This window comes from Bufo gargarizans, chromosome 1, assembly GCF_014858855.1.
Source record: "Bufo gargarizans isolate SCDJY-AF-19 chromosome 1, ASM1485885v1, whole genome shotgun sequence".
Classification (NCBI taxonomy): domain Eukaryota; kingdom Metazoa; phylum Chordata; class Amphibia; order Anura; family Bufonidae; genus Bufo; species Bufo gargarizans.
The window spans coordinates 371,504,757-371,648,935 of NC_058080.1; the positions used below are offsets into that span (position 1 = coordinate 371,504,757).

The 144,179-nt window shown below is 43.1% G+C and overlaps 1 protein-coding gene across 1 annotated transcript; it reads right to left on the reverse strand.

The window, feature by feature from the left end:
- Positions 1 to 23,762: 23,762 nt before the first annotated feature.
- On the reverse strand, positions 23,763 to 66,459 carry LOC122930909 (mast cell protease 1A-like). Its single transcript, XM_044284607.1, has 5 exons — positions 66,322 to 66,459; positions 35,642 to 35,786; positions 28,093 to 28,234; positions 25,742 to 25,993; positions 23,763 to 24,770 (listed from the first exon to the last, which is right to left on the reverse strand). Exons 1-5 carry the CDS (start codon positions 66,407 to 66,409, stop codon positions 24,618 to 24,620), a joined length of 780 nt encoding a protein of 259 aa, XP_044140542.1. The 5' UTR covers positions 66,410 to 66,459; the 3' UTR covers positions 23,763 to 24,617.
- Between the last annotated feature and the right edge of the window lie 77,720 nt (positions 66,460 to 144,179).

Sequence of the window (144,179 nt, forward strand, 5' to 3'; positions counted from 1 at the left end):
GCATGAGCGGGGAAAAGTTGCATATTGCGGCATAACTAACCATTGTGCCTCCATCTGTGTCTGAAATATACCTTATTTAGGTGTATTTCAGTAAAATAAATGACCTCCTAAGTGCAGACGGTGAAAAAGCAGGTCCAGAGGACAGATCCACAAATTCCCCAAAAACCGGCAACTGTTGATTTACATCTATGGCAAAGAATGTCTTTTTAGAGTAAGTAATCTATAAATCTAACAAAGTTACTGACATCCAATATGGTGGTATACAGTGCATTCACAAAAACTAACATTTCTCATAGACCTAAGTATTGAGTAGTGTTGATCACGAATATTCAAATTTTTCGAATTTTTATCGCGAATATAGGTACTTCGAAAATTAGCGAATATTTCGAATATAGTTATATATATTAAAATTTTTGAATATTCGAGAAAAAAATTCCCTTTTTTTTTTAATTCGATTTTTTTTATCAGTACACATGATCCCTCCCTGCTTCTAGCTTGTGGGCCAATAAGAAGGCTGCAATATACTTGACTTTAGGAGTAGTAGTGCTTGCGAATTTTGCTCTATATTCGTTTTTTTTGAATATTTGCTATATTGCTATATATTCTTGTTTTAGAATATTACGAATATTCGAAAAAACGAAGTTATAGCAATATAGCGAATATTGGAAAAAAACTAATATAGAGCAATTTAGCTAATATAGTGCTATAATCTTTTTTTTATAGTTGTAATTTTTTTCCAATCTGAACTTTAGATGAGAAAAAAATTATAACTATTAGACAAAGAAGATTATAGCACTATACTAGCTAAATTGCTCTATATTCGTTTTTTTCCAATATTCGCTATATTGCTATATATTCTTGTTTTAGAATATTATGAATATTTGAAAAAACTAAGTTATAGCAATATAGCGAATATTCAAAAAAAATCGAATATAGAGCAATTTAGCTAATATAGTGCTATAATCTTCTTTGTCTAATATAAGTTTAAAAATTCGCAATAAAAAATTTGAATCCGGAAATTCGAATTACGGAAATTTGCATATTACACAATTATTACCTTGCCAATTTTCCGAGTAAAAAAATAAATCATGAATTTTCGAATTTTTCGAATATTCGACGAATATTCTACAAAATATTTGCGAAATATTGCGAATTAGAATATGACCCCTGCTGCTCATCACTAGTATTGAGATCCTTTGCTATGACACTTGAAATTTAGATCTGGAGGCCTCCCATTTCTCTTGTTCATCTTTGAGATGTTTGTACACCTTGATTAAAGTCCACTTGTGGTAAATTCAGTTAACTGGACATGACATGGAAAGACAGCCCTGTTTATATGAGGTCTCACAACTGACAATGCATATCCAAGCAAAACCAAGCCACAGGGAGGAAAGAACTGCCTGGAGGGCTCAGAGACGTGATTGTGTAGAGGTACATATCTGGAGAAGGGTACAAAAAATGACATTATCATATCAGAGTGAGGACTTAGTCCATATATAGTGCTTGCATCTGCTTTAATAAGTGCATTATTATCTTATTTCTGTGGTTTTCTTCAATAATATGGCCAGGGACATCCGCAAATTTGTATCATATCGTGCAGGATGTTTTTATCTTAGTTTTTTCTGTCATTTTTTTGTTTACAAAAAATGTCAGATGCACTGAAAGTTCCAAATGAACACAGTGGCCTCCATATTTCTTAAATTATAGAAATTTTGAACAACCCAGACTTTTCCTAGAGCTGGCCATCCCACCAAACTAAGTATTTGGGAGATGGACCTTTGTAAGAGAGGTGACCAAAAACCCAGTGGTTACTCTGGCTGAGCTTCAAAGATCCTGTGCACAAATGGGAGACGGTCAACCATCACTGCAGCATTCAACCAATGTGAGCTTTATGGCAGAGTGGCCAGAAAGGAGTCTCTCCTAAAGGACTCTCAGATTGTGAGAAACAAGATTCTCTGGTCTGATGAAACCACTATTGAATTTTTGGGCCTCAAGCGTCATGTTTGGAGGAAACCAGGCACTGCCCAATACCATCCCTACAGTGAAATATGGTGATGGCAGCATCTTTCTATGGGAATGTTTTTCAGCAGCTGAGACAGGGATATTGGTCAGAGTTGAGGGAAAGCTGAATGGAGCAAAGTACAGATATAAATAAAGATATTCTTAAAGAAAACCTGATTCAGTGTGCTCTGGACTTCAGATAGGGCCAACAATTCACCTTCCAACAAAACAATGACAGTTTGACCCTAAGTACACAGCAAAGACAACACAGGAGTGTATTTGGGACTACTCTGAATGTCCTTGAGTGGACCAAAGTCCTGATATGAACCCAACCGACATCTCGGGAAAGACCTGAAAATGGCTGTCCACTGACAGTATCTATCCAACCTGATGGAGCTTGAAAGGATCTACATAGGAGAATGGCAGAAAAATCTACAAATGCAGGGCCCTAATTTATCATGGCTTCACACCAGAATTCTGACTTCAAAAAGTAACAAAATTGGGTTTTTGCGACTTTTTGGGCTCAATTGCACAAATGCAGTGAGGCCATGTGGGAGCCAGTGTAGAGAATGGGAGTTTTAGTGGCTCTGATGTAGTGTTGTTGTGTCACAGTGTCCTACCTCAAGCCATCACTCCCTCCGGTCCGTTGCAGTAAATGTTATAGTTGTGAAGAAGGAAGCCAGAGCTAAACATAACAAAGTCCTTTTCTACTAAGTGCAATATTGAATTCTAAATCCATACAATAGCAGCAGGCTTTTAGTACAATTCTTCTCTGGTACCAGCAAAGATATTGAAGCAGGTTGGTTGGAGGCGATTCAGCACTTAGGTGATATTAGCCTAGTGGTTGTTTGCTGAAGGGTGGCTTAGCTATATTCCCTCACTTTGCAGCAGTATCCGTAGAATCTGCTGTCTTTATCCTCTCAAGGCTTTACTTGAGGCAATTTAGTGATGTTCTCTTCTGAGAATTCTCTGAAGGAGTAGGAGCACTCCCGTCTGCATTCTCTCCACTCTGTCTCTAGACAGGAACTCCCCTCCCATGGTAGGAAGCAGGACCAGCCCACTCCTACCAAGAGTGGAGGAACAGGGAGGCTAACCCTGTTCCTGCCAACCTTTGCCATACCTTCTTTTCTGGTAGTAACAGCCACCAGGAAACACTCAGTGAAATACAATGCATATGAAGACACACTTTGTAGTACTCCTAGGTCTGGGGTACTACACAAAAATGTTGTTACTTTTACACCACTCATTCCAGTTTTTAAATATGGATGGGTGGGGTTAGCTATGTTAATGAGTTCCACTCCAGATCCTCACTCGAGTAGGAAGGTGGAGTAGGAAAACTGGAGTAGCTTTTCTACACAAAACTTTTAGCTTTAAGAATAAGACAACTTTATCAAACATGCAACTTTTATAAATCTGGCATAAAGTACGCCAACATAGACTCATGCAAAACTGATTTTAAATATTCCCCTCATGATAAATACCCCCTCCCCCCAGGTATGCAAACCTTGTAGCATCATACCAAACTATACTAAAAGCTGTAATCACTGAGTAAAGGGTCTAAATACTTATGTCATTGGTCAGTGCAATATTTTAGTTTTTCTATTCAATAAATCAGCAAAAATATTGAACATTTTGTTTCCTTTGAGAATATTTGATTTTTTTTTTATTTTAGCACAAGGCTGCAACATAGCAAAATGTGAAAAAAGTGAAAGGGTCTAAAAACTTTCAGAATGCATTGTACAGACTGAAATTACTGGTAGGAACAAAATTCATCCCCTTAGTAAGGACTGTAAGCCCGCCCATTAGTGTCAGTGACATCACCGGGAACACTGCTAGGTGGAAGTCTACTCCTAGCAGTGTTAAATATAAACAAATAGGCCTTGCAGTCAGGCATGAAATGCTTATGTCAGAGCGGCTACAGGGGTGAGGATGGGGAAATGTCTGGTTTCAGCTCTGAACCTGGACAACCCCTTTAACGAACTAATCACACCAACCCATAGAATATGGCTGGGATGAAATGTGATTGATTAGCTACGGATTTGAAATTGCAGATTTTTGTGGTGTAAATCCACAGCGTTGTACAGTATTTTTCAGAATTCTTGTACAGTATTTTTCAGAATTCTCATACACATGCTGCGTAAAAAATGCTGCAGAAATGCTGCTGTATTACGAATTTGAAATCCACAGCATGTCAATTTATACAACAGATTTCTCTTGCAGATTCCACCCTTTCCATTGCAGAGGGTGAATTTGCTGGCTTTTCCACAGCAAAAACTGCATGTAATATAATGCAATTTTTCATGTGTTTTTCCTCTGAATTTTAAGTTATTTATAGGGATGAGCGAATCGACTTTGGATGCTTCATCATAAAAACTTTGTTGTAATACTGTACAGAGCTGGAGCTCCGTACAATATTAGAATGTACTTCGCGAAGTCTGGCGAGACTTCGTGTAATAACTTTGTGAATTATTACTGTAAAAAACCTTGGTACTGAACTCAAAGCATCCGAAGTCGATTCGCTCATCCCTAGTCACTTGTGAACCCTGCCTAAAGGTAACCCATTATTTATGCTGCACAATCAATGCAATAAGTATAAAGTGCAAAAAACATGATTGAATTGCTCAGTTTTTACCATTTTCTCTCCAAAAAGGGTAAACAGTGATATGTACAATAAAAAATGCCATTGAACCATAAACTTATCGTACAAAAAAAAACTTATGCAGCTACATTGACAGAAAAATTAAAAAGTTATGACTTAGGTCCTCAAGGGGTTAATGACCTTGATATTTTCTGTTTTGGCGATCTTGTATTTTATCCCCTGCCTTCCCAAAGCCATAACTTTTTATTTTTCATTCACATAGCGGTATAAGGCCTCTTTCACACGGGCGTTGCGGGAAAATGTGCTGGTGCGTTGCGGGAACACGCGCGATTTTTCCGCGCGAGTGCAAAACATTGTAATGTATGGTACACATTCACAGAAGTTCGGGCTTGGGATCGGTGTTCTGTAGATTGTATTATTTTCCCTTATAACATGGTTATAAGGGAAAATAATAGCATTCTGAATACAGAATGCATAGTAAAATAGCGCTGGAGGGGTTAAAAAAAATTAAAAAATAATTTAACTCACCTTAGTCCACTTGATCACAAAGCCGGCATCTCCTTCTGTCTTCATCTTAGCTGTGTGGAGGAACAGGACCTGTGGTGACGTCACTCCGGTCATCACATGATCTATCACATGATCTTTTACCATGGTGATGGATCATGTGATGACCGGAGTGACGTCACCACAGGTCCTGTTCCTCCACACAGCACAGAAGACAGACAGATGAGATGCCGGGCGGGATCAAGTGGATTAAGGTGAGTTAAATTATTGTTATTATTTTTTAACCCCTCCAGCGCTATTGTACTATGCATTCTGTATTCAGAATGCTATTATTTTCCCTTACATCCATGTTATAAGGGAAAATAATAATGATCGGGTCTCCATGCTGATCGTCTCCTAGCAACCGTGCGTGAAAATCGCACCGCATCCGCACTTGCTTGCAGATGCTTGCGATTTTCACGCAACCCCATTCATTTCTATGGGGCCTGCGTTACGTGAAAAACGCACAAAATAGAGCATGCTGCGATTTTCACGCAATGCATACGTGACGCGTGAAAAGCACAGCCCCATAGAAATGAATGGGTCGGGATTCAGTGCGGGTGCAATGCGTTCAACTCACGCATCGCATCCGCGCGGAATACTCGCCCATGTAAAAGGGGCCTAAGGGCTTGTTTTTTTGCAGGACAAGTTGTATTTTATACCAGCGCCATTTATTATAGCATATTATGTAATGGGAAGCTAGAAAAATACAAATGGGATGGGTTTGTAAAAAAAATTACTTTTATTCTGCCACAGTTGCATGGGTTTTTACATTACTCCTTATGCGGTAAAATTTACCTGTTAGTTCATTTGACTGGTCAGTATGATTACAGCGATATCATATATATATATATATATATATATATAAAATATATATATTCAGCGCGTCTCCCAATAACTAGTGCACATGTGTCAACCCATATCCCTCCCACCCAGTAGGAGGGATATGGGTTGACACATGCGCACTAGTTATTGGGAGACGCGCTGAATATAGCGTGGAGCACCGCTACCTGAGATGAATTTTTACCTTCCTTATTTGCTATATGAAGTACAGCTTTAATGCCCCAGCAAGGTATTTTTAATATATAGGTTTTTAATGCACCATGCACTTTATTGTAATATCACCATTATAATATATGAATTTTATGATTAATATCACAGATATGATATATGGATTGCTGTTGAACATGTATCAAGCACTATTTGTCTCTGTTCACATTGAGATGTAGTTTAAAATGAATGAATTGTAAAATTGTTAAGGGGGAGTGCACGCTTTTTATGGGATGACCAATTAGCTTGAATGGATTACATGATGTATATTTACTAGCATTGTTGCACTTTACGTTTCACTTGGCTTGAAAAAGGTTCTGAGAGAGAACCGAAACGTTGCTACATGACATGTGTGAATAAATAGCATATTTTTTTCATCTTTCAAGGAGTGCTGCGGAATTTTATTATTTGTTCATCATCCTGAATCGAGGGATTACTGCTGGCACCCATCTTTCAACCAAATAAAGGTGTGCTGCCCGGCTGTTCATGGATATATATATATATATTTATATATATATTTTTTTTCTTGTGTCTTAATAAAAAAAAAGTGACTTTTTGATCACTCTATATTACATTTATTTTTGAGAGGTGAAGTGACGAAAAATGGTGAATAGGTCATTTTTTTCCCCATCACGGTGTTCACTAGAGATGAGCGAATCAAAGCCGACAAAGTGGAATTCGATGCGAATTTCAGGAAAAATTCAAATCGCACTAAAGTTGAATTTCCTCACACTTCGTTGCAACGAATCACATTTTTTCCTAAAATGGCTGCTGCACGTGTGAGGACATGGAGCAAAGAACTGTGGGAAGTCGGGATCACCCTTAATGTCATGCATGCAGCCAATCAGCAGCCAGCTCGCCTTGTGATGTTACAGCCCTATAAATAGCGTCAGCCATCTTGGATTCTGCCATTTTCCAGTGTACTTAGTGCAGGGAGAGATGTCAGGAGGCGCTAGGGACAGTGCTAGGAAATACTTAATTGTGCTAAAAAAAATGATTTACAAGTGCAGGGAAAGATTATTCAAGGTTTAGGGAAAGGATAGGGAGGAATCATTCCACAGCATTTATGTTGAACAGGGTTATGTAGGGAAGGTTACAGCCTGGGTAATAGGAACAATCCTTGCTGCACTGACTGGACACCCAAATTGCCATTATACAGGTCTGTAATTCCAGCAAACTGTTCTTGTTATTGGGGTGCAAGTGCTGTTTGATACAGGCCTTAACAGGGTTTATTACAAGGAAATATTTCTACGTCTTATTTGCCCTTGTGCGGTGCAGTTATATGTTCTAAAGCATTTTTTGGCTTGTATTAGTGGGGAAAAAGGGCTTATTTGCTGTTGTGTGGTGAAGTGAGAAAATTACAGCCCTTTTTGTTGTGTATTAGTGGCAAAAGTAAAATATATTTGCCGTTCAGCGGTGCAGTTATATGTTCTAAAGCCCATTTTGGCGTGTATTAGTGGGGGAAAAGAAAAAGGGCTTATTAGTGTGGTAAAGTGAGAAAATTACAGGCCTTTTTGCTGTGTATTAGTGGCAAAAAAATAATTGGCTGTTCAGCAGTGAAGTTCCATTGTACTACAGCCATTTATAGGGTGTATTAATAGGATAGATACGTATGTCCTATTAGCCGTTCTGCAGTGAATTGTGATTGTTATATTTATTTTTTTGGGATGTATTAGTAGGAAAAGAATACGTCTTATTAGCCGGTCTGCAGTGAACCAACATTGTTATACTGCCATTGTTGGGGTGTATTAATGGGAAAAATAAGTATGTGTTATTAGCCGTTCTGCAGTGAATTTACATTGTCATTCAGTGGTGAAATTTCTTAGCGAAAAAGCCTTTTTTGGGAAAATTGATGGGTGATTGTAGACTTCCTTTTGCTGTACAGACCAAATTACGCCGATTAGCCATTCATTGGGAAATTTTGCAGGGAAGCCAACTGTGCCCTGGGAGCCGAGCACATCATAGGAAAAGTCTCTCAGATGCTGTGGTCCCAATTGACCATTGCATCTGATGGGTTAAATTTCCCTGCTCTGCATTATTTCTGATCACAGACATTAGCCCCATGTGTCTGATGTTTAAATAAAGCTGAGCAGGTGCCATGTTTAAATGCTGAACTGGTCCAGGACAGTTAAAGAGGACCTTTCACTAGTTTAAAAACTAAAAGCTAACTATATCAGTGGGAAGAGCGGCGCCCAGGGGTCCCCCTGCACTTACTAGTATGTCTGGGCGCCGCTCCGTTCGCCCGGTATAGGCTCCGGTGTCTGCAGCTCCCTCTGTTGTACTGGGCAGAGTTTTTGTATTAGGGTTGTCCCTTGCTGCAGCGCTGGCCAATCGTAGTGCACAGCTCATAGGCAGGATCGTGTTCCGGAGGTGGCAGCGCTGCTCACAGTCACGCATATACGCGTCATCTCGCAAGACGCGAGATTTCCTGTGAACGCGCGCACACAGGCGCGCGCGTTCACAGGATCGGAAGGTAAGCGAGTGGATCTCCAGCCTGCCAGCGGCGATTGTTCGCTGGCAGGCTAAAGATGCGATTTTTTTAAACCCTTAACAGGTATATTAGACGCTGTTTTGATAACAGCGACTAATATACCTGCTACCTGGTCCTCTGGTGGTCCCTTTTGTTTGGATCGACCACCAGAGGACACAGGTAGCTCAGTAAAGTACCACAAAACACCACTACACTACACTACACCCCCCCTGTCACTTATTAACCCCTTATGAACCCCTGATCACCCCATATAGACTCCCTGATCACCCCCCTGTCATTGATCACCCCCCTGTAAGGCTCCATTCAGACGTTCGTATGATTTTTACGGATCCACGGATACATGGATCGGATCCGCAAAACACATACGGACGTCTGAATGGAGCCTTACAGGGAGGTGATCACCTCATATACACTCCCTGATCACCCCCTGTCATTGATCACCCCCCTGTCATTGATCACCCCCCTGTAAGGCTCCATTCAGACGTCCGTATGATTTTTACGGATCCACGGATACATGGATCGGATCCGCAAAACACATACGGACGTCTGAATGGAGCCTTACAGGGGGGTTATCAATGACAGGGGGGTGATCACCCATATAGACTCCCTGATCACCCTCCTGTCATTGATCACCCCCCTGTCATTGATCACCCCCCTGTAAGGCTCCATTCAGACGTCCATATGATTTTTACGGATCCATGAATACATAGATCGGATCCGCGAAACACATACGGACGCCTGAATGGAGCCTTACAGGGGGGTGATCAATGACAGGGGGGTGATCACCTCATATACACTCCCTGATCACCCCCTGTCATTGATCACCCCCCTGTCATTGATCATCCCCCTGTAAGGCTCCATTCAGACGTCCGTATGATTTTTACGGATCCACGGATACATGGATCGGATCCACAAAACACATACGGACGTCTGAATGGAGCCTTACAGGGGGGTGATCAATGACAGGGGCGTGATCACCCATATAGACTCCCTGATCACCCCCCTGTCATTGATCACCCCCTGTAAGGCTCCATTCAGACGTCCGTATGATTTTTACGGATCCACGGATACATGGATCGGATCCGCAAAACACATACGGACGTCTGAATGGAGCCTTACAGGGGTGTGATCAATGACAAGGGGGTGATCACCCCATATAGACTCCCTGATCACCCCCCTGTCATTGATCACCCCCCTGTAGGGCTCCATTCAGACGTCCGTATGATTTTTACGGATACATGGATCGGATCCGCAAAACACATACGGACGTCTGAATGGAGCTTTACAGGGGGGTGATCAATGACAGGGGGGTGATCACCCCATATAGACTCCCTGATCACCCCCCTGTCATTGATCACCCCCCTGTAAGGCTCCATTCAGACGTCCGTATGATTTTTACGGATACATGGATCGAATCCGCAAAACACATACGGACGTCTGAATGGAGCCTTACAGGGGGGTGATCAATGACAGGGGGGTGATCACCCCATATAGACTCCCTGATCACCCCCCTGTCATTGATCACCCCCCTGTCATTGATCACCCGTCTGTAAGGCTCCATTCAGACATTTTTTGGGCCCAAGTTAGCGGAAATTGTTTTTTTTTTATTCCACTAACTTGTGTCAAAAAATAAAATCTCACATGAACTCACCATACCCCTCACGGAATCCAAATGCGTAAAATTTTATAGACATTTATATTCCAGACTTCTTCTCACGCTTTAGGGCCCCTAAAATGCCAGGGCAGTATAAATACCCCACATGTGACCCCATTTCGGAAAGAAGACACCCCAAGGTATTCCGTGAGGGGCATATTGAGTCCAAGTTAGCGGAAAGGGAGACTTTGTGAGAAAAAACAAAAAAAAATCAATTTCCGCTAACTTGTGCCAAAAAAAAAAAAAAATTCTATGAACTCGCCATACCCCTAATTGAATACCTTGGGGTGTCTTCTTTCCAAAATGGGGTCACATGTGGGGTATTTATAATGCCCTGGCATTTTAGGGGCCCGAAAGCATGAGAAGATGTCTGGGATCCAAATGTCTAAAAATGCCCTCCTAAAAGGAATTTAGGCCGCTTTGCGCATCTAGGCTGCAAAAAAGTGTCACACATGTGGTATCGCCGTACTCAGGAGAAGTTGGGGAATGTGTTTTGTGATGTCATTTTACATATACCCATGCTGGGTGAGATAAATATCTTGGTCAAATGCCAACTTTGTATAAAAAAATGGGAAAAGTTGTCTTTTGCCAAGATATTTCTCTCACCCAGCATGGGTATATGTAAAATGACACCCCAAAACACATTCCCTAACTTCTCCTGAGTACGGCGATATCACATGTGTGACACTTTTTTGCCGTCTAGGTGGGCTAAGGGGCACACATTCCAAAGAGCACCGTTAGGATTTCACAGGTCATTTTTTACACATTTTGATTTCAAACTACTTTGCACACATTAGGGCCCCTAGAATGCCAGGGCAGTATAACTACCCCACAAGTGACCCCATTTTCGAAAGAAGACACCCCAAGGTATTCCGTGAGGGGCATGTTGAGCTCCTAGAATTTTTTATTTTTTGTCACAAGTTAGCGGAAAATTATGATGAAATTTTTTTTTTTCTTACAAAGTCTCATATTCCACTAACTTGTGACAAAAAATAAAAAATTCTAGGAACTCGCCATGCCCCTCACGGAATACCTTGGGGTGTCTTCTTTCCAAAATGGGGTCACTTGTGGGGTAGTTATACTGCCCTGGCAATTTAGGGGCCCAAATGTGTGCGAAGTAGTTTGAAATCAAAATCAGTAAAAAATGGCCGGTGAAATCCTAAAGGTGCTCTTTGGAATGTGTGCCCCTTTTCCCACCTAGGCTGCAAAAAAGTGTCACACAACTGGTATCGCCGTACTTGGGCAATGTGTTTTGGGGTGTCATTTTACATATACCCATGCTGGGTGAGATAAATATCTTGGCCAAATGCCAACTTTTAGAACAAAATCACAGACATATAGTGGCCAATATGGGGGAACTGCCCAAACACCAAACACTGTAGCGTGTTTATCATTGGGCGAGCAGTCCCACCGCATGTGAACCACTAAAATACCGTGGCAAGTATGGGGGAGCTGCTCAAACCCCAAACACTGTGGCGTGTTTCTCATTGGGGGAGCAGTCCCACCGCATGTGGACCGCAGCAAACGACCATCCCGAGCAATTATGCGTACAAAGGAGGACGCCCGCGCGGTCCACATGCACCACAACAGCATCCTACACAGACCGGAGCATTGTGTGGATGACAATACAATTATACAAATCACTGAAGAAAGTGCACCAAACGGATATACCACTGACTATACTAGCTGGTCATACAAGCAGATGTTAAAAGCTGAGACTTTTGCCAATATATAATATATTCCTGTCAGGAAGATATCGGAGCCCAACATGCACCACGTCACGGTTCTCAGCATGGCAAGGGGTCCTACCACTGCGCTAACTATGGTGTGAACACGGTCTGAAGGTGATGAAATCCAGCTCACAGCCAAGCTTCCACACAACCGCATAGCAGGACAGCTAATGCAATGTGAACAAAGCAAGACTGTAAGCCACACCCATATCAGATCATGTGATGGAGGCTACCAGGTGCAAAAGAATGTTCAATTGCCAGATGAAGGCACATTCAATACTTATAGAACAAAATCACAGACATATAGTGGCCAATATGGGGGAACTGCCCAAACACCAAACACTGTAGCGTGTTTATCATTGGGCGAGCAGTCCCACCGCATGTGAACCACTAAAATACCGTGGCAAGTATGGGGGAGCTGCTCAAACCCCAAACACTGTGGCGTGTTTCTCATTGGGGGAGCAGTCCCACCGCATGTGGACCGCAGCAAACGACCATCCCGAGCAATTATGCGTACAAAGGAGGACGCCCGCGCGGTCCACATGCACCACAACAGCATCCTACACAGACCGGAGCATTGTGTGGATGACAATACAATTATACAAATCACTGAAGAAAGTGCACCAAACGGATATACCACTGACTATACTAGCTGGTCATACAAGCAGATGTTAAAAGCTGAGACTTTTGCCAATATATTCCTGTCAGGAAGATATCGGAGCCCAACATGCACACAGTGTTTGGAAACACGCCACAGTGTTTGGGGTTTGAGCAGCTCCCCCATACTTGCCACGGTATTTTAGTGGTTCACATGCGGTGGGACTGCTCGCCCAATGATAAACACGCTACAGTGTTTGGTGTTTGGGCAGTTCCCCCATATTGGCCACTATATGTCTGTGATTTTGTTCTATAAGTATTGAATGTGCCTTCATCTGGCAATTGAACATTCTTTTGCACCTGGTAGCCTCCATCACATGATCTGATATGGGTGTGGCTTACAGTCTTGCTTTGTTCACATTGCATTAGCTGTCCTGCTATGCGGTTGTGTGGAAGCTTGGCTGTGAGCTGGATTTCATCACCTTCAGACCGTGTTCACACCATAGTTAGCGCAGTGGTAGGACCCCTTGCCATGCTGAGAACCGTGACGTGGTGCATGTTGGGCTCCGATATCTTCCTGACAGGAATATATTGGCAAAAGTCTCAGCTTTTAACATCTGCTTGTATGACCAGCTAGTATAGTCAGTGGTATATCCGTTTGGTGCACTTTCTTCAGTGATTTGTATAATTGTATTGTCATCCACACAATGCTCCGGTCTGTGTAGGATGCTGTTGTGGTGCATGTGGACCGCGCGGGCGTCCTCCTTTGTACGCATAATTGCTCGGGATGGTCGTTTGCTGCGGTCCACATGCGGTGGGACTGCTCCCCCAATGAGAAACACGCCACAGTGTTTGGGGTTTGAGCAGCTCCCCCATACTTGCCACGGTATTTTAGTGGTTCACATGCGGTGGGACTGCTCGCCCAATGATAAACACGCTACAGTGTTTGGTGTTTGGGCAGTTCCCCCATATTGGCCACTATATGTCTGTGATTTTGTTCTATAAGTATTGAATGTGCCTTCATCTGGCAATTGAACATTCTTTTGCACCTGGTAGCCTCCATCACATGATCTGATATGGGTGTGGCTTACAGTCTTGCTTTGTTCACATTGCATTAGCTGTCCTGCTATGCGGTTGTGTGGAAGCTTGGCTGTGAGCTGGATTTCATCACCTTCAGACCGTGTTCACACCATAGTTAGCGCAGTGGTAGGACCCCTTGCCATGCTGAGAACCGTGACGTGGTGCATGTTGGGCTCCGATATCTTCCTGACAGGAATATATTGGCAAAAGTCTCAGCTTTTAACATCTGCTTGTATGACCAGCTAGTATAGTCAGTGGTATATCCGTTTGGTGCACTTTCTTCAGTGATTTGTATAATTGTATTGTCATCCACACAATGCTCCGGTCTGTGTAGGATGCTGTTGTGGTGCATGTGGACCGCGCGGGCGTCCTCCTTTGTACGCATAATTGCTCGGGATGGTCGTTTGCTGCGGTCCACATGCGGTGGGACTGCTCCCCCAATGAGAAACACGCCACAGTGTTTGGGGTTTGAGCAGCTCCCCCATACTTGCCACGGTATTTTAGTGGTTCACATGCGGTGGGACTGCTCGCCCAATGATAAACACGCTACAGTGTTTGGTGTTTGGGCAGTTCCCCCATATTGGCCACTATATGTCTGTGATTTTGTTCTATAAGTATTGAATGTGCCTTCATCTGGCAATTGAACATTCTTTTGCACCTGGTAGCCTCCATCACATGATCTGATATGGGTGTGGCTTACAGTCTTGCTTTGTTCACATTGCATTAGCTGTCCTGCTATGCGGTTGTGTGGAAGCTTGGCTGTGAGCTGGATTTCATCACCTTCAGACCGTGTTCACACCATAGTTAGCGCAGTGGTAGGACCCCTTGCCATGCTGAGAACCGTGACGTGGTGCATGTTGGGCTCCGATATCTTCCTGACAGGAATATATTGGCAAAAGTCTCAGCTTTTAACATCTGCTTGTATGACCAGCTAGTATAGTCAGTGGTATATCCGTTTGGTGCACTTTCTTCAGTGATTTGTATAATTGTATTGTCATCCACACAATGCTCCGGTCTGTGTAGGATGCTGTTGTGGTGCATGTGGACCGCGCGGGCGTCCTCCTTTGTACGCATAATTGCTCGGGATGGTCGTTTGCTGCGGTCCACATGCGGTGGGACTGCTCCCCCAATGAGAAACACGCCACAGTGTTTGGGGTTTGAGCAGCTCCCCCATACTTGCCACGGTATTTTAGTGGTTCACATGCGGTGGGACTGCTCGCCCAATGATAAACACGCTACAGTGTTTGGTGTTTGGGCAGTTCCCCCATATTGGCCACTATATGTCTGTGATTTTGTTCTATAAGTATTGAATGTGCCTTCATCTGGCAATTGAACATTCTTTTGCACCTGGTAGCCTCCATCACATGATCTGATATGGGTGTGGCTTACAGTCTTGCTTTGTTCACATTGCATTAGCTGTCCTGCTATGCGGTTGTGTGGAAGCTTGGCTGTGAGCTGGATTTCATCACCTTCAGACCGTGTTCACACCATAGTTAGCGCAGTGGTAGGACCCCTTGCCATGCTGAGAACCGTGACGTGGTGCATGTTGGGCTCCGATATCTTCCTGACAGGAATATATTGGCAAAAGTCTCAGCTTTTAACATCTGCTTGTATGACCAGCTAGTATAGTCAGTGGTATATCCGTTTGGTGCACTTTCTTCAGTGATTTGTATAATTGTATTGTCATCCACACAATGCTCCGGTCTGTGTAGGATGCTGTTGTGGTGCATGTGGACCGCGCGGGCGTCCTCCTTTGTACGCATAATTGCTCGGGATGGTCGTTTGCTGCGGTCCACATGCGGTGGGACTGCTCCCCCAATGAGAAACACGCCACAGTGTTTGGGGTTTGAGCAGCTCCCCCATACTTGCCACGGTATTTTAGTGGTTCACATGCGGTGGGACTGCTCGCCCAATGATAAACACGCTACAGTGTTTGGTGTTTGGGCAGTTCCCCCATATTGGCCACTATATGTCTGTGATTTTGTTCTATAAGTATTGAATGTGCCTTCATCTGGCAATTGAACATTCTTTTGCACCTGGTAGCCTCCATCACATGATCTGATATGGGTGTGGCTTACAGTCTTGCTTTGTTCACATTGCATTAGCTGTCCTGCTATGCGGTTGTGTGGAAGCTTGGCTGTGAGCTGGATTTCATCACCTTCAGACCGTGTTCACACCATAGTTAGCGCAGTGGTAGGACCCCTTGCCATGCTGAGAACCGTGACGTGGTGCATGTTGGGCTCCGATATCTTCCTGACAGGAATATATTGGCAAAAGTCTCAGCTTTTAACATCTGCTTGTATGACCAGCTAGTATAGTCAGTGGTATATCCGTTTGGTGCACTTTCTTCAGTGATTTGTATAATTGTATTGTCATCCACACAATGCTCCGGTCTGTGTAGGATGCTGTTGTGGTGCATGTGGACCGCGCGGGCGTCCTCCTTTGTACGCATAATTGCTCGGGATGGTCGTTTGCTGCGGTCCACATGCGGTGGGACTGCTCCCCCAATGAGAAACACGCCACAGTGTTTGGGGTTTGAGCAGCTCCCCCATACTTGCCACGGTATTTTAGTGGTTCACATGCGGTGGGACTGCTCGCCCAATGATAAACACGCTACAGTGTTTGGTGTTTGGGCAGTTCCCCCATATTGGCCACTATATGTCTGTGATTTTGTTCTATAAGTATTGAATGTGCCTTCATCTGGCAATTGAACATTCTTTTGCACCTGGTAGCCTCCATCACATGATCTGATATGGGTGTGGCTTACAGTCTTGCTTTGTTCACATTGCATTAGCTGTCCTGCTATGCGGTTGTGTGGAAGCTTGGCTGTGAGCTGGATTTCATCACCTTCAGACCGTGTTCACACCATAGTTAGCGCAGTGGTAGGACCCCTTGCCATGCTGAGAACCGTGACGTGGTGCATGTTGGGCTCCGATATCTTCCTGACAGGAATATATTGGCAAAAGTCTCAGCTTTTAACATCTGCTTGTATGACCAGCTAGTATAGTCAGTGGTATATCCGTTTGGTGCACTTTCTTCAGTGATTTGTATAATTGTATTGTCATCCACACAATGCTCCGGTCTGTGTAGGATGCTGTTGTGGTGCATGTGGACCGCGCGGGCGTCCTCCTTTGTACGCATAATTGCTCGGGATGGTCGTTTGCTGCGGTCCACATGCGGTGGGACTGCTCCCCCAATGAGAAACACGCCACAGTGTTTGGGGTTTGAGCAGCTCCCCCATACTTGCCACGGTATTTTAGTGGTTCACATGCGGTGGGACTGCTCGCCCAATGATAAACACGCTACAGTGTTTGGTGTTTGGGCAGTTCCCCCATATTGGCCACTATATGTCTGTGATTTTGTTCTATAAGTATTGAATGTGCCTTCATCTGGCAATTGAACATTCTTTTGCACCTGGTAGCCTCCATCACATGATCTGATATGGGTGTGGCTTACAGTCTTGCTTTGTTCACATTGCATTAGCTGTCCTGCTATGCGGTTGTGTGGAAGCTTGGCTGTGAGCTGGATTTCATCACCTTCAGACCGTGTTCACACCATAGTTAGCGCAGTGGTAGGACCCCTTGCCATGCTGAGAACCGTGACGTGGTGCATGTTGGGCTCCGATATCTTCCTGACAGGAATATATTGGCAAAAGTCTCAGCTTTTAACATCTGCTTGTATGACCAGCTAGTATAGTCAGTGGTATATCCGTTTGGTGCACTTTCTTCAGTGATTTGTATAATTGTATTGTCATCCACACAATGCTCCGGTCTGTGTAGGATGCTGTTGTGGTGCATGTGGACCGCGCGGGCGTCCTCCTTTGTACGCATAATTGCTCGGGATGGTCGTTTGCTGCGGTCCACATGCGGTGGGACTGCTCCCCCAATGAGAAACACGCCACAGTGTTTGGGGTTTGAGCAGCTCCCCCATACTTGCCACGGTATTTTAGTGGTTCACATGCGGTGGGACTGCTCGCCCAATGATAAACACGCTACAGTGTTTGGTGTTTGGGCAGTTCCCCCATATTGGCCACTATATGTCTGTGATTTTGTTCTATAAGTATTGAATGTGCCTTCATCTGGCAATTGAACATTCTTTTGCACCTGGTAGCCTCCATCACATGATCTGATATGGGTGTGGCTTACAGTCTTGCTTTGTTCACATTGCATTAGCTGTCCTGCTATGCGGTTGTGTGGAAGCTTGGCTGTGAGCTGGATTTCATCACCTTCAGACCGTGTTCACACCATAGTTAGCGCAGTGGTAGGACCCCTTGCCATGCTGAGAACCGTGACGTGGTGCATGTTGGGCTCCGATATCTTCCTGACAGGAATATATTGGCAAAAGTCTCAGCTTTTAACATCTGCTTGTATGACCAGCTAGTATAGTCAGTGGTATATCCGTTTGGTGCACTTTCTTCAGTGATTTGTATAATTGTATTGTCATCCACACAATGCTCCGGTCTGTGTAGGATGCTGTTGTGGTGCATGTGGACCGCGCGGGCGTCCTCCTTTGTACGCATAATTGCTCGGGATGGTCGTTTGCTGCGGTCCACATGCGGTGGGACTGCTCCCCCAATGAGAAACACGCCACAGTGTTTGGGGTTTGAGCAGCTCCCCCATACTTGCCACGGTATTTTAGTGGTTCACATGCGGTGGGACTGCTCGCCCAATGATAAACACGCTACAGTGTTTGGTGTTTGGGCAGTTCCCCCATATTGGCCACTATATGTCTGTGATTTTGTTCTATAAGTATTGAATGTGCCTTCATCTGGCAATTGAACATTCTTTTGCACCTGGTAGCCTCCATCACATGATCTGATATGGGTGTGGCTTACAGTCTTGCTTTGTTCACATTGCATTAGCTGTCCTGCTATGCGGTTGTGTGGAAGCTTGGCTGTGAGCTGGATTTCATCACCTTCAGACCGTGTTCACACCATAGTTAGCGCAGTGGTAGGACCCCTTGCCATGCTGAGAACCGTGACGTGGTGCATGTTGGGCTCCGATATCTTCCTGACAGGAATATATTGGCAAAAGTCTCAGCTTTTAACATCTGCTTGTATGACCAGCTAGTATAGTCAGTGGTATATCCGTTTGGTGCACTTTCTTCAGTGATTTGTGCAAATGCCAACTTTGTATAAAAAAAATGGGAAAAGTTGTCTTTTGCCAAGATATTTCTCTCACCCAGCATGGGTATATGTAAAATAACACCCCAAAACACATTCCCCAACTTCTCCTGAGTACGGCGATACCAGATGTGTGACACTTTTTTGCCGCCTAGGTGGGCAAAGGGGCACACATTCCAAAGAGCACCTTTCGGATTTCACTGGTAATTTTTTACAGATTTAGATTTCAAACTACTTCACACGCATTTGGGCCCCTAAAATGCCAGGGCAGTATAACTACCCCACAAGTGACCCCATTTTGGAAAGAAGACACCCCAGGGTATTTCGTGATGGGCATAGTGAGTTCATGGAAGTTTTTATTTTTTGTCACAAGTTAGTGGAATATGAGACTTTGTAAGAAAAAAATAAATAAAAAAATAAATCATCATTTTCCGCTAACTTGTGACAAAAAATAAAAGGTTCTATGAACTCACTATGCCCATCAGTGAATACCTTAGGGTGTTTACTTTCCGAAATGGGGTCATTTGTGGGGTGTTTGTACTGTCTGGGCATTGTAGAACCTCAGGAAACATGACAGGTGCTCAGAAAGTCAGAGCTGCTTCAAAAAGCGGAAATTCACATTTTTGTACCATAGTTTGTAAACGCTATAACTTTTACCCAAACCATTTTTATTTTTTTTACCCAAACATTTTTTTTTATCAAAGACGTGTAGAAAAATAAATTTTGCGAAAAATTTATAGATGGATGTTTTTTTTTTTGCAAAATTTTGCAACTGAAAGTGAAAAATGTCATTTTTTTGCAAAAAAACAGTAAATTTTGATTAATAACAAAAAAGTTAAAATGTCAGCAGCAGTGAAATACCACCAAATGAAAGCTCTATTAGTGAGAAGAAAAGGAGGTCAAATTCATTTGGGTGGTAAGTTGCATGACCGAGCAATAAACGGTGAAAGTAGTGTAGTGCAGAAGTGTAAAAGGTAGCCTGGTCATTAAGGGTGTTTCAGCTAGGGGGGTTGAAGTGGTTAAAAGAGATTTACGGTTTGTATCAACATACTTTAAAATAATCATTTATGAAGGTAGCTGTAATTTTGTAATGTATTTCTTTTACCTTTAATTGCTCCTATCATCTGGTCTGTGGTCACATTACCCTGTCCATGCAGCTCTTTCAAATTTCCTGTGATTATATATCCATGGGCTTGTCAACAGGGGCAGCGATGGGGTGTGTCTGTAACTATCTGGGAGGGAGGTGCTATAAACTAGCTGGGCATTAGGGGCAGTGATAGGGGAGTGTCTATGTAACTAGCTGGGTGGGAGGAGCTATAAACTAGCTAGGTGTTGGGGACAATGATAGGGGAGTGTCTATGTAACTAGCTGGGTGGATGGAGCTATTAACTAGCTGGGCACTGATGGAAGTAGTGATAGTGGAGTGTCTATGTAACTAGCCAGGTGGGAGGAGCTATAAACTAGCTGGGTGTTGTTAGAAGCAGTGATAGGGAAGTGTCTATGTAACTAGCTGGGTGGGAGGAACTATAAAGTAACTGGGTGTTGTTACGGGAGTGTCTATGCAACTACCTGGGTGGGAGGAGCTATAAACTAGCTGGGTGATGTTAAGGGCAGTGATGGGGGAGTCTCTACGTAACTAGCAGGGTGGGAGAATCTATAAACTAGGGGCAGTGATAGGGGAGTGTCTATGTAAATAGCTGGTGGGAGGAGCTATAAACTAGCTGGGTGGTGTTAGAGGCAGTGACAGGGGAGTGCCTATGTAACTAGCTGGGTGGGAGGAGCTATAAACTAGCTAGTTGTTAGGAGCTGTCATAGGGGAGTGTTTATGTAAATCACTGGCTGGACGGAGCTATAAAGTAGCTGGATGTTGTTAGAGGCAGTGATAGGGGAGTGCCTATGTAACTAGATGGGTGGGAGGAGCTATAAACTAGCTGGGTGTTGTTAGAAGCAGTGATAGGGGGACTGTCTATGTAACTAGCTGGTTGGGGGGAGCTATAAAATAGCTGAGTGATAGGGGAGTGTCTATATAACTAGTTGGGTGGGAGGAGCTATAAACTAGCTAGGTGTTAGGGCCAGTGATAGGGGAGAGTCTATGTAACTAGTTGGGTGGGAGGAGCTATAAACTAGCTGGATGTTGTTAGAAGCAGTGATAGGGGGACTGTCTATGTAACTAGCTGGTTGGGGGGAGCTATAAAATAGCTGAGTGATAGGGGAGTGTCTATATAACTAGTTGGGTGGGAGGAGCTATAAACTAGCTAGGTGTTGTTAGGGCCAGTGATAGGGGAGTGTCTATGTAACTAGTTGGGTGGGAGGAGCTATAAACTAGCTGGGTGTTAGGGGCAGTGATAGGGGAGTGTCTATGTGACTAGTTGGGTGGGAGGAGCTATAAACTAGCTGGGTGTTAGGGCCAGTGATAGGGGAGTGTCTATGTAACTAGTTGGGTGGGAGGAGCTATAAACTAGCTGGGTGTTGTTAGGGGCAGTGATAGGGGAGTGTCTATGTAACTAATTGGATGGAAGGAGATATAATCTAGCTGGGTGTTAGGGGCAGTGATAAGGGAGTGTCTATGTAACTAATTGGGTGGGAGGAGCTATAAACTAGCTGGGTTTTAGGGGCAATGATAGGGGAGTGTCTATGTAACTAGCTGGGTGGTAGGAGCTATAAACTAGCTGGGTGTTAGGGGCAATGATAGAGGAGTGTCTATGTAACTAGCTGGGTGGTAGGAGCTATAAACTAGCTGGGTGTTAGGGGCAATGATAGAGGAGTGTCTATGTAACTAGCTGGGTGTTAGGGGCAGTGATAGGGGAGTGTCTATGTAACTAGCTGGATGGGAGGAGCTATGATGTAGCTGGGTGTTAGGGGCAGTGATAGGGGAGTGTCTATGTAACTAGCTGGATGAGAGGAGCTATAATGTAGCTGGGTGTTAGGGGCAGTGATAGGGGAGTGTCTATGTAACTAGCTGGATGGGAGGAGCTATTAACTAGCTGGGTGTTAGGGGCAGTGATGGGGGAGTGTCTATGTAACTAGCTGGGTGGGAGGAGCTATAAACTAGCTGGGCGTTATTAGAGGCAGTGATGGGGGAGTGTCTATGTAACTAGCTGGGTGGGAAGAGCTATAAACTAGCTGGGTGTTAGGGGCAGTGATAGGGGAGTATCTATGTAACTAGCTGGATGGGAGGAGCTATAATGTAGCTGGGTGTTAGGGGCAGTGATAGGGAGTGTCTATGTAACTAGCTGGATGGGAGGAGCTATTAACTAGCTGGGTGTTAGGGGCAGTGATAGGGGAGTGTCTATGTAACTAGCTGGATGGGAGGAGCTATTAACTAGCTGGGTGTTAGGGGCAGTGATAGGGGAGTGTCTATGTAACTAGCTGGATGGGAGGAGCTATAATGTAGCTGGGTGTTAGGGGCAGTGATAGGGAGTGTCTATGTAACTAGCTGGATGGGAGGAGCTATAATGTAGCTGGGTGTTAGGGGCAGTGATAGGGGAGTGTCTATGTAACTTGCTGGATGGGAGGAGCTATAAACTAGCTGGGTGTTAGGGGCAGTGATAGGGGAATGTCTATGTAACTAGCTGGATGGGAGGAGCTATAATGTAGCTGGGTGTTAGGGGCAGTGATAGGGGAGTGTCTATGTAACTAGCTGGGTGGGAGGAGCTATAATGTAGCTGGGTGTTAGGGGCAGTGATAGGGGAGTGTCTATGTAACTAGCTGGATGGGAGGAGCTATAATGTAGCTGGGTGTTAGGGGCAGTGATAGGGAGTGTCTATGTAACTAGCTGGATGGGAGGAGCTATAATGTAGCTGGGTGTTAGGGGCAGTGATAGGGGAGTGTCTATGTAACTTGCTGGATGGGAGGAGCTATAAACTAGCTGGGTGTTAGGGGCAGTGATAGGGGAATGTCTATGTAACTAGCTGGATGGGAGGAGCTATAATGTAGCTGGGTGTTAGGGGCAGTGATAGGGGAGTGTCTATGTAACTAGCTGGGTGGGAGGAGCTATAATGTAGCTGGGTGTTAGGGGCAGTGATAGGGGAGTGTCTATGTAACTAGCTGGGTGGGAGGAGCTACAAACTAGCTGGGCGTTGTTAGAAGCGGGGCTGACGATGTGGCAGAAAAATAACATAACAATTTGATGCTCTCACCATAAATCAATGCTAGAAGCATCAGATACTTCTGCACCTCTCTGGTGACCAGAATTCAACTGTACTGCAATTCCCAGGACTGTCAGAACAAAAGACCACTACACTGTGGTCTTTTGTTCTGTTTTACACTTACGTTGGGTTTTCCGGTTTTGAGATCCGCGGGTGTGAAACAGACCTAAGTTATTACTGGCCTTGCCTGCTTGTGCTGTTCTGCCCTCTGTCAGTTTGGACCCAACGGCAACATGGGGCCACGTTTAGTTTTTTTCTCAGGGGCACTTTAAGTTTCTAGTCCACCCCTGGTTAAAAACCATAGTAATCCTGGAAAATTCCATTAAAGCCAAAATGGGCTCAATTGTTAATGTGTAAAAAACCTAAATAAAAGCTGATCTGTCAATGTTGTATTTTATATTTTAAAAAAGGCGTATTTCCTGTATGCAGCACATATTATTTCCTATATGCAGCACATATTATTTCCTATATGCAGCACATATTATTTCCTGTATGCAGCACATATTATTTCCTGTATGCAGCACATATTATTTCCTGTATGCAGCACATATTATTTCCTATATGTAGCACATATTATTTCCTATATGCAGCACTATTAGGTTAATGGAGGCCATTGTAAATTTTTGGCAACCACTTGTCCTGGGGTGAACACAGGGACTATAGGGAAGGCCTGCGGAAACGTTGAGTTATCAGAGCTGTGTCGTAGGTGGACTAAATGTAAATTAAGGTGCACAAGCATGCTGAAAATATGGTATGCTAAGCAAAATATGAAACTTTATTAAAAGGTTCCTAATACAAATCACAAAGTTTCAAAACAGCCAATTATTAAACAAAGATATTTTGGCATAAAATATTGAACATCTTTTTTAATTTTAAAGTTTATTTGGCCCACAACTGATATGCCTCACTTATCCACAGTATATAGTAAAGCGGAACTGTTATAGCAAAAACTTTTATAATCAATGCTCCAGTATCACGTTTTAAAAGGAGCCGTCCAAGAAACCATACAATATAGGAAGCTCTTCTTTATATGAAACATACTACATACAAAAGACCATAAATAAAACTTCACCCAAAGTGTGTAGACAGTTCATAGTCCATGCAGGAGGTGTATGGAGCATGACCACATGCTTGCTGTGACGTTTCTAAGAAACTCTGCCCTGGTGCTTGAGAAAGGACATGGAGTTCCCTCAAAGTGTTGCCAAAGTGTGGTCCTGCTCCATCCACCTACCACATGGATTCAGCTGGGAGGTTGACATAATCGCAACATGGACTGTTTATACAAACTGGCTACACAATCTGGATGGAGTTTCAATTATGGTCTTTTGTATGTGTTATGTTTAATGTAAAGAAGAGCTTTGCACATAGCAGTTTGTCCTTTGCTTTTGTATCAAATATCAAAAATGTTTGACATATCACACGTCCAAAGTTTTAAATGGTGTGGGTCCAGGTGCTGAGGTAAGGTGAGGGACAGCACAATTTATAAATCTTTTATATATCAATGCATATTCCTCTTTTACTGTAACAGTAAGGATTGTATAACATGTAAAAGGCACATTAGGGGGGAAGAACAATGCCCCCAGTAAGATAAATGTGCAAGTGTCAGATATCTATGGAATCATATTGAGAGATGGTTTGTTTGATCCATTCCAAGTATTCTCCAACTCTTGCATAGACACCAGGAGGATGGTCATACCCAAATGACACAATGCCTTCTAAAGCGCCATTACAAACAAGGGGTCCGCCCGAGTCTCCCTAAAATGGAAGAAGGAAAAGAGTAAGGAAACACACAAGGAATTATTTGCATAGTCACGGCTGTACAGCTTGAGGGCTCATGCGCAAGGCCTTAGTTTCTTTAAAAAAATGTGTATTGGATGCGGACCCATTCATCTCAATGGGGCCACAAAAGATGCAGACAGCACACCCCTGCGCTGTCCACATGCGTACATCCATTCTGCGGCCCTGCAAAAAATAGAATATTCCTATTTTTATCCATTTAGTGGTAAAGAATGGGACATTTTTAGAGCAGTTAAATAAAATGGTGGCTTGCACTCAGCTGGGATCCGTGTTTGCGGATCAGTGATTTGCGGCACGCAAAACATGGCCATGTGTGTGAACCCTTAGGCCAGGGATGGCCTACCTGCGGCTCTCCAGCTGTTGCAAAACTACAACTCCCAGCATGCAAAGACTGCCTACAGCTATCAGCCTACAGCAGGGCATGGTGGGAATTGTAGTTGTACAACAGCTGGATAGCCGCAGGTAGGCCATCTCTGCCTTAAACCAGTTATATGATGTGCATGACTGCCTGACAAAAATACAATTTACTACTGTATGCTTTTTTTTCCCCGAAACGTTCCTATTACTAAAAGACAAAATCAGTATATTATAAATGGCACATGGGAACGTCAAGCATCAGGTAAGGCTGAGTTTGATTTCCATTCTTCTAAAAAAAAAAAAAAAGGTCCTGCATGGAGTACTTTTTTTCCCGTCTAAAAAATCGGATCTCAGACAGAAATGGCTCAAACGGATGACAACTGAACCAGTAGAAAAATTATGCAATCCCATGCAACTGATGCAACAGGATCTGACAGATCAGAAGAACAGAAAGCTCCAGTAAATGGTGATATGAACTCAGCCTAAGCTTTTTGACTGAATATTCAAAGATATGAGAAATTGGCAGGACTCTGTAAGTGGCCTATACGCAAGCAGTTTGCTTAGCACCTTACCTGACTGGAATCTGTGATTTTCTTGTGGCTCCCTGCACAGATCATCCCATTGGTCAATCCAGGATAGTAACGACGACAAAACCTGCGGCTCACAATAGTGATATTTGTCTCAAATAACTTATCTGTCTTGTGATTCTTGTCAATGAGTCCCCAGCCTGCGATACTGCAGGGCGTATTTTTGGGAAGGTCACTGGTGCTGGAAGGAAGTGGAATTGTCTGTACATACTTATTTATCTCAGCCGAGGATGAAAGCTGGTAGGAGCAGAAATGTGTAGGTCATCTATACAAATTGTACAGGGTTATAAACTTCTAAGTACTTACTATTTGACACCACATCTATAACTATTGAGTTCCATTGCCAAATGGGTGTATAAGCCCCAGAGAAGAATTCCCAGGATTAAAATTCAAACCCTGCCAAAGGTAATAGTTCTTAAGTAGCCCAATGCTTACACAGCAAATACTGCACTAAATAAATGATAGTAATATAACAGATGCAATATTTAATGATATAATGCAGGTAAGATAGGAGAATATAAAATATGGTTGCCAACAGTCCTGAATTTGCAGGGAATATCCATAATGTTCAGAAACAATCCCAGCAAATTCAGTCTGTTGCAGGCCAACAATGGGCAGGGCTTAGGCATGCCCCTAACAGACCTTGGTGTTCCAGGTCGGGTATGCCTGTTCACAAGGTTATGTACACCTTTAGGGGCAATTTTATTGCATTGTACTCATTTTCAGCTAAAAAGATATTTTTTTAAATTGGTCATTATTACAAACATGGAACCTTTTTTTCTGTACAGGGCTGAGATTCCCTAATAGAGGGATATGAATTTTTTTTCTGCTCCGTTAGCCAACTAATCTAACAGGCTCTTTATCTCTGCTCTCTGACATTATAAACAGTGATGGCCAGTTCACAGTGTTCGCCAACGAACACATGCGGGCTGCAATCTTTAGTAAGGTTAGACTCACCCATCCGGTGATGCACAGGTAAGCCCTTACCTGTGCCGCGAGCCGGTCTGAAATCAAATGCGGTCACTGGCAGCAGGCAGTTCCAAGAACAGCCCGATGAAGGCCCCCAGCGGCTGTTCTCGGAACTGCCTGCTCCCGGTGACCGCATTTGATTTCAGACCGGCTCGCGGCACAGGCACAGGTAAGGGCTTACCTGTGCATCGCCGGGCGAGTGAGTCTAATTTTACTAAAAATGGCAGCCCGCATGTGTTCAATGGCGAACACTGCAAACTGGCCATCACTGATTATAAACACTCATTATAGCTCAGTTCTTTTCTTACTAATAAAAATGTGGTTTAAATAAGTGTTTATGACCTCTAAGTAAATTAAAGATTAGGGCTATTAGATGATCAGCACAAAGTTAATGTACCAGTCAGATAGTTAGAAAAACAGTTAACCCTTTGTGACAGAACGGCTCAATATTTTTAATAAAGGCCAATTGAAAATAAGATTTTTAGCCAAAAATGATGCCAAGAATGCAATCATAAACAAAAATTGCCTCCAAAAATGTACATAGCCTTTAAATACCCAGAATTTAAAGAATGTTGGTAAGTATAAAGTACACGTCAGAAAGATGTCCCTGAAAACAGTGACAACCACAGTACCCCCAGATATAATGGCAGTCACCTCCTTGTCCTGTGGGACCAGAAAAATTTGAATGATACATTACTTACTCTCACTGAGTTCTTGGACTAATTTCTCCTGTGTTGTGAAGGTATTGATAGGATATGCCATCAGTTTATGAATCCTTAGAATTAATGAAATGCACTCCCTGCCATAGGATGTACTACAGGGTGGGCCATTTATATGGATACACCTTAATAAAATGGGAATGGTTGGTGATATTAACTTCCTGTTTGTGGCACATTAGTATATGTGAGGGGGGAAACTTTTCAAGATGGGTGGTGACCATGGCGGCCATTTTGAAGTCGGCCATTTTGAATCCAACTTTTGTTTTTTCAATAGGAAGAGGGTCATGTGACACATCAAACTTATTGGGAATTTCACAAGAAAAACAATGGTCTGCTTGGTTTTAACATAACTTTATTCTTTCATGAGTTATTTACAAGTTTCTGACCACTTATAAAATGTGTTCAATGTACTGCCCTTTGTGTTGGATTTTCAATGCAACCCTCTTCTCCCACTCTTCACACACTGATAGCAACACAGCAGGTGAAATGCTAGCACAGGCTTCCAGTATCCGTAGTTTCAGGTGCTGCACATCTCGTATCTTCACAGCATATGCTGTAATAGTTATCCCCTATCCATAACTTCACATAACCAGATTACCCCTTTAAATGTCCTTAATTTTAGCGTGAAGAATAAAAGTTTAATCTCACCTTTAACAACATGACATCATTGAATGGCATGGCTGCTTCATCATCATATTCTGGGTGCAGGTGATAACTCTCAACCCCAATAATCTGCTGTGTTTCCTCTGGCTGAGTGACATCATGAGCCCCAAGAATGACAACTATGTTCCTGTAAAGATGTGATTTGCTTGGGATCATCTAAAGTTATATATTTTTGCTTGGTTGTTTATTGCTGAAAAAACATATATCAGTGAATATCTACTAGAAATGCTTTATAGCCATAAACCTAAAAATTCAAAAGGACTCACGTGCCTATTTGAAATGAAACAAAAGCCTAAGGCCCCTTTCACACGAGCGAGTTTTCCGCGCGGGTGCAATGCGTAACGTGAACGCATTGCACCCGCACTAAATCCGGACCCATTCATTTCTATGGGGCTGTGCACACGAGTGGTGATTTTCACGCATCACTTGTGCGTTGTGTGAAAATCGCAGCATGTTCTATATTCTGCGTTTTTCACGCAACGCAGGCCCCATAGAAGTGAATGGGGCTGCGTGAAAATCGCAAGCATCCGCAAGAAAGTGCGGATGCGGTGCGATTTTCACTCAGGGTTGCTAGGAGACGATCGGGATGGGGACCCGATCATTATTATTTTCCCTTATAACATGGTTATAAGGGAATATAATAGCATTATTAATACAGAATGCATAGTACAATAGGGCTGGAGGGGTTAAAAAAATGAAAAATTATTTAACTCACCTTAATACACTTGATCGCGCAGCCCGGCTTCTCTTCTGTCTTCTTCTTTAAGGAATAGGACCTTTGATGACGTCACTGCGCTCATCACATGGTCCGTCACACGATCCATCACCATGGTAAAAGATCATGTGATGAGCGTAGTGACGTCATCAAAAGGTCCTATTCCTCAAAAAAGAAGACAGAAGAGAAGCCAGGCTGCGCGATCAAGTGGATTAAGGTGAGTTAAATTTTTATTTTATTTTTTAACCCCTCCAGCCCTATTGTACCATGCATTCTGTGTTAAGAATGCTATTAAAATAATTAAATCTACACAACACCTAACCCAAACCCGAACTTCTGTGAAGAAGTCCGGGTTTGGGCCTGGGTACCAAACATGCCGATTTTTCTCACGTGCGTGCAAAACGCATTACAATGTTTTGCACCCGCATGGAAAAAACGCAAACATGGAATGCAATCGCAGTGAAAACTAACTTGTTTTGGTGTCAAAATTGCACCATTTTCCCTGAACGCATCCAGTCCCAATCTGCAACGCCCGTGTGAAAGGGGCCTAATAGTTATATTATGCTGATCAGAATAATAGCCACAAAATCGACTAAAATGTTTCTTCAGCACCATTTAATATTCCATACAATTTATTAGGATGCTGGAAAAATTATTCCTGGGGTGGAACCTCAATTGCTCATTGTTTCCCTTTTAATGGTTTTCACTGTGCAGTGAAATTAACATTTATTCTGAGAGTCAGTATGATTACAGCAATACCAATTTTTTTTAAACAATACAAAACTTTGGGGAAAATTATTTTTATTTGCATCGCTATATTCTGACACCCATAAGTTTTAATATTTACTTTTATAAAGCTGTATAAAGACTTTTTTTCAGGGTAGTCTAGTTTTTAATTATACAAATTTAGGGTATGTATATATGACTTTGTGATCACTTTTTATTCATATAGATTTTTTTGTTCCGTTGCAGCATTCACCATGAGGAATACTTTTATATTTTAATAGTTAAGGAAGTGGCCTTGAACATGCAATCATTAGTTTTCTCATACCAAAGACTGCAATAAAATAGTATTGCCGTCTATGGCAATAGTGCTATGTTCTATTACGCCCTGCCTGAAGTAGGCTTAATAAGAATTATTACAATGGCAGGCCTGGAAGCCTTCACAAGGCTCCCAGCAGTCATAGTAACCAATTGTTTTAATATTCCAGGGCTGAATTTTAGTCTCAGTCTGGCTCTGTTGGGAACAGACAGGCCCACTTGCTGTGTGGTGAATGTGAAATACATTTGTATGCGATAATGATAATGCTCTCTGAGAGTACCTCTGTTAGTGCTAGGGTACTCCATATTGTGCCCAATAATAATAATGATTTCTGCAGAACCAACAGTAGTTATAAAGTCCCATAGTGTCATGAGTAGTCATAAAGATCCCCAACTAATCCCCCCCTAACGTGCCACGGTAGTAATAATGCCCCCTAGAGTGCCCCCAGTAGTAATGTCTCATAGAGTGACCCCAGTATTAATAAAGCCTCCTAGAATTCCTTTGGTAGTAATAATGCCCCTAAAGTGTGCCCAGCAGTAATAATGCCCCTAAAGTGCCCCTAGTAGTAATAATGCCCCCTACAGTTCCCCCAGTAGGAACAGGCCCTTAAAGTGACCCGCGTAGTAAAAAAAAAAAGCATTCTAACATGCCCCAGTAGTAATAAGATCCCCTGAGGTGCCACAGTAGTAATATGGCCCCCTAAAGTGACCCCAGTAGTAATAAGGTCCCTGTTCTGCCTCCAGTAGTTATAATGTCCCCTGTATTCCTCCAGTATTTATAATGTCCCCTGTAGTGCCCCCAATAGTTATAGTGTCCCCATGTAGTAGCCTCAGTAGTTATATTGTTTCTATGTAGTACCCCCAGTAATTATAATGCCCATGTATTTCCCCAGTACTTATAATGTACCCCTGTAATGCCCCAGTAGTAATAAGAATCCTCTATAGTGCCCACAGTAGTTATAATATGCTCTTTAGTGCCCTAGTAGTTATAATGCACCTTTGTAGTGGCCAGTAATTGTAATTTCCCCAAGGTGTGGCCCTAGTAGTTATTAGGCCTTCTGTATTGTTCCAGTACTTATGTCCCCCTGTGGTGCCCCCACTAGTTATACAGCTTCCCTGTATTGCCCCAAAAGTGAAAGAAAAATAAGTACTCACCTGAGTGTTGCTCCATGCTTGAGTCTGCAAAGCCTGAGTTGTTCATGTTCCGGCGCAGACAATTGCGATGAAGTCATTGCACCACCAGCATCCTGGCGCGATGATGTCAGATCCAACACAGGTGATCAAGATGATGTCTTCACTTGGTGACTGGCTGTGCTGCCTCACAGGCTTCAGGCCTAGTGGCCTATGAGAACCCTTGGTTCCCAGGCCTCAACGCTCTATTTAACTGTATAGTCATTCTGAAGATGGTGATACTGTTCTATGTGTGGCAGCCACTTTTTTCAGGGCCCTGGGCAAAACATCTAGAGTCCAAGCCCCAGATGTTTTGGCCTAGTGATGTCCAAGGAGTGGGAAGCTCACTCCAGCAGCAGACCATCTGGCATTTGCCAGATGGGCAATGTGTTTCTGGTTCCCACAATCTTATGACAGGGGGAGGAGGGGTCATGAGATCATTGGAGGGAGCTTTCTCTCTAAATGACTGCTCAGATGCTGTGGTCAGTTGACCATGGCGTTTGAGAGGTTTGTCCATGATAGGCATTGTCTCTGACCACGGACACTGCTGACAAATGTCTGTTTTGTGAAACAGCAGGCAACAGCCAGCTATGGCACCCTATCAGCTCTTGATCTGGTGACATATGTAAAGACCCAGTATATGCTGTTCATATATGGTGGATGTCACAAAGGGGTTACCCCAAAACTGATTGGAGTCGGGAAGGAATTTTTTATTCCCCTAAAGTGGGGGAAATTGGCTTCTACCTCACAGTTTTTTTTGCCTTCCTCAGGATCAACTTGCAGGATAACAGGCCGAACTGGATGGACAAATGTCTTTTTTCGGCCTTATGTACTATGTTACTATGTTACATTTAAGCCTGTTTCTTTGGGTTATTGTTGACTCTGTTGCAGTGGTCGCACCGCCATGTTGAATTATTGGACTCATGAAAAACTGAAGCCTGCATGAATATGCCAATATGAATATACTATGTTATGTATTATGCGCCTCTCCCCACTGGAAAGTGTAACTTATCTTAGTGTCTTGAAAAAATGCATAGAACGTCATGTAGTATATGTAATGTGATATGTTATGAATGTTGCAGGGACCAAACCAAAATAGCAGAAATGCACTGTATGATATACTGCACTGTGATAAATGTATTGCATTAACCTAATGGCAGATACGAGAAGACAGATTGAAAGTGAGCTGGGAGGCTGTTGCTATAAATAAAGCCAGCAATATTCCTGCATAGTTACTAACTAGATGGTGGACACATGTGGAACTTGCCTAAATCCACGGCCTAGTTAGAGAATCTGAAGCTGAATATCGCAGAGGATTTGAGGTGGCCTGGAACTGAGGGGTAAAAAGAAGCTGCCTAGCTCATGGATCCTGAAAAGGCAAAGCTAAGGTTGGTCTGTCTCCAAAACCAGTGAACCGTCTGCCTGTATTCAACACTGTCCCCCGCTATTGAGATCCTATGACAGATATCAGTAGAGGAAAGGGAAAGGGCAGATGTGAAAGCACCCTAAGGGCTTGTTCACATGACCGTTGCCCCCCCGTGCCCGTGCTGTGGACCGCAAATTGTGGGGCTGCCGCATGCAGATAGCGACCACATTTATGGGGTCCGCGATCCATCCTTTCCGCAAAAAGATAGAGCAAGTTCTATCTTTTTGCGGTGCGGAGGCACGGAACGGAACCCACAGAAGCACTACAGAGTTCTGTTCCATGGTTCCGTTCCACACCGCATCTCCGGATTTTCGGACCCATTTAAGTGATTGCCTTAGCCAGTGCAGATGCTGAAAATACCACTCTGGGGCATCATACCATATGTGAAACCTGTGGAGCTGCAGAGGTGCCCAGAAAGAAGGGAACCCTATATCATCATAAAAGTAAAAAGTGGCATCTCACTGTCCAGGGGCCCAAGCCCCAAAGCATATGATGTGCCACATTCTCAAAGTAACAGCTCCCCCTCCCACACACACACACATATATGCCCTAGCATTAAATACAAAATTTACAGTACGTGCTGGATGGACATTACATTTAGCACTACCAAACATACAGTACTATAAAGCACTGCATGTATGCATATTACATCTAGTTCCTCACATGTGACGTCTCTCTCTTTCCTCTTCTTCTGCATTCAGCCCAACTTCTTTCAGCCATCTCTCGTCTCTGCAGAGTTTGCCACACGGACATGTAAGATTCCACACTTTTCTATCATCCTCCCTACCCTGGTGGCCTAACAGTGTTATCCTGCTACAACCCCCAATACCGTTCCCCCTGTGCTCCCCAATGTGCCCAAATACTATATAATGCATAAATGATAGTGCCATACAGATAGTCCCCTCCCCTTAGCAATATAAAAGTCCTACCAATTGCAATAATTATCTCCAAGAGTGCCCTCATTAGTAATAATACTTCTTACAATGCCCCTAATAATAATACTGCTCCCTAAGAGTTCCCTTGTTAGTAGCAGTGCACTCCATATTGTGCCAAATAATAATGCACTTAGTACTAATAAAGCTTATTACAGTGCCCCTAGTATTAATAAAGCCCCCTTATAGTACCCCCAGTATATTAAAGCCCCTTTATAGTGGCCCCAGTACTTATAATGCCCAGTAGTTACTGTATAATATCCCCTTATAGTGGCCCAGCAGTTATAATACCCCCATAGTTATAATGCCCTCTATAGTGTCCCAGTAGTTTAAATACTCCCCTATGGTAACCCAGTACTTAAAATGCCCCCTATAATGTCTCAGTAGTTATAGTGCTCTCTGTAGTACCCCACTAGTTTTAATGCCCCTTATAGTGCTACGGTATTTATAATACCCCCTATAGCACTCCAGTAGTTAGAATCTCTTCTTATAGTGCCCCAATAGTTATAATATCCCCATGTAGAGCTCCAGCAGTTATAATGGCCCTTGTAGTACCCCAGTAGTTATAATGCTCTTCTGTAGTGCCCCACTAGTTATAATGCCCACCTGTGGTGCTTCACGAATTATAACACCCTATTGTAGTGCTCTAGTAGTTGTAATGCCCTCCTGTAGTGACCTTGTAGTTATAATGCCCTCCCATAGTGTCCCCAGTAGGTATAATGCCCTCTGTAGTGTCTCCAGTAGTTAAAAATGCCCTGCTGTGGTGCACCCAGTAGTTCTAATGCTCTTCTGTAGTGCACCCAGTAGGTATAATGCCCTCTATAGTGCCCCAGTAGTTACATTGTCCCCTGTAGTTTCCCTGTAGTTATAATGTTCCCTGCATTGTCCCAGTAGCTTTAATGGCCCCTATAGTGTCCCAGTAGTTATAATAATGGTGCCTTGTAGTACCTCCAGTAGGTATAATGTCCCCTGTAGTGCCCCCATACTTATAGTGCCCCATAGTTATAATGCCCCCACATAGTGCACGTAGTAGGTATAAGTCCCCTTTAATGCCCCCAGTACTTCCAAAGCCCCAAACACACAGATATTGCCCCAGTAGGTGTAATGCCCTTTTTAGTGTCCCCAGTACTTACAGAACCTCCAATGTCAGCAAAAATAAAATATACTTACTGACTTTCTGCAGCCATCTGCGATGCAGGCCACAGGACTCTCCTGGCCTGAGTTGCCAGCTTCTGGACTCAGCTGATCATCTTGAAGTCAATGAACCAGCTGTGTCTTGGCCAGAGACCCAGTGCAGAGTGAGTAGCAGCTCAAAGTCCTGGATGTTTTGACCTGGCAACACTCCTGCCACTGTCTATAAGACTGAAAGTAAGGGACTAAGATAATGAATTATATAGATCACAATTACTAGTGTATTATTGGAGAAAAGAGAGGGCAATGACTAAAAAACAAAAGGTCCATATACTGTTCTTGCAGGGAGCCTGCAGGTGTCTACATCTGACCGTGATGCCACTGTATATTCCGGTTGGTTTGAAAGGATAAAAAAAGTTAAAGGGAGTCTGTCAGCACTTTGACCATGCTAAACAGTTAAGAGCACTAGGTAGGGATTGGGGAGAGCAGTACAGACATACATTTTGTGGACCTTTCCTTTTAGGAGCAGTGTGAATATGACGCTTTATTCTGCCAAATTTTGCTCTCAGAAGTACCTAGGGAGGGGCTTGACTGTGACGTGCTCTCTGCATTGACCTTCACAGCCCCTCCCCTCTGTTCTGAGTGACAGCTATAGCATCCAACAAGGAGATCACTATAGCTGTCTCTCAGAGTAGAGGGGAAGGGTTGTGATTCAGCTCAATGCAGAGAGCACTGCACAGTGAATCCCCACACTGGGCAATTGCTGTGAATAAAACTATATAGTCACACATTTCTCCTGATGATAAAAGCTCCACAAAAGATATGTTTGTTCTGTTCAACCCATCCCCTAGATAGTGCCATCAATAGTTTAGTATGGTCAAAAATGCTGACAGACTCTCTTTAACTGGGGTGGTCTGGGGCAGAAAAGTGACCCTATAATTTATTTACATGCAATATAAATAGATATAAAAACTTCTTTACTTTATTTTACTTACAGAAAAATAGTAAAGAAAGTACTGTAAAAGGACGACAGTTTAACTAAAAAATAAAATAACAAGTACTACACATGTATCACCGGTTTTGCCTACATATGTGTAAGGATACATGGAATTAACTTACCCATAACAATGAGCAGCAGATAATACCCAGCCTGGAGCAATCAGAGAACCACCACAAAAGGCACTATCAATTTTTAAATATGCTATGTAAGGTCTTGAATGTGGATCTACTTCATGCCCTCCGATAATTTCATGATGGAATTTTTCTGCAATATACATTTATTGATAGTCTTGTAATTGGGATGTTACAATTTAGTTTTCCATATAAAAACACATTTTTACATTAGCGATAGTATTCTTGCAACATTCCTGTTGGTTCTACAATGATTTATGGACAGATAGGGTAGGATAGACGGCTCTACTACTTGGGTAAATGCTAGAGGTGCAAGCTGCTTGAACTGACTCACCCAGTCAGGGGCATGTAATCATAGAAAGAAAGGGTAAGCAGGCACACTCTATTTGGGTTCTAATAAATATTTATTATGAATTAATAGTCAGATGTTGGGTAATTAGTGTTTAGGTATATGTGGTTGTAGGAGTAGTATATGGGTATTATCACTCTGTAGTGGGTACCCTAAAAACAAAGTATTTTTTTATACAATAATAAAGTTCAGATAAAAAGTCAAAAATAAAAAGGCTGCAATAAAAAAAAAAAAAAAAAATGGCTGCAATAAAAAAACTGCAATAAAAAAGCTGGAATGAACGATGAGTCTGTAAGGTCTTTCAAGTGCTATTTTCCTTATCACAGTGGCCGCTGTTCAAAGGATAAAAACAAAATAAGTACAGTTGGTGGGGATATCCTGAATGCTGTGATATTCTTTTGTGGAGATAGTTCATCAATAGAAAGTGATGCCGCTTAATCCAGGGTAAGTACTGCGCTGTATCAATATGTTTCTATGTAATTCACATGTATGTATGGTTGCGATACAAGCTGTAGAAGGAAGCGGAGCTCTGTGCCTGGGTGCGGCGTGGTTTGCGCGTCTTGGTGAGTGACGTCAGCGGACGTCACTCACCGCTGACGTCACTCACCAAGACGCGCGAACCACGCCCCCAGCATCCAAGGCAACACGAGGGACGCTACTGATCACACAGCCTCACAGGAAGTGCCGACCAGGAGCAGAAGAAAACAGTACCAGCGCTAGGAAGGGTAAGTGATCTCTGTGGCCAGAGACAGTGCGGGACGCCGCACCCAGGCACAGAGCTCCGCTTCCCTCCACAGCTTGTATCGCAACCATACATACATGTGAATTACATAGAAACATATTGATACAGCGCAGTACTTACCCTGGATTAAGCGGCATCACTTTCTATTGATGAACTATCTCCACAAAAGAATATCACAGCATTCAGGATATCCCCACCAACTGTACTTATTTTGTTTTTATCCTTTGAACAGCGGCCACTGTGATAAGGAAAATAGCACTTGAAAGACCTTACAGACTCATCGTTCATTCCAGCTTTTTTATTGCAGTTTTTTTATTGCAGCGTTTTTTTTTTTTTTTTTTTATTGCAGCCTTTTTTTATTGCAGCCTTTTTATTTTAGACTTTTTATCTGAACTTTATTATTGTATAAAAAAATACTTTGTTTTTAGGGTACCCACTACAGAGTGATAATACCCATATACTACTCCTACAACCACATATACCTAAACACTAATTACCCAACATCTGACGATTAATTCATAATAAATATTTATTAGAACCCAAATAGAGTGTGCCTGCTTACCCTTTCTTTCTATGTCTACAATGATTTAGCAGGTAATACCCAGTATTATTGGTGGTCTACGGTGATGATATCCATTGTCCATAGTGGTCTTGAATAATTATGGGATAATGTTTAATACCACTAGATGTCTTGAGTGATTTAAGTGTTAACTCCTAATATTCCTGTTGGTTTAGATGGATAAATAAGTTAATAGAAAAAGTGAACCTATAATTTATTTACAAGTAAGATAATATATGTAAACTTCTTTAGAGAGGTCAGTGCTTTGATTTTCTGATTCAAAACCCATATAGCCTCAAATACGGTTTGTCTGCAGCCACCAGTAGGGGGAGATATACAGCTCACACTGAACACAATAATAAATCCATGTGTGTATCCCCCAGCTAGGGAGGGGCATACAGATACTAGGAAATGAACTCTAAAGCCCCCAATACACATCAAACTATTGATGACTGTACCCATTGCTGGACTGATTGACAATATAATGTGTATGGGGAATTTCAGACTATCCCCCAACAGATGATCTTGGAAGAGAGAAGGATCAGGTGCATTCAAGTGCAACACTCAATTCTTGACAGACAAACAAGAGAAATAGACATGTTTAATAACTATGTACGCCCAATTATGTAACATAATATTATAGATGTTATTGACACCAAAAATGGTGTGATTCCATTGCAGCATGATGCCCAAAATAAGCCTGAAGCCATTGCAAAATGTTATCAATCAACAAATGTAATAAAAACAAATGTGGGTAAGTATGCATCCAAAAACGTAAGAGAATACAGCAGTGTGTATGAGAAATAACACAAGATAATGTACATAAAAATAAGCAGCAATTGCGAAGAGTGCTTGTATTGTAAGGGTATTTTTAAGTACTGATTGGTTCTGTCCCTTTAATTATGTTCCCCTTTATTATTACCATTCTGTGTGATGATGTGCCTTGCAAATGTAGTACCCATCCCCAACTGTGCTGATAAGAACACATTTCTGACTGATCTCAGAGACATGCGTGATGCAAACTGGACGAGGGGCTGATGGGACTAGCTGTGGTCTGCACTAACAATTAATTGGGATTCCACCAGGAACTTTATCCTAGTTAGGATGTAAGTATTGATTTTCCATATCTCTTGTATGATTATGCGTTATAACTAGCCATGTGCTATAGCATGATCAACCGGATCCCTACACCATATTTAGGCTAGTGATGTTTATTTATTTTTTATTATACTGTATGTGATTTGTTTGTGTTATCATATATTTAATCACACTTAGTAAATATATTTATTCACCTAGCCTGCCTAAGCTTATTAATTCTCAAATCTTTTGAACTCACGTTACATTACAGTGCTGAAAATAAATTACAAATTAGAGTAGTCTACTAACAACAATGCTCAAAATAGGTATAGTGAAGTAAAAGGGCCAAGCAGGATGTTTGGGGGGGGCGCTCTCTCTTTATTGGGTTTATAACGGTAAAAATATCCACAAGCCGGTAATATATTGGCGACACGGAAGTGCTAAAGCAAGGCTATACACGTAAACCATAAGTGAACACATGGTATAATTGTAAGGGTACTTTCACACTTGCGTTTTTCTTTTCCGGAGCTGAGTTCCGTCCTAGGGGCTCAAATCCGGAAAAGAACTGATGAGACATATCCCCATGCATTCTGAATGGAGAGCAATCCGTTTGGGATGCATCAGGATGTCTTCAGTTCAGTCTTTTTGACTGATCAGGGTTTTCAGAAAACCGTAGCATGTTGTATTTTTACCTCCGGACAAAAATCCTGAACACTTTGACTGAACGCCGGATCCGTTTTTTCCCCATTGACTTGCACTAACGCCGTGTGTTCAGTCAAACCGGATCCGGCTTTTGCATGTTAAACCCGAAAAATGTGAAAAAAATGTTAAAGTCCATAAATTGTGGATCTGTTTTTTCAGATGCATTTTTACATTATGATCAAAATCCTGATCAGGATTCAAATGTAATCCGTTTTCACACGTTTTTCTGGACCCGGCGGGCAGTTGCGGTGTCGGAATTGAACGCCGGATTTAAACAACACTAGTGTGAAAGTATCCTAAATGTATCATGTGAGGTAATAATAATAATATATAAATCCAATGATCAATAATCAGAATGATCTGCTTCCAAAGAATACAAGTGAGGGAAGGGTCATGATGATGGGGAAGACTAGGGGAAGATGAGCATAGAAGCAGACTGATCAGCGTGGGAGACAAAGTAAAAGATGTAAATAAACATATCTAATGTCAATGTCATGTGACAAAGTAGATCATTGATGGTAAAGTGACAACAGTGGGACAAACATTGAGATTGAGCGGAAGGAAGGATCAGCCAAAGCAGGAGAAAAGTTAGGAATCCTAAAAAAATGGAAAGACTAAGGAAACTCCTTTAGAAGAAACAAACATTTAAAAAGTATCTTTGCACCAAGTGAACTTTTCCCCATTAAAACCAAATAAAATGGAAACATATAAATCTGAACTCAAACCAGGGAATTTTCATTGTGACAGTACACAGGAGGAGATTTATCATTCCCAAACACCAGTTTTCCGGCTTCATAAAGTCCCTGTATTTACGACTTTCTGTACTGCACTTGCGCAAAACATTTAGTGTAAGTGCTGTTTCTACGCCACCCTTCTCACTTTCTGAAAAGTGGCTTTGGTGAGGCCATTAGCCCCGGCTGATCTGTCATCATGTTTGCCAGTTTTCTGGTGTAAATTAAGACTGAAATCTAACCCGGCTACAAGCTGGACAACTGGGGGATGCTCTTAATGTATGATGAGATGTGTGCCTCATCATACATTAAGGGAATCCTCCGGTGGTGCAGATGATATTAAGACCGGCGTAGAACACACGTCTTTGTGTTGACATATCATTTCAAATAATAATTTGTCTCTCATATCAGTGGTCACCACAGAAACTTAAAAAATTCTTAACCATCTTAACTGCGCCTCTACTTTTGTGATATATCTTCCTGAATGCCCATGCAACCTGCAGAAACACCCAGACAATGTGGAACCGACTGAACACTCATAGTATCAATAAATCTAAATTATGTCACAGTGTATCCCGCCATGTTCACCAATAACATAATAGTAATACCGTATTATTATGACTAACTATTCTTGAACAAATTGCTGATAAAGTGAGAAATAGGTATCAGTTCTTGATAAACAGAGAGTCATTTGGATCTCAAAATAAAACACATAGAGCACTGATGGCCTCAATGAGACCACTGGGCATACAAAATAATTTAAAGGGAACCAGTCATCAACTTTATGCTGACCTCACTGAGGGCAGTATAAAGTAGTGACAGAAATGCTGATGTCAGTGGTGTGTCACTCATGAGCTAAAAGTAAGTGATTGCTGAGAACCAGCATCATAATCATTGCAGACTGGGCCTGGAAAAGAGTCAAATCTACCTGAGAAGAGTCCTGGTTATTCATCATCTCCTGCTCTCCTGCCCATCTAGAAAACTAGGTATTAGACTGTCAGTCATCAGCAGGTGGGCAGGAGAGCAGGAAGTCATGGATAACCAGGACTCTTCTCGGGTGGCCAGGACTCTTTTCCAGGCCCAGTCTGCAATGATTGTGATGTCGGTTCTCGGCAACCACTTACTTTTAACTTTTAAATGACAGACCGCTGAAATCCACTTACCTGTCTCTAATTTATGCTTCCGTTAGTATAGGCAGCGCAAAATTTATGACAGGTTCCCTTTAACTCTCAGGCGTTCTGATTTTCTTCATTGTATGTTTTATTGCATTTTTATTTAATTCTTGTATGTTTTATAACTTTCTCTTCACACCTATACTGGTACAGGTAATTCAGATTTTGCGGTGTTCATATACAGGTAGACCCAACACTGTCAATTTCACTTCTCCATTTAATTCCAATTCTGTTACGCTTGGAGATTTATATACATACTGATTAATGCCTTTTATGTAATAGCAGCCACAGCAGGGCACTTAAGTCTTTGTATTTATTTATTTATTTTCTCAAAATAGTGCTTTTCCCTTTCCAGAGACAAGTTTTATTGTCTAATTAACTCTCCGGTAACCTCTACGTTCCATTGAACACCCAGAGATAAGATTTTGTGGAAAATCCTATTGGATTTTCTGTTTACTTAGAATGGTACCTTATGGGTTAAAGTAAACTACTAAGCATATCAAAGGATAGTTTATTACTTTATTATATTTTTGTTCTATGGTGTCTTTTATTCCCTGTGCCAGTTAATGTAATATGTTTTTGCATTGTATTTTATTCCATTTTAGTAACTTATTATTTCAAAATCATGACAATTTCTGTGATTTATATGCAGCCCCATGGCATCTTTTTATACAGTTTGTAAGGCTTTTTTGTTATTTGCATTTTTAGGATTATTAAGGCTCATGCACACTAAGCTGAAGCAACGTATTATTTGTCCACATCCCATTCACATTATTTGCTAATTGGATGTGGACCGTATGTCCTTTCTGCATTTCCACAAAAAAGATAGCTCTTTTTTTGTCTGCTTTGGGGACAATAATAGGCATTGTTACAATGAGTCCACAAAGAAAAAATGGTCACACAGACGTCATTCATATTTTTTGCCAATCTAAGTATTGTGGACCGTGTAAATGCAGCCTTAATGAAATTGTCAATTTAGCATTTTCCCTAAAATTCGAGGAATAATCTTTTCAGCATCTTTCTTTTCATCTTGCTTTTTTCTTATTTTTTTCAAGTCTCTTCCTTTCTTTGAAGTCTTTTAGGGGTTGTCCCATGAAAAATATTCTACAAGCACCTGGATCTGAATACTTTTGTAATTGCATGTAATAAAAAAAATTGCATAGCCACTGAGTTATTCAATAAAATGTATCTGTATAGCGCCACCTGCTGTTTGTTCTTTTTCTTATTTCTTTGTCCTGCTTACTGAGAAGGCCGCACATGCTCAGTTTCATCCTTCAACTGCCTCCTGAGCTGTGATAGGGAGAGCATGGACACGCCCCCTTAGCTGCAGCAGGAAAGACCCTCCCCTTGAGCTGTGATAGGGAGAGCTGAGACACGCCCCCTTAGCTGCTGCAGAAAAGACACTCCCCTTGAGCTGCCAGTTTGATATAACTCTAGCAAAGCAATGAATGAGGAGATCTCTGGATCCATGTGAGGTACAGGGCTGATTGTAGCTTTGTTAGAAAGACATTATCATGTACTATGTGACATTATTTATAGGATAACCCCTTTAATCAACAGTTTTTTTCTTTTGTGAGCAGTCCTATACACCACCTACTTTTTGTTTCACTGCATGTTTATCCTCCTGCATTCACTCCTGTGCAAATCCAGATAACGCTGACGCGTTTCAAACTCTATCTGAGTTCTTAGCCATAGCATAAATGGTAAGCAAATGCTTCTCAATAAATTTACGCTTCATCATTGAGACTAATCACATAAACAGCTTCATATTCTTAAGGCTGCCTACATAATTAATTTCAAAATATACTAATATGAGAAAAATATATATGCAAATGTACATAGCTTAATAGTAGTACAGTCCAATCTGTGATTCAATCCATATGTTGCAACTACATTTAAAATAAAAATCCAAAAAGCGTCTCGAGTGAGAAGCAGCTTTCTCCTATCCTCTCCATGTCATGATAGATTAACTCTTACCTTTAGGAAATTTATATAGTATTCATATAAAAGTATTTATCTATGAAATGCTGTCACATACTATAAAGAGTATCTTTGATCATGGTGGTTTGAATGGGCTCCTGTAATATGTTCTCCAATGCATTCTTTTAGATGATGGGAGGATAAGCTTGTGCATTAAAAGGCTGCACTCTACACAGGTAATCAGGTAAATTACATGTGTTATTGCAATAAATATATTATTTGATCAATGAATTAATGTATGATTGAATGATCTGTATGCATTGAGGAAAATGTAGTAGTTTGCAGACGTGTGGACACACAGCACATTTGGGTGTGTCACATTGGTAACTTCCCTTGTATTCCAATCAGAAATGAGTATAAGGGCTCGTTCACACAAACGCATTTTGCGTTCCGTATACGGGCCGTTTTCTGTGTTCCGCACACGGTCTGTATACCGAACCATTCATTTCAATGGGTCCGCAAAAGATGCAGACAGCACTCTGTCTGCTGTCCACATCCGTTGCTCTGTTCCGTGGGCTAGCAAGAATTATGAGTCCTGTCCTATTCTTGTCCGTTTTGCGGCCGAGAATAGGTATTTCTATAATTGGCCCCCTGTTCCGCAAATTGCGGAAGTCACACGGGCGCGATCCGTGTTTTGCGGATCCGCAATTTGTGGACCGCAGAAAACGGCACGGTCGTGTGAACGAGCCCTAACTTTTATACAGGCTCGGAGATAAGAAGTTGCTCAGTGTTATTTCTTTTTTTAGTTACAAAATGGCAGCCTGTATGTAATATGCTATGTAATTGACATAATCATTAAGAGCGTCAATTACATAGCATATTACATACAGGCTGCCGTTTTGTAACTAAAAAAAGAAACCCATGCATTGGGTTGAAAATGTAGCAAAACATTTTTTTTAATGATGTCGTGACTTTGTGGCGCAAACAATCATGTCTAGTTTTACAATCAACTATATTTTTTGCCCTAAATAATAATCCTGAAATGTACCTACCATTTTCTAATCTGGCATCAATCACTGAAAATTTGTGATATAATAAATCTGGCTTTGAGCAAGTACATATATATGCACAAATGTATTCACCTACAGGTAAATTAATGATGGTGTCTACAAGTTGCATTCGAGAGGCTTTTTTGATTTTTACTTTAAGTACAATTGTCTGTGCACCACATGGATTGAATCACAGATCGGATCTACTATACTGCTATTAAGCTAAGGACTTTTGCATATATTTTTTCATATTATTAGCATATTTTAAGATAGTCTTTGCGCCTTTCTAAGGCTACTTTCACACTAGCATTTTTGCTGGACTCATTAAAAACCCTTCCGTTACAGATAATACAACCATCTGCATCTGTTATGAATGGATCCGGTTGTATTATCTTTAACATAGCAAGGACTGATCCGTCATGAACACTATTGAAAGTCAATAGGGGACAGATCCATTTTCTATTGTGTCTGTCCCCATTGACTTGCATTGTGAGTCATGAGGGATCCGTTTTGCTCTGCAACCCACGATGGAAAGAAAATCACGGCTTGCTGCGGTTTGCTCTCCGGTATGGGAACGCAACCAAATGGTTCAGTTCAGGTTCTGTTCAGTTTTGTCCACATTGACAATGAATGGGGACAAAATGGATGCGTTTTTCTTCGGAATCGAGATCCTATGATGGATCTCAATACCAGAAAATAGAAACGCTAGTGTGAAAGTAGCCTGAGCACAACTTGATTAATTAGAGTATGTAGGCGAAGGTGGAGATGTTGACGTGATAATTAGGCCTCATGCACACAGTTGTTGCCCGGCCGTGGCCGAATTGCGGCCAGCAAACAGCTACAGAGGTGCTTCCGTGGTGTTTCTGTCTGTGCCTCTTAAACACGAAAAAATAGAACATGTGACAGAGTCTGGAGGTGGCAGCAGTATGAGGGGGCCACCGAGTGGCACAATGACCGAGTCTGGAGGTGACGGCAGCATGAGTAGACCACACAGTGGCCCAATGACCAAGTCTGGAGGTGGCGGAATCAGCTGCAGCATCAGGAGGAGGCCACAGAGTAGCACAATGACAGAGTCTGGAGGTAGCGACAGCAGCATCAGGAGGATACCAAAGAGTGGCAAGGTGACATAGTGTGGAGATGGCAGCAGCAGCATCAGGATACCACAGAGTGGCAAGGTGACATAGTGTGGATATGGCAGCAGCAGTAGGATACCACAGAGCAGCAAGGTGACACAGTGTGGAAATGGCAGCATCAGCAGCAGGATACCACAGAGTGGCAAGGTGACATAGTATGGAGATGGTAGTAGCAGCAGCATCAGGATACCACACAGTGGCAAATTGACATAGTGTGGGGATGGCAGCAGCAGCATCAGGAGACCACAGAGTGGAAAGATGACATAGTGTGAAAATGGCAGCAGCAGCATCAGGATACCACAGAGTGGCAAGGTGACATAGTGTGGAGATGGCAGCAGCAGCATCAGAATATCACAGAGTAGCAAGGTGACATAGTGTGGAGATGGCAGCAGCAGAATCAGGATACGACAGAGTGGAAAGGTGACATAGTGTGGATATGGCATCAGCAGCATGAGGAGACCACAGATTGCCCAATGAACGAGTCTGGAGGTGACGGCAGCATGATTAGACCACACAGTGGCCCAATGACAGAGTGTGGAGGTGGCGGAATCAGCTGCAGCATCAGGAGGATACAAAAGAGTGCCAAGGTGACATAGTGTGGAGATGGCAGCAGCAGCATCAGGATACCACAAAGTGGCAAGGTGACAGTGTGGATATGGCAGCAGCAGCAGGAGGATACCAGAGAGTGGCAAAGTGACATAGTGTAAAGATGGCAGTAGCAGCAGCAGCATCAGGATACCACACAGTGGCAAGGTGACATAGCGTGGATATGGCAGCATGAGGATACAACAGAGCGGCAAGGTGACATAGTGTGGAAATGGCAGCAGCAGTAGGATACCACAGAGCGGCAAGGTGACACAGTGTGGAGAGGGCAGCATCAGCAGCAGGATACCACAGAGTGGCAAGGTGACATAGTGTGGAGATGGCAGTAGCAGCAGCATAAGGACAGCACACAGTGGCAAAGTGACATAGTGTGGAGATGGCTGCAGCAGCATCAGGAGACCACAGAGTAGCAAGGTGACATAGTGTGGATATGGCAGCAGCATCAGGATACCACAGAGTGGCAAGATGACATAGTATAAAAATGGCAGCAGCAGCATCAGGATATCACAGAGTAGAAAGGTGACATAGTGTGGAGATGGCAGCAGCAGCAGAATCAGGATACGACAGAGTGGCAAGGTGACATAGTGTGGATATGGCATCAGCAGCAGAAGGATACCACAGAGTGGCAAAGTGACATAGTGTGGATATGGCAGCATGAGGATACAACAGAGTGGCAAGGTGACATAGTGTGGCGATGGCAGCAGCAGCATCAGGATACCACGGAGTGGAAAGGTGATATAGTGTGGATATGGCAGCATCACGAGGATAAAACAGAGTGGCAAGGTGACATAGTGTGGAGATGGCAGTAGCAGCAGCAGCATCAGGATACAACACAGTGGCAAGATGACATAGTGTGGAGATGGCAGCAGCAGCATCAGGAGACCACAGCGTGGCAAGATGACATAGTGTAGAGATGGCAGCATCAGCATCAGCAGACCACAGAGTGACAAGGTGACAAAGTGTGGAGATGGCAGCAGCATCAGGATATCACAGAGTGGCAAGGTGACATAGTGTGGAGATGGCAGCAACAGCATCAGAATACCACAGAATGGCAAGGTGACATAGTGTGAAGATGGCAGCAGCAGCAGCATCAGGATATCACAGAGTGGCAAGGTGACATAGTGTGGATATGGCAGCAGCATCAGGAAGATACAGAGTGGCAAGGTGACATAGTGTGGAGATGGCAGTAGCAGCAGCAGCATCAGGATACCACACAGTGGCAAGATTACATAGTGTGGAGATGGCAACAGTAGCATCAGGAGACCACAGAGTGGCAAGGTGACATAGTCCGCATAATAGATATGAACACATAGATGTTAACATAACATAATATATCTACACCCTCCCCTCTTTCTGATAATGGACAATTCACATGAATGGTCTATATAAGGTCTTTGTATAATGTGGGATACATACTCACAATGACATCAGTCAATCATATAGATTGATGTTTAAATCCCTGATTTATATATACAATCAACATATCGACCGTGATGCTGAGGGTTTTGGTGAGCATGACAGCCTCACCACACGTGCGCTTGCGCCATCATCCACCGAGATCGGTTGTCGGCGAGGCCAACCCACGTCACTAGTGACGTCGGAGGTTGTCCTTTCTGATACTCGACTCAGGGTGAGGAGAGAAGCCGCAATACGTAGTGGGAAGAGGCGGGTCATGCGCCGCACTCATTACGTGATCAGCATAAGGTAATTACATGTAACACATGATCCAACACATGACCATGGTTTAGGCCCGTGATAGGACAACACCAAATTTAAATACACCACCACTCTCCCCATTAAAAGTTCACTCCTCCTGAGGAAGTCATTTACGACGAAACGCGCGTCGAGGAGCGGTACCTTCGTCCATATCGTCACCACACAGGTATTTACAAACTTCACATTTTGTTTATCGTCATGCACTAGTCACTTTATATTGTATTACACAGATATCGGGACACATGTGCGCCTCTATTTAGAAGGGATTACTATACCCCGCACATTATGTTCCCTCTATATATTGATTCATGACCCATGTGTATTGATTGTACAAGTAATTGGAAGCTATAGATGCAGTACCTAAACTTTGGAAACTCATACTATTTATCATAAATTATCAATAAATATATATTTTATTTGCAAGGAATTATATACAGTGGGATGCGAAAGTTTGGGCAACCTTGTTAATCGTCATGATTTTCCTGTATAAATCGTTGGTTGTTACGATACAAAATGTCAGTTAAATATATCATATAGGAGACACACACAGTGATATTGGAGACGTGAAATGAAGTTTATTGGATTTCCAGAAAGTGTGCTATAATTGTTTAAACAAAATTAGGCAGGTGCATAAATTTGGGCACTGTTGTCATTTTATTGATTCCAAAACCTTTAGAACTAATTATTGGAACTCAAATTGGCTTGGTAAGCTCAGTGACCCCTGACCTACATACACAGGTGAATCCAATTATGAGAAAGAGTATTTAAGGGGGTCAATTGTAAGTTTCCACCCTATTTTAATTTTCTCTGAAGAGAAGCAACATGGGGGTCTCAAAACAACTCTCAAATGACCTGAAGACAAAGATTGTTCACCATCATGGTTTAGGGGAAGGATACAGAAGGCTGTCTTAGAGATTTCAGCTGTCTGTTCCCACAGTTAGGAACATATTGAGGAAATGGAAGACCACAGGCTTAGTTCAAGTTAAGGCTCAAAGTGGCAGACCAAGAAAAATCTCGGATAGACAGAAGCGACGAATGGTGAGAACAGTCAGAGTCAACCCACAGACCAGCACCAAAGACCTACAACATCATCTTGCTGAAGATGGAGTCACTGTGCATCGTTCAACCATTCGGCGCACTTTACACAAGGAGATGCTGTATGCGAGAGTGATGCAGAGGAAGCCTTTTCTCTGCCCACAGCACAAAAAGTGCCACTTGAGGTGGGCTAAAGCGCATTTGAACAAGCCAGCTTCATTTTGGAATAAGGTGCTGTGGACTGATTAAACTAAAATTGTCAATAACAAGGGGCATTATGCATGGAGGAAAAAGAACACAGCATTCCAAGAAAAACATCTGCTACCTACAGTAAAATATGGTGGTGGTTCCATCATGCTGTGGGGCTGTGTGGCCAGTGCAGGGACTGGGAATCTTGTCAAAGTTGAGGACGCACGGATTCCACTCAGTATCAGCAGATTCTGGAGACCAATGTCCAGGAATCAGTGACAAAGCTGAAGCTGCGTCGGGGCTGGATCTTTCAACAAGACAATGACCCTAAACACTGCTCAAAATCCACTAAGGCATTTATGCAGAGGAACAAGTACAACGTTCTGGAATGGCCATCTCAGTTCCCAGACCTGAATATAATAAAAAAATCTGTGGTGTGACTTAAAGAGAGCTGTCCATGCTCGGAAGCCATCAAACCTGAATGAACTAAAGACGTTTTGTAAAGAGGAATGGTCCAAAATACCTTCAACCAGAATCCAGACTCTCATTGGAACCTACAGGAAGCGTTCAGAGGCTGTAATTTCTGCAAAATGAGGATCTACTAAATACTGATTTCATTTCTTTTTTGTGGTGCCCAAATTTATGCACCTGCCTAATTTTGTTTAAACAATTATAGCACACTTGCTGTAAATCCAATAAACTTCATTTCACTTCTCAAATATCACTGTGTGTGTCTCCTATATGATATATTTAACTGACATTTTTTATCGTAACAACCAACGATTTATACAGGAAAATCATGACGATTAACTAGGTTGCCCAAACTTTCGCATCCCACTGTATACTCTCTTGATTGTTGTTTCATAGTGTGGAGATGGCAGCAGCAGCATCAGGATATCATAGAGTGGCAAGGTGACTTAGTGTGGATATGGCATCAGCAGCAGGAGTATATCACAGAATGGCAAGGTTACATAGTGTGGATTTGGCATCATCACGATACCACAGAGTGGCAAGGTGACATAATGTGGATATGGTGCCAGCTCTGGCCACAGGTCAAGCCTGCACACCCAGTAGTCTAGGGGTTCCTCGCTTCTCAGAGCGTCCACATCGGCCGTTAACCCGATGTAGTCAGATACCTGTAGGTCTAGGTGTTCCCTGAGGCTGGATCTGGAGGGTGGCTCTCGATGGGTTGGCTGCAAGAATGATCTCATATCTGAAGTGACCAACACATCTTCAAACCACCCTCTTCTTGCAGGCATGGTAGGATTGGTACACGCAAGTGTTTTGCTGTGGGTGGAAATTCCTCTGCCAGCGCCCGCAACAGCAGAATGTAGCATCTCTCACAGCAAGGCCTGGAAATGCTGCATTCTGACAGCCCTCTGTGATGCTGGTAACATGTCTGCCATTTTGTGTTTGTATCGGAGGTCTAAGTACGTTGCCACCCAGTACTGGTCCTTTCCCCATTATGCTTTTTATACGGGGGTCCCTCTTCAAACACTGGAGCATGAAGGCCCCCATTTGCACAAAATTGGAAGCGGTGGAGTGCCCTGGCTCCTACTCATCGCCCAGGAGAATGTCGTCCTCGGTCTCCTCTCCCCAGCCACGGACAAGACCAGGAATCCCCGAAAAGTTTAAAGTCCCCCTCAAAGCCTGCTCTTCTTGCTCCTCCTCCTCCCCCCAGCCACCATCCTCCCCTGACTCCTCTTCAGACTCCTACTGACTTGTCTTACATGGAGTAGCCCTCCCGGGAATTCATTCAGCATTGCAACTTCCTCATCTTCCTGCTCCTCGACTGCTTGATCAATGATACAACGCAATGCACGCTTCAGAAAGAAGACGTAAGGTACGATGTTACTGATGCTGCCCTGGCTGACAAGTTTGGTGATCTCATCAAATGGCCGCAGAAGTCTGCATATAGATCCCCTTAATCAGTATTTTTTTAGAAGCAGGTATATCCCACCCCTCAATCAGTATTTTGTGGAAACAGGTATATAGAACACCTGAATCAATATTTGGTGGAAGCAGATATATCGCACCCCTCAATCTATATTTTGCGGAAGCAGGTATATTGCACCCCTCAATCAGTATTTTGTGGAAGCAGGCATATAGAACCCCTTAATCAGTATTTTGTAGGAGCAGATATATCGCACCCCTCAATCAGTATTTTGTGGAAGCCGGTGTATCGCAAGCCTCAATCAATATTTGGTGGAAGCAGGTATATCGCACCTCTCAATCAGTATTTTGTGGAAGCAGGTATATCGCACCCCTCAATCAGTATTTTGTGGAAGCAGGTATATTGCACCCCTAAATCAGTATTTTGTGGAAGCAGGTATATAGAACCCCTTAATCAGTACTTTGTAGAAGCAGATATATCGCACCCCTCAATTTAGAATATTGTGGAAGCTGATGTATCTCAGACCTCAATCAATATTTGGTGGAAGCAGGTATATAGAACCTCTTAATCAGTATTTTGTAGAAGCAGGTATATCGAACCCCTCAATCAGTATTTTGTGGAAGCAGGTATATAGAACCCCTTAATCAGTATTTTGTAGAAGCAGGTATATCGCACCTCTCAATCAGTATTTTGTGGAAGCAGGTATATCAAACCTCTTAATCAGTATTTTGTGGAAGCAGGTATATCGCACCCCTTAATCTGTATTTTGTGGAAGCAGGTATATCAAACCCCTTAATCCGTATTTTGTGGAAGCAGGTATATCGCATCCCTCAATCAGTATTTTGTGGAAGCAGGTATATTGCACCCCTCAATCAGTATTTTGTGGAAGCAGGTATATAGAACCCCTTAATCAGTATTTTGTAGAAGCAGGTATATCGCACCCCCCAATCAGTATTTTGTGGAAGCAGGTATATAGAACACCTGAATCAATATTTTGTTGAAGCAGGTATATCACACCCCTTAATCAATATTTTGTGGAAGCAGGTATATTGCACCCCTCAATCAGTACTTTGTGGAAGCAGGTATATAGAACCCCTTAATCAATATTTTGTTGAAGCAGGTATATCGCACCACTTAATCAATATTTTGTGGAAGCATGTATATAGAACACCTGTCATGCCCTGCTCTGACTATGTGCAGAGGTCGGCCAGAATAGCAGCACGTGTTTAGTGTTTTGTTTTGGAGCCGTGCTGGATCCGCCTCCCATCAGGTGCACTGGGTGGGGTAATTAGTTTAAATAGCACTCCATCCCAGTGCTCTGAGCGGGTTATAGAAATCATTCTGGCCTTGGAAGCAAGGAAGGAAGGTTCCAGCTCAGAAAAGATAAGTGTGGTTTCAGTTTTTGTTGTTTGCTATCTTGGTTGTGTTGGTGTCATCTCTCCCATCCAGGTTATTTGCGAGCAGGCTGCTCCTATTCCCCTTTTCACCATCTCAGGGAATCTAGGGTGTTTTAGCCCAGACACGAGGACACATCATTCCTACCATCTAGGTCTGAATGTGGGCTGAGCAGAGCAGGGAAAGAAGTCAGGGATTTGCTAGGAGGTGACCCTTCCCCCTGCTTCTCGCTTAGAGCCTGGTTTGCTGGTTTATCTGTATGTCTGATATCCCGTCTGGCGTGACAACACCTTAATCAATATTTTGTAGAAGCAGGAATATTGCACCCCTCAATGAGTTTGTGTGGGGACAGATATATAGAACCCCTGTAGAAAAATTTGGTGGAAGCAGGTATATCGCACCCCCAATCAGTATTTTGTGGAACCCGGTGTATCGCAGGCCCCAATCAATATTTGGTGGAAGCAGATATATGGCACTCCTCAATCAGTATTTTGTGGAAACAGGTATATAGAACCCCTGAATCAATACTTGGTGGAAGCAGTTATATCAAACCCCTTAATCAATATTTTGTGGAGGCAGGTATATCATACCCCTCAATCATTTTTCTTGGGGCAATAGGTATATCACACCTGTTTCAAATAGTTGTTCCAATAACGCTTGTACTTATATATACTTGCATTATCGCAGCAGAACCGCACACAACTGCTGCACAATACAAATGCACTATAATATACTTTCCATATTAGAAAGTATATTATAGGTATATTGCACTCCTCAATCAGTTTTATTTGGGTCAACAGTTATATCACACCAGTTGTAATTAGTTATTCCAATAGCGTTTGTCCCTCTATATAGCTGCGGTATCGCAGCAGAACCGGACACAACTGCTGCACAATACAAATGCACTATAACATGGATGTCAAACTCATGGCCCTACAGATTTTACAAAACTACAACTCCCATCATTCCCTGATAGCTGTAGTATGCCCAGGCATGATGGGAGTTGTAGTTTTGCAACAGCTGGAGGGCCACGAGTTTGACATCCCTGCACTATAATATACTTTCTATGTTAGAAAGTATACTATAGCAATATTACACCCCTCAATCAGTTTTATTTGGGTGAACAGTTATATCACACCAGTTGTAATTAGTTATTCCAATAGCGTTTGTCCCTCTATATAGCTGCAGTATCACAGCAGAACCGCACACAACTGCTGCACAATATAAATGCACTATAATATACTTTCTATGTTAGAAAATTAATTATAAGTATATTACACACCTAAATATATTACACCTATCGATAGCACACCTATACCAGTCCTTAAAAATACTTTTGTGGCCCTATTAGCTAGTGTTTAGTGTCCCTAACAGTCTGTCCCTGCTCCACAAAGCAACCTCTCCCTACACTGGCAAAACACAGACTGTAAAATGGCTCCGAGATCGGGTTATGTTATAGGGTGGGGGTGTGTCCATGTGCTGAAACTTCTCAATTTGCTGTCCTGTCAGACCTGATGGATGTGTGCCCTTAGAAGCCATTACAGCCATGCCTACTAATGGCACAGCTGTGATTGGCCGGTGCATCATGTGACCCAGCCTCTATATAAGCTGGATCACGTGTAGCACGGCCCATCAGCTCTCAGTAGTGAAGGGACAGTGAAGCAAGCAGCTGAAGTGAGGGACAGTGTTAGTGTAATTTTTTGTGGGTGGAATACACTATCTTTGCACCCCTGACAAAGAAAGATAATAATAAATCTGGCTGTTAATTCTGTGGTAACCTACAGTGATTTTTTGTGGGTGATATACACCATCTTTGGACCCCTGACACAGAAAGCTAATCATAAATCTGGCTGTTAATTCTGTGGGTGACCTACAGTGATTTTTTTTTTTTGTGGGTACAATGCAACATTGTACTTTGTACCACTGACACACAAATATAATAGTTAATCCGTCTGTTAGGTGCACGTCATATACCCATTCAGTGGCATAGAGTGGGGGGGCCGTGGGGGCCATTGCCCCGGACGCCAAATTGCAGGGGTCGCAAGGCAGCAGGAATTTCAATGAGGGCCATATGCCTCTTTCTAGACCCCCTCCGTTATGCCTCATAGGCTTCAGGCCACTAGGCTTGAAGCCTATAAGGCAGTAGAGCGACGCAGGACTCGGTCGCGATTACCTCACTGTGACCTCCTGTGTTGGATCTCGCGAGATGACGGCGCAGGAAGGCCCAGTGAGGCGTTCAATACCACCTGCGCCGGGCCGCCACAAGCTGTGATGGAGATTTTTTTTATTTTTATGTATCCTACCCTAATTGCAGAGGTACTGGGGGCACTATGGGGGTGGGGGAGGAGCAGAGAGAGGAGGACCGAGGACATCATACTAATAAGAGTGGAGTGGCCATTATATTAATAATAAAGAGGGGGCCAATACATTAATAATAAAGAGGGGGCCATTACATTAATAATAAAGAGGGGGCCAATGCATTAACTACAAAGAGGGGGCCAATAAATAGAAACATAGAATGTGCCGTCAGATAAGAACCATTTGGCCCATCTAGTCTGCCCAATATACTAAATACTATGAATAGCCCCTGGCCCTATCTTATATGAAGGATGGCCTTATGCCTATCCCATGCATGCTTAAACTCCTTCACTGTATTTGCAGCTACCACTTCTGCAGGAAGGCTATTCCATGCATCCACTACTCTCCCAGTGAAGTAATACTTCCTTATATTACTTTTAAACCTTTGCCCCTCTAATTTAAAACTATGTCCGCTTGTAGCAGTTTTTCTTCTTTTAAATATTCTCTCCTCTTTTACCTTGATGATTACCTTTATGTATTTAAAAGTTTCTATCATATCCCCTCTGTCTCGTCTTTCTTCCAAGCTATACATGTTAAGGTCTTTTAATCTTTCCTGGTAAGTTTTACCCTGCAATCCATGTACCAGTTTAGTAGCTCTTCTCTGAACTCTCTCCAAAGTATCAATATTCTTCTGGAGATATGGTCTCCAGTACTACGCACAATACATTAATAATAAAGAGGGGGCCATTACATTAATAATAATAACTTTAATAATAATAATAAAGAGGGGGCCATAATTACATTAATAATAAAGAGAGGGCCATTATATTAATAATAAAGAGGGGACCATTATATTCATAATAAAGAGGGGGCATTATATTAATAATAAAGAGGGGACCATTATATTCATAATAAAGAGGGGGCATTATATTAATAATAAAGAGGGGACCATTATGTTAATAATAAAGAGGGGACATTATATTAATAATAAAGAGGGGGCCATTATATTCACAATAAAGAGAGGGCCATTACATTAATAATAAAGAGGGGGCCATTACATTAATAATAAAGAGGGGGCCATTACATTAATAATAATAACATTAATAATAATAATAATAATAAAGTGGGGGCCATAATTACATTAATAATAAAGAGGGGGCCATTATATTAATAATAAAGAGGGGCCATTATATTAATAATAAAGAGGGGGCCATTATATTCACAATAAAGAGCGGGCCATTACATTAATAATAAAGAGGGGGCCATTACATTAATAATAATAACATTAATAATAATAATAATAATAATAAAGAGGGGGCCATAATTACATTAATAATAAAGAGAGGGCCATTATATTAATAATAAAGAGGGGCTAATATATTAATAACAAAATGGGGGCCATTATATTAATAATATAGAGGGGACCATTATATTAATAATAAAGAGCGGGCCATTATATTCACAATAAAGAGGGGTGCATTACATTAATAATAAAGAGGGGGCCATTACATTAATAATAATAACATTAATCATAATAATAATAATAATAATAAAGAGGGGGCCATAATTACATTAATAATAAAGAGGGGGCCATTATATTAATAATAAAGAGGGGCCATTATATTCATAATAAAGAGGGGGGCATTATATTCATAATAAAGAGGTGCCATTATTTTATTAATAAAGAGGGGGACATTATATTATTAATAATAATAATAATAATAATAATACAGATGGGGTCATTAATATTAATAATAATACTAATACAGAGGGGGTCATTATAATATACAGGGGAAATAATATTATGGGGAATGGGGGACTATCTGTCTGGCTCTAGCACAGTATTGGGGGGCAGCAGGAAGTCATATACCCATTTATTGCGTGAAGTACACATGCACTGCATACGTGACAGGGAAATTGATATAGTTAATCCGTCTGTTAGTGAGGTGCACGTTATATACCCATTTAGTGCATGAAGTACACCTGCACTGCATACATAACAGGGAAAATAATATAGTTAATCTGTCTGTTAGTGAGGTGCACGTCATATACCCATTTAGTGCATGAAGTACACCTGCACTGCATACATAACAGGGAAAATAATATAGTTAATCTGTCTGTTAGTGAGGTGCACGTCATATACCCATTTAGTGCATGAAGTACACCTGCACTGCATACATGACAGGGAAATTTATATACCGTATTTTTCGCCGTATAAGACGCACCGGCGTATAAGACGCACCTAGGTTTTTGGGGAGGAAAATAAGAAAAAAAATATTTTTAACCAAAAGGTGTGCTGTGGGTTTGGTGGGTTTGGAACTAGGTGGTCTGTGGATGGCACTATTACTGGGGATCTGTGGATGACGGACACTGTTATGGGGGGATCTGTGGATGACGGACACTGTTATGGGGGGATCTGTGGATGACTGACACTGTTATGGGGGGATCTGTGGATGACTGACACTGTTATGGGGGGATCTGTGGATGACTGACACTGTTATGGGGGGATCTGTGGATGACGGACACTGTTATGGGGGGAACTGTGGATGACGGACACTGTTAGGGGGGGAACTGTGGATGACAGACACTGTTATGGGGGGATCTGTGGCTTTCACTGTTACAGGGGGATCTGTGGCTGGCACTGTTACAGGGGGGGGGATCTGTGGATGGCACTGTTATACATGGGTCATCCACAGACCCTCCCAGCCCATAACTGTGCCATCCACAGATCCCCCGCCGCTCCTGTATACTAATATAATATGTCTTATTCAATTAATAGTTATTAAATATGCCTCTTTATTCCTAAAAGTACCTTAAATCCTAAGCGCTTCAGTACAATGCCGGCAGGCCGGGCAGCCGGCGCGGCGCGTCACTCACTGACGTCACTTGCCTGCGCCGCCTGCTTCATTCATAAAGTAGGCGGCGCAGGCACGTGACATCAGGGAGTTACGCTGCCGCCCGCCCGGCCTGCATTGTACGGATGAGCTTAGGATTTAAGGTACTATTAGGCATAAAGGGGCATATTTAATAACCATTCATTGAATATGACATATTTTATTAGTACACCGGAGCGGCGGGGCGGGCCTTTAGTACAGTGACTGCACCGCCCCGCCGCTATTGCCGGCCCCAGCTCCTCCTCCCAGTCCCTCCCCGAGTCCTCGCTCTCTTTACATCGCTGCCAGCGATGTAAAACTGACTGCATTCGCCGTATAAGACGCAGGGGCATTTCTCCCCCATTTTGGGGGAAGAAAAAGTGCGTCTTATACGGCGAAAAATACGGTAGTTAATCCGTCTGTTAGTTAGGTGCACGTCATATACCCATTTATTGCGTGAAGTACACCTGCACTGCATACGTGACAGGGAAATTGATATAGTTAAACTGTCTGTTAGTTCAGTGGGTGACCTCAAAGAATAAGGAAAGCATCAAATAAGGGATGTGGGGCTGCTGGGGTTGGTGGAGCTCCTGTTGCAGGGAGAGGATGTGGTTGATTTGTGCCAGCTACACACCCAAATTAAACACCTTCCTCAGGTGCACATAGGCGACAGAATGTTCAGCGTTATTTTATAGGCCCGAATACCGGTGTATGAATGGTGAGGCCAGAACAAGTGGAGGCGATAGTAGATTGGGTGGCTAATAGTGCCTCCAGTTCCTTCACATTGTCTCCCACCTGGTCCCCTGCTGAAAGCGCAGAATTGGCACCTGCAGCCCATGGGCATCTGTCTTTCACCTCACCCCATTGCAAATCAGCCAAGCAGTCTGAGCCCCAAGTCATGCAGCAGTCCCTTATGCTTTTTCATGACTCTGCTGGCAGGGTTTCTGAGGGCCATCCACATAGCCCTGCTCCAGAAGTGGAAGAGATTGAGTGCACTGATGCCCAACCACTTATGTTTCAGGATGTGGACATGGGAGGACCACCGCAGCACGTCTCAGATGATGGCTAAACACAGATGCCAACTGCGGCAGCTATCTGCAGTGTGCAGAACGGCAGGGAGGGCAGGTGTGAAGACTGGGTGGAAGATGATGTGAAGGATGATGAGGTCCGATGAGGTCATGCGAGTGATGTGTGCAGTTCGGAGTAAGAGGTGGTAGTCACACAGCAACGGCCGCACAGCAAAAGAGGGAGCAGTGTGCAAAAGCAGAGTGGCCGTCCCATAGCTAGTAGTGCCCACCGCACCTAGGGACTGAGCACAGCAAAGTCAGCTCCAAGGAGTTCCCTGGCGTGGCAGTTTTTCAGCCAATGTGCTGACGATAAAACGCAAGTGGTTTGCACGCTGTGCAATCAGAGCCTGAAGCGAGGCATAAATGTTCTAAACCTGAGCACCACCTGCATGACCAGGCATCTAAATGCAAAGCATGAGCTGCAGTTGAGTAAACACCTCAAAAACCATGAAAGATCTCAGGCTCCTCCTGGTCCCTCTTCTGCTGCAGTCTCAGCCTTTTCCTACCCCCCTGGAGTGACAGTGGCACATGCCACCCCACAAACAGAGGATTTGGCAGCAACGCCACCACGTCTGTCACCGTCACCAAGCATCTCCACAATGTCCAATGGAAGCGTTCAGCTGTCCATCTTCCAAACACTGGAAAGAAAGAGGAAGTAACCCCTTAAACCACCCACGATCCCTGGCCCTGAATGCCAGTATTTCAAAATTCCTTTTTCTTTGAAATGCTGTCATTCCGTCTGGTGGAGACCAAGACTTTTAAAAACCTTATGGGGGTGGCTGTCCCACAGTACATGGTTCCCAGCCGCCACTACTTTTCCAGGCGAGCCATCTCCGCCCTGCACAACCAAGTGGCGGACAAAATTAGGTGTGCACTGAGCAATGCCATTTGTGGCAACGTCCATATAATCACCAATACTTGGACCAGTAAGCACGGGCAGGGACGTTATAGCTCCCTAACTGCACACTGGGTAAATGCAGTGGCAGCTGGGCCAGAAGCAGTTTGGGGCATGTCCTTCCGTCACAGAGGATTGCAGGACATTTCTCTTTGCCTCCTGTTGCCTCCTCCTTCTACTCCGCTTCCTCCTCTACTGCCTCCTCATCTGGTCAGCTTAACACCTTCACCACCAACTTCAGCACAACCAGGGGGAAACGACAGCATACCTGTCCTGAGAGATAATTGAATTACTCCTCAGTTGTCTCCAGGACAGAAGACATTGTTTAAACCTATGTATTCTCCTGCCTGTGATAATTACTTCAACCCATTGTGTAAGGTAATTGTATCACAGGCAGAGGGAAGGATTTTGTATGGGAGTGTTTAAACTGTAAAGCTGTAAAGGATTGGCTGCTAGGTCGTCTCCTCAGTTCCCAACCAGGTCAACGGGGGTGGTAACCTTGTTGGAAAATGTGTATAAGTCAATGCTTGTGTGTTCAATAAAGAGTTCCTGTTTTAATTTCAACATAGAGCCTCGTCTCATTTGTCTGGGGATTGCTATACGCTGTATTCTCCACTAGCTATAACTACTAGCTCTTGTGAGAGCTGTTCCTGCTCTCTGGATTTAGGAGAGGTTCACCCACTGAAGCCTGGAGCCTTGTTGTAGGTCCAGGGTGGGTAGGAGACGGCGGGACCTCAACCAAGCTTCGGCGGATCGTGGGGTCTGCAATGCTTACGGTGTCAAGTGGAGTGCTTGGAGTCCTCGGGAAGCACTAGGAGCATCTATAAACGGAGGTACCCGGTCGGGGTGCCAGGAGATCCGTTACAGGGGGAAAATCCCACAACGCGCAGGAATTGTGGACAGTCATGGAACAACAGACCTACAGTTGCAAGAAAAAGTATGTGAACCCTTTGGAATGATATGGATTTCTGCACAAATTGGTCATAAAATGTGATCTGATCCTTCATCTAAGTCACAACAATAGACAATTACAGTCTGCTTAAACTAATAACATACAAATAATTAAATGTTACCATGTTTTTATTGAACACACCATGTAAACATTCACAGTGCAGGTGGAAAAAGTATGTGAACCCCTAGACTAATGCCATCTCCAAGAGCTAATTGGAGCGAGGTGTCAGCCAACTGGAGTCCAATCAATGAGATGAGATGAGATTGGAGGTGTTGGTTACAGCTGCCCTGCCCTATAAAAAACACACACCAGTTCTGGGTTTGCTTTTCACAAGAAGCATTGACTTATGTGAATGATGCCTCGCGCAAAAGAGCTCTCAGAAGACCTACGATTAAGAATTGTTGACTTGCATAAAGCTGGAAAGGGTTATAAAAGTATCTCCAAAAGCCTTGCTGTTCATCAGTCCACGGTAAGACAAATTGTCTATAAATAGAGAAAGTTCAGCAGTGCTGCTACTCTCCCTGGGAGTGGCCATCCTGTAAAGATGACTGCAAGAGCACAGCGCAGAATGCTCAATGAGGTGAAGAAGAATCCTAGAATGTCAGCTAACATTTCTGTTAGCGAATCTACGATACGTAAAACACTAAACAAGAATGGATTTAATGGGAGGAAACCACAGAGGAAGCCACTGCTGTCCAAATAAACATTGCAGCATGTTTACAGTTTGCACAAGAGCACCTGGATGTTCCATAGCAGTACTGGCAAAATATTCTGTGGACAGATGAAACCAAAGTTGAGTTGTTTGGAAGAAACACACAACACTATGTGTGGAGAAAAAGATGCACAGCACACCAACATCAAAACCTCATCCCAACTGTGAAGTATGGTGGTGGGGGCATCATGGTTTGGGGCTGCTTTGCTGCGTCAGGGCCTGGACGGATTGCTATCATTGAAGGAAAAATGAATTCCCAAGTTTATCAAGACATTTTGCAGGAGAACTTAAGGCCATCTGTCCACCAGCTGAAGCTCAACAGAAGATGGGTGTTGCAACAGGACAACGACCAAATGCAGAGAAGTAAATCAACAACAGAATGGCTTAAACAGAAGAAAATACGCCTTCTGGAGTGGCCCAGTCAGAGTCCTGACCTCAACCCAATTGAGATGCTGTGGCATGACCTCAAGAAAGCAATTCACACCAGACATCCCAAGAATATTGCTGAACTAAAACAGTTCTGTAAAGAGGAATGGTCAAGAATTACTCCTGACCGTTGTGCACGTCTGATCTGCAACTACAAGAAAGGTTTGATTGACGTTATTGCTGCCAAAGGAGGTTCAACCAATTATTAAATCCAAGGGTTCACATAGTTTTTCCACCTGCACTGTGAATATTTACATGGTGTGTTCAATAAAAACATGGTAACATTTAATTCTTTGTGTGTTAGTTTAAGCAGACTGTGATTGTCTATTGTTGTGACTTAGATGAAGATCCGATCACATTTTATGACTAGTGTTGAGCGAACTTGAGTTTTAAGTTCGGCGTCTAAAGCTCGGCTTCGGGTTATCAAAGAATCCGGTTATGGATTCTAAATTCCGTTATGGTCCATGGTAGCGGATTCCATAACGGGATTCTTCGACATCCCGAACCCGAACTTTAGACGCCGAACTTAAAACACAAGTTCGCTCAACACTATTTATGACCAATTTGTGCAAAAATCCACATCATTCCAAAGGGTTCACATACTTTTTCTTTCAACTGTATGAGTGGTTGGTGCCCCTGAGCCTCAAGCTCGGCGGTGTGCGATAATGGGCAAAATCTCGTAGCAGCTCTGGGACTAGCCGGCTTGACACACATCCCTTGCCTGGTACATGTGCTGAATTTGGTGGTGCAGAGGTTCCTTAAAAATTACCCAGATATGTCAGAGCTGCTGCAGAAAGTGCGGTCCATCTGTGCGCACTTTCGCCGTTCTCACCCTGCTGCTGCTCGCCTGTCTGTGCTGCAGCGTAACTTTGGCCTTCCCACTCACCGCCTCATATGCGACGTGCCGGATTGACTGTGCGAGCAGCAGCAGGAGATAGTGGAGTTTCAGCAGCAGCAAGCACGGATGAGTCGCTCTGCGGAACAGCACCACTTCACCACCAAGTGGGCCTCCATGCGGGACATGTGTGCCGTGTTGCGCTGTTTCGAGTACTCCACCAACATGGCAAGTGCCGATGATGCAGTCCTCAACGTTACTAACCCACTTCTATGTCTCCTTGAAAAAACGCTTTGGGCAAAGATGGAAGAGGATGTGGCACAGGAGGAGGAGGAAGAGGGATAATTTTCACGGTTATCAGGCCAGTCATTCACAAGTGGCTCGGAGGGTGGATTCCTGCACCAACAGAGGCCAGGTACACAATTATCCAGCCACGGCCCAGTTCTGGAGGATGAGGAGGAGGAGGATGATGATGATGATGAGGAGGAGGAACCGTGTTCACAGCAGGGTGGCACCCAAAGCAGCTCATGGGCATCACTGGAGTGTGATACAGAGGACACAGACGATACACCTCCCACAGAGGACAGCTTGTCGTTGCCTCTGGGCAGCCTGGCACACTTGAGCGACTACATGCTGCAGTGACTGCGCAATGACCGCCAAGTTGCCCACATTCTAACCAGTGCTGATTACTGGGTGGGCACACTGCTGGATCCCCACTACAAGGACAACGTGCCGTCCTTAATTCTGTCACTGAAGTGTGATCGGAAGATGCGCGAATGCAAGCGCACGCTGGTACACACGCTGCTGATGGCATTCCCACCTGACTGCAGGGGCTCAGTGGACGCACAGGTAGTACTGAAGCCCCGTGCGGCCAATCGGGACTTCAGTACTAGCGATGAGCGGCAGGGGAAATATTCAAATTCACGATACATCATGAATATTTAGGCGAAAATTTGCCAAATATTTGTGATTTTGTGATATTCTTGATATTCTTTTCAATTGCTCTATTAGGCACACACGCGCACGTATGCACGCACACACAATTAGCTACATAAGTGATTAAAATGGTTGGCAGCAACTTTCGAGATAGTGAGGAAGAACTCCTGATCACGGTAACTAATTGTACATTACAGCACTGTTTTAGATTAAAATTCCATGCATGTCATAACAATAGCTTTATATGCAGATAGTTTTTCAAAGTATTCGAGATCGTGCAAATCGCCACTATTGATTTGAATATTTTAGCGCAATACATACAACTTCACCTTTAATCAGGTCTGATAACATAATACTGATTGTTGAACTTATTATTGTTGTAACATCACAGCACTATTTCACTATTTCCACATGCTATAATTTATACTATCTAACATTAACTATATGGATTATATATTTCAGCTAACTATCTCTATAGTTAATCTAAAAAAATAGATATATAACAATAGTATAGGTGTCCGCAGTGTGAAAATAAGTATTAACATGGAGTATATGGACCCTTTAAAATATAACTTTTATTAATTAAAGTTAAAGGGAATTAATCACCCTATGATATCTGGGTGACTTCAATGAGGGTATAAGGACAAAGATATCGCCCAACTACCACCGTGAATGGTGAATTTGATGCCATATAAATAGTACAAAATCCACATAGGCACTTATGACATTGGCTATGGCAGGGCTGGCCAACCTGCGGCTCTCCAGCTGTTGTAAAACTACAACTCCCACAATGCCCTGCTGTAAGCTGATAGCTGTTGGCAGTCTGGGCATGATGGGAGTTGTAATTTTGCAACAGCTGGAGAGCCTCAGGTTGGCCATCCCTGGGCTATGGTATGGGCTGGGGGAAGGCTAGGGGCACTTAGATAGGTGCTAGGGAATATCTCTCCCTGTACCAGCCCTAAATTAGCCTTTGTCCAGGGATAATCCCCGATGGTGGGTTTTCTCTGTCGCGTTTCCTCCACCAGGGCTTATCAGGGGGTTGGTTAGAGATTGATATATATAATACATGTGTATAACATCTTAGATCAATAAATAGAAAATATACTGTGTCCTGGGTGAGACAACCGACGTAGACCGTGCTGCGTGCCCCATTCGCGTCTGGACTGCCTCCTGTAAGGTTATGCCATATACAACCTGGCAGGAGGCAGTCCAGACGCGAATGGGGCACATCACTAGTGATATCTCTCTCCAACAACAGGGGAGCCCTTGTGATACATCCAGCCCCAGCAAGGTTTACCTCGGTTGTCTATGAAGAGTCTCAGAGCATTAATTCTGCAATTCTTATTTTGGCCACCAGATGGCAGGCCAACATAAGAAATTAGCAAAATGCTAAGAAATTATCAATTTTCAAATCCCTGATAGGTCAATATAAAAAATTGAAAAACATTATTTATAAGGTCATTTATGAGCCTTAAAATGATGATAAAAAATTTGTAAAAAAAAGTTAAAAAATATATAAGAAATATTAAAGTTTAAATCACCCCCTTTCTGTATAATTAAAGAAAAATACCTAATTAACAATAAATATAAACATCCTGGGTATCACCGCAACCAAAAACGTCAATACTATAAAAAATAATAAAAAATCCAATACGGCAAATGGCATAACGGAAAAAAAAGGGTAAAAATGGGCCATTTGCCATTTTTTCATTGCTTCTCTTACCCAAAAAAATAAAATTAAATGTGATCAAAAAGTCACGCACACTCCAAAATGATATCAATAAAAACTATGGATTGTCCCGCAAAAAATGAGCCCATAAACAGCTCAGTAGACAAAAGTATAAAAAAAAGTTATGGGGATCAGAATATGGTGATGTAAAAAAAAAAAAAAGTCTCAAAGTTTACATTTATTCTTACACTATTTAGACATACAAATCCTATACATATGGGGTATCGTTGTAATTGTACTGACGCATAGAATGAGGGGCATTGGTCAGTGTTGCCGTAAATGAAACGCTGTCGGAACAAAACCCATAAAACGGTGGAGGGATTGCGTTTTTGTTTTCCAATTCCACCCCATTTGGAAAAAAAATTCCTGCTTCCCACTACATTTTATGCCATAATTAATGGTGGCATTAGAAAATACAAAAAAAAAGCCCTCATACAGCTATGACTGGAAATATAAAAAAGGAAAATAGGGAAGAAAAATAAGAAAAATAAAAAACCTCAGGTAGCCAAAGGGTTAATTCATTTTCCTATCCACATTTGTTTGCAGGGCAATTGTCCTGCTCTTATCCCCATTTTGCTTCCTTTTGCAGCCCTCTAGCCCTTTCTATGACTTTTTCTGAGCCATTTTAGTGCCCCAAAGTTAGGGTCCCCATTGACTTGGGGATCGGGGTCAAGTTGGAAGTTCGGCCAAACCCGGCCAACCCGAACTTCCAGGTGTTCGCTCAACTCTCCGTATGAACTGTTCTAAGTTCGGTGTAGTCATCTTTAAGAAATAAATGTGAGATGCAACACAATTCAGAGGCATGAAATTTGTTGCATTATTTTCTCTGCATGTGAGAGTTTGATTAACACTTCAGCGTCATCATCTCTGCCATACTGAATTTCTGAATAGTTTTCACTTTGTTCTCTTTTCTTGTCCTTGCCGTTTATAATAATTATTTCAAAATGAACAGTTATAATTGTATTTTTATATAGACAAGCACAAAATAATCTTACAGACTGTCCACCTCATCCAGCTAAAGTCTTTGAGACCAGCATTCAAAGGAGCAACTTTTAAGGCTACTTTCACACTGGCGTTTTGCTTTCCGTTTGTGAGATCCGTTTCAGGGCTCTCGCAAGCAGTTTTGCCGTAATGCATTCTGAATGGATAAGGATACGTTCAGAATGCATTAGTTTGCCTTTGTTTCGCCTCCATTCCGCTCTGGAGGCGGACACCAAAACGCTGCCTGCAGCGCTTTACTGTCCGCTTGACAAAACTGAGCTAAACTGATCCATCCTGGCACACAATGTAAGTCGATGGGGACGGATCAGTTTTCTCTGACACAATAGAAAACTGATCTGTCCCCCATTGACTTTCAATGGTGTTGAAGACGGATCCGTTTTGGCTATGTTACAGATAATACAAACGTATTATCGGTGCGGATCTGTCTGTGCATGACGCATCCGCGCCAAACGCGAGTGTGAAAGTAGCCTAACAGTATACACTATAGAGCTAAAAAAAAAAATTTACTAAACGTTAAAGAACCCTTTAATATGTACCAGATAACAGATGTTCTAAAGATGTTTTAAACGTAGACAGATAATATAGAAGACAAAATAATGACTCCATTGTATTATAAAATAAGAATGCAGTACCTCAGAAAATTCTCCAATTCTCATCAGAATACTGGGAAAACTAACCTGCATATGGGGTTGATATGAAGACAGAAGATGCAAAGATCACAAGGATGACCTGAACGTGTTCCATCTTATGGTGCTTCCAAAGCATCTACAAATTATCTGCTTCTATTTCCCTTTATGCTCTGGCCACCAGTGATAATATCTACTGTCACACCCCATACCAGTAACAACTGTTAAGAGATATAAATCAATTGAAAGAGTTGCTCAAGATAATGAAAAACCTGGCTAATGGTATAGAATGTTCTAATGTAACAAAAAAACAATACTTGCCTTTTAAATCCCCTGCTGCTCCAGTGCTCCTGAACAGTCTATTTGTACTTTGTTACAGTGAGGATGTTCCTGTATAGCCGCATGATCCCTGCAGCCAATCATTGGCCTCAGCAATCTCAAGTCTTACACCATTGTATTCAAGGGAAATGTCGCACCAAGATGAGAAGGGGATCCAAGCAGAGGTGCACCCACTAACAGACAGCACCCAGTCTGATAGAGATAAATAGATAAAAAAGTGGAAGTGGGGCACTCACTTAAAGTATAGGGATCTTGTGTTTATTAAGGTAATAACAATAATAACAATAACAGTAACGCAATAAAATATCATATGGCAATATTACATTGAGGTACCTCAATGTAATATTGCCATATGATATTTTATTGCGTTACTGTTATTGTTATTATTGTTATTACCTTAATAAACACAAGATCCCTATACTTTAAGTGAGTGCCCCACTTCCACTTTTTTATCTTACACCATTGTGTCCACTGATTGTCTGCAGCAGTCACATCAGTATACAGACATTCAGCATAAGATAGGAGTCCAGCTCCTGTGCCTAACTGTGCAAGTGGCATCACCCTGCTTGTCTCAACACAAACATCAGTGTTTAGGCATTGAGTGACATTTTTAGTAGCATGCACATGTCAGCTGGTAAATCCTCACCATGTGGTTGAACACCTCTGATTATTTAAATAATGGGCACATCTTGCCTGAGCATCAAGGTTTATTAGCTATTTAGGATTTTATCTGGACTGTTGTGCCTTTTGATAATTTCTTGTCCTGACCAGCATCCATCTTATTGTAGTACATAGACCTCCCAGCTACATATGAACTCAGGTTTGTATGAACATGCTTCTGTGTATTGGTTTTGGTATCTTGCTTTGGAAACAGCATCTGCAAGCTGTCTTCCCTTAGCCTTGACCTCTTGGTTTAACCACCACCTTAACATGAAACTCTGACCTCCCAGGATAATCATAGCCATGCATGTTGTATCTGAAGAACTGTCACGGTCCCTCCAGTGACAGAGGTTAGAAGATCTGAGAGAGTGGCTGCACCTTAGGTCATCTGACAGCCTATCTGTTTTCATGTGTTGCAGTGTTGTTGTTGGTAATGACCACACCTCCTGTCTCAGGTGTAGCTTGTGGTCATTACTGCTCCTCTATTTAGTCTGGACTCACACTTCATACCATGCAGTTGATATTCTCTGCCTGGAGTTGGAAGAGCTGGTGTGTGGTCCTCATCTGAGTTCCTGCTCATCCATTTTCTATTAAAGATAAGTTTACTTATATTGATATTTTGTTGCTTCCATTTGCTAGTTGTTTACTAGGCCTCAGGGAGACTCTGGTTCGTTCATCTGGGAAGGAACCAGTAGTCTCAGACTTTGTCACTAATCCTAGGTATTTTGAGTACGAAGATAAGAGATGGCACTCACCATTAAAAGTCCAAATAATCCTTTATTCATCCACATGGATATGGACACACAGGCAGGAAATGGGGTGCAGAGCGCTACACAAGCACCATGAGGCGATGTCCGTTTCGCATGGGGCCACGCTTTCTCAGGCCTCTAGCGTAGTGACGTCAGTACGTCACATTTATGCATCAGCGCTACCATACACTGACATGCGCACAAGTCGCGCTGACAATAATACATAAAATACAATACAAACAGATGTCAACACCTAACTAAAGAGGTGCAGCAATGCAACAAAGCCTATAGGAAGACACTTAAGTCATTATGGTCATTAAGACCCAAAGGACCCATACCGTTAGCTCTAATAATCCAGCTAGCTTCTTTATGTAATAGTTGAGTGTGTCTATCACCCCATGTTTGTGAGAACGGTACTATTTATAACCCTGAAAATGTTAGGACCCTGTGGTCGCCTCCATGCATCTCTCTGACATGTTTAACTCCTTAAGGACACAGCCATATTTCACCTTAAGGACCAGGCCATTTGTTCCAAATCTGACCAGTGTTACTTTAAGTGGTGATAACTTTAAAAACGCTTTGAATTATCCAGGCCATTCTGAGATTGTTTTTTTTTTGTCACATATTGTACTTCATGACACTGGTAAAATGAAGTAAAAATATTTTATTTTTATTTATAAAAAAATATCAAATTTACCAAAATTTGGGAAACAATTGCAAATTTCCGAGTTTCAATTCCTCTGCTTCTATAATACATAGTTATTGCTTTACATTCCCCATATGTCAACTTCATGTTTGGATCATATTAGGAATGACATTTTAGTTTTTGGGGACGTTACAAGGCTTAGAAGTTTAGAAGCAAATCTTGAAATTTTTCAGAAATGTAAAAAAAAAAAAAGTTTTTAGGGACCAGTTCAGGTCTGAAGTCACTTTGTAAGGCTTACATAATAGAAACTATAACAGCACCCTGGGAATAAAAGGGATTAAGACCGATCTTCCCCTTCCAGAGCTACAGGCACAGCTACTTACAGAACACCAAACTCCCGAACGGCATACAAGGGAATGCTCCAAACTCCTGAACGGAATACAGCATAGCACCCCAAACTCCCGAACGGAACCTCACGAATAGCTGCTAGCAGACGAATAGGAAACTCACCCAAGCAGTTTACACTCCTAGCAATCAGTCTCTAACAGCATACAGTGAATCCCCCCCAAGAACGAGACCAAGCTCTGTGTTAAAGCAGTGGACAGCCAGAGCTGTGTGTTTATTGTTCTTATATACACATTAGTACCACCCACAGGGTTTTGTAAAACAACCAGTAACACCGTACAATACGCTCAGACACTCCTACACAAAATCCTCCCCTCTGCCTGTGATACAATTACCTTACACAATGGGTTAATGTAATTATCACAGGCAGGAGAATACACAGTTTTACACAATGTCTTCTGTCCTGGAGACAATTGGGAAGTAAACCAATTTATCTCCAAGGGCAGAGTCAAAACTTCATTAGCCACAGGGTATCAAAAGACAAAAGACATAAGAATATTTAACTGTGCAGCTATTGTATAAAACATAGACCTTTAACATAATCCCAGATAGCTCAGGTCTGAGTGCATTCAATTATTAGGTGAATGGCACTCAGACTACACAAATACAGTTCAATTGCCATGGAGTCAAATTCTTTCACATAGTCTTTGCAGGGAAAAATCAAGCGTTTCAACATGGGGCCATAGTCTAAAGGAAGCAGGCGTGCAACCAGGCTTCTCCAATGCAACGTGGCGAGATATGTCTTGTCACAAAAACCACCCAAAAAATGACCCCATTCTAGAAACTACACCCCTCAAGGTATTCAAAACTGAATTTACAAACGTCGTTAACCTTTTAAGTGTTCCACAAGAGTTAATGGCAAATGGAGATAAAATTTCAGAATTTAGATTATTTTGGCAAATTTTCCATTTTAATCCATTTTTTCCAGTAACAAAGCAAGGGTTAACAGCCAAACAAAATGCTATATTTATTGCCCTGATTCTGTAGCTTGCACAAACACCCCATATGTGGCCGTAAACTACTGTACGGGCACACGGTAGGGCGTCGAGGGAAAGGTTTTTGGAAGGCAGATTTTGCTGGACTGGTTTATTTACACCATGTCCCATTTGAAGCCCCCCTGATGCACCCCTAGAGTAGAAACTCCCTAAAAGTGACCCCATCTAAGAAACTACACCCCTCAAGGTATTCAAAACAGATTTTACAAACTTTGCTAACACTTTAGGTGTTGCACAAGAGTTATTGGCAAATGGATATGAAATTAGAGAATTTAAATTTTTTGGCAAATTTTCCATTTTAATCCATTTTTTCCAGTAACAAAGCAAGGGTTAACAGCCAAACAAAATTCTATATTTATTGCCCCGATTCTGTAGTTTGCAGAAACACCCCATATGTAGCCGTAAACTACTGTACAGGCACACTGTAGGGCGTAGAGGGAAATGTGCGCCGTGTGGTTTTTGGAAGGCAGATTTTGCTGGACTGGTTTATTTACACCATGTCCCATTTGAAGACCCCCTGATGCACCCCTAGAGTAGAAACTACATAAACGTGACCCCATTTTGGAAACAACGGGATAAGGTGGCAGTTTTGTTGGGACTATTTTTAGGGTACATGTGATTTTTGGTTTATCTATTACATTTTTGTGAGGCCAGGTTACCAAAAATAGAAATTCTGAAATTTCCTCTTCATTTGCCATAAACTGTTGAGGAACATCTAAAGGGTTAATAAAGTTAGTAAAATCAGTTTGAATACCTTGAGGGGTGTAGTTTCTTAGATGGGGTCACTTTTATGGAGTTTCTACTCTAGGGGTGCATCAGGGGGGCTTTAAATGGGACATGGTGCAAAAAAAAAAAAAAAAAGGACATCAAAATCTGCCTTCCAGAAACCATACAGCATTCCTTTCCTTTTGCGCCCTGCCGTTTGGTCATACAGCAGTTTACGGCCACATATGGGGTGTTTCTGTAAACTGCAGAATCAGGGTAATAAATATTATGTTTTGTTTGGCTGTTAACCCTTGCTTTGTTACTGGAAGAAAACGGATTAAAATAGAAAATTTGCACACAAAAAATCTGTTTTGGCACCATTTTTATATAAAAAAAAAAATTCCGTGTTCATCTAAGGGGTTAGGTCATTGGGAATTTTTATAGAGCAGATTCTTACAGACGCGGCGATACATAATATGTCAACTTTTTTAAAATGTATTTATGTTTTACACTATATTATCTTTTTAAAAATAAAAAACTACATTTTAGTATCTCCATAGTCTAAGAGTCATTATTTTTTTAATATTTAGCCGATAATCTTAGGTAGGGGCTCATTTTTTGCAGGATGAGAGGACAGTTTTATTGGCACTATTTTTGGGGGTATATGACTTTTTGATCGCTTGCTATTACAATTTTTGCAATGTAAGGAGACAAAAAAATACCTTTATTTTGCACCATTTTTATTTTATTTTTCCGTGTTCATCTGAGGGGTTAGGTCATGGAGTATTTTTATAGAGCAGATTCTTACGGACGCGGCAATACCTAATATGTCTACTTTTTTATTTATTTATGTTTTACACTATATTATCTTTTTTTAAAAACCCCCAAAAATTTCTAGTATCTCCATATTTTAAGAGTCATATTTTTTTTAGTTTTTAGCCGATAATCTTAGGTAGGGGCTCATTTTTTATGGGATGAGAGGACGGTTTTATTGGCACTATTTTGGGGGGGCATATGACTTTTTGATCGCTTGCTATTACAATTTTTGTGATGTAAGGTGACAAAAAAACTTTTTTATTTTAAAAAATTTGACCGTGTTCATCTGAGGGGTACGGTTATGGGGTATTTTTATAGAGCAAATTCTTACGGACGCAGCGATACCTAATATGTCAACTTTTTTTATTTATTTTAGTTTTACAAAATAATATTTTTGAAAAAAGTTTTTTTAGTTTTTGGTTCTCAGACTTGAGACACTATACTTTTTTTTATCCGATTGTCAGTGGCTAAATTGGTATATAAATTTAGTACTCCATGGAAGTGTGGTACTCCTTGTAGCAACCATCAATGCAGAGGCCCGGATGATCGGGGCACGTGTCACACTGAGTAGTGGTGTCCTTTCGTATCCCTCTCCTGTGACACACTCTGCACTTTTTTGGGGTCCGTCCCTTCTTTCCAGTATGGGGGAACCACACCTGGAAAGTTTTGGCCAGGGACGATCAAGGCGTCTCCAGTTCTCGAGGTACTCCAGCCTGCTCTTTCCCGGTCCGAAAAGATTAGGGCCTTGAGGACTGCCTCATAGAACTGAAGGAATGTCCCTGTGTTGCCAGCGCTCCGGGACAGCACAAAAGAGTTGTACAAGGTAACCTGTACCAAGTAGACCGCAAATTTTTTGTACCATGCCCGGGTTTTGCGCATGGCATTATATGGCTTGATGACTTGATCAGAGAGATCAACTCCTCCCCTATACCGATTGTAGTTGACAATACAATCAAGCTTGAGGACCATTGCCGCGGTACCTCGCACAGGGACAGGGGTGATGCCGTTACCGTGAATTGTGGACAGTACAAGGACATCCCTCTTGTTCTTATATCTGACCAGCAACAGGTTTCTACTGGTAAGGGCACGGGTCGCACCCCTGGGAATAGGTACCTGGAGGTGGTGGGTAGGAAGGCTGCGTTGATTTTTCTGCACGGTCCCAGCAGCGGACGTGGATCTGGCGGCGAGGGACTGGAACAAGGGGATACTAGTATAAAAGTTATCCAGGTACAGGTGGTAACCCTTATCTAGCAGTGGGTGCATAAGGTCCTACACAAGTTTCCCGCTAACACCCAGAGTGGGGGGACATTCTGGGGGTTGAATACGGGAATCTCGCCCCTCATATACACAAAACTTGTAAGTGTACCCTGAGGTACTCTCACAAAGTTTGTACAGCTTCACGCCATACCTCGCCTGCTTTGAGGGAACATACTGGCGGAAAATGAGTCTCCCCTTGAAAGCAATGAGAGACTCATCAACCGCGACCTCCCTTCCAGGTACATAGGCCTGTACAAATTTGGTCCAAGAGTGATCGATGACCGGCCTGATTTTGTACAGGCGGTCATAGGCAGGATCACCTTGGGGGGGACATGCTGCATTATCTGCATAATGCAGGCATTTCCGGATGGCCTCAAACCGGATGGCCTAGCCAAAAAGGAGCCCGGGTGTTGAGCAACAAACTGTTGGGTGTACAGGTTTGTTTGCTCCACCATTAGATTTACAAAGTGGTCACTGAAAAAAAGACTAAAGTAGAGTAGTCGTATTCAGTGAAGCATACTGTGGAAATCTGGATTCCTGGTTGGCCTACAAAATCAGGAATCACGGGCTCAAAACGCTCTGGAGTATACCATGCAAGTTCACTGGCAGGGGGCTCCGGTGGACTTAACTGGTGGGCCGGGAAACTAGTACGAGCCCCAGAGCTACTAATACTAGTGTGCGCAACAGGATCTCTAGCATGGCGGTCCCCTTGCTCCACCTGGCGGCGTCTCCGCCGCCTTTGGGGCTCATGCGCTAGGCGATGCGCTAACAGTGGCTGTACGTTAAGAGTGCCGGGCCACAGTCAGCGTACGCAGAAAAAAAAAAACTGCTTGCGCCCCATAAAAAAGTTTGGGTTTAGGTGGGCCAGGGGGCAGCACCCCTGGGGGGGTCTAGGGACACACAGCTGTGCTGTGGACCCCAGACACCCGATTTAGGGTGATGCAATCAAAAACTTCCACTAACTTTCTCTGAATATCCCTGCCTAACCTAACCTGTCCCTAACCTTTCCCTAACCTTTCCCTAAATACCTTGCAGGTGGTGCACAGATGGTGGTGCTGGGCACAGATGGTGGTGCTGGGGCACAGATGGTGGTGCTGGGGCACAGATGGGGGTGCTGGGGCACAGATGGGGGTGCTGGCTGATGACCTCTGAAGGATCAGACATGCATCGCTCCTCTCTCCTCAGCTCTCGGACACAAAAGGAGGCACAGAGGAGCGCTGCAGTAATTTGAACTGCCCGTCCGCCCAGCTGACCAATGAGAGCCGATCCTGAGAGGTGATCACACCACCGATCACCGTCCTGTTCCGGGTTATCGGGTGCCCAGAGACCCGAATAACCCAGAAACGCAGCAAACCGCAGGTCTGAATTGACCCGCGGTTTGCTGCGATCGCCGACACGGGGGGGGGGGGTCACAGGACCCCCCTGGGCATTGACCCAAGGTGCCTGCTCAATGATTTGAGCAGGCACCCAGTTCTGATCACTGCCCGCCGCGCGGGGGTGATCGGAACTACTCAGGACATGTACGCCCTATGTCCAGAACAGGTTAATTAACCGTGGACATCCTTTACCAGATGCCACGGATTTAAAATGCTCCCTTATTCTTTCGAATAATGATCTAATGGTTTTGCCAATATAGAAGCGACCACAGGGGCACATTATCAGGTACACCAAGAATCTACTCCGACAAGTAATCAGAGGATTAACCCTATGTTGTAAACTACCGAAGCATACTACCCCATGCTGAGGATTATGCTTACAAAATGAACAATTTCCACATTTGAGATTGCCCCTAGGTACAAACTCTTTCTACCATGTATCTGGCTTTCTTTCTGAATACCTACTCCTAATAAACCTATCTTTCAAGGTATGGCTATGCCTAAAAGCAACTATAGGTTTGTTCCAAGTCAAATCTCCTAGGGATTCATCACCACTCAGTAACTCAGTATGTCCCAATTATGGTAAATGGTCCTACTAAGGGCATCCGCCATAGGACTGTATTTGAATGAGAACACAAATCTGTGAGACTTCCCATTTCCTTTACCCCTTTTCCGGTCCTTTTTACCAGAGAGCAAATCATCTTGGGTAAATTGTGAAGCTCTAAGCATTGCCCTGTGGAGCTCTTTCAAGGGGTAACCCCTCTTGAGCAACCGCTTAGTCAAATCAATGGTTTGGGAGTTGAAATCCTCCTCCCAACCATTGATTCTTCTAAGCCTTATATATTGGCCATAGGGTACTGCTGACTTTACATTTTGGGGGTGGAAGCTATCATAATGTAATAGCAAATTCGTCACCGTGGGTTTTCTGTACCCCCTGGTGACCAAATGACTGTCTTCCACTGTGACTAGTACATCAAGAAACTCTAACGTGAGGCCCCAAAATTTGAAAGTAAACCTCATATTAATTTCATTATGTACATTGAGATAGTCAACAAACTCACTAAATTTGGATTCTGTGCCTTACCATATGATGAAAATATCATCTATATAGTGTAAGAATAGCTGTATATAGCGCAGATACAGATTATCCAAGGAATAAATATATTTATCTTCAAACCTCGCCAAGAAGATATTGGCGAAAGTACATGTACCGGGGTCCCCATCGCCATTCCATGCCTTTGTTTATACCACTGCTCTCAGAATCTGAACACATTGTTACCTAACACAAACTGAAGGGCTTCTTCAATGAACTGTATGTAGGCAGGGCCCTTATCAGTACCTTCAAGAATCCCTCTTACCCTCAATACCCCTGCCTCCTGTGGAATGTGAGTATAGAGGCTCTCCACATCTAAAGAGACCAAATGATGTCCCTCCTGCCAATGAAAGGATTTCAGAGACAGGAGGAAGTCATTTGTGTCCTTAAGATATGAGGGGATATCCTTAAGAAGTGGGTGGAGAAGCGTTTTTTTTTCCAGAGGCCGTGGACATTAGTGGGAACTATCTGTCCTATCTGTTCATCTTTTTGTGTGTACTAATCCTAGAGATTTTCAGGGTTACTAGGGCCTAGGTTTACGGTGTATGAATATTCCCACCTTCAGTGTCTATTCACACTGACAGGAGTTGGGGCTAGGTTTAGGGTTTCCTCGGGTGGTCACAATTTCCATTTCCCTAGCCTTGAGGCCTAATTCCTGATAATTTTCCTTTTGTTGTAATTCTGGTGTTCCTCCCCTCCCCCTACACTGTGACATTATAAACCGCCATTTTGTTTGTGTCAGTGCAGCGATGGATACTATTTCTGCACTGGTCAAACAACTGCAGGAGCTGTCTTTGGAAGTAGCTGACCTCCGCACAACCGTCCCACACATCCAAAGACCACAGGCGGCTGGTTCCGGCAGCGGGAACCAGGCCTGTCCTGAACCTAAGGTCACTTTCCTGGATAGATTTTCCAGGGGAGAAGGGGTGACAATTTTATGCGGTTCAGGGAGTCATGCAAATTATATTTTAAACTATGTCATAACTCTTCTGGGGATGAGAGTCAAAGAGTGGGTATAATCATTTAGTTACTTAAAGGTGACACTCAGTCTTGGTCTTTTTCGTTGCCAACCGGATCACAGTCCCTCCAGTTGGTAGACTTATCTACAATGACCCAGTTCAGATCTCCCTGGTCGAGACCAAGTTGCGTGGCTTACAGCAGGGAGAGCGTTCTGCTGAGACCTATTGCTCTGAATTTGGGAGATGGGCTACGGATAAGGAGTGGAATGATTCAGCTCTCCATAGTCAATTCTGTCAAGGGTCATCCAAGAGCCTAAAGGACGCATTGGCGTTTCACTAATATCCTGAGTCATTAGAAGCGGGCTTGTCCCTTGCTGTATGTATTGATAGAAGCCTGAGGGAGAGATCTAAGGTTCCTCATTCTCAGGACGTACTAGGAGGGAGGAGCTACTCCTGGACCTGGTGATAAATTTTAGGCTTAAAAAGAGACTCTGCTTTTTCTGTGGAAAATTGGGATATTTTGTTAACGTATTTCCTTATGTTCAGCATCAAGGTGAAAAAGAAAAAAAAAGTTTAATCCTCATCTCACTCTTGGTGGTGTGGGTGGGGAATCTGAGAATTTAATTTTGTCATTTGTCTGTAGAACCTGATTTCTCCTGTCTGCCGAGGTGGTGCTAGATTCCAAAACTGTGGGAATTGAAGTGTTTATTGACAGGGGTTAACCTAGTTGATGGTCAGTCTGTACGCATGTATGGGTTGACAACAAGCACATTAGACAAAAATATTTCGGTGTTTGCAAATGATTCCGCTCCAATTACACAGAAATGTTTGTCACAAATGGTGCAGGACATCCTTTTAAAAGTGGGCGATTCTCACCAAGAATCCATTTTGTGTTTTTTGTGCTGGAGGGTCTGGCTGCCTCCTTGGTGCTAGGGTTACCATGGTTAAGTAAACATAATCCTACCATCGACTGGCAAGTGAGACAGATTCTTGATTGGAGTGCTTATTTCATAGACAACTGTCTTAGCACATCTTTTTCTGTTGTAACCACTAAAGTTGTACCTTCGTTAATTTCTGATTTTTCTGATGTATTCTCTGAAAGTGGAAACCAGGAGTTACCTCCACATCGGGAGTATGATTGCCCCGTCAACCTTATTCCCGGAGCTAGGTTGCCCAAGTCTCGGTTGTATAATCTTTCTGAACCCAAGAGAGCAGCCATGTGAGAATATATCATCAAGAGTTTGGCTAAAGGTCACATTAGACCAACCAAATCTCCAGTGGACGCAGGGTTTTTCTTTGTTAAGAAAAAGAATGGAACTCTTAGGCCATGTTTGGATTTCGTGAGCTTAATCGCATTACTGTCAATGATCCTTATCCCCTTCCTTTGATCCCGGATTTGTTCAATCAGATTGTCGTGCCGAGGTGTTCTCTAAATTGGATTTGAGGGGGGCATATAATCTGGTAAGGATAAAGGAGGGGGACGAATGGAAGATGACCTTTAATACCCCTGAAGGTAATATTGAGAATATGGTCATGCCTTTTAGGTTAACCAATGCCCCTGCGGTTTTTCAACATTTCATTAATTACATCTTTCATCATCTGGTTGGCAGGTTTTTGGTGGTGTATCTTGATGATAGTCTAATTTATTCTCCTGACATGGATACACATCAGGATCACGTGAGACAGATCCTAAGAGAGAATAAATTGTATGCTAAGTTGGAAAAGTGTGTATTTGCAGTTCAGGAAGTGCAATTCCTGGGTTACTTACTCTCATCTTCAGGTTTTCGTATGGATCCAGAAAAGGTCTGTGCTGTGTTGGACTGGGATCGACCGAAAATCTGAAAGTGCTTATGCTGTTTTTGGGGTTCACCAACTATTATCGTAAATTACTATTGAACTACTCGACTGTGGTTAAACCTTTAACGGACATGACTAGGAAAGGTTCGGATGTCTCAGTCTGGTCTGGGGCATGACAAGCCTTTTCAGCGGTGAAGGAATGTTTTGCTTCTGCTCCTATACTGGTGCAACTGGATGTGTCACAGCCATTCATTGTTAAAGTTTACACATCCGAGGTAGGGGTAGAAGCAGTCTTGTCGCAGGGCCCTTCACTTAGTAAATGGCGCCCATGTGCTTTCAACTGCTGAAAAAAATTATGACATAGGTAATAGAGAGTTGCTGGCCATTAAGTTGTCTTTTGAGGAATGGCGTCATTGGTTGGAAGGAGCAATTCATCCTATTACGGTAATTACCAATCACAAAAAGCTGGTTTACCTGGAGTCAACTAAACGTCTGAACCCAAGGCAGGCCAGATGATCGTTGTTTTTACCAGATTTAATTTTGTTGTCACCTATCACCCTGGGGTTAAGAATGTCAAGGCTGACACTTTGGCACGTAGTTTTCCTGGGGAAGGTGATTCAGGAGATCCTGGTCCGATATTGGCTAAAGGGGTGGTAATATCCGCCCTTTATACTGACCTTGAGGCAGAGGTGTGGGAGGCCCAGGGAGATACATCGAAGTCCTGTCCTCTGGGGAAGTTGTTTGTTCCTTCCGAATTACGACACAAGGTGTTTCGAGGAACATCACTGTACAGTTCTTACAGGACCCCCTCGGAGTAGATAAACGGTCAATCTCATTTCTCGTCGATTCTGGTGGCCGGGATTGGGTAAATGTATTGAGGGCTATGTGTCAGCTTGTTGTACTTGTGCTCGTGCTAAGGTGACACATACTCGGCCTTCAGGATATTTACTTCCGTTGTCCATCCCGTTCCGAACTTGGACTCATTTGTTTACGAACTTTATCACAGATTTGCCAAATTCCTTAGGAAAAACTGTGATTCTGGTGGTTGTTGATGGCTTTAGCAAGATGTCACACTTTATAGCATTATCAGGTCTACCTAATGCTAAAACTCGCACAAGTGCTTGTCGATAACATGGTGAAGCTACATGGTATTCCCTCTGATGTGGTGTCTGATAGGGGGACTCAGTTTGTTTCCAGATTCTGGAAGGTGTTCTGTACTCGCCTGGAGGTACAATTGTCCTTCTCTTCGGCCTTTCATCCTTAGTTGAAAGAACAGACTGAATGCACTAACAAGAATCTGGAGACTTATTTGAGATGTTTCGTCTCAGAGAATAAGGAGGAGTGGTCTTCATTTTTGTCTTTGGCCGAGTTTGCCATAAATAACCATAGGCAGGAGTCCACTGATAAGTCGCAGTTTTTTGGGGCATATGGGGTCCATCCGCAGTTTGGCACATTTTCTGGTACTGAGACTTCTGGTATACCTGAAGAGGAAAGATTTTCCTCTTCTTGTCATCTATTTGGCGGAAAATTCTAAATAATAAATAAAAAAGGGCAACAAGTATAAACTGATGGCTGACAAGAGACGTATGAGTGATCCAGAACTGAGAGTGGGTGATTCTGTGTGGCTGTCCACAAGAAATATTAAATTTAAGGTACCTTCCTGGAAGTTGGGTCCAAGGTTTATTGGTCTATATAAGATCTCTGCCATTATTAACCTGGTAGCCTTTCGTCTTGAACTTTAAAAATTGTTTTCCACAAATTATTGCTAAAGAGATGTCGAACCTGCTGAACCATCCTCCTTACCTCCCACTCCTGTCATGGTGGACGGTAATCTTGAATTTCAGATCGCCAGGATAGTGGACTTATGAATTCTCCGTAGATCCCTTCAGTACCTCATTTACTGGAAGGGTTACGGTCCAGAGGAGAGAATGTGGGTTCCAGCGGCCGACGTTAATGTTAGTTGCCTTGTGAAGTCTTTCACAGGACCCATCCGGATAAGGTCGGTCCTGCGTCTCCGGGGGTCAGCCGTAGAAGGGGGGGAGGGTACTGTCATGGTCCCTCCAGTGACAGAGGTTAGAAGATCTGAGAGACTGGCTGCACCTTAGGTCATCTGACAGCCTATCTGTTTTTACTTGTTGCAGTGTTGTTGTTGGTAATGACCACACCTCTTGTCTCAGGTGTAGCTTGTGGTCATTACTGCTCCTCTATTTAGTCTGGACTCACACTTCATACCATGTGGTTGATATTATCTGAATGGAGTTGAAAGAGCTGGTGTGCAGTTCTCCTCTGAGTTTCTGCTCATCTATTTTCTATTGAAGATAAGTTTACTTCTCTTGGTATTTTGTTGCTCCCATTTGCTCGTTGTTTACTAGGCCTCAGGGAGACGCTGGTTCGTCCATCTTAGAAGAAACCAGTAGTATCAGATCTTGTCACTAATCCCTAGCGCTTTTCAGGGTTACTAGGGCCTAGGTTTACGGTGTATGAATATTCCCACCTTCAGGGTCTATTCATACTGACAGGAGTCAGGACTAGGTTTAGGGTTTCCTTAGGTGGTCACCATTTCCCTTTCCCTAGCCTTGAGGCCTATTTCCTGCTCATTTTCCTTCTGTTGTCATTCTGGTGTTCCTCCCCTCCCCCTACACTGTGACAAGAATGGAGTATAATGTGCTTTTCTTTATATGACTGTGGTTATTTCCATATATATGAAGCACAATGATGAGTAAATCCATCAATGATATTATGGAGGTCAGGATTATAAAACATCTGGTCAAGTCCAGATGACAATGCTTCATTAGCTGTAGCTCCCACAGAGAGTCATTTTAGATTAATTTTAGAATATCACAGGCAGACTGGTACTTATCTCTAATTGTCACTGGCAAGATACAGCAGGAGGCAGCTATATAGACTGGCAGCACAGTGGCTAAGTGGTTAGCACTGGTGCCTTGCAGCTCTGGGGTACTAAGTTAAACTTTGACCAAAGACAACATCTGCTTGGAGTTTGTATGTTCTCCCTGTGTTTTCAGGGGTTTCCTCAAACACTGTGCAACAGTGTAATGATTGTAAAGTGCTGTGGAATATGTCAGTGCTATGTAATTAGGTAAAATAAATAAAAAGACCTAACAGCAGCCACTGTGGCAAAATATAATCTACAGAATAATACATTAGAAGGGGTTGTGAATCCACAGGCCTGAACCATGCAACCCATTACACTCATAAACATATACTGTATATGTGCGTAATTAGATTAAGGATAGAGAAGTAGATAGATACTAGAGTCATAATGTGACATAAACCTTGTGCCAGCAGTAAAGGTTATTGTAGTGGCGGAAACTGTGGATTTGCTTGATTTGAGGATTTTAAATCCACAGCCTTTCAATTTATGCTGTGGTTTTCCCCTAATAATTTCACCTTTTCCAAGTTGAAACCAAACTCTGATCCAAACAATTAAGGCCACTTCCCTGGTAAAATGTCTGTATTAGTTTTATCTGACTTAGTTATCTGCCTATTTTTCTTAAATCTTAATTTTATCTTATCTTGGATGACATTTTGGGGCTTTGGAGCCAATTACTCAACATACAATGGTTTCAACATACAATGGTCGTCCTGGAATCAATTATTATTGTAACTTGAGGGACTACTGTACATCATTTGAACAAACATTGAGCCCAAAACAGACAGAGTAAAACTGTAAAATGCAATTATATTGGAGACTGACACCTATTTAAATCCCTGCAACAAAAATCAGTGGAAACCTACAAAGTCAAACCATTAGAAATTTTGATCTGAGATTCCTGAATGCACCATGTTCGCACACACAACTCCACTAATAATAAAAGAGGATGTCTAATTAATGAGCTTGTTTTAACATGAATTCAAAAGATTTGAGAATTTGAGAATAAATAAGCTTACAGGCTAAGTAAATAAATATATTCTAAATGTGCTACAAATATAACAGACAAATCACATACAGAGTAGTAAAAGTGAATAACAGTCACTGGCCTGCAAAACATTGGGGAAGGGGACTCCTGTAGGCAGGGCGTGACACATGGCCGACAGTTATTTGTCTTTGTGCACAAAGGTTTATAACTTTCATCTCCTCCTCTTAAGGATGTCTAGTGTGCAGTATGCATGCTGAGATAATCATTTAGGAATGCAGCTTTGTCAGCACAATGAGGGTCTTTGTATTGTGACATAGTGAGGGGTTGTACCTGGCAAGGAAGGTTTTTCCTCCTAGCGTGTGCGGTTGGGCTGGTTTCCAGCCAGGTGAGGTCAAATAACGGACCGGAGTTTAAGGGTCAGTCTGGGTTTTGGCAGCACCTGGCTTTCCTTAAATAGGTAGCTGGTCTCAGCAGAGATGTCTCTGTTTTTGGGATCTGAGGCTTTGTGCCGTGCTGGAGGGCTGAGAGCCGCATGCTGGGGAAACAGGCCCACTAAAACCTGCTGTGGACTACTGGAGGCAGAACTGCCAGCAAGGTGACTTGTATTATATGAACTTTCCATTGTGTGTGAATTAACACCAAGACTGCATAATTACATGCTGTTTTGTGCAATTGGCTCAAGTGTGAATAAACACTGACATTTTAGGTTAAGAACCTGTATTTTGCCTCTGTACGGCGCCCGCTTACCCTATCTATCAGAGCGAAACCCCACAGTATATTTTATCTAACTATCCCTAACTCATTACATTACAAGGAATATCATTAGAGAGAATATAGAAGGTGATATATAATTAATGGGGAAAGGGCCAGTCATTACTTAATTAAGTATGTAAAATACCATTACAACACATTTCACCCCTGGTTCTTCCACTTTAATTCATTTCTGCCTATATCAAAATATCGTAAAGTACACCTATGTTTTCCTAACATCATGACTTATTCTAAATAAAATAATATATCCCCTAGTCATTTAACAAAATAACACTTTGGAACCATTGGATAAAAAAATAAAAATCATAAAAACTGTGTGTGTTGGACTAACAAGTATAGTATTTCACAGATTGTCTTCACTTTTGATCTTGGAATCTAAACTTACAAAGTCTTTTTGTAAAACATGAGGATCTTGATCTTGACTTTGGAATCCTTCTGTTGTCATCGTCACAATTTTTCTAGTACTCAGAAATATCAAAGTCAATTCTTCATTTCTTGGTGTTCTATGCACCTTACTGCATGTGTCACGGATGTACCGAGGCATACAGATGTCCCCGCTACAGTTGGTGACAGAAGATCTGTGAGACTGACAACACGTGCTTTGATCTGACAGGTTTCCTTGTGGATCAGTAGATGTCCGTGTTGTTTATGATACTGGCCACACCTTTAGCCTCTAATCGCTGAGTTCCTGTTGCTGCCATAGCTACTGGAAAGTTAGGTGTTTCCTTTTCCTTTTGCATTTTATTTTGGTTTAGCTGTGTGTTGTTTTTCCCCTGCCCTTTGTTGTAGGACTGAGGGAGACTTCTGGTCGCCCTTCCTTTCTGAAGGAACATAGAGTCTCAGTTCTGTCACTATCTCCAGGGTCTTATAGGGTGAGTTAGGACTCTAGGTACTCCTGCGTTTGAACTCACCTACCTTTTGGGGTCTGTTCATATTGATAGCCAGTCAGGACTGTGACTAGGGATTTCACTAGGAGGTGTCCTTCTTTCTTCCCTTGGTTTCAGGCCTTGTTCCTTGTTCCCTCTCCTTCATCCAGTGTGGTGTCTTCCTCCCACACACGGGTGTGACAGCATGGCCCTTTTGTGCTGCAAAAAATATGTAGTTTCCAGCTGATCTTTTACAACTTTGTCTATCACAGTCTCCTGGCTCAGTCTCTTACCTTTCCTTTCTCCTTCTTGATATGCGAGGGGATTAAAGATGAAATCAGAATGGTGCAGGTTTCAGAGCCCCTTTATGTTCTTGTAGGACAGTCTATAACCTTGTCTTAGGAAAAAGTTTTGGCACTGGGGCTTCCTTTGTATTCCTTCCATTGTATGAGGTCATCGTCCCTGCTGGTTGGTTAGTGTACTGCAAGAAGTCTTGGGGACACAAATAAATTTGAGGTCCACCCCTGGACAACAGTGTTGCAAGCAGCAAGGTCTTTTTCAACATGGCCAACCAGTTGTTAAAGTCCTTTTTTGTTCGATGGCACAGACTACCATAAGCTATGTCTTACCATATGCGGTGTCATTATTTTGGGCAGCCCCTGCGCACTGCTCAGGTTGTCAGTCCTGGCTCTGCTAAACAGATGAATAAATTAAATTAAGGTAGCTCAGTCTATAGAACTAGGGATTAGAGATTATTCTGGATTACAGTGGTGCTATATCTACTATACATGAAAAATGGAAGCTCTTTGTGTGCATTTTTGTTCAAACGTGTTAGACCCATCTACCAACGTCAAGGTGGCTTCTGCAGATGGGTACCTAACACCAACAGAACTGCCTCTCCTGGGCCTAATTTAAGCCTACAATGTTCAGGGTGAGGTAAGAACCAGCTATATTTATACTCTGCCTAGAAGCCCTTTGCAGATGAGCAGGGAGTGATTAATATAAAAGGAGGCAGCTACCCTCCAAACACACTGCAAGAAAATTTAGACTGGCACATCCAGTCACAGCTGAATCTATAGTTCAGTTTATTATTTTGAACTCGGTTCAGGATAACTCAGTCGAGGATAGGATGAGCCATTGATGGGGTGAATTTGGATGTAAAGCTTCATTTACTTCATTCAACCGCTGCATCAGATGGATTAACCAAAACAAAAAGTCATTATAACTTTTGTCAGTCCAACACTGTTTCCCAATAGAAATATAGGGGTCCTCTGCCAAAGCAAAATACATTTTGCGAAATCTTATACCTAGTCAAATAAACACATATACATATGTCATTAACCTTTTATTCGTTCAATATTGGACTCAATGTGTAATAACACTTAAAACAACAACATATACAGTACAAACCAAAAGTTTGGACACACCTTCTCATTCAAAGAGTTTTCTTTATTTTCATGACTATGAAAATTGTAGATTCACACTGAAGGCATCAAAACTATGAATTAACACATGTGGAATTATATACATAACAAAAAAGTGTGAAAGAACTGAAAATATGTCATATTCTAGGTTCTTCAAAGAAGCCACCTTTTGCTTTGATTACTGCTTTGCAAACTCTTGGCATTCTCTTGATGAGCTTCAAGAGGTAGTCACCTGAAATGGTCTTCCAACAGTCTTGAAGGAGTTCCCAGAGATGCTTAGCACTTGTTGGCCCTTTTGCCTTCACTCTGCGGTCCAGCTCACCCCAAACCATCTTGATTGGGTTCAGGTCCGGTGACTGTGGAGGCCAAGTCATCTGGCGCAGCACCCCATCACTCTCCTTCATGGTCAAGTAGCCCTTACACAGCCTGGAAGTGAGTTTGGGGTCATTGTCTTGTTGAAAAATAAATGATGGTCCAACTAAACGCAAACCGGATGGAATAGCATGCCGCTGCAAGATGCTGTGGTAGCCATGCTGGTTCAGTATGCCTTCAATTTTGAATAAATCCCCAACAATGTCACCATCACACCTCCCCCTCCATGCTTCACGGTGGGAACCAGGCATGTAGAGTCCATCCGTTCACCTTTTCTGCGTCGCACAAAGACATGGTGGTTGGAACCAAAGATCTCAAATTTGGACTCATCAGACCAAAGCACAGATTTCCACTGGTCTAATGTCGATTCCTTGTGTTCTTTAGCCCAAAAAAGTCTCTTCTGCTTTTTGCCTGTCCTTAGCAGTGGTTTCCTAGCAGATATTCTACCATGAAGGCCTGATTCACACAGTCTCCTCTTAACAGTTGTTCTAGAGATGTGTCTGCTGCTAGAACTCTGTGTGGCATTGACCTGGTCTGTAATCTGAGCTGCTGTTAACCTGTGATTTCTGAGGCTGGTGACTCGGATGAACTTATCCTCCGCAGCAGAGGTGACTCTTGGTCTTCCTTTCCTGGGGCGGTCCGCATGTGAGCCAGTTTCTTTGTAGCGCTTGATGGTTTTTGTGACTGCACTTGGGGACACTTTCAAAGTTTTCCCAATTTTTCAGACTGACGGACCTTCATTTCTTAAAGTAATGATGGTCACTCGTTTTTCTTTACTTAGCTGCTTTTTTCTTGCCATAATACAAATTCTAACAGTCTATTCAGTAGGGCTATCAGCTGTGTATCTACCTGACTTCTCCACAACGCAACTGATGGTCCCAACCCCAAGGCAAGAAATCCCACTTATTAAACCTGACAGGGCACACCTATGAAGTGAAAACCATTTCAGGTGACTACCTCTTGAAGATCATCAAGAGAATGCCAAGTGTGTGCAAAGCAGTAATCAAAGCAAAAGGTGGCTTCTTTGAAGAACCTAGAATATGACATATTTTCAGTTGTTTCACACTTTTTTGTTATGTATATAATTCCACATGTGTTAATTCATAGTTTTGATGCCTTCAGTGTGACTCTACAATTTTCATAGTTATGAAAATAAAGAAAACTCTTTGAATGAGAAGGTGTGTCCAAACTTTTGGTCTGTACTGTACATGTATCAATTTAAACTTGATAGTGGTTCTCGTCTTCGTTCTTGACACATTAAATAACAATGGTAACATCTTGGTATATCTTGTTTTGTATCATTCTCAATGTAAACCCTTTAACCAATAATATTAGCTTCATCTTATAGCTTTGATTTTCAAGATAAAACTCAACACCATTAATATTACAAACCGGATTTCAAAAAAGTTGGGACACTACAAATAGTGAATAAAAACTGAATGCAATGATGTGGAGGTTCCAACTTCTAATATTTTATTCAGAATAGAAAATAAATCACGGAACAAAAGTTTAAACTGAGAAAATGTACCATTTTAAGGGAAAAAAATGTTGAATCAGAATTTCATGGTGTCAACAAATCCCCCAAAAGTTGGGACAAGGCCATTTTCACCACTGTGTCGCATCTCCCCTTCTTCTTACAACACTCAACAGACGTCTGGGGACCGAGGAGACCAGTTTCTCAAGTTTAGAAATAGGAATGCTCTCCCATTCTTGTCTAATACAGGCCTCTAACTGTTCAATCGTCTTGGGCCTTCTTTGTTGCACCTTCCTCTTTATGATGCGCCAAATGTTCTCTATAGGTGAAAGATCTGGACTGCAGACTGGCCATTTCAGTACCCGGATCCTTCTCCTACGCAGCCATGTGTCATCGTCTGAGGATGGGGAAAATCCTCAGCCGTGCGATGCCAGATGATGTATGGCTGCTCGGCCATGAGAACAGGATAGGGAGCAGGTCACCTCCTACAGCGTCCCTAACCTGACCCTAACTACTAACCTGCATGGGCCGACCTTTAAGGTAGGAGGACCCATGCGCAGGAACCTCGGAGCCCTGACTTACCCTCCGCAGATCCCTGAGCTAGGAGCTGGGTAAGACGACCTACTCCTCCTAGGCACGGAGGAGCAGGAGTCTCCATGGCCAAGCTGTTGGGAAAAGGGGAACTCATACAGCCTTACGGGTATGGCAGGCGAACTAGAAGTTCCACCAACCTGCCACAGCCTTGCTGACTGGATCCCTGTGCAAACAGGAATCCAGAACCATAAGCTGCACCAAAACATAGGAAGGTCCCAACAGAACATAACATACAACATCAACACACAGCAAGACATAAACAAAACGACAATATCTTTATGACCACAGGGGTGGCTCTCACTGGCAGGTAATATGCACAGGAGGCTGCTCCAGCCAAGCATGACTGAAGCAACCTACTGAGCCATGCCAAACACCAAGGCTATATAGGCCAAGAAGCCACACACACACTGGGAAGGCAGTTAACCCTTCCAGCACCACAGAAGGGAAACACACATAAAGGGGAAGTGACCAAACTAAGATCACCCTGTGGCTGTTGCCGCAGGCAACGACATGGGTGGCAGCCGTCCTGGGAGACAGCCCGAAGGCCGGGACACTGCCACCACATGTACAACATACCAAACGTTGCCACGGGCAGCCACAGAGAAAGGAAGATGTCAAAGTGCACACCAGACAACACAAAGTGCACACCAGACATACAAACATGCATACACACACGCACACAACTCCAAGGGAACCGCACACATAGCTGTTGTCCGCGGCAACTGCACCTGAGGCAAACAACATCATGCCTCAAGCTGCGGTTGAAACAACTACCCAAACCGCGGGCAACAGTATGCGGCTCCAAAGGAGTCACGGCCAAAACCGTGGCCGTGACACCATGATGTTGTGATTGATGCAGAATGTGGTCTGGCATTATCTTGTTGACAAATGCAGGGTCTTCCCTGAAAGAGATGACCTCTGGATGGGAGCATATGTTGTTCTAGAACCTTAATATATTTTTCTGCATTGATGGTGCCTTTCCAGACATGCAAGCTGCCCATGCCACACGCACTCATGCAACCCCATACCATCAGAGATGCAGGCTTCTGAACTGAGCGTTGATAACCACTTGGGTTGTCCTTGTCCTCTTTGGTCCGGATGACATGGCGTCCCAGATTTCCAAAAAGAACTTCGAATCGTGACTCGTCTGACCACAGAACAGTCTTCCATTTTGCCACACTCCATTTTAAATGATCCCTGGCCCAGTGAAAATGCCTGAGCTTGTGGATCTTGCTTAGAAATGGCTTCTTCTTTGCACTGTAGAGTTTCAGCTGGCAACGGCGGATGGCACGGTGGATTGTGTTCACTGACAATGGTTTCTGGAAGTATTCCTGAGCCCATTCTGTGATTTCCTTTACAGTAACATTCCTGTTTGTGGTACAGTGTCATTTAAGGGCCCGGAGATCACAGGCATCCAGTATGGTTTTACGGCCTTGACCCTTACGCACAGAGATTGTTCCAGATTCTCTGAATCTTCGGATGATGTTATGCACAGTTGATGATGATAGATGCAAAGTCTTTGCAATTTTTCGCTGGGTAACACCTTTCTGATATTGCTCCACTATCTTTCTGCACAACATTGTGGGAATTGGTGATCCTCTACCCATCTTGGCTTCTGAGAGACACTGCCACTCTGAAGCTCTTTTTATACCCAATCATGTTGCCAATTGACCTAATTAGTGTTAATTGGTCTTCCAGCTCTTCGTTATGCTCAAATTTACTTTTTCCAGCCTCTTATTGCTACTTGTCCCAACTTTTTTGGAATTTGTTGACACCGTGAAAATTTGAATCAACGTATTTTTCCTTTAAAATGATACATTTACTCGGATTATATGTTTGATCTGTCATCTACGTTCTATTACAAATAAAATATTGACATTTGCCATCTCCACATCATTGCATTCAGTTTTTATTCACAATTTGTTTAGTGTCCCAACTTTTTTGGAATCCGGTTTGTACATTTATTCATAAATCTTCTAAGATACCCAATGTTGCAATATTTTTATATACCCATAGTTGCATTTTCGTTTACTCTGTACCTCATATCATTTGGTATTTTTGGTTTACAGATGTACCCAGCTTTCCTTGATGTTGAAACAAATGGTCTTATCCCATAAAGGCATACACAAAAACTGAATAAAAACGTTAAAAAAAAAATTCCATTCAATTTACAAGGGACTTATTTTCTTTCATGGGGGTGTTTTGTAATTAAGGGATGAGCAAAGGGGTCTGTCTTTTTGTCTGTATAACGTCCAACCTTTTCTCCTCCCTCCCCTCTAGGTCATCTAAGTTCACCCCTTCTGGTTGGAGTGTGCAAATCCTTCCTCTTCTAGTCAGTCTACCCTTAACCGGTTATGAAGACAGATTTCTAATATTAGTAGAACATTTAATATGTCACAGTCAACAAATAGCAATTAGTGTTGAGCGAGCACTTTGGTGCTCGTGTGCTCGAGAAGAACACTTTGCGATGCTCGGGTGTTCTACCAAGCACCCGAGCACAATGGAAGTCAATGGGAGAACCCCAGGCACCCTCTGCTCTGAAGAGGGCAGGGTGTCAGGACTCTAGTTCGGCTTAGGAGTCCCTGCTCTGACTCCATATATAGCTATATCCATATAGCAAACATGGTTGATAAAAAAAATGGCTGCACAACATTTCACATACAAACAATAGAGCTGAGAAATGGGGATCATTCTAAATTAAAGTGGTATTATACCTACTATAAATGGAAAAATAGAGGCTCTTTGCGCACATTTTTGATCAAACGTCTGTCGGGCCCATCTACCAGGCGTCAAGGTGGCTTCCGCAGATGGGTACCTAACACTAATATACTGCCTCTCTTGGACTTACCCAAGCCTACATTTTCAGGACAGTGTAGGAACCAGCTACATTTATACTCTGCTCAGAAGCCCCAGGCAGATGCGCGTTACTCAGTCTCAAAGAGGCGCTACTTCTACTGACACCTATACAGCAGAAGTCTCTTATTTTTTTTTATTTTTTTTGCAGCTATATAGTGTATTGTAGTGGTTAAAGTTCTGGGCTGTGATGCAGAAGCTGTGAGTTCAAATCCTGTCACAAACTTTTTAGAAATAGAGGCTAAACTTAATTTAACTTAATAAAACTACGACATGTCTGACATTTATTCTGGCAGCCTCTTGCCGTGCGCTGCCGTGCCTCCGCCGGAACTCCGCCCCGCCGCTATTATAGTCAATGGGGACGGAGCAGCAGTCCGGGGGCATATGTTCACTAGTGGCAGGACGGATCCAACAGGCTGACAAAACAGCCTGCCGGAGGTCCGTGCCGCTAGTGTGAAAGTAGTCTTATACTTGCCTGCAAAATGCGGACAGCACACAGACCGCTTCTGTTTTTTGTGGATCTGCAGCTTGCGGACCACAAAATGCTTACGGTCGTGTGCATGAGGCCTAAAACAAAACTGTATTAACTGCAAACCTATTTTGAGACAATCTCCAGGATTTTACACAAAAACATTTTCTTCCAAAACCTTTTGTGTTTTCAGTAATAAAAAACTGAACATGTGTTCTGCACATAGCAGTGAGAATTTCATAAGCATTCTGTTTTAAACAAACTCATGACATGATTTTCCATTGCTGAAGATAAAATCTGAGGACAAAAGTAAGATATTTTGAGGATAGTTTCTTAATCTTTAATTTCCAGTGTACAGTATGAGAAACTCCAATAACTAGACTAACAAAGGCTTTATATACATATCACACCATACGTGGCATATGCACTAGTAAAGATCCCACACATATGCCAAAACGTAACCATAAGGACCCATATACCTGACAAAAATGATTTAGATACCTCAAGAATTAAAATAGGATTGTTAAATACTGATCTAACCTGCTGTGCTGATTATCATCTCTGACAGCACACTGGAGAATGGACAAGACAGTACACTGATGGCAAGCTTGGTCAGTTACTACCACTGGTCCAATCGGCTGACCCAGAAGTCCAAGGGTATTTGCCAGAGAAAGGTTACAGTCCAGGTATGACTGAACCTTGTCATTCAGGTGGTGTGTATCCTTTTGCTCATGTACTTTGTGCAGCAGCTGAAAAATCTACTCCTTCATGTTCAGCCAACTGTATTAGCTGCTGTTTCTCCAACGTGCTGTGACAGCAATGCTGACAGAGGGGGAAAGTATGGACTCAGCAGGGAGCAGAGGGGGGCCCCCTGGTCAGACATGCTTCCAGAAGGCGTCTTCTCAGCAAAAGCTATGACAAGCTGCGTGCAGAGCATATCCTAGTAATAGGCCAATTTTGACTCCTTTTCAGAAGCAGGTAAAAATCTTTTGACTTTCCTTACAGCTAGGGTCTAAAAACACTCAAACCTTTGCTTAATACTAATGATACACTTGTCAGCACGTAAGCTACCAGGCACGCACCTTGCCAAGCATGCCATTGTGCCTGAGGAACCAGCTGTTTTGTTCTCTCTGCCCCACACTGTGATGTTTGTTCATGTCATCATCATTCTGTGTCACTCCTACTTGCTTAGCATTTTTAATGTGCAAATAAGCGCATCACTAGCAGTTTGGGTATGTTTACCTTTATTTGTAAACAAAATCAAAAATTTACAGAAAATATTATAAAAATTAGCAATTTAGAATTTCTCTACTTTCAAGACGGAGAGTGATACCTCATAAAATAGTTATTAATTTACATTCACGATATGTCTACTTTATGTTGGCATCATTTTGTAAGTGTCATTTGATCTTTTTAAGAAGGTAGAAGAAGAATTTGAAAAAAAAATATTATATTTTGAACATTTTTCAAAATGACTTTTTTAAGGACTAGTGTTGAGTGAGCATGCTCGGCCGAAATGCTGTTCGGCTCGACCATCGCTATGCTCGGCACATCGGAGTGCTCGGGTGAATACTGTGGGTGCTCGAGTGCAATTTAATACAATGAAAGTCAATGGGAGACTCGAGCATCAAACCAGGCACTCCCTGCTCTGAAGAAGAGAGGCTGTCTGGTTCACAAAAAAAGGTTAGAAATTGATGGAAACCCCATCAAAATGGTTTGGAAACAGCATCAAAAGGATGGCTGGATGTGTGTTGGACTCCTATTATCTACAACATACAATAGACAACCACACAAAGGCTATATGCCAAAAGTCAGGTATATGCAAGCCATCAAACTATCCATGAGACAGATGACAGGCTGAGTTTGCATACCTTACAATGGCAGCCTTGTGCACTTTGAGACATTCCAAACCAGCTCTCATCTGACTGAGAGCCAGTAAGCTTCAAAGTTACTTCAGATTTGTTGGATGGCTTGGGTGGACCTGCACACCTAGATCAATATCATTAGGGTGAGAAAGTTTTCTGATTGTCCTAACATAATATTCAATAACCTTTCTATACAGTTTTGTTATGTAAAAACGTATTTGCATAAACATGGGCATATGGGAAAGACATGCGAATGAGCAGAATCTGCCTTGTTTTTCAGCTGAAAAGCCATTTGCATGGAAAATTTGCAATCTACACTACTCATGAACAGTGCCATCTATTGGTTTCATAGTCTTATGACAAGACTAATAGTCTTGCTATAAGACTATAAAACCAATAGATGGCACTGTTCATCTTGTTGGGGCGCTAGTAAGTGGGGCACACTGCTCAACAGAGTCCATAATAGCCTGCGCTAACACTGAGGTGTATATCGGATTGTTGTTATCATTCACACATCTTCTAGCACGTTTTCTGTGGTAATATAAGCTTGCTAGGGTATATCTGAGGACTATTGTCCTACTTGTAATGACTCATGAACAGCACCATCTATTGGTTTCATAGTCTTATGACAAGACTATGAATCGAATAGATGGCGCTGTTCATGAGTAGTGTAGATCGCGAATATTCTAATCGCAAATTTTTCATGCAAAAGGCTACACTAATAGTCTTGTCATAAGACTATGAAACCAATAGATGGAGCTGTTCATGAATAGTGCAGATAGCGAATTTTCCATGCAAATGTCTTTCCCATATGCCCATGTTTATTCAAATTAGTTTTTACATGACTAAACTGTTTAGAAAGGTTTTTAAATATTATGTTAGGACAATCAGAAAACTTTTTGTCACCCTAATGATATTGATCTAGGTGCACAGGTCCACCCAAGCCATCCAACAGATTTGAAGAAACTTTGAGGCTTACTGGCTCTCAGTCAAATGAGAGCTGGTTTGGAATGTCTCATAGTGCACAAGGCTGCCATTGTAAGGTATGCTGACTAAGCCTGTTATCTGTCTAATGGATAGATTGATGGCTTGCCCATACCTGGATTTTGGCATATAGCCTTTGTGTGGTTGTCTATTGTATGTCATAGAGAATAGGAGTCCAACACGCATCCAGCTATCCTCTTAATGCTTTTTCCAAACCATTTTGATGGGGTTTCCATCAATTTCTAAAGTTTTTTTGTGGACCAGACACCCTCTTCTCTTCCGAGCAGGGGGTGCCTGGGGTTCTCCCATTGACTTTCATTGTGCTTAGGTGCTCGGTAGAGCACACAAGCATATCGATGTTTTCGGCCAGAGCACCTGAGCACACGAGTGCTTTGGTGCTCGATAAACACTATTAAGGACTAATTCAGTTATGAAGTCACTTTAAGGGGCTGACATAATAGAAACCACCCAAATGACCCAATTTTAGAAGATACACCCCTTGATTTTTGAAACTTTGTTAACCCACACGAATGAAAGGATAATTTTTTTATGCAGATTTTCTATTTTAAACAATTTTTTTTCTTGTAGCACAGCAAGAGTTAACAGCAAAACAAATTTCAATATTGATTACTCTGACTCTACAATTTACAGAAACACCCCTTATGTGGTCGTAAATTGCTGTGAGGGCATTTGAAAAGGCCCTGAGATACCCTAACAGTAAAAACTCCCAAAACATTACACCATTTTGGAAACTACACCCCTTAAGAAATGTATTGAGTGGTGCAATGAGCAATATGACTCAGCAAGCGCTTGAAAGAATTTAGAAACATTTGGCTGTGAGAAATTGCAATTTTTTTTTTACAATTTTTTTTTGCTTTGGCACCAAATGTTTAATTTTTAAAAGGGGTAACAAGAGAAAATGCATCCACAATTTGTTACTTTTTTTGTTTTGTTTACTGAGATATGTGAGGGCTTTGTTTTTATTGATACCATTCTGAGGCATATGACTCTTTTTATTTTTTAGGAGTCAAGGTGTGAAACAATTGCAATTCTGTCAATTTATTTTTTATTTTTTATGTTCTCTATGCGGTATATATGATATGATAACTTTGTTCTGTGGGTCGATATGGTTATGGCAATACCAAACATATAGTTTTTTCATGTTTTACTACTTTTGCTGCATAAAATTACTTTTGTATTAAAAATAAATAATGTTTTGCATCACCATATACTCTGCCATTGTAGCAGCTGCATGTTACAGCTGACACCCGCTGCTGATGACGGCGGCTCCGTTCCTGAGCCGCCGGCATCACATACAATACTGGTGGACTGCACAGAAGGCTGCAGGGGGCATCTGGGGCACAATTGGGGCACAGGGGGAATCAGGGGCACAGAGGACATTGGGGGCACAAAGGGGGCCCTCCCTGATTTCAGGCTCTGATCTTCAGAATGGAGGGCAGTGTACACATAGAGGTTTATAACAACATATGCTCCCATTCAGACAATGTCTCTTTCAGGGAAGGCCTTGTATATTTCAGCAAGACCATGCTAAACCACATACTACATCCATCTCAGCAGTACATGGCTTCACAGAAGAAGAGTCCGGGAGCTGAACTCGCCTACCTACAGTCCAGACCTTTCACCAGTAGAAATCATTTGCTGCATCATGAAATGGAAAAATCCAGCAAAGAAGACCCAGGACTGCTGAGCAGTAAGAATCCTACAACAGACGAGAATGGGGCAACATTCCTCTCCCAGAACTCCAGCAATTGGTCTCCTCCCTTCCCAGATGTTTACAGACTGTTGTCAAGAGAAGAGGGGATGCTACACAATGATTGACATGGCTCTGTCCCAACTTTTTTTGCAATGTATTGCTGCCATCAAGTTCTAAATGAGTTAATTTTTTTCATTAAATGGTAAATAGTCTCACTTTCCACATCTGATATGCGTTTTACGGTCTACTGTGAATAAAATATGGGTCTAGAAGACATGCAAATCACTGCATTCTGTTTTATTTAAATTTTATTGTACACAGAAAACCAACTTTTTTGCAATTTGTGTTGTAAATAAACATACCAAATGTCAATGTAGTTTGACGAAGTGAAGACGATGGTAATAAAACAATGGTGGAACAAGCATTGTGATGGAGTGGGGAAGGATTAGCCAAAGCAGGAGAAAAATTAAGAATCCTAAACAAATATTGGAAAATTCTACTAAATGACCTGGGTTGAAAAATTAGGCGATCCACTTAGAAGAAACAAAAATTTAAAAAGTATCCTTGCTCTATGTGTACTTTCCCCATTAAAATCAAATAAATCCCAAACAGATAACTCAGAATGCAAACAAGGACATTTTCATTGGGCCAGTACACAAAGGGGGATTTATCACCCTATGCGACTGATTTCTGGTTTTAAAAGGTTCCTGTATTTGTACGTCACTTTTGAAAAAAGTTTTGCATAGGTGCAGTTTCTTTGCTGTCTCATCACTTTCTGAATAGGAGGAGTGGCGTTGGTGAGGCCATGTGAATCGGCAGATCTGCCAGTATTTACACCAGTTTTCACTGCATGTCTTCCTCCTATATTCAATTCTTTAGTACTATTCCCTTTACCTCAATATTTTCTGTTGTCATTCATATTTCTCCTGCTTTGACCCACTCCATCAGAATATGAGTTGCACAATGGCTTAGTGGTTAGCAATGGTGTCTTGCAACACTGGTATCCTGGGTTCAGATCTGATCTTATGTTCTATCTTTCCTCCCACAAGGAAGACATACTGATAAGTAAATTAGATTGTGAGCTCCAGTGGGGACATCAATTTATGATATTATTTGGAAAATGTTTGCCCCACCATTATCAAAGGTAGTCTGCCGTGTGTAAGTGGAAGGTCAGTACATGCAGAGATTATTAGGTTAAAGTAAGGACAGAAGATTATAAACTACAGCGACCCAAACCCTCAGAGAGAACAGGACTATCAGGAAGCTGCTGTATGTACAGTAGATGGAGGGGAAGGACAATAATAAGGGGGAATAGCCTTAGTAGGTGCTTTTATCAGCCATTGAGTAGTAAACTCTTGACTCCTTCTCCTGAACAGTACCGGACTTGCTGTGGGAGGAGAGGTTTTGGGGAAGTTGCTTGGGTGTTTCCAAATTTTGCGTCTAGTTACGCTCTTGGGTACAGTTAGGCCCCATAGACTACTTTGGGGACTGTAATATGCCTGCCCACCACTTGCATACTACTCTGGTGTCAATGGGTGGCCGAAATTAAATGGACTCTACAATTTGAACAACCCTTTCTTAATCACCAGTGTGGGCACAACACAAAAATACACATCTCATATACTGCAGATCTTCCAAGCAATCAATGGTGGACAGGAATCTCTTCCTTACAGTTCAGAAAAGAGGTTCTGCAGCATCTGTATCTCAAATTCTGTAATTTTATTTAAAGGATTATACTGTTTCATATAATATAAAGATTTGACCCCTAAGTTTTGGTATTATACAGATCAAAAAAAAAATATTAAAAAATCAGCAACCAAATCAGACTAAGAATGTGAAGCTGAAAATGTACTGTAAAGGTAAAAATCTACTGTATGTATTCTCGAAAACTGAAAATCTGCATCCATTAAACAAACACTATCATATATTTTAGTACATTAACATATAAGATGCTCTGGCCATTAAGTGGTTAAAATAATCTGGCCTTCATTCTGACAAAGTATTATGATGTCACCACATTTGCATAGAATGTTCTAGAACTGAGCCTACAGCTGTGATGTCACTGGATGACATCACAATGATGAATTTGTGAAGGTGCGACTCCATGTTGAATGCACACAACTTTAGAAAGAAGATTGGACGCCATCATGAGGATTAATAGGGGTCGGCGCTATGTTGATCGGCAGCTGCTGGTCAATTCTCTCTCATTCTGCATGTCGATTGGCTCATTCCTTCTGACCCGATTCAGGAAATTGAATCAAAAATGGAAAACTCTGATGAGGAACTCCAGCTTCCTGGCCAAGAAATCAACCATCATGACTCAGGCCAGGAGCTTCTTCAGGTCAGTTGCCTTAAGACGTAAAAACCACGTCATCCGCCATGGTACAGCTGAGAAGACACCAACCAATTTTATTGATAATCCAAAAGTTGCACATGTGGGGCCCCTAATACCACAAGGCATGTCCATAGGATAAAAAACAGAAAGAGGGGAACCACCACAAACAAGACCCCGAGACGCTGAAGCTGTGAAGACATTCCTTGTCCACAAAGCACCACCTGCTAAAAAAAACACCAGAGAACTGTAAGCGACGATGTAATAAAAATACTTGTAAAAAACAAGACACAGCAGTGAAAGATGATGTCTCTTTAAATTCTAAGACCCTTAAAACATTGGACAAGAAAATGGTGGAGCCTGCTGAAGACCTTTTGAAGGCATCTCGTGATGCTTCCAAAGCCAGTCTTAAAAGAAAGGCACATCAGTCTGGGACATTTCCACCAGACAAAAGAGCTACAGAAGAAAACAAGTCTGCTCCATCTACCAAAGATGTAGGAAGCCCGGAGCTGGGAACACCACAAGTGGAGATGGCCTATACCTGGAGAACACAGAACAACTTGTCTCCAGAGCACTTATCCATCCTGAAGAGAAGCAGACAGCAAGGCATGCTGGACGATGACATCATTAACAAGGCCCAAGATCTCCTGCAGAATCAGTTTGGGGACTTTAATGGCCTGCAGCCCGCCGCTGCTATTCTCTTTCCAGGGTACAGTGTGCTAAAGAAGGCCGTTCAAATCCACTACGACGAGGACAGGGTGCACTGGCTGACCACCTGCTTAAAAAATGGTGACATCCTAGTGGCCGACAGCATCAAGACCAGCAATTTGCTTCTATCTGTTTGCAAGCAGATTAATAACATCTACAGTATAGTGGTCCATAAGCCCCAGAAACATCAAAAATTTCTCATTGTGAATCAGCAAACACCTGTGACTGTGAGGTGTTTGCCATAGTATTTGCCTTTGAGTTTCTGACAGATGACGGTGACCCCACAGCGATCTTCCAGCACAATGTGATGAGAGACCATCTAATATCCTGCCTGCAGAATGGCAGGATCACAGGCTTTCCTAAAAAGGTCAATTAGCAACTCCATGTCTTTCATGACATGTCGAGTCTATGATAGGTCATGAAATCGCCGTGACCAGAAGCCTGATATTACCAAAACAGACCTGGATCCTCTATGTCACAAAATCTGCAGTCTCTACCCAACCCCAGATTACAACCACTGACCCATGGTACAGGTCTAGAACCCACAGACTTGATGGCATCGGTAAGTAACCAGGGACTTTTCTAAGTTTGATCATCTTCATGTACCGATGGTAAGAATGTCTTCTCATGTGATAATATATGTATGTGTAGTAAGTGCTTAGACAACCACCAAAGGTTCAGGATAATCACACCCCACAAACATTGGCCTTTTAGCCTATGGGCCCCATAACTGCTGTGTTAATAGTTATACCTATTAATGATGGGGATATCCTAATTTATTATTTTAACTCGGTCCTAGAGACCTCTTTATCAAGCAATTGTGTCCTGGGAACATGTGTCAGATGATAGGGACCGCATCCATGAGAAGACCTTGTATCTTCATTGGGTATATTGATGATTTTAGATTTTTCTGCTTCTTGATATTTATGGTGTTTTCTGCATAACTTTGACACATTGGTATCTACTAATCACCACTGGTAATAAAAACTGCCTGGGGTTGAAGGGGTTCTCCGGGCTTTTAATATTGATGACCTAACCTCAGGATAGGTCATCAATATCAGATCGGCGGGGGTCCAACACCTGGCCCCGTGTGCCAGCGCTGCCTCCTCTTCACTGTTTAGCTTCTCGCCGTCGCCTCTGTAGCGGTGAGCAGGTGTAATTACACGTAATCATCCCATTCATTTCAATGGGATGGATCATTCCCATACACTTGTATAGGAGCGATCCGTCGCATTGAAATTAATGGGACGGCTTGGGTGTAATTACACCTGCTCACCGCTGCAGAGGCGACGGCGAGAAGGTAAACTATTGAAGAGGAGGAAGTGCAGGCACGGCGCGCACCTCCTCTTCAAACAGCTGGTCAGCCGGGGCGGCGGGTGTCAGACCCCCGCCGATCTGATATTGATGACCTATCCTGAAGATAGGTCATAAATATTAAAAGCCAGGAGAACCTCTTTAACCCCTTAAAGACTCTGCCCTATTTCACCTTACGGACTTGGCCATTTTTTGCAAATCTGACCAGTGTCACTTTAAGTGCTGATAACTTTAAACGCTTTGACTTATCCAGGCCAATCTGAGATTGTTTTTTCGACACATATTGTACTTCATGACACTGGTAAAATGAAGTAAAAAAAATTCACTTTTATTTATAAAAAAATACAAAATTTACCAAACATTTGTACAAAATTTCAGATTTCCAAGTATCAATTTCTCTACTTCTATAATGCATAGTAATACCTCCAAAATAGTTATTATTTTACATTCCCCATATGTCTACTTCATGTTTCGATCATTTTGGGAATGATATTTTATTTTTTGGGGATGTTACAAGGCTTAGAAGTTTAGAAGCAAATCTTGAAATTTTTCAGAAATTTTCAAAAACCCAATTTTTAGGGACCAGTTCAGGTCTGAAGTCACTTTGCGAGGCTTACATTATAGAAACCACCAAAAAATGACCCCATTCTATAAACTAACCCCCTCAAGGTATTCAAAACTGATTTTACAAACGTTGTTAACCCTTTAGGTGTTCCACAAGAATTAATGGAAAATATAAATACAATTTCAAAATGTCACTTTTTGGGCAGATTTTCCATTTTATAAAAAAATTCCAGTTACAAAGCAAGGATTAACAGCCAAACCAAACTTAATATTTATGGCCCTGATTCTGTAGTTTACAGAATTACACTGCCCAAAATCATTTTTATGATTTCCAGTTAAAAATTTTCATTTTAATTGAATTTGATATATTTTTGGCTTTAATAAAATTTAGATTACTTTACATAACTGGGTGTGCATACTTACTCCATCTGTCTTTTTCCAATTTTACTCGTCTATAGTTGCTTATTTATACGTGTAGCACCCCATTATTTTTTATTTAAATGCCAGGATCCACCTTTTATTCTTCTTCTTCTTCTTCTATATCTATCTTTTTCTTCTCACAGGAGATAAGCTGCATCCAAAGGTGTCTGCCAGCAGCTTTATTCACTCTCCGTATTGAAAACATACACACACCAAGCCGACTGTGTATGTGTATGAGAGGGTCTAGAAAGATAGCTGTCAAACGAACCTTTATTCAGCCTACAGCTATTAAATGAGTACAGGAATCTTAAGTTCATAGAGTATAGACTGACCAAATGATAGTGCAGGATGTAACTCTCTGTAGTCAGTCTTTGAGAATAGACTCTGGAGTTAGAATCTTATGAAAAGATGCAAAAGGCTGACTGTTCTGCATTTTACATCTGATAACCTATGAACTTTTTTAAGTTGGCATGACATTTGTTGCATTATTTTTTCTGCGTGTGAGAGTTTGTCTTGATTATAATAATAACAATAATCTTTATTTATATAGCACCAACATATTCCGCAGCGCCTTACAATTCAGGGGTTCATGCACAAACAGTCATAAATAACATAGCAATAGACAAGTCGATTATTACAACAAGAGGAATGAGGGCCCTGTTCGCAAGAGGTAGAAGTGCTTGCTATGTACGATAGTCCAGCCATCTTGGGAGAATAGGGGGAGCAGATATAAAGCCACATGAGCCGGTCAGCAGCCAATATACGAAGTGCTTCTGGGTGCAGTGGAGAATCAGCTTCAGGGAATGATAAATGGGCTATGGGAGGTTAGATCAAGGGAGGTGATAGGCCACCCTGAAAAGATGTGTTTTTAGCGAACCTGATTTCTTTAGGTAGGGCATTCGAGAGAACCGGTGCAGCTTGGGAGAAATCTTGGAGCCGGGAGAGAAAGGTTTGGATTTTTGTGGAAGTTAGTCGTAAGTCATTGGCTGAACGGAGAGCACGGGTAGGGTGGTAGACAGAGATGAGGGAAGAGATGTAGGGTGGTGCAGCACTGTGGAGGGCTTTGTGGGTGAGGACGAGCAGTTTGAATTGGATTCTATAGTGTATGGGTAGCCAGTGCAATGACTGACACAGGGCAGAGGCATCAGAGTAGCGGTTGGACAGATAGGTGACCCTGGCTGCTGCATTAAGAATAGATTGGAGATGGGATAGTCTGGTGAGGGGGAGGCCAATTAATAGTGAGTTGCAGTAATCAAGGCGGGAGTGGATCAGGGCAACAATAAGAGTATTTGTTGTTTCCATAGTGAGAAAGGCGCGGATACTAGAGATGTTTTTGAGGTGACATGAGCAGGAGAGAGATTGAATATAGGGGGTGAAAGAAAGATCAGTGTCAAAAGTTACCCCGAGACAGCGGGAGTGCTGCCTAGGAGTGATGACTGTGTTGCACACCGAGAGGCAGACATCAGGTTTAGGTAGTTTAGTAAAGATTTAGTTTCAGATAGAAAGAGGACATAATGTTAGAGGCAGCAAAGAGACAGTCACTGGTGTTCTGTAATACAGCAGGTGTGATGTCAAGGGATGAAGGGTATAGTTGTGTGTCATCAGCATAGAGATGGTACTGGTGCTGTGTACAGCGAGAAGAGGAGAGGGCCTAGGACTGAACCCTGAGGAACTCCAACAGCGAGGGGGAGAGGTAAGGAAGTGGGGCCAGCGAATGATACACTGAAAGAGAGACCAGAGAGATAGGAAGAACACCAGGAGAGGGCGGTGTCCTTTAGGCCGATGGATTGAAGCATGGCAAGTAGGAGATTGTGGTCTACAGTGTCAAAAGCTGCAGAGAGGTCAAGGAGAATGAGCAGAGAGAAGTTACAGTTGCATTTTGCTGTCAGGAGGTCATTTGTCACTTCGGTGAAAGCAGTTCTGTCGAATGCAGGGGGCGGAAACCAGATTGTAATAGATTGAGGAGAGAGTGATCAGAGAGATAGCGGGTAAGGCGAGAGTAGACCAGACGCTCCAGATGAAGGGAAGATTGGAGACTGGTCTGTAGTTAGTTGTGCAGGATGGGTCGAGAGATGTTTTTTTTTATATAAAAAGTAATGAGTGTTTGAAAGAGGAGGGGAAGATACCAGAAGAGAGGAAGAGGTTGAAGATTTTTGTTAGGTGAGTGGTGACAGCCGGAGAGGTGTGAGGGAATAGGATCAGAGGCACAAGTGGTAGTACAAGAAGAAGAGAGGAGCCTGGAGACTTCATCTTTCGTGATTGGGTCAAATGTGGACAGTGAGCCAGAGGAGATGCAGGGGGAGGGGGATAAATAGCACTTTGTGGCTGGGAGCTGATTTCATGACAGATATGTTCTATTTTCTCTGTGAAGTAGGCGGCTAAGTCTTCAGCAGAGAGGTCTGTGGTGGGTGCCTGAACTTTAGGACTGAAGAGGGATTGGAAAGTGTCAAAGAGTTTTTCTGGGTTGTTAGGAGATGAGAGTGGTGAAGTAAGTCTGTTTAGCGAGGTTGAGGGCAGAGTTATAGGTCCATAGCATGAATTTGTAATGGAGGAAATTCTCGGGTGTGCTAGTTTTCCTCCATAGGCGTTCAGCACTCCTGGAGCAACGCTGGAAGAGGCGAGTTTGCGGTGTAAGCCAGGGTTTCTGTGTTTAAAGGTTCTGAGGGTAGGGGGCGCTACTTTGTCCAGGATGCTTCTTAGGGTGTCATTGTAGTGATTTACAGCCTTATCGGGGCAGTAAAGGGAAGAGATTGGGGACAATGATGCATGTAGAGTGTCTGTAAGGGTATAAGGGTCGATGGCCTGTAAACTTCTGTGCATGTAATAGGTAGGGGACTGCTGGGATTTGTGAGAGTAAAGAAGAGGATACTGTGGTCATAAAGCGGGAGAGGAGAGTTATTAAAGTTGGAGATTGAGCAGAGCCGGTAGAAAACCAAGTCAAGTGTGTTACCATCTTTCTGTGTCTGAGAGTTAGAGAGTTGAGAAAGAAAGCCATTTTTGAGGACAGGAAGTGTGGCAGCCAGGCACCAAAGTGATCCAGGAACTGGGTGGGTGAGCCAGGGGGACGGTATACAACTGCTACTCTGGGATGGAAAAGCCTGAGGGTGTGAACCTCGAAAGAAGGGAATCAGAGTGATGGAACTGGGGGGAAGTATAGGCCGCCATAGGAGAGAGCAGCATGAGAAGCTGTGTCAGATTCCTGAATCCAGGTTTCAGTGAGGGCCAGCAGGTTAAGAGAGTTAAAAATAAGTTTTGAATGTAGGAATGTAGGGGAGCTTGTTACAGACTGACCGTGAATTCCAGAGCGCACAGTTAAAAGAGGGGAAAGAAAGTGGACAACAAATGTTGATGAGGTTTGCGAGGTTTCTGTGAGAGATGGGGAAGGGTTTGATGTGGGGGAAGGGGTTGATGTGGGGGCAGGGTGGGCTGTTTAACTGCATGACACTTAGCGATGAAGACACTTTGCGGTAGAAGACCCGTGCATGCACCCCACACCCAGTGATTAAGACTACAGCATCATCATCTTTGCCATAATATATCACATTTCCATATTTTTTTAGATTGTTCACTTCATTCTACAATTATTTTCACTTGGTTCTCATTTTTTTTGTACTTCCAGTTTATAATAACAGTTATATTGGTATTTTTGCATAGACAAGCACAAAATAATCTTACAGACTGTCCACCTCATCCAGCTAAAGTCCTTGAGATCAACATTCAAGGGAGAAACTCTTAATTTACCTGTTAATGTGTACCAGATAACAGATGTGGTAAAGAAGTTATAAACTTATACAGATAATATAAAAGACAAAATAATGACTCAATACCCCAGAAAGTTCTCCAATTCTCATCTAAATACTTGGACATGGGGTTGATATGAAGACAGAGTATACAAAGATCACAAGGATGACCTGAACGTTTTCTATCCAAAACATCTACAAATTATCTGCTTCTATTTCCCTTTAAGATCTTGTCACTAGTCACACCCTAGACCAGTACCATAGACAACAGTTTTTAAGCTAAAATGTAAATCAATTAAAGGGGCCATCCAAGATAATGAAAAACTTAGCCAACGGGAGAGAGAGAATGTTCTACCACTAAAACTTACCTGTTAAATCCCCCCCTCTGCTCCAGGGCTCGCGGACAGTCTCTGTGCACTTGGCTGCAGTGATGATGTGTCTGTGTATCCATATGATCACTGCAGCCAATGTTAGTTCTTAAACAGTGGAAGTCAAAGACGTACAATATTACAAGAAGACTGGTACTTGTCTCTAACTGCCACAGACAAGGAATAGCAGGAGACGTAACAGCAGCCACAGTGGCAAAATATCATCTACAGAATAGTACATTAAAAGCGGTTGTGAATCTAGAGGCCAGAAACATGGATCCCATTACACATATGAACTAATACAGTATGTGCGTAATTAGATTAAAAGATAAAAAGGTAGATAGATAATGTGACATAAACCTTGCGCCAGCAGTAGAGCTTGGTGGTGGATTGGAGTAGTGGCGGAAATGCTGCGGATTTACTGCTTTGGATTTTCGTGTCTGCAGCATTTTACAGTACCAGAAAAGGGCTTTAAATTGTAAGAAATCCCATCCACGCGCTGCTAAAAAATCTGCAGCGCAAATTGGCTTGCATTGAGGATTTTAAATCCACAGCATGTCAATTTATGCTGTGGATTTCCACCACAGATTTCAGTTTTTGCAATACATAGGGCTACATCTGCAGTAAATCCCAGTAAAATTAGTGACATATCTGCATGTACCACATAGGAATAGTGCTGTAGATTGTGCTCCATGAAATCTCTCCTACAGTATCTCACAACAGTGAGTACACCCCTCACATTTTTGTAAATATGTTATTATATATTTTCATGGGAAAACACTGAAGATATGACACTTTGATACAATGTAAAGTATTTGGTGTACATGGGCGTCCGCATAATTTTATTGACATCCATGCTCTTCTTGTTTCTGAGAATGTAATGAAGGGGAGGGGCATATTCATTATCACAAAGTATAATAACGCATGAGCTGTGCAGTGGCAGATCCAGAGCCTGGTCTCGGGAGGGGCACTTCCAGATTATTTTCTGCCCGCTGCCACAAAACAATGGTGCTTATAGAACAGACTACACAGTGTAGCGGTATACTGTATATTGTGTGGCACAGTGTATGCTATATGTGTATAACATAAACATATTTCACATGAAAACTTACAGTTACTTGGCTTGGCCCTTGGGGATCTCGGACGCCACTTCCACACTTTGGCCGGGGGCTCGGCGGAGCTGATGTTGTGTTTTATCCTAATGAGAAAGATTTCATAATAAGGATTTGGAGAAGGGGCAGAGGGATAGCAGAACAGAGAGAGGCTGGTGCTGCTACTAGGGGGTCATACCATGGGGGAGTAATAAAGACCACCATAATGCCCCCCAGTAGAAATAATTCTCCTTATAATGTGTCAGTGCAAAAAATACCCCCTTGTAATGCCCCCAGTTGAGCTAATGTCTCCATAGTGCCCCCATAATGTGCCAGTAGAAAATACCCCTATACAGCAAATGCCTCCATAGTGCTCCTCTCCCCCATTCCTCCTAGTGCCCCCCATAATGTACCAGTATAAAATGCCCCAGTAGATGCCCTCAGTGTGCCACATAATTTGCAAGTATAAAATACCCCTTCTTAGTGCCCCCCGTAGATAACCCCATAGTACTCCTCTCCCCCCTTCATCATAGTACCCACCATAATGTGTCCCAGTATAAAACTCTACTGTACAGAGTCCCCCATATAAAACACCCCTTCTTTGTGGCCTCAGTAGATGCCCCTATAGTGTCCCCAATAATGTGCCAGTAATAACAGTCCCCCATCATGTGCCAGTAATAACAGCCCCCCATCATGTGCCAGTAATAACAGCCCCCATCATGTGCCAGTAATAACAGCCCCCCCATCATGTGCCAGTAATAACAGCCCCCCGTCATGTGCCAGTAATAACAGCCCCCCATTATGTGCCAGTAATAACAGCCCCCCATTATGTGTCAGTAATAACAGCCCCCCCATCATGTGCCAGTAATGACAGCCCCCCATTATGTGCCAGTAATGACAGCCCCTATTATGTGCCAGTAATGACAGCCTCCCATTATGTGCCAGTAATGACAGCCCCCATTATGTGCCAGTAATGACAGCCCCCCATTATCTGCCAGTAATGACAGTCCCCCCATTATGTGCCAGTAATGACAGCCCCCCCATTATGTGCCAGTAATGACAGCCCCCCCATTATGTGGCAGTAATGACAGCCCCCCATTATGTGCTAGTAATGACAGCCCCCCATTATGTGCCAGTAGCCAGAGACCCCCATTATGTGCCAGTAGCCAGAGACCCCCATTATGTGCCAGTAGCCAGAGACCCCCATTATGTGCCAGTAGCCACCAGTATTGTACACAAAAAAAAATAAACACTTATACTTACCTCCTTGGAAGCGATGCGATGCAGGCCTCTTCTGGCCTGTGTCCTGCGCTGTACGGCTCAGGCGCCGCCTGCGCTGGCCTCTGATAGGCTGCCAGCCTAGTGCCTGCAGCCTATCAGCGGAAGGGAAAGGGACACGCCTCTCCCTTCTCCTGCCTCAGCACAGTCATCTGTATCGCTGTCCTGAGGACGGCGATACAGGTGACTATGGAGATGAACGATTCCACAATGGAAGCGTTCATCTCACTGTGCCCCGCCGCTGCCCCCCCACTTCTGAGCAGCTCGGGGGGGGGGGGGGGGGGGCAATTGCCCCGTTGCCCCCCCCCCCCCTGGATCCACCAGTGCTGCAGAGCAGAGGCAGAACTTGGTTCACAGATTTCCACAGACTTGCCCCCCCTTGCTCCCCCCTGCGGACGCCCATGCAGCTTGGTGTGCCCTCAAAAAAACTCAATAGAGATGGCATTGTGGTTCCCTGGTGGTCGTTTCGCTGCAAACTTTGCCCGTTCGTGATTCACCAAACATGCAAACATATGGCGATATTCACACGCGCCATTTATTTATTTTTTTGAAGTTTCAGCACATGGACACACCTCCTACCCTATAAATAAACCCGATCATTTACATTCTGTTTTTTGCCAGTGTAGGGAGAGGTTGCTGTGTGGAGCAGGGACAGACTGTTAGGCCTGGTTCACACCTGAGCATTTTACAGCGCGTTACAGCGCTGTAAAACGCTCAACAGGCGAAAACCCATGTTTCCCTATGGGCATGGTTCTCACCTGCGCGTTTTACAGTGCTTACGAACGCGCTGTAAAATGCCCTACGCCCAAAGAAGTACAGAAGCTTCTTTGGGGCGTATTGTCGCGCGTTCGCGTCCATAGACATTTGTACTGTCCATGGAATGCACCAATGAATCCTCAAAATTGAATCCATTCCTCTGGCATACGAAATTGTGAAGGGCACAAGCTGCCTTAACCGCAGAGATGGTGTTCTTCAATTTCAGGTTGATTGGAGAGTGCAGAAAGCGCCATTTGTTAGACAGTATGCCAAATGCACACTCCACCACCCTGCGTGCTCGGGTTAGTCTATAGATAAAGACCCTCCTCTCGAGGCACAGTCCAGGGCTTGAGTAGGGCCTCACAAGATGCTCACCCAGAGAAAATGCCTCGTCTCCTACAAAGACGAAAGGCATAGCAGGATCAGCGGTGCCAGGCAGTGTGGTGTTCCCCGGAAGGTCCAGAGCATCGTCATTCAGCATTTGTTCAAACTCTGAATGGGCAAATACCACCGAGCCTAAGCTGCTTCCATACGATCCAACATCTATGTATCTAAAGCAGTAGTTGGCATCAGATACGTCAAAAAGGACAACCGAAAATAATTTCTTATACTTAAAAAATCGACTGCCACTCCTCTTGGGTTTGATCACGCGGATATGCTTTCCATCTAGCTCTTCCACACAGTTGGGAAAATTGCATGTTTTGTCAAATGTTTGCGCAATTTTCAGCCACTCCTCCTTGTTGGGTTTGGACATCACAACAGCATGAAGGACATCCCATTTGGCACAGCATGTTTCTTGGATGATGTTGCTTGCTGTCGATTTCACAATCATGAAGGCATAGTGCAGACTGACCAATGACTGTCCAGTTGATAAATACCTAAGATATGGAAAAGGAAAGAACAATTACATTAGTTGATGTTTATATTTCTTTTCAACAGTCAATATCCTCAAATGTAAGTGGAAGAGCCTCAAGGATGCCTTAATGCGGCACAGACGCAAGGAGCGTGAATACAGGAGCGGAGCAGCTGCAAGTGCCCCATCCATCTATGTTCATGCAGAACAACTGCCATTCCTAATTTCCTGCACAGAAATGCGTAGATTAGTCAAGTCAATACTAATGTTTGTGAGGGTCATGTGTAACATTACATTCATTCACATATTGCACATACTTATGTATACTTTCCTGTTAACAGCACCGACAGTAGCTGGGTGGCTACTCAGAGCCAGAGGCAGGAGGAGGAAGAGGAGGCCACCCGGGAAAGTGATGCCTGTGGCTCTACTGGGCCCCCAAGTCTACCCCCACCCAATCCAACCCCACCATCAGCAACCCCCACATCTACTGCCCCACCTGCCCTGGAACCTGCCCGCAGTAGGACAATTATTGGTCCCAGAAGAAAGAGGCCTGAACAGGACAGGCTCATTGATTGCCTTGATGCCATGGCCCATCCGGTCCCCAAGCTCTCGTGCGAGGCCCATTTCCTCCTCAGCTTGGAGGACAAAATGAAAAAGGTGCCCAGTAGTCGACAGATAGAACTACGGGACGCAAAAACCAGATGTATTGACTCCTTCATTCCACCTGATGGCACCACACACCAAACAATTGCACCTCTCCATGCAACACCCATTCACACACACACGTCCCAAACCTACCCACAACCACCCATGCACCAGCCTCACAACACATGGAATCAATGCACACATTTACCCTATGGCTATCCCTCCACCAGCCTGGGGCACAGCACCACCACCAGCAGCCAAATGCAGGTTGGCGTTCACACACGTGGAATGAAGGAGGGAATGCAGAAGGACGAGCCTGACTTTGCGCTCCCCCAATACCAAGATTTGTGAATTTGGCCCAAGTAGTTTTATCTGTCACTATAGGCACCTTTTTCATTTTAACCATGTTGAGGAGGCAAAATGCTGCGCACGTTGACTTGTCTTAATCCCCTTTTTATATAGCACTTGTTTCTTGCACCGTTTTTACTGTTATTTATAACTCCAAAATGTTACTATTTAACTCTCAAGTGTTTGTGTCTTTTTGGTTCAATTGTGGGCGGTTTGTAGTTTATTTAAATGTGGTTCAACTAGGTATGGTTGGGCTACACATATTTAGGACAGTCACACATGCCATACCCCCTGCACAAACACACATAGGTCACAACCTGCAGCAGCACAAACCATAGGGCATACTAAATATACAGTCACAGCACATCCCAAAGGATTATTTGTGCAGTGCAATTAGTCTACTTACCGCAAAGTTATGATCAGTCTTTCCACTAGTGCTATGCTGTCCCTCATGAATGTCTCCTGCCGTTGCAAAGGGATAGACATCAACCCCAGGAGCTCATCAAAGCTGTTGAAAATAAAAACGGTTAGGGTTAACAATACTGACAATTAAGCAATGACATGGTGCGTGAAAAGAGCATATGGGCCATGTAATACATGAAATAAAAAACTGTTAAAAAAAAAAAAGAAATACATTTTACTCACATATACATACATTCGAAACCGGTTGATAAAATACGAGCTTTGTTTTTTATATCTTGCTATACCGTCTGCTTAAAAATCTAATCTATGATGCTACCATCATAAGGGACACCACAACAATAAGCATTGCATATGTACTAACCTTTTTATGGACATCCGTGTGTACGAAAAACAAATTCTCCTTGTGTGCACGTAGGTTTTCATACATGGCCCAGAACTGTCCTCTTTGCTGTAAGTTCGCAATCACAGGATGGACCCAGAACCGTCGCCTGCTCAGTCTCCTTCTCCTCAAAAGCATCATATGCACTGCTGCAACTATTGCTGCAGTTCATCGTCGTTTGCAGAGATCCATGGTTTAACAGACTGCAACCAACACACTCTCCTCTTTTATAAACACACAGGAAATTGCTCCGTAGGAAGTCTCTTTCATTGGACTCCTCAGTGTAGACATGGCTGTTTTTCATTGGACGCCTCTGTGGTCAATCACAAGAATCACAATTCCAAAAACGCGCTGAATACCCCCCAAAAACGTCCGACAAAAACGCACATAAAATGCACGTATCAAATACGCTCAAGTGTGAACCTAGTCTTAGGGACACCAAACGCTAGCTAATAGGACCACAAAAGTCCTTTTAAGGACTGGGATAGGTGTGCTATCGATATTGTGAGATACAGAGGGGTGTGATATACTTATAATATACTTTCTAACATAGAAAGTATATTATAGTGCATTTGTATTGTGCAGCAGTTGTGTGCGGCTCTGCTGAGATACCACAGCTAGATAGAGGGACAAACGCTATTGGAATAACTAATTGCAACTGGTGTTATATACCTGTTTGCTCCCCCCCCCCCCCCCCCAAAAATCAGATTGAGAGGTGTGAGATACCTATAATATACCTTCTAACATAGAAAGTATATTATAGTGCATTTGTATTGTGCAGCAGTTGTGTGCAGTGCTGCTGAGATACCGCAGCTAGATAAAGGGACAAAAGCTATTGGAATAAGTATTTGCAACTGGTATGATATACCTGTTGCCCAAAAAATAAAAATGATTCAGGGGTGCGATATACCTGCTTCCACAAAATCCTGATTAAGGGGTTTGATATAGCTGCTTCCACAAAATACTGATTGAGGGGTGTGATACACCAGCTTCCACAAAATATTGAGGGGTGTGATACACCAGCTTCCACCAAATATAGATTGAGGCCTGCGATACACCAGCTTCCACAAAATATTGAGGGGTGTGATACACCAGCTTCCACCAAATATAGATTGAGGCCTGCGATACACCAGCTTCCACCAAATATTGATTAAGGGGTTTGATTTACCAGCTTCTAGCAAATACTCATTATTGGGTTCTATATACCGTATTTTTCGCCGTATAAGACGCACTTTTTCCCCCCCAAAAGTGGGGGGGAAATAGCAGTGCGTCTTATACGGCGAATGTAGCCGATTTTGCTTAGTTTTCAATGATACACCCGCCGCGATGCCGTGCGGCGGGTATATCAGCTGTGAGGGAGGAGGGGCTGGGGGCCGGCGTCTGCATTTATAATGACAGCGGGGCCCGTGCAGTGACTGTATTCTACTACACGGGCCCCGCTTACTGTACAATCATATCCCTAATACCGTAGTTAATTGTTGTGTGCACTGCATGTAAAAGCATAATGAGCGATGATGAGCGCTATTACTTACAATTAGAAGCGCTTGCCGTTCGGAGCAGGGAGGAGGCAGGAGGCAGGAGGCAGGCCGGGAGGACGGGCGCTGGCAGTGTGAGTCATACGTCACGCGCCTGCGCCGCCTGCTTCATGAATGAAGCAGGCGGCGTGGGCGCATGACGGATGACTCACACTGCCAGCGCCCGTCCTCCCGGCCTGCCTCCTGCCTCCTCCCTCCTCCCTGCTCCGAACGGCAAGCGCTTCTAATTGTAAGTAATAGCGCTCATCATCGCTCATTATGCTTTTACATGCAGTGCACACAACAATTAACTACGGTATTAGGGATATGATTGTACAGTAAGCGGGGCCCGTGTAGTAGAATACAGTCACTGCACGGGCTCCGCTGTCATTATAAATGCAGATGCGACCCCCACCCCCATTATAAAAGCAAATGCGACCCCCACACTTATGGAGGGGATCTGTGGATGACACATAGCATAAGATGCTATATATGTGTCATCCACAGATCCCCACCATAACTGTCATACACAGATCCTCATAACAGCGCCATCCAGAGAGGATCCCCTATAAGTGTCACCCACAGATCCCCCATAACAGTGCGTCATCCACAGATCCCCATAACAGTGCATCACCCACAGACCACAATTAGTTCAAAATATTTTTTTTCTTATTTTCCTCCCCAAAAACCTAGGTGCGTCTTATACGCCGGTGCGTCTTATACGGCGAAAAATACGGTACCTGTTTCCACAAAATACTGATAGAGGGTATTTATATACCGGCTTCCACAAAATATTGATTGAGCCCTGCAATATACCTGCTTCCACAAATACTGCTCTTCTATAGGGACTTTGTCACAGGCACAGGATTATTTTGAAAATGACAGGCAGACGAAGAAGCACGCCATTCCCCAGGGGTGGTAGGGTTCGGGCAGGTGCACCACGCCGGAGCCTAAGTTGAAGAAGGTGCGTGCGATTACGTTAAACGACGCACCAGAGTTGGTTGAGTGGCTCATTCAGCCTTCTGCTTCTGCACCCTCCTCATCCTCTGTATCAGCACCCTACTCACTCTCTGCTGTGTGTACCCTCGAAGACACCACCACCATAGCCCCTCCAATCGAGTCAGAGGAATTATTTTCCCATCCAGTCCCGGACCTTACCGATGCACAGCCATTCTTGGCATCGGATGAGTAAGAGGAGGTAGCAACGGCCGCCACCCAGCGGTCTGACGACAGTACGCAGATCAGCCCAAAGAGGGTGGTCCCCGCCTTTGCTGCCTACTCCGAGATCTCTAATGTCAGTGGTGGTGAAGGTGACAATGATGACGTGTCGATGGAAGTCACGTGGGTGCCCACAAGAGAGGAAGAGGAGGGTAGCTCAGAGGGAGAGACGGAGCAGCAGATAGGGAGGAGAAGGAGGAGAAGCAGACAGAACTCGCAGTTCACAGGAGGCAAAAAGCAGACTGCAAATGTATCTGGAGCGAGCCATCCACCATGCACGGTCACATCTGGCGCTCCCAGGACGCCGGCACATGGCTCTGCAGTGTGGGCTTTTTAACCTGTCAGCTGCTGAAAATAGTGTTGCCATCTGCAGCCTGTGGGTAAGCCCAACACTCACCTAGAGACGACCGCCTTAAGAAGGCTTCTGGTCTCCCATCACTGAGCCCAGTGGGAGCAACACCATCAGAACCCACAAAAACACACTCCCGGCGCTCCACGTCCTGCCTCTTCTCCTCTCTCCTCTCATTTGTCCCTCCACTCGACCTTTGACCGTGTACCGTTTGTCGCGTTCATCTGGCAAAAGGCAGGTTTCCTTTGCCCAAATTGCACACCGCAATGGAAGGTCCCCAGAAGGAAATATTTCTCCCAGAAGGGCATCACAGAGCTATATGGCCATGTTCAGCGGCAAGTGAATGTATCGCTGGCACACAGTGTCAGTGCCAAGATACATCTGACCACAGACACATGGTCTAGCAAACACGGGCAGGGAAAGTACATAACTTTTACTGCCCACTGGGTGAACCTTCTGACGACTGTCAAGCATGCAACCCGTGGCACCTGTGTGGATTTGGTGTTACCGCCACGGATTGCATGCAGGCCTTCCTCTTCTTCTCCTGCTACTTTATCCTCCATCTCCTCCTCAGCTGACTCCTCCTTTTCCACTGCTACCGCACCTATTCGACGTGCCAGGTGAGACTTTGCCATGCTTTGCTGCAGCTGTTGTTCCTGGAAGCCAAGAGCCACACCGGTCCTGCACTTCTTTCAGCTCTGCGGTCACAGGCCGATCAGTGGCTAACCCTGCTCAATTTCACAGTTGTTAAAGTGGTGTGCAACAACGGTGCCAATCTGCTGAGCGCACTGAAACAGGGTAAATTGACACACGTGTCGTGCATGGCACACGTCCTGAACTTAGTCGTGCAGCGATTTGTTGCCAAATACCCCGGGGTCCAGGACGTCTTGCGGCAAGCCAGGAAAATCTCTGGCCATTTTAGAACATCTTACACGGCCATGGCTCCCCTTGCTGACGTACAGCGGCGACACCACTTGCCCGTCAGACGTCTGATTTGTGACTGCCCGATGCGCTGGAACTCCACCTCCACCAGCTTGATAGACTTCTCCAGAAGAAACCTTACACCTTCTTTCTGGAGCGTGCAATGTGTCGTGTCATTGATCAAGGTGTCGAGGAGCAGGAGCAGGAAGATGAGGAAGTCGCAATGTTGAATGAATTCCCAGGAGGTCTACTCCATCTGAGATAAGTCAGCAGGAGTCTGAAGAGGAGTCAGGATGGTGCCTGGGGGGGAGGAGGAGGATCAAGAAGAGCAGTCTTTAAACTATTCTGGGATCTCTGGTGTTTTCCGTGGATGGGGGGAGGAGACCGAGGACGACATTCTCCTGGTTGATAAGCAGGAGCCAGGCCGCTCCACCGCTTCCAATTTAGTGCAAATGGGGGCATTCATGCTCCAGTGTGGGTGGCAACCTACTTAGACCCCTGGTACAAACACAAAATGGCGGACATGTTACCAGCATCACAGAGGGCTGTCAGAATGCAGCATTTCCAGGCCTTACTTCGAGAGATGCTGCATTCTGCTGTTGCGGGCACTGGCAGAGGAATTTCCACCCACAGAGAAACAGTTGCGAGTACCAATCCTGCAGTAAGAGGGCGGTTTGAAGATGTGTTGGTCACTTTGGATATGAGATCATTCTTGCAGCCAACCCATCGACAGCCGTCCTCCAGATTCAGCCTCAGGGGAACGCCTAGACCGACTACATTGGGTTAACGGCGATGTGGATGCTCTGAGAAGCGAGAAACCCCTTGACTACTGGGTTGCAGGTTTGACCTGGAGCTGGCACAATTTGCCATGAAACTCTTGGAATGCCCCTCTTCAAGTCTCCTGTCCGAAAGGACGCTCAGCGCAGCAGGGGGGATTGTGACCGATAAGCACACTCGCCTAGCTCACAACAGTGTGAACTACCTCACATTTCTAAAAATGAATCAGGCATGATCTCAGAGGAATTCAACACTTGTGATGGCCACGTTTAATTGAATTTCCTCAGGCAGCCCACACATATCCACCACCGCCCCAAACAAATAATGGTCCCTGTCTTATGTAAATGCAGCGGCATAAAAGGCCTTTTCTGTCCGGTGAATGCCTGATGTTTGGGGCCACGGAGGAATTCAACACCTGCGATGACCACGTGTTATCGAATTTCAACTAACATCATTTGGGGTATTTTCAATGCCATGTTTTTAATCCAATTTTATATTTTTAGTTCTTTTAAACATATGTATTTGACATATATTTGTACTGGCCTGCAGTAAAATTGATATCCAATGACCGTCTAATATACCTCCAGCCACATAATCACTTGATGTTTTATGTCCAGTGAATGAATAATTTTTGGGGCCTGTAGTTCATTGGCCTGCAGTAAAATTGATATCCATCGATTGTCTAATATACCTCCAGCCACATTATCAATTGTTCTTTTCTGTCAGGTTAATGCCTAATGTTTGGGGCCTGTACTCCACTGGCCTGCAGTAAAATTGATATCCAATGACCGTCTAATATACCTCCAGCCACATAATCACTTGATGTTTTCTGTCCAGTTAATGCCTAATGTTTGGGGCCTGTACTCCCGTGGTCTAAAATAAAAAAGTTGTAGGCTCCAGCAGGGCACATTTTTGACAGTTTCCCTTTAAGATGCATAAAAATGGCCCCTGATTAAAATACATATTTTTTGTGGGAATTTTTGCTATTGATCCCCCTTCGGTATGTGACATACCAGAGGGGGATCAATGGCAAAAATTCCCACAAAAATATATCCATGTTGTGGGACGATTTGTGCACTTCTAGTAAGTATTTGGTGACTGCAAATATGACCTGACGGTTTTTCAGGTTCGTCTGCCATTAAAATGAATGGGGCCCGCCGCAAACTTGCGGTTCACAAAAATTTAATCGCGTTTGCGAATCGTCCCAGCCAATGTTCGTCCATCACTATGACTCAACACTCAGTCATGAATGTCTAAACTGCTGGCAACAAAAGTGAGTACAAGTGGAAATGGCCATATTGTGCCCAATTAGCCATTTTACCACCCCAGTGTCATCTGACCCATTAGTGTTACAAAGTCTCAGGTGTGAATGGGGAGCAGGTATGTTACATTTTGTGTTATCGCTCTCACACTGTCTCATACTGGTCACTGGGAGTTCAACATAGCACCTCATGGCAACTGAGGATCTGAAAAAAAGAATTGTTGCTCTACATAAAGATGGCCTAGGCGATAAGAATATTGCCAACAACCTTAAACTGAGCTGCAGCACGGTGGCCAAGACCATACAGCGGTTTAATAAGACAGGTTCCACTCAGAACAGGCCTTGCCATGGACGACCATAGAAGATCAGTGCACCTGTACAGCCTCATGTTAAAAGAGGGTCAGACTGTCAGTGCTCAGACCATAGGCCGCATCAAATTGGTCTGCAAGGCTGTCGTCCCAGAACGAAGCCTCTTCTAAAGATGATGCACAATAAGGCCCACGAACAGTTTGCTGAAGACAAGGAGATTAAGGACATGGATTACTAGAACCATGCCCTGTGGTCTGATGAGACCAAGATAAACTTATTTGGTTCAGATGGTGTCCAGTGTATGTGGCAGCAACTAGGTGAGGAGTAGAAAGATAAGTGTGTCTTGTCTACAGTCAAGCATGGTGGTGGGAGTGTCAAGGTTTGGGGCTGCATGAGTGCTGCCGGCTGTGGGGAGCTACAGTTCATTGAGGGAACCATGAATCCCAACATGTACTGTGACATAGTGAAGAGGAGCATGATCACCTCCCTTTGGAAACTGGGCCACAGGGCAGTATTCCAACATAATACCGACCCCAAACACACCTCCAAGATGACTACTGCCTTGCTAAGGAAACTGAGGGTAAAGGTGCTGGACTGGCCAAGCATGTCTCCAGACCTAAACCCTTTTGAGCATCTGTGGGGCATCCTCAAACGGAAGGTGGAGGAGCGCAAGGTCTCTAACATCCACCAGCTCTGTGAAGTCAACATGGAGGAGTGGAAGAGGATTCCAGTGGCAACCAGTGAAGCTCTAGTAAACTCCATGCCCAAGAAAGTCAAGGCAGTGCTGGAAAATAATGGTGGCCACACAAAATATTTACATTTTGGTCATAATTTGGCCATTTTCACTTACTCACTGTACTCACTTTTGTTGCCAGTTTAGACATTAATGGCTGTGGGTTGAGTTATTTTTAGTGTTAATCACGAATATTCTGATTGCTAATTTTTATCGCGAATATTGGCAGTTTGAGAAGTTGCGAATATCTAGAATATAGTGCTATATCTTCATAATCGCGAATATTGCAGATTTTTTTTCATTAGTACCCATGATCCCTCACTGCTTCTTGATTGTGGGCCAATGAGAAGGCGGCAATATCTTTGACTTTAGGAGTAGTGTTGATCGCGAATTTTCGTATCGCACATTTTTATTGCAAATTTTCCAATTGTGGTTTTTCACAATCAAGAAAATGATTGGAGATCACGAATTATCGAATTTGCAAATATATTCGCCCAAATATTCGTGAAATATTGCAAATTCGAATATTGCCCCTGCCGCTCATCACTGGTTATTTTGAGGGCACACCAAATTTACACTGTTATACAAGCTCTACACTGACTACTTTACATTGTATCAAAGAGTCATATCTTCAGTGTTATCCCATGAAAAGATATAATAAATTATTTAAAAAAATCGGAGGGGTGTACTCACTTTTGTGAGATACTGGTATATACATAATTTAAACAAACATTGAGCCCAAAACAGTGTGAGTGAAAGAGCATCTGTCAGTAGATTTGTACCCATGAAACTGGTTGACCTATTGCATGTGCCCTTGGAAGCTGAAGGGATCTGTGTTGGCCCCATGTCCTTAGGTGTCCGTATTGCTTAAAAAAAATTATGTTTTAATATATGCAAATAAGCCTCTAGGAGCAACGGGGCGTTGCCTTTACACCTAACAGCTTTGCTCTCTCTGCAACTGGCACACCCTCTCCACGTGGACTGACATGGAAAGGCAGTGTAAATGTCATCATGCCTGCCCCTGACTTCTTCTAAAGTCTCATGCTGTGCCATGCACCAGAAGAGAACTGCCAGCGAGCCTCTTTCCTACACCGCGTCTGTGCCAGATACTAAATCCCATGGCAAAGCTCAAGAGTTTAGGAGAAGTCAGGGCCAAGCATGATCAAAGTGCAGAAGGCGCAGCAGTTGCAGAGAGAGCAGAGCCTCTAGGTGTAACAGCAACAGCCTTAGAGGCTCATTTGCATATATTAAAAAAATATTTTTCGTACTTATGAAAATGGGATCAACACGGATGCCTTCAGCTGCCAAGCACACATGCAACTAGTCAGCCAGTTTCATAGGTACAAATCTGCCTACAAAATCATACCTGTAAAACCATTTGAAATATTGATACAAGATTCCTGAATGCACCAGGTGCACACACATCAATCCATTGATAATAAAAATGTCCAGTATGAGTTCATAAATAATATGTAGCACGTCTGCCGTCTAGGTGATACTTCACTGCTACTTACTTAGGGCAGCATGTAATGAGTGACAGAAGTGTTCAACTGTTGCTTGGTGTTAAATTCCATTAAAATAGGATTAAATAAAATTAAATATTACTTTTAAAATTAGTGGACTTAAAAGGGTTGTGCAGGCTATACATACTGATGACCTATCCTCAATATCTGATCGGCGGGCATCCAACACCCAGCACCACTGCCGATCAGCTGTTTGAAGATAAGGCACAAAAATTGCACAAAATTAATTATGCAGGCAATATATATTGATGACCTATCCTCAGGACATCCGACATCCCCGCCGATCACACTCCATGCGAGTGCTGCTTCCTGTTCATTACACTGCCCGTAGTCTCGGTGGTTCAGTGCAAATACAAGTACTCACTGCAGTCACTTAAATGGAGCAAGTACTTGTATTTGTACTGCACCGCCGAGACGGGCAGTGTAATGAACAGGAAGTAGCACTCGCATGGAGTGTGATCGGCAGGGATGCCGGAGGTCCTGAGGATAGGTCATCAATATATATTGCCTGCATAACCCCTTTAACTAATTTTGTGCAATTTATTATACAGATTAAACTTATTCCCTTCAACAGAGCATAATCTGGGTAGCAAAATCATTTAAAAATGCCGTTTATTAGGGCTAAGACAAAAAGGATTGGGGCCCCAAAAGGATTTGTTGTGTCTTGTCTGTATTATCATTCTGTGACTGTTTTCCCTGGCATATTACATGTCTGTATAAGGCCTCATGCACATGACTGTAATCATTTTGCCACCCGCAAACCATTGATCCACAACATACAAGAAATGTCCATATGTCGTCTGCATTTTTTGCAAACCCATTGACTTCAATGGGTCCACTGTCCGCATTTTGCATACATATTCTATTTTTTTGTGGAAAGGACGTACGGATGTGGAAAGCACACATGTCATCTGTGTGTTTTTCAAATACGCATGCCCGTTCCGCAAGTGGTAAAACCTGTCCTATATTTGTCCATAAAATGCGGAACAGGGAGCCATACAGGCACCCTGTATTAACGGACCTCCCCTTGGGCACCTTAAGTGAGTGATTGACAGGTTATAAAAACCAGTTTTTTGGGCAAATAGAGCCACAGTGAGGTTTAATAATGTCAGCTTAGGATTCTTCTTATTAGTCCGGACATGAGCATATGTTTAGGTTAGAGGGGTTAAATATGATGACAGAATCCCTTTAAAGTCAAGGGGTTCGCAAAAAAACGCGGATACCAGACGGACCTATTTTAAGACAATCTTCAGGATTTTCTGTGTTTTCAGTAATTCAAAACTTAACATGTGTTCTGCACATCAGTGAAAATATTATAAGCATTAATCTGTTTGACCAAACTCATGACCAGTGAGATAAGCCTCTCATCTGATTTTCCATTGGGGAAGATAAAAAATGAAGACAACAAAAAGACATTTTGAGGGTAAATAGTTTCTTAGCCTCTGATTTCCACTGTACAGTATGGGAAACTGCAATGACTAGACTAACAAAGGCTTCACCGTACTTGGCATATGCGCTAGTAAAGCTCCCACTCTTATGGCACATGTAACCATAAGGTCCCATTTACTTAACAAAAATGACAAAAACCCAAGAAGTAAAATTGGGTTGTTAAATCTCCATGTGGGCCAAATAGCTAAAAAGTGTCTTGTTATTAAGGACCAAAATGTTCTGGTTGTTAAGGGGTTAATGCTGCACCATGAGCGAATTTCCTAAAATTTATGTGCAGTCAGATTTTATTCGGTCCAAAAAAATGTGTTGAAAGTTACCCAACTGCCCTGAAAAGTCAGTTATGACACTCTGGGGTCTCCTATGACTGTATCTAACACGTTTCAAGCTCTACAAGGCCAAGACAGTGATGTCAAAGTAATGTGAAAGCAATAACAACATACAGTATATGGCTATGGGTAAACAGATAGTAGCCCTGGTCATAACAAGCAGCCTGTTTAACCCCTTCCAGCAAAAGCTAGTTTGGACCAAATGCTGAAGCCCCATTTTTCAAATCTGACATGTGTCACTTTATTTGGTAATAACTTTGGAACGGTTTTACATATCCAAGCAATTCTGAGAAGATATGTTTTACCTTATGTATGAGAAAAATTCTAAATCTACAGAACATTTGTAAAAAAAAAAAAGAATAAAAAATAAATTGGTTGGCTACCTCCTCCACCTCTTCCGCCACGTCCGCCTCTTGCGCCTCTTGCGCCTGACTTGTTTGCTGTGTTCACGTAGGTTTAATGTTTCCCTGGTCTGTGTGTGTTTGATTACCGGATGGTCAGGTGCTCTTGTTATAACAGGTTCACATTAACATTATGAATTCCGTTATCGCTTTCCATTATAACATGGTTATAACGAAAAATAACGGAATTCTAAGATGGAATACAAAACAGAAACCTTTAGAGGCATTAAGTTTTGATCTGTCATAATAGAGGTCTATGGGCAAGCATAACGGATCCATCTAGAATTATGTCTTTACTGTTTGGTCATTTTTAATAAAATCTCGTTTTGTCACAAGGTGATAGCAATAGTATACAGCGGGACGCTGTGATAAAAATATATCCAGATGGCGGTGCCACCGCCATCTGGATATATTTTTATCACAGCGTCCCGCTGTATACTATTACTATCACCTTGTGACATACTATGTAATTGGTAGATCACTTGACTATACATATGTGTATACATGTGTCTATATGATTTTGGTGCGTTATGTATATTCTCTCTTAGATGACAAATTTTTCTTCTCAATACTAATAATACTACCATCATATTGTCAAACTTTATTATGTTATATGACAAACAACTATTTTCTATTGATGTATATATTAATTAATTCAAAACATTTACTTGTTTATATATTAGGCCGTGAACAAGGTCTAAGATTAGACCGAAACGTTGGCCAGTGGCTTATTATTTTTGGATGGATATAAAAAATATACAATGAAATGAAATAAAAGAAGCAATTAAAATACAGCTATAGAGTGCCGTGGTCTTTTGATATTAATTATATGCACCTTTACCACTGAGCACCGCCCACCACAACCAGGAGTGCCGCTCAACCACCCTTTCTCACTGACGACATTTTGAGCTTGAGCACCCTCCAGATGACTACCTTCTCGTATGAATCTACAGCAGCGGAGAAGATTGTCTCTGAAGTCACAGTATCAAGTGACTTCTTACATGTACCTCACAACGAATACCGTACACGTGACTGGGAGCGTGAATCAAAAAAACTAATCTCTTCAGAACTTCACTGCGCAACTCTCGCAGAATACTTTAAAAATAAGAGGATTCTTAGGGGACTAAGAGTTCATCTTCGACCAACTCTGTTTCCCTCCAATACAGAATACTGTACCAAATTTGAAACCATTATAAACAAATGTTCCTTGGACATAATAGTCCTCAGTATTGAACATCTACAGCAAGCAATCAAAGATTCTAAAGAGAAACTTACGGCTATTGAAAGCCAATTACTCTCAACTACTTCCACCTCCGAATGGTCTGAACTAAAGAAGAAGACGGATAAAATATTGGACGAACATCGAAAATATCTGGAGAATACCAAACGCACCAAGTTCATTCGTGACACAGAGGATTATCAACTCAACAAAGTTTACAGATGGCAATGGCAAGATTCACAAATAGGATATGGATATACCCCCTATACAGGCTACGCTTCGTCCTCTTCAGGCAGCGAGAGATCCACAACATACCGTTCCCAACGTTTTTTTCCCAGGCGCGGCTACCAACAACGCCGAAGACACACATACACCGAGGAAGAGGCACCCATCGATCCAAAACCAACAGGAATCCAGACCCGCTCACAGGTAGGAACCTTATAGTGAATATTTCCTCACGAACCCTTTCACCAGCCGAACTGAATGTCCTATCCAAGGGACTCTCATTTTGCCCATACGGCAATCTAAGACTTTTTTCTCTGGAACAGGAACTTAATAGTTTCTACAGAACCCTCAGACTCAAGACTCACTTTGCACAACAGACCACAACGCCATTAACAGTTACATCACCAACTCTTCTATCTATTAAAACAATGGGCCTTAAAAACAAAAGCAACTATATGCCCCCCAAAACATATCATGACGTTGAAGCATATATTGACCTTATAAACCGTGACATTAAAAACAGTACCACTGCCCTTAAAAATGGAAATTTACATGTCTCGACCAATCTTAAAAGTGAAGAGCATATTGCTCTCAACACCTTACAGTCAGATAAAACCATCACTATTAAACCAGCTGACAAAGGAGGTGCGATAGTCATAATGGATACCTCATTCTGTATCCGAGAAATACAAAGACAACTATCTGATACCACCACCTATGAGCAAGTCCAATACAATCCCACCTTTCAATTGACTAAGGATATCACCACATTTCTAGACCACCACCTTCAACTCAATACTATTGATAAACCCACACATACTTTTCTTCTGAATAACAATCCTATCCTTCCAGTGTTTTCCATTCTACCTAAAATTCATAAAAATCTCACACATCCACCGGGTAGGCCAATAGTAGCCTCCACTGACTCCCTACTTTCACCATTATCAAAGTTCCTAGAAAAAATACTTACTCCGCTTATTAAACAAACGCAATCATTTCTACTAGATACGTCACAGTTCCTATCTATCATTACAAACCTTCACGACCTACCCCCAGATAGTCTACTTGTGACATTGGATGTAAATAGCTTATATACTTCAATTTCACATGACAAAGGAATTGAAGCGGTCACAATACTATTGAGAACTTCTGAACTCTCTCCATTAGCATAGAGCTTCTGTATACATTTATTACAATTTGTCCTTCAACATTTTTCATGTTCGGTGACAATTTCTACATTCAGAGGAAAGGGACCGCAATGGGTGCACATGTGGCACCACCCTACGCTAATGCCTTTATGGCACATTTTGAGGATAATTGGATTTATCCTAATGACCTATTCCAGTCACATGTAACATCATGGCACCGATATATTGACGATATATTCTGTATATGGAGAGGTGACCAGACTACATTTTCTACCTTTCTATCATACATCAACAGTATTGACCCTGACCTGCAATTCACAGCGCATACCGATCCACAATCTATCAGTTTTCTGGATACGGTCGTTATTAAGACACCCCATGGCACACTGACCACGGACTTATACCGCAAACCGACGGACCGGAACACTCTCCTTCATTATTCAAGCTGTCATCCATGTACCACTAAACAATCCTTACCCCGATCACAGTTCCAAAGAGTATCCAGAATAGTCAAGGACCCCACACTTTGCAAACAAAGATTAGAAGAAATGTCACAAAAATTTCAGGACAGAGGTTATCCGCGCTCATTACTTACACGAGAACAGACTCTTCCTGTACGCCCGAATTCCTCTTCCAATACCACCTCATCACCTCCCCGTCTCCCGTTAGTAGTGACATATCACCCCATCATGCCTAAAATCCAAACAATTATAAAAAAACATTGGCCAATTCTCACACAATCATATCCAGATATTCCAGAATTCCAGTCTCCAGTCCTCATGTGTTATAAAAGACCCCAAAACCTGAGAGATAAACTAGTAAAAGCAGATATTGGTCCTTTGAAACCCTCCTTAAGACAAACCACGTTGGCTCCTTCAAAAACAGGAACCTATCCATGCCTCAGTTGCACTCAATGTAATAATGTTATTCGAGGTAACAGGATTATTCACCCCCATTCAGGCAAAATATATCACCCAAAAGGTTTTTACACATGCGCAACCTCATACGTTGTTTATCTAATTCGTTGCCCATGTGGACTGGCATATGTGGGTGAAACCATCCAATGTGTACGGGACCGCATCTCGAAGCACAAATCGGATATCCGTTGCCATAAAACCGAACTACCAGTACCACACCATTTCATCTCTGCCAACCACCAGATCAATCAACTAAAATATCAAATTCTTGAACAAGTAGGATCGGCGAGACGCGGAGGAAACAGGATAGCACGATTAAAACAACGCGAAGCGTATTGGATCTTCGAACTTAACACCTTGGCACCCCGTGGGTTAAATAGAGACTTTGATTTCTGTATTTCTTGATTTTTGTATTCCTATTTTCTTAAATGCACAGGTCCACATGCCAACATTCTATTCCAACTCATTATCAAAGATATTGTATATTGTATATTATATATGTAAGATTAATATGAGATATGCTTCTAGATATTAATCCTCCCCCCCCCTCTTTATTTTCCACAGGTGAAATGACCACTATCACACAGGTAGTATCATGCCACTGCCATAGTATACTATAGTAATTTATGGATATATATTGTAAGCTTTGGGGTCTTTAAGCTCCGCGAGACAAGTGCGAAAAACCGTGTCAGTAAAGCAAAGGGTCTTTATTGGTGACCAAACAAAACAAAATAAAGCTTTTCTTCAGCATCCAAACCGTCACAACAAAAGTCCTGCTTGTTTCCAGCATAAATTAGGAAACAGTCTTTCTTCAGAAAACAACCAAAAGAAAGGCACATACGTTTTTAGTAGAGGTCCTTCAGAGCTTCCCTGCAGACACAGCTTCCCTTCCAAACTACTCAAAAGTCCTCTCTGAGCAGCTAGCAGACTTCCATCTTATCCTCACAGGTGCACTCTCCCAACCCACACCCTCCAGCATCACTTCCTGCTTTAATGGGTGGTTGTCTGTGAGATCTTAACCCCTTGTGCGCTGGCTTCCAGGGTTTAGGAGTGGAGGCTTCATCCCACCCAAATAACACTTTGGAGCCTCCAAAATTCCAGGCCCCAAACTCCTTTACTAAGATAGAGAAGACTGCGAGCCAGTCCTCTCTGAATTAGCGCCTGCCTGGAACTTTTCACCCACTTTTGGGTGACCCCCTGAACCTTCTACCTCTATTTAAATGGACCATAGTCCAAACAGTGGTGCCGTATAGCACCCGTCCAGGACCCACCCCCGGTGTCCTGTACATATCCCCCCCCCTCTGCCTCAACGCGGAGGTGTTGGAGGCAACAGTAGACACCATACAATGGACTCGGGAGAGGGCATCGGCATTCTGATGCTGTCTCCCGGGTCTGTGCTCTACCATGAAATTGAACTCCTGGAGAGAAAGGAACCACCTTGTTACCCTGGCATTGGTGTGTTTATTCTGTCTCATCCAGGTAAGCGGAGCATGGTCTGACACCAAGCGGAACTTTCTGCCCAGGAGGAAATATCGCAGGGAGTCTAGAGCCCACTTGATGGCCAGACACTCCCGCTCTACCACCGCATAGTTTCTTTCAGCTGCCGTCAGCTTCCTACTAAGAAAGACCACAGGGTGCTCCTCCCCATTGATTTCCTGAGACAGGACCGCTCCTAACCCTTCGCTTGAAGCATCTGTCTGTACTACAAAATCTTTTGAAAAATCTGGAGCTACAAGCACCGGATCTTGGCACAAAGCTGTCTTAAGCATTTGAAAAGCCGTCTCGGCCTCGGCGTTCCACTTTATCATCACTGACTTTCTGCCTCTGGTCAGGTCGGTCAGTGGTGCAGCAACAGTGGCAAAGTTGGGGACAAACCTCCTATAATAGCCAACTATGCCCAAAAATGCTCTGACCTGCTTCTTGGTTAGGGGACGGGGCCAGTCCTGTATGGCCTCCACCTTACTCATTTGGGGCTTCACCAGCCCTCTACCCACAATATACCCTAGGTATTTTACTTCCTCCATCCCAATGGCACACTTCTCGGGGTTGATGGTGAACCCTGCTCTTCTTAAGGAGTCTACGACTGCCTGAACCCGGGGAAGGTGGGACTCCCAATCAGTGCTGAAGATGACTATGTCATCTAGGTAGACAGAAGCGTACCGTTGGTGTGGACGCAGAGTTTTGTCCATGGCCCTTTGGAACGTGGCCGGGGCTGAGTGTAGACCAAATGGCATCCTCTTATATTGGAAGTGGCCTTCTGGGGTAGAGAAGGCTGTCTTCTCCCTGGCTTCCTTAGTCAGGGGAATCTGCCAGTACCCTTTTGTGAGGTCTAGCGTGGTAATGTACCTGGCAGGCCCCAACCTTTCAATTAGCTCATCTACTCGTGGCATGGGATATGCGTCGAACTTGGAGACTTCATTAAGCTTTCTGAAGTCGTTGCAGAAGCGGAGGGCGCCGTTGGGCTTGGGTACCAACACAATTGGACTTGACCATTCGCTCTGCGACTCCTCAATGACTCCAAGCTCGAGCATTCTTCTAACCTCTTCGGACACTGCCACCCTATGAGCTTCTGGGATACGGTAAGGCTTTAACCTGACTTTTACCTTGGGCTCGGTCACAATGTCATGCTCGATGACGTTGGTGCGACCGGGCAACTCTGAAAACATATCTCTATTTTTTTGTAGAAACTCTTTTGTTTGCTGGGTTTGAGGTCTAGTCAGGGTAGAAGCAACCTGCACCAAGTCGATCCCTGCATGGTCCCCTGACTGTACCCCTACTACCACTTGTTCTCTGTCTCTCCAGGGTTTCAACAAATTGATGTGATAGATCTGGTAGGGTTTTCTTTTCCCTGGCTGGTGTACCTTGTAGTCCACCTCACCGAATTTCTCTACTACCTCAAATGGGCCCTGCCATTTGGCCAAGAATTTGCTCTCTACCGTGGGTATTAGAACAGCCACCCGGTCTCCTACTTGGAACTGTCTAATTTTAGCCGACCTGTTATACACTCTTCTTTGGGCATCCTGGGCCTTCTGCATGTGCTCCTTCACCAGTGGCATCACCTTAGCCACCCTTTCTCGCATTTGAGAGATATGTTCTACCACCGTTTTGTGTGGTGAGGACTCACTTTCCCATGTCTCTTTTACCAGATCGAGTAACCCCCGGGGCCTTCGTCCATACACTAATTCAAATGGCGAAAAACCTGTGGATGCTTGTGGGACCTCCCGGATAGCAAATAACAGGGCAGGGAGTAACATATCCCAATCCTTCCCATCTTTCTGGACTACTCTTCTCAACATGGATTTTAGGGTTTTATTGAATCTTTCGACTAGGCCATCGGTCTGTGGGTGGTAGACCGACGTCCGCAACTGCTTAATTTGGAACAATTTGCATAAGTCCGCCATTACCTTTGACATAAAAGGGGTACCCTGGTCTGTCAGGATCTCTTTGGGGAACCCAGTTCGTGAGAAAATTTGAAACAACTCCCTGGCGATGGCCTTAGAGGAGGCTTTCCTCAAAGGGACAGCTTCTGGATACCTAGTTGCGTAGTCTAGGATGACCAATATATATTGGTGGCCCCGTGCCGACTTTACCAGGGGTCCCACCAGATCCATAGCGATCCGTTCAAACGGGACTTCGATAATCGGCAAGGGCACCAGAGGGTTTCTATAGTGTGGCGCTGGGGCGGTTAACTGGCAAATGGGACAAGACGCACAGTATCTTTTAACCTCGGCCTTCAACCCTGGCCAGTAAAACCGGTCGTTTATCCTGGCCTCTGTTTTCTCCGCCCCCAGGTGTCCTCCCAGTGCATCGTTGTGGGCTAGATCGAGGAGCATCCGCCTATACGGTTGGGGAACCAGCAACTGCTCTATAGTTTCCCCTCGGCTCTCAGCCACTCGATACAGTAAGTCCCCCTTCAACGCAAAGTGAGGGAACCTCTGATCTGCATCTGGCATTTGTGGGACCCCATCAACAACCGAAACCTGCTCTCGAGCATTGACCAAGGCAGGGTCCCGTAATTGGGCGGTACCAAATGCACCTCTGGACACGTCTAGATCTGGATGTACTGGCCTTGAGGATGTTTCCCCTTCATCCTCCTCAACTGGGGAGAGCTCCTCGTCATCCTCCCCCAGCATGACTTGTAATGGGAAGACCTCCCCCCTCTCAGAGATCAACCCGGGTTTAAGACCTGGGTCAGGGGCATTATCCTCCACATCAGCATTCCCTGCGACTTCATTATCAATGGTAGGTATTTCTATATCAGAGGGGTGTATTTCAGCTCCGGACCCCTCGGACCCTGTCCCTTCCAGGCCCAGTGCCCCCAGTTCCCCCGGTGGTGCCATTTGCACCTCGTTCCATAGTTCCAGAAATAGTGGACAGTCCCGCCCCACTATGATGTCATGAATTAAACTTTTTACCACCCCGACCTCCTGTGTAACTGAGGCACGGCCATAAGAGACAGTCACCGGAACCAAGGGGTACTCCTTGGTATCCCCATGAATGCATACCACCCGAAGAGTTTTAGTCCCTGGTCTAAGCCTCCCAAGTACCCTGGCATGTACTAATGTTACCATGCTACCGGAGTCCAGGAGGGCCCTGGCAGGAAGGTGGTTCACCCACACTTCACACTCAAACCGTCCTGCAGCCAGGTCAAGATGAGTGGTACACACACTTCGCACATAGAAGGAGCTTCTCCGACCGGTTCCGCACTCCATAGGCTCCTCCTGCAGTGGGCATTGTGCCCGGGTATGCCCCCAGGACCGACATCGCCAACATTGTATGTCTCCCATCCTTGGTACAGGAACCGACCTCCGTGGTTCTAGGGCAGATGGTGTAAACCTGCGGACGCCAACATCTGGCAAGGCTTCTCTCCTCAGGTTGGTGGCTGGTCTGGGTGTCCTTGGCGTGGGTTCTCGACGCTTGGCAGGCCCAAGCAGGTCCTCCACCACGGTATACCGTTCAACCAGCTCGATCAGCTGGTCAGCATTAGTAGGGTTTCCATGGCTTACCCAGCGCTGTAGGTCATCTTGTAGGGACCGTAGGTACCGGTCCATCACCACTCGTTCCACCATTTGTGGACCTGACAACTTTTCTGGCTGCAGCCATTTTTTAACTAACTGAATTAGTTCATGCATCTGGGACCTGGGTGGTTGGTCTGATTTGTACCGCCAGCGATGCACCCTCTGAGCCCGGACAGCTGTGGTCACTCCCAGGCGGGCCAGGATTTCAGTTTTTAGACGTTCATAGTTTTTGATGTGCTCAGCTGGGAGGTCAAAATAGGCCTTTTGCGGGTCACCAGTGAGAAAAGGCGATATAATGCCGGCCCATTGGTCCCGGGGCCACGCTTCTCTCTCTGCTATCCTTTCAAAGGTGGTAAGAAAGGCTTCCACGTCATCGCTGGGTGTTAGTTTCTGCAAAAAATGGCTGGCTCTAACAGACACTGGGTTGCTAACGGCAACGACCGCTTGCGCTTGTCCCTGAGCCAGCTGCTGTACGGCCTCCTGCAAGGCAGCCACCTGTGCTTGAGTGGACTCCTGCTGGGCCGTAAACTGGGCGGATAGCAGCCGTGTATTTTCCTGCTGCGCAGCTATAGCCTGTGCCAGGGCCTGCTGCTGCTGAGCCATTGCTTCCTCATGGCGACGGTTTGACTCTGCTGACGCTTGCTGCTGGGCCACAGTGGCTTGCTGCTGGGTCACAGTGGCTTGTGCCAAAGCCTTAACGACCTCCTCCATGCCTTTGTCTGCTGTTTGTAACGCCTGGGCTGACTTTACCCACGACATGCCATAAGTATACTGTCTCTTTAAATGTCAGTTTTAAACGTTTTTTTTGCGCCTGCAAATGCACTTTACCCGCATTCTCCACCAGTTGTAAGCTTTGGGGTCTTTAAGCTCCGCGAGACAAGTGCGAAAAACCGTGTCAGTAAAGCAAAGGGTCTTTAATTGGTGACCAAACAAAACAAAATAAAGCTTTTCTTCAGCATCCAAACCGTCACAACAAAAGTCCTGCTTGTTTCCAGCATAAATTAGGAAACAGTCTTTCTTCAGAAAACAACCAAAAGAAAGGCACATACGTTTTTAGTAGAGGTCCTTCAGAGCTTCCCTGCAGACACAGCTTCCCTTCCAAACTACTCAAAAGTCCTCTCTGAGCAGCTAGCAGACTTCCATCTTATCCTCACAGGTGCACTCTCCCAACCCACACCCTCCAGCATCACTTCCTGCTTTAATGGGTGGTTGTCTGTGAGATCTTAACCCCTTGTGCGCTGGCTTCCAGGGTTTAGGAGTGGAGGCTTCATCCCACCCAAATAACACTTTGGAGCCTCCAAAATTCCAGGCCCCAAACTCCTTTACTAAGATAGAGAAGACTGCGAGCCAGTCCTCTCTGAATTAGCGCCTGCCTGGAACTTTTCACCCACTTTTGGGTGACCCCCTGAACCTTCTACCTCTATTTAAATGGACCATAGTCCAAACAGTGGTGCCGTATAGCACCCGTCCAGGACCCACCCCCGGTGTCCTGTACAATATATATATATAAAGATATATAGTGATATACTCATTACCTTAGATCTACTAATATCTTAGTTTCAACTTATATTCCTACTCCTAACAAATAGATAACGACTGTGTACTAATATGAGCAATTCTGTGTGTTAAATGCTGACTTTTTGTTCCCTATGCCGTTTCATTCCTTCAATTAGAATCGGGATTACTATTGCGCATGCGCTCCTTTGCCTACGTTTTACCAGTTCCCTTTCTAGACCAACATGCGCTACTGCGCATGCGCCCGCGCACAATACATCCAACGTGAGCCACTCTCCGCCCCTGAGATCATCAAGTCGCTCCACGCATGCGTCCGTATGTGACGCCAGACATCCGACACAACATGAGTGAATACTACCGATTCACTCTATATCTGCGCATACCTATGACGCCAGTAACCTGGCGCAAGACACGCCTCCCCACGCTCCTCGCTACCTTTATAAACCTTACAGAGCATTAGCCTCCCTACACCATCCCAGAGACTCCTTACTATGCAGACTAAGGTATGTGCGCTCCTACAATTTATGACTTAGGATCCTGTTAAAACCTATGGCTATGATCTAAAATCAGGAATTCTGTTAGTTACCTGTTACCTTTGACATTATATCTATTTGGCAGTATACTTCAGTGGTCTTTACTCTTTACTATGTTACTTGTATCACCTACATTATTACAATACTATCCTGGTCTCTATCTAATTTTTATACAGTTTGGATTCCGCAGATACCCCACATACATCCTGCCACCACCATCTGGATATATTTTTATCACAGCGTTCCGCTGTATACTATTACTATCACCTTGTGACATACTATGTAATTGGTAGATCACTTGACTATACATATGTGTATACATGTGTCTATATGATTTTGGTGCGTTATGTATATTCTCTCTTAGATGACAAATTTTTCTTCTCAATACTAATAATACTACCATCATATTGTCAAACTTTATTATGTTATATGACAAACAACTATTTTCTATTGATGTATATATTAATTCAAAACATTTACTTGTTTATATATTAGGCCGTGAACAAGGTCTAAGTTTAGACCGAAACGTTGGCCAGTGGCTTATTATTTTTGGATGGATATAAAAAATATACAATGAAATGAAATAAAAGAAGCAATTAAAATACAGCTATAGAGTGCCGTGGTCTTTCGATATTAATTATATGCACCTTTACCACTGAGCACCGCCCACCACAACCAGGAGTGCCGCTCAACCACCCTTTCTCATATTTGCAAAATTAGGTGAAAACTGTCTGTTTCCTGCTCAGTACCATATACTGGCTAAATATTTATTGAATTTCACAAATGACTTGGCCTTATGTTTTTCTCAATTCACATTATGATTACATTGAATATAAAAAACATACATTGATTATTATAATGTTAACTAAATACATTCTGAAAATGACAATATTTTGACCCATGTTGTTTTTCTAAACTGTATCTATGTTTATATCATTAGTAAATAATGAACCAGTACTAAAGAAGTACAACCTTTGTGCCAGTGCATGTGATTCCTTACAGACCATAAAAGTGCGTTCACTTGGCTTCTGACCACCGATACCCCACTGTCAGAGGGGTCCCTAGTCTCCAATCTTTGCCCATTAAGCCACTGTACCAGTAACTTTCCACAGGCATCTATGAGTGGCACAGAAACAGCAGAATGGTAAGGGGAATTAGGGATGGTACGAAGGTAAGTGCATGTATCTAAGCTACGGTATAATGAATATTTTTGCAAAACATTATTGACCTGAAAAGAATTGTAGACTGAATTTTGTGTATTGGTTAAATACCATGATGGATACAGGTATCACAGTAGAAACAAAGAGCAAAACGATGAGCACAACTAGAAGCGCAGAAGTAGACACCAGAAGAATATTGATATTCAGATGATGCAGCACAGCACATTAACACGATGATGCCATGAAAAAGTGAAAGATAGCAAATTACATGGTTTTGAGCAATGATAGACATTGATGGTTGCTATGAAAATCTGTCATTGCTGTAAAGAGAGCAATGCTGGAATGAGGGATGGTAAGGTAAGTTCATTTTTTTGTTTTATTTATTAAAAATCTTGTCAAGAGGGATCTGTTGATAGATCCTATTTGCTGGATCTTATGTCTATTTTCAACATTTTTCATAACATTTTTAATCAGTTTATATCAAGTGCAAATATAAAACAGCCAGTGTGAACTTGAGCTGAAAATGTTAAGATGAGAAAGTTGGTTAGTTCTCATCTTGGAAAACTGAAACCCTTTTGCATAATCGCCATATTCTGACAGCCAAAACTTTTTTACTTTTCTGTAGTTTTTATTGGTATTGTTTTGGGGTACATATGATTTTTTTTTATTACTTTTAATTCAATTTGGGGGGTAATAGGACAAAAAAAACGACAATATATATTTTTTTCTGTTATGACGTTTACCATGCACAATAAATATTTTAATAATTTGGGCATTTTTGCACTTGACAACACCAATTATGTTTATCTTTTCATTGTTTACTTATTGTTAATTTATTTTTATGTATAACAATGGGAAATGGGGGTGATTTGAATATTTAAGATTTCACTTCACAAGGCCTCAGGCTGTTATAGCAACCGATTGGAGCCCTGTGATTTAGGTGCATGGGCTCTGAGAGGAGGACAGAGTAAGCCCCCTTCCCTCTGTCTAACCCCACAGATGCCACTGTTGCTATTGACAGCAGCATCTGAGTGGTTAAATGACTGCGTTCGGTGTCATCTCCATTTCTGGTCACTGCCAGCACTTGTCAACTGTATTATAAAGCCAGCACCTGCCGCATATGGAGCGAGCTCAAAGTGTGAACCCACTCTACACAACCCCTCAAGGCCAATCACATACAAACCGGATTCCAAAAAAGTTGGGACACTATACAAATCGTGAATAAAAATTGAATGCAATGATGTGGAGGTGCCAACTTCTAATATTTTAGTCAGAATAGAACTCAACGGAACAAAAGTTTAAACTGAGAAAATGTACCATTTTAAAGGAAAAATATGTTGAATCAGAATTTCATGGTGTCAACAAATCCCCAAAAAGTTGGGACACGGCCATTTTCACCACTGTGTGGCATCTCCCCTTCTTCTTACAACACTCAACAGACGTCTGGGGACCGAGGAGACCAGTTTCTCAAGTTTAGAAATAGGAATGGTCTCCCATTCTTGTCTAATACAGGCCTCTAACTGTTCAATCGTCTTGGGCCTTCTTTGTTGCACCTTCCTCTTTATGATGCGCCAAATGTTCTCTATAGGTGAAAGATCTGGACTGCAGACTGGCCATTTCAGTACCCGGATCCTTCTCCTACGCAGCCATGATGTTGTGATTGATGCGGAATGTGGTCTGGCATTATCTTGTTGAAAAATGCAGGGTCTTCCCTGAAAGAGATGACGTCTGGATGGGAGCATATGTTGTTCTAGAACCTGAATATATTTTTCTGCATTGATGGTGCCTTTCCAGACATGCAAGTTGCCCATGCCACACGCACTCATGCAACCCCATACCATCAGAGATGCAGGCTTCTGAACTGAGCGTTGATAACAACTTGGGTTGTCCTTGTCCTCTTTGGTCCGGATGACATGGTGTCCCAGATTTCCCAAAAAGTACTTCGAATCGTGACTTGTCTGACCACAGAACAGTCTTCCATTTTGCCACACTCCATTTTAAATGATCCCTGGCCCAGTGAAAACACCTGAGCTTGTGGATCTTGCTTAGAAATGGCTTCTTCTTTGCACTGTAGAGTTTCAGCTGGCAACGGCGGATGGCACGGTGGATTGTGTTCACTGACAATGGTTTCTGGAAGTATTCCTGAGCCCATTCTGTGATTTCCTTTACAGTAGCATTCCTGTTTGTGGTGCAGTGTCGTTTAAGGGCCCGGAGATCACGGGCATCCAGTATGGTTTTACGGCCTTGACCCTTACTCACAGAGATTGTTCCAGATTCTCTGAATCTTCGGATGATGTTATGCACAGTTGATGATGATAGATGCAAAGTCTTTGCAATTTTTTGCTGGGTAACACCTTTCTGATATTGCTCCACTATCTTTCTGCGCAACATTGTGGGAATTGGTGATCCTCTACCCATCTTGGCTTCTGAGAGACACTGCCACTCTGAAAAGCTCTTTTTATACCCAATCATATTGCCAATTGACCTAATTAGTGTTAATTGGTCTTCCAGATCTTCGTTATGCTCAAATTTACTTTTTCCAGCCTCTTATTGCTACTTGTCCCAACTTTTTGGGGATTTGTTGACACCCTGAAAATTTAAATCAACGTATTTTTCCTTTAAAATGATACATTTACTCGGATTAAACGTTTGATCTGTCATCTACGTTCTATTACAAATAAAATATTGACATTTGCCATCTCCACATCATTGCATTCAGTTTTTATTCACAATTTGTTTAGTGTCCCAACTTTTTGGGACTCCGGTTTGTACATGTATGTGATTATGCATTAAAGGGTTAAAAGGGATGAGAAAAATATAGCTGTTTTCTTTCAGAAACAGCACCACACTTGCCTGTGGGCTATGTCTGCTATTGCAGCTCGGCCCCATTTAGTTTAATATAGCAAAGCTGCAATGACGAGCACAATCTAAATACAGGAGTGGTGCGGTTTCTGGAATAATGCAGCCATGTGATTCATATCTAGTACAGCCACTTTAAACATTATAGATATCAGTCACATGGCCAAGGTCAGCAACATAGCCAGACAATAGGGTTGAACATACCAGATATGAAGGGTGTTGCTTATATTCGCCATCATGTACAAAAATTGTGGCACATTTCTGGAGAAAAACAAAGCCAACAAATACAGTAGGTGGTGTAAGTTAGACTAGCCAGATTTATCATCCAGCATCAGCCAATGTTATATCTGGCGCAGTTTACCGTATCTTACTTTTAGGCTACATGCACACGACCGTTCCGTTTTTTGCAGTCCACAAACCTGCAAAAAACGGAAGCTGCCCGTGTGCCTTCTGCAATTTGCGGAACTGAACGGGCGGACCAATGTAGAAATGCATATTCTTGTCTGCAAAACGGACAAGAATAGGACATGCCATATTTTTTTTGCGGGGCCATGGAATGGAGCAAAGGATGCGGACGGCACACGGAGTGCTGTCCGCATCTTTTGTGGCCCCATTGAAGTGAATGGGTCCGCACCCAAGCCGCAAAAACTGCGGCTCGCATGCGGACCCGAAAAACGGTCGTATGCATGAGGCCTTAGACAGTATTTCTAACCCTTTGAGTTCAGTAGCAGGGGCATAAGAGTGGTGTTTGCTAAACAGACAGGCTCAGGTTCTGGTATTGGGTTTACACAAAAAGTTTCCCTTTCCTTTGAATCAGTCAGTCCAAAGAGGCAGTTTAAAATCTGGGTTCTGGATAGGCTCTGGAAACATGATGCAGGTTCTGGACGTAGGTGGCTGGACGTAGTACTCTGGTTTTGGAGTTCAGGATGCATTCTCTGGTGTTGGGGTTCAGGATACACACTAAACTCTGGATTTGTGAGTCATGATACAGACTCTGATTTTGGAGTTCAAGACACAGGCTCTGCTTTCAGAAGACAGTATAAGACCCAGAGTTGGAACCAGACACCAGGACCAGAGACAAAGGCCTCATGCACACGACCGTTGTTGTGTTCCGTTCCGCAAAATGGGGTTCCGTTGTTCCATGATCCGTTTCCGTTTTTGTTTCCGTGTGTCTTCCTTTATTTTTGGAGGATCACCAGACATGAAGGAAAGTAAAAAAAAATCTAAGACAGGTTTGCCATGCAAATGATAGGAACAAAACGGACGGATGACAATCTTGTGTGCCTCCGTGTTTTTTAGCGGTCCCATTGACTTGAATGGGTCCGCAAACCGTTTTCCGTGAAAATAATAGGACAGGTTATATTTTTTTGACGGACTGGAACCACGGATCACAGACGCGGATGACAAATGGTGCATTAGCCGAGTTTTCAACTGACCTATTGAAAGTCAATGGGTCCACAGAAAATCACGAAAAACGGCACAACGGACACGGAATAAAACAACGGTCATGTGCATGAGGCCGAAATGGAGATGGAACCAGGAGACCCAGGGATGAGCTTTGGACTCTAAATCAGGAGATGCCAGAAACAGAGTCTGAGAATACTACAGGATTGGACCCAGGAAACACCAGGAGCAGAGCACAGTGGCAGGTCGAAGAAAAAACAGGAAACTTCCAGGAAAGGAACGTGGGCACAATCCAGGACTCGGGGTGCAGTCTCAGGTTTCAGGGTGCAGAGTTCAAAGTCAGGTTTAAGATTTCTACATCTAAGTCCTCTTTCCTTACTATCAGCAGGCCCAGTAGGTTTTAGGCAGAAATCAGAGTGCTTGTATATAAGGAGGTGGAGCGCGCCTCTCCATATATGTCATTTATTTTACCCACTTATATAGCTGACATATTCCGCAGCGCTTTACAGACATTATCATCACTTGCAGTCCCAATGGGGCTCACAATCTAAATTCCCTATCAGTATGTCTTTGGAGTGTGGGAGAAAACCAGAGTACACGGAGGGAACCCAGGCAGCACAGGCTGTCCGGTAAATCATAACCAGGATTCATTTTAACGTGAACAGTTGTCATATTGTGACTGTGTACTTGACATGTTTTTCCCAGTTTGCCACAGGGATCGCACAGAGACAATATTGTATTATAATTGTTGTCACATTATATAGTAATGTATTGTTTGTCTTGCACTGCATGGGTTTTGATGGTTCTCCAGATACAGAAACAGTGCTTCTTCATTTGGCAACACAGGACTCACGTGAGTATTCAGGGATTTTGGGGACTGTGAAACAAAATGTAGATGCAGGACATTATAACTGTTTCACAATAAATTCTGAGAAATTGTATTCCTTTTATAAGGAGGTAAAAAAACAATTTTTTGAGCTCTGCCCAAAACCTACCAGACTGTGGCTTCCTGTTCTCCTCCAGTCCCATCGTGATATCATCACATTGCTACTGTCTACTACAAGATTTCACATAGCAGACTTCCTCCCGGCATGCCTGTGTTACTATAATAATCATTAACCCTGTGACTGTTACACAGACTTTACGGGTAATATAATGATTTGCCGACAATGTTATCTGCCATCTTTTACTTCTCTGAAAACTGTCAAAATTCAGTAGCATGTTGTGATACTGTACATCAAACAATCATAGAGGCCTGTCTAAGGCTACTCTCACACTTGCGGCAAAGGATTCCAGCAATCTAGACGCAAATGGATGCATTTGTGAGACGGATCCGGAGGCGGATCCGTTTTACAAATGCATTGCTATACCCGATCTATCTTTCCGGTTGTCATCCAGAAAAATGGATCCAGTATTTTTTTGACAGATTTAATGTTCTGCGCATGCGCGGATGGAAAGAACGGATCCGTTTTGCCGGAAAACTTGGCGTTAATGCATTTCAATGGAAATTAATGCCGGATATGGCATTCCAGCAAGTGTTCAGGATTTTTGGCCGTAGAGAAAAATACAGCATGCTGCGGTATTTTCTCCGGCCAAAAAAACGTAAGAGGGACTGAACTGATGCATCCTGAACGGATTGCTCTCCTTTCAGAATGCATTAGATAAAACTGGATGGAACTCAATGCCTGAAAACAAAAATGCTAGTGTGAAAGTACCCTAACAGTCAAAGCTGTAATCTACCAAAAAGTAGTATAGGGCAGAGCGGGAGGCACTTTTACACCCTCCTGCAACAAGACCCAGTGTTTATTCCGTTCAAGTAGAACCTCACAAAATCATAAATAGATGAATGGGCCTAGCCTAACAAGACACTATGACTTACACAGACCTGCTAATAGCTCCAATATAATAAACATACACCATATATAAAAATATAAATGGGCAAGAAAAAAAAGGCAGACCCACATTACTGCTACATACACAGAAGTACACTGAGTGGTAAAGAACATTTAACCACAATTATTGTGTATTAATGACAACGTGCGGTTATACTTACAGAGAATAAAGGGTAAAACATATAAAAAATGAATCAATAAAGAACATGATGAAGAATAAATGCACTAAGTGCATTAGAATACAAAATAAAAGGGAATATATGATTATAGAGACAATGGGCAAGTGTCCACAGTATTACTACCAAATGTTTCTCAAGGCTGTAAATTACAGCAATGATAATAGAATGATATAAGATGGCTTTACAATGTATAGCACTGGTTTACTATACCAATATATCCTTATGAGGAATAAACTCACTAATTATGACTAAAGTATACTAGTCATACCTCTAGATATACAAACAGTTGCAAGAAGTATGTGAACCCTTTGGAATGATATGGATTTCTGCACAAATTGGTCATAAAATGTGATCTGATCTTCATCTAAGTCACAACAATAGACAATCACAGTCTGCTTAAACTAATAACACACAAAGAATTAAATGTTACCATGTTTTTATTGAACACACCGTGCAAACATTCACAGTGCAGTTGGAAAAGGTATGTAAACCCTTGGATTTTATAACTGGTTGAAGCTCCTTTGGCAGCAATAACTTCCAGCAAACGTTTCCTGTAGTTGCAGATCAGACGTGCACAACGGTCAGGAGCAATTCTTGACCATTCCTCTTTACAGAACTGTTTCAGTTCAACAATATTCTTGGGATGTCAGGTGTGAATCGCTTTATTGAGGTCATGCCACAGCATCTCAATCGATTTGAGGTCAGGGCTCTGACTGGGCCACTCCAGAAGGCGTATTTTCTTCTGTTTAAGCCATTCTGTTGTTAATTTACTTCTATGCTTTGGGTCGTTGTCCTGTTGCAACACCCATCTTCTGTTGAGCTTCAGCTGGTGGACAGATGGCCTTAAGTTCTCCTGCAAAATGTCTTGATAAACTTGGGAATTCATTTTCCTTCGATCATAGCAATCCGTCCAGGCCCTGATGCAGCAAAGCAGCCCCAAACAATGATGACCCCACCACCATACTTCACAGTTGGGATGAGGTTTTGATGTTGGTGTGCTGTTCCTCTTTTTCTCCACACATAGTGTTGTGTGTTTCTTCCAAACAACTCAACTTTGGTTTCATCTGTCCACAGAATATTTTGCCAGTACTGCTGTGGAACATCCATGTGCTCTTGTGCAAACTGTAAACGTGCAACAATGTTTTTTTGGACAGCAGTGGCTTCCTCTGTGGTATCCTCCCATGAAATCCATTCTTGTTTAGTGTTTTACGTATCGTAGATTCGCTAACAGGGATTTTAGCATATGCTAGAGACTTTTGTAAGTCTTTAGCTGACACTCTAGGATTCTTCTTCACCTCATTGAGCAGTCTGCGCTGTGCTCTTGCAGTCATCTTTACAGGATGGCCACTCATCGGGAGAGTAGCAGCAGTGCTGAACTTTCTCCATTTATAGACAATTTGTCTTACTGTGGACTGATGAACAGCAAGGCTTTTGGAGATACTTTTATAACCCTTTCCAGCTTTATGCAAGTCAACAATTCTTAATCATAGGTCTTCTGAGAGCTCTTTTGTGCGAGGCATCAGTCTCATCAGGCAATGCTTCTTGTGAAAAGCAAACCCAGAACTGGTGTGTGTTTTTTATAGGGCAGGGCAGCTGTAACCAACATCTCCAATCTCATCTCATTGACTGGACTCCAGTTGGCTGACACCTCACTCCAATTAGCTCTTGGAGATGTCATTAGTCTAGGGGTTCACATACTTTTTACACCTGCACTGTGAATGTTTACATGGTGTGTTCAATAAAAACATGGCAACATTTAATTCTTTGTGTGTTATTAGTTTAAGCAGACTGTGATTGTCTATTGTTGTGACTTAGATGAAGATCCGATCACATTTTATGACCAATTTGTGCAGAAATCCATATCATTCCAAAGGGTGCACATACTTTTTCTTGCAACTGTAACTATAATATACTAAAGACAGTGGCATTTAAAGAAACCAAGGGAAAGCTGTCCCAAGTACTCAAAAAATAAAGCTAGAATAATGTACAAAAAAGTCGATTAATATAATAACAGACTGGCACTGTAAAACCAATTCATACCCATGGCAAAGATGGTCAGGTCCACTCAGTGATGAAAAAAGACCCTCACCAGCGTTTCATCACCGAGCTGGCTTTGTCAGGAGGCACTAACTTTGTGACAAGAGGGGTATAAAATACTATATAACAATAAAAATGGCTGGCTCTCAGCAGTTTGCATGTGTTTTTATTTCATCAATAATTCATACATATATAAAAAATAATATATCTCTAAAAATAAAATTGCTGGCTATCACTGATTGGCATATAGCCTTCACTTGATCAATAAGTCATACAGTGAATCTTCTACTACAATTAATACGCTTATTTAATGATCTTAGTCCCTCAAATGTGGAGCTCTCGCATTAAAATGATTAAATAGTTAAAAAATACACAAAAAACGGTTATGCATATACTAATTGGGACATGTGATTGAACTGTGTCCTATGGTAATCTTAATGGCTGTTGGATTACAAGCAGATCGTTATGTTTCTTTTCCTTACATCCACGGATCAGTATGTTACTAAAATTTTGGCTTGTCCACAGTCTATTTCACTCTGTCTGCGTGTTGGTCGCAACTGAACTGCTTACTGATGGTTGATATATCGGTGAAGATCGTGCTTAAAACATGTTTGTTACAAAGTATCCGTATGCTTATTTCGATCACAATGTTCGCTACTGGTTAAAGGGGTTGTCCGGGTTTAGAGCTGAACCCGGACAAACCTCTATTTTCACCCAGGCAGCCCCCCTGACTTGAGCATCGGAGCAGTTCATGCTCCGATGCTCTCCTTTGCGCTGCGCTAAATCGCGCAGGGCAAAGGCTCTTTTGTTTACAATGACAAAAGCTGAATCCTAAAGAGCTCACAATGCACTATATAAAAATGACAAACACGCAGGAATCAGGTAACATATGCAATTAATGGCAAAATTAAGTCCCAGAGCAGGAGTTAAATAGAGCACTAACCTCATTCTGCTTCTCTCCTCCAGAACAGGTGAAGTCCTCAGGTGCCACCTATTCCTACCTGTTTCTCTAACTTCTGGAGCAAAGACTGTTATCAATAGTAGATTGCAATAGGGCCCACAACGCCCATTAATATTCCTGGGCAAACATCTGTGTCTTGGGCCCAGAATGTTTCGCCTAGTGTCCCATGTTTGAAAACTACAGCGGGGTATGCAAGCCCATGGCAGTTTCTAACCATTTCATACACTTTGCTGGGACTGTAAAACACTGATCCAGCATCCAAAGGAGGGATAAAGTTAAAAACACATACTTTATTTATGCATATTAAAAAGACGGCAAAAGATTGCTTATACATTTTGGGTGACTGCCATTTCACATGTACCAGTAATGCATTACCACGTATGTCCTGGGATTGTGTCTTGGAGTTTTATATGGTGCGCTGTGTTTTATATGGCACATATCAGTGCCTGTCATCATATATACACAGTATGTTTGGTGTGGCATCATGTATGACGCATCCTCTGGCGGATAATAGAGGATTTGCTTTTTGTACATGTGAGATGGGAGCCCATGTTTCAACGATGATTGGAGGCTGTGACCCCTTTGTCACAGATCATTCTACCCCTTACCTTTTTGCCACTGTATACCATGCTACTTGTTGGTGTTCAGGTGTGTAGATAAGACATACTAGTTCTAGACCATGTAGCAGTTTCCTGAGCTGCCACTAGTCACTGGGGCGATTAGCAGCATTAGCAATGTTTCAGCATGGGGTCAGTTTACCCTACTCGGGGGATGTATTTGTGACCATTTGTGCTACATCCAGACTTAGTTATGGGTCACATATGCCGCGTTCTCTCCCCTCTGGCTCATTCTACAACCTCTGTCAATACCACTTTTCCATCTCTGTGACTGCCTCTACCAGTCCACTGACCTGATATTTACACCGACTTCATTCTCTGCAATAGTATTAGGAGTTTGACTCTCCTTGATGGACCTCCACGTAGAGAGACATGGTGATTCATTTGGGGGGCAATAACCTGCCCTTGGGTATGCCTCCTCCCTTGTGATCGCTGATGTGTGGGCAGGACTTGACCACACAAAAGGTTTCAGTTCCGGCAACCGCCTCATGACCACACTAGTGCTGGACACGCTGCCACTGAATACTCTAAGTGGCGGGTGCGAGGTTGCTCAGCAAATTAATTACTATCTATGCTCATAGGCTTCAGATGACACACTGATTTACTGCAAAAATGTGCTGAGCTTTATTGATAGGTCAAGCAATATAGATTGCAATATAGGCAGCAGACAAATGTATCTACCCTGTCTGGGGTGAGGTATTTAGGGTAGCAGCCTTGGGTAATATATTATGTTGAGTAACATGGTTGCTGGTTCCCGCACCCTAACGAGTACAGAAGTGAATGTTCTATTGCTTTTGTGATCTGCTGTTTAGTCAGACTTGTACCGTTCCATTAGCTTCTAAGTGCCTGAATGTACAGAGCCCAATCAGCTACGGGCAGTTGCAAGCTATTGATTAAAAAATTGTGTCGATAAAGGACTCATGTTTCTCCTTTGTCCATCTCTGCGCCCTTAAATATAACCCTAATTTAGGGGAAAGGAGATCAACGTCGATTTTGGTCACTTCCACAACTGAGATGTTTTGAGTGGTACCTGACCGTTTTAACATAGTTACATTAATAAAGGGGGTCATTATACTATTCTGAAATATGGCTAAGACTACTTTCACACTTGCGTTTTTGCCTGATCCGGCAGGGCTCAGCAAAAACGCTTTTGTTACTGATATC

Excerpts from the sequence above, each read along its gene's own strand:
- LOC122930909 (XM_044284607.1), bottom strand. The coding sequence starts at position 66,409 with ATGCTTTGGAAGCACCATAAGATGGAACACGTTCAGGTCATCCTTGTG. Across the intron at positions 35,787-66,321 it reads CATATCAACCCCATATGCAG|AAAAATTCCATCATGAAATT; the intron begins GTTAGTTTTCCC and ends TGTATATTGCAG. Across the intron at positions 28,235-35,641 it reads TCTGCTGCTCATTGTTATGG|GAACATAGTTGTCATTCTTG; the intron begins GTAAGTTAATTC and ends ACATCTTTACAG.